Source organism: Carcharodon carcharias, chromosome 20 (assembly GCF_017639515.1).
Source record: "Carcharodon carcharias isolate sCarCar2 chromosome 20, sCarCar2.pri, whole genome shotgun sequence".
NCBI classification, from domain to species: domain Eukaryota; kingdom Metazoa; phylum Chordata; class Chondrichthyes; order Lamniformes; family Lamnidae; genus Carcharodon; species Carcharodon carcharias.
Genome location: NC_054486.1, coordinates 74,052,604 through 74,157,196, shown reverse-complemented (window position 1 = coordinate 74,157,196; position 104,593 = coordinate 74,052,604). Strand labels below are relative to the sequence as shown.

At 40.9% G+C, this 104,593-nt stretch overlaps 1 protein-coding gene across 4 annotated transcripts; it reads left to right on the top strand.

Moving 5' to 3' along the window:
• The first annotated feature begins 24,323 nt into the window (after positions 1–24,323).
• Positions 24,324–90,356, top strand: traf3 (TNF receptor-associated factor 3). Of its 4 annotated transcripts, XM_041214771.1 has the most exons (12): positions 24,363–24,455; positions 33,533–33,608; positions 69,989–70,270; positions 71,843–71,894; positions 71,993–72,097; positions 72,948–73,112; positions 76,241–76,318; positions 77,718–77,792; positions 78,177–78,269; positions 88,362–88,502; positions 88,871–89,063; positions 89,443–90,356. In XM_041214771.1, the coding sequence occupies exons 3-12, from the start codon at positions 70,008–70,010 to the stop codon at positions 90,012–90,014; spliced, it is 1,737 nt and encodes a 578-aa protein (XP_041070705.1). In that variant the 5' UTR covers positions 24,363–24,455; positions 33,533–33,608; positions 69,989–70,007; the 3' UTR covers positions 90,015–90,356. The 4 variants fall into 4 exon arrangements, with proteins under 4 accessions (XP_041070704.1, XP_041070708.1, XP_041070705.1 ...); XM_041214770.1 differs by lacking the exon at positions 33,533–33,608 and having other exon boundaries at positions 24,324–24,455; XM_041214772.1 differs by lacking the exons at positions 24,363–24,455; positions 33,533–33,608 and adding an exon at positions 64,992–65,008.
• The last annotated feature ends 14,237 nt before the right edge of the window (positions 90,357–104,593 follow it).

The following is a 104,593-nucleotide window of genomic DNA, read 5'->3' as shown; positions in this document are numbered from 1 at the left end:
AAACTTCTAATCAGTAGGCAAAGCACAGCAAAGTGCACTTGGGTGCAAAAGTAGGAGTTAGAGTAGGAGGAGACCTGAGAATTTTGAATGTTATCATCAGTAGAGTTGTCAGTTTTCAAGCTGTACATTTTTGTTGCCAAATCCTCAAGATTTGCATAAGAGTGTGCAAGAGATTTGAGTAATTTATACTGATTATTGTGTCCCCTTGACTTTGGGGGTTGCTAGGGTTTGGTGTAAAAAAAATGTTTGTTAAAAAATGGTTAAATCATTTGGAATCAGCATCCAAAAATAATGCAAATTTGCTAAGAAAGAAAGCCTCCCAACTGTCAAAAAATCATTGCAAGCAAGAAATGTTGCTACCGAAGTTAGGTCATATAGACAAAGGAAAGAGGTTGTTGGTGGCCACTCATCTCATATTAGCACCAGGACATTGCTACAGGAAGATCTCAGGACAGTGTTCTAGACCCAACAATATTCAACTGCTTCATCAATGACCTTACCACCAACATAAAGTCAGAGGTGGGGATGTTCACTGATTGCAGTGTTCAGTTCCATTTGCAATTCTTCAGATAATGAAGCAGTCTGCGCCCACATACAGAAGACTGAGATGACAACAGCAAGGCTTGAGCGGTAAGTGGAAAGTAATGTTTGTGGCACAGAAGTGCCAGGCAATGACCATCTAAGAATAGACAGTCTAACCACCTTCACTTGACATTCTGTCACATTACCATTGTTGAATCAACATCCTGGGGTTTCTCATTGAACTGGATCAGCCACATAAATTCTGTGGTTATAACAGCAGGGAATTCTGTGGTGAGTGACTCACCACCTGACTCTCCAAAGTCTTTCCACCACAGACATGGCACTAATTCGGGAGTGTCATTTGAATTCTCTCCACTTGCATGGATGAATGCAATTCCAACAACACTTGAGAAGCTCAACATCATCCAAGACAAAGCAGCCTGAATGACTGGCACCCCATCCACCATCTTTAACATTCAGCAACAACTACTTGTATTTGCATGGTGCCTTTAAAGTAGTAAAACATCCAAAGGCACTTCATGGGCTTGTTATCAAATGAGATTCGCCACCAAACCACATAAGGAGATATTAGGGCAAATGAGCAAAAGCTTGGTCAAAGTGGTTGGTTTTAAGGAGCACCATAAAGGAGGAAAAAGAGGTAGAGAAGTTGAGGGAGGGAATTCAGAGTTTAAGCAGTTAAAGGCACAGCCACCAATGAGGGAGAAATTAAAATCAGGAAGTGCATGAGGCCAGAAATAGAAGAGTGCAGATACCTCGGAGGTAAGTTCCAGAGATTGGGAGGGGTGAGGCCGTAGAGGCATTTGGAAAACCGGGATCAGAGTTTTGAAATTGAGGTGTTGCTTAACAGGGAGCCAGTATAGGTCAGCAAACAGAAAAGTGATGGGTGAACAGGATTTGGTGTGAGTTGGGAAAGGAGTAGCAAAGCTTTGGATAACCTTAAGATCATGTATGGTGGAAGATTGGAAGCTGAGCAGCAGTGCCTTGGAATAGTTATGTCTAAAGGTTACAAAGGTACTGATGAGGGTTTCAGCAGCAAATGAGCTGAGGCACAGTGTAGTAATTATGGTTTTATTTGGTGTGTAATGTGCCTTTAAGAATAATACACGTTAGGGAAGATCCAATGATCTGTAGTAACCAATAGGAGAATAGTGCAGGCTACCTGAGCAGAAAGTGTAGAGATAGAGTGCAATTGAAAGCACATGTGTAGTTTCTGCTGAGTATATTGTAAATAAACTTAATGCTTCTACTCAAGAAGTGCCTGCAGATCAACTGTATCACCAATAATACAACTTAACCACCCTACAACAAACTGGCGACGAGGATGAAACAGTATTGAACAGAAGAAATCAAGTTGGAAAGAAATCGGCACTGTACTTCACCCAGTGATTGCAAGTAGCAAGTTCCATTAGAATTAAGGAAGTTATCCCCTCTCAAAATGCCACAATTTGGGAGAATTGATCCTTTTGAACCAGCCACAGATGATCGGTCTCAATACATAGAATGCCTCATGCTCTTTTGTCAAGTGAATGAGATTACAGGGAAAGAGAAGAGGCAAGTGACCCTCTTGAGTACTTGTGGGAGCAAAACCCAGAGTCTGATTTGAAGTTTGACAGCACCCAGTGCCCCAGATTCGAAGAATTTCAATGAATTGGTGGACCCGTGAAGGGTAATTTTCAACTCAAGCCCTCAGTCACGATGCAGAGGTTCAGGTTTAATTTGTGAAATAGAGCCCCGGGTGAGACAATTGCATGCTACGTGGTAAATTTGAAGCAGCTAACAGAACATCGTGAGTTCGGTACGACTCTGAACGACATGCTCAGATATCGTTTAGTGTGGTATGTGAAAGAGGATACTATTCAGAAAAGATTATTTGCTGCATAACTTAGCAGCAAAATCAAAGAATTTTAATAGACATGGAAACAATCAGTCTTTTAACGATTGGCAGTCTAAAAAAATCAAATGTTACTATTGTCACAGAAATGGACATATGGTGAGGCAGTGCAAGGACAGATCCAAGCAGGCTCATAAACAAAAGAAGAAGCCCACTTTGTAGTAGAAGAGCCTGAAACAACAAATTCTCAAATTAAGCGAGTAAATGTCAGAGTTGGAGAGACAGAACCAATATATGTCACAGTGAAAGTATATGGAAAACCGTTAAAATGGAAGTAGACACGGGAGCTGCCACTACAGTAATTAGGGAACATACCTACAGATATTTGAATAATGGTGAACATCAATTAGATTTAGAAGAAACAATTGCCAAGCTCAAAACATTTATGGGTGAAGACATTCAAGTAAAAGGCATAAGCAGAGTAACTGTCCATCATGGAAGCCAATTGGCACAGCTACCCATGAAGGGCCAAGCCTCCTGGGGCAAAATTGGTTAAAGGAGATAAAGTTAGAATGGTCCGAAATCTTTCAGTTGAGAGCAAGTGGTCTACCAGAACTACCTAAAAAATATGCCACCGTCTTCCAAGATGAACTGGGAAAAATCCAGGGCTGGCAGGCCAAGATTTATGTGGATCTGGAAGCAACTTCTTGCTTCATGAAGGCGAGGGCGGCGCCATATGACCTGAGAGAAAAAGTTATCACTGAGCTGAACAGGCTAGAGAAACTGGGTGTTGTACAAGCTGTTCAGTTTTCAGAGTGTGCAGCACCCATAGTGCCCATTCTTAAATCCGACCAAAGTTTCCGAATTTGTGGGGACTACAAACTGGTGGTTAACAAAGCAGCCAAACTGGACATGTACTTCATTCCAAAAATGGAAGATCTGTATGCCATGCTGGAAGGAGGGATAATGTACACAAAGCTTGACATGAGTCATGCTTATCAACAACTAGAATTTGATAATGCCTCCCAGGAATTTGTCACAATTAATACCCACAATGAGTTGTACCAAAATACACGTTTGCCTTTCGGTGTCTCCTCAGCTTATGCCATCTTTCAGAGAACAATGGAAAGCTTACTGCAGGGACTGCCCCAGGTTTTAGATGATGTATTAGTGACAGGATTCACTGAAAAAAAAACATTTGGCAAACTTAGAAGAAGTCTTAAAACGTTTCTTGCAAGCTGGAGTGTGTCTAAAAAAAGAAAAGTGCACATTCCATGTGAAGGAGGTAATCTATTTGGGTCACTGAGTAGATTCACAGGACCTTCATCTGGCTGAGGAGAAAGTGAGAACTATAAGAGAGGCACCTGCACCAAAGAACACCTCTGAGCTCAAATCATTCCTAGGAATGATCAACTATTATGGGCGGTTCTTACCCAATTTGTTTACAGTGCTGGCCCCCTACATTCTCTGCTCAAAGAGAACCAGCGTTGGTCTTGGGAGCTGGCCCAGGAGGAAGCTTTCATAAAGGTGAAACAATTGTTGCACTCGTCCAATCTGTTAGTGCATTATGACCAGACAAAAGAATTGGTGCTGACATGTGATGCATTTCCCTATGGAGTGGGAGCAGTGCTCTCTCATTGGATGGATGACGGCACATAACGGCCAATAAGTTATGTATCAAGGATGCTCACCACAGTGGAAAAGGGATACTCACAGATAGAAAAAGAAGGCCTGTCCATCATCTTTGGTGTCAAGAAATTTCACCAGTGTGTACACGGCTGCCATTTTACAATAATTTCAGGCCAAAAACCACTGTTAGGCTTATTTGACGAGGAAAAGACTATTCCACCCATAGCCTCAGCAAGAATACAATGATGGGCCTTAATTCTGGCAACATACGAATACACTTTTGTACATAGGCCTGGCAATCAAATCGCAAATACCAATGCCCTTAGTCATTTGCCTTTACAAGAAAATGATGAGCACGTCCCAGTTCCACAGGAACTTGTTTTGCTGTTAAAATTCTTAGATTCCTCCCTGGTATTTGCTCGACAGATCAGAGACTGGACAAGTCGGGACCCTATCCTATCTCAAGTGCGAGAACAAGTGCTACATGGTTGGTCACAAGAGCCCATACCTGATGAAATGAAACCATACTTCAAGAGAAGACATGAAATAAGCAGTCAGGATGGCATCTTACTGTAGGGAGCATAGGTGATAGTTCCTCCAAGGGGAAGGGAGCCACTTTTAATTGAACTACACATTGCCCATCCAAGAATTTCTCAAATGACGACCATAGCATGCAGCTAGCTATGGTGGCCTGGGATGGATGGCGAAATAGAGAGTTTAGTAAAGCATTGTGTACAATGTCAGCAACTGCAAAAGTTGCCAGCGACAGCTCCATTACACCAATGGGAGTGGCCAGGTAGACCCTGGGTGTGGTTACACATTGACTATGTTGGACCTTTCTTGGGAACAATGTTTCTGCTCATTGTCGATGCCCATTCAAAATGAGTGGACAGATATGAGGTCAAGTCACCAATGTTAGGTGCTACAATTGAGAAACTACATCAGAATTTTGCCATTCATGGACTACCAGAAACAGTCCAATAACGGCACAGCATTTATGAGTGCTGAGATTCAATGGATTATGGTGAAAACTGCACCATACCACCCTTCCTCAAACGGACTGGCCAAAAGGGCAGTTCAAACATTCAAGACAAGTATGAAAATACTAACTGGTGATTCCTTGGCAACCAGGCTAGCACACTTACTTTTTCATTACAGGACACAACACAGCAACAGGTGTCACAGCTGTGGAGTTATTGTTGAAATGCCGTCTCAGGACAAGATTGAGCTTAATAATGCTGAATTTAGAGGGGAAGATGGAAAGGTGCTAGGGAACCCAGAAAACAAGACATAATTGGCATAGTCATGAGAGGAAATTTACCCTGGAAGAGCCGGTATATGTAAAAAACTTCAGGGAAGGACCAAAGTGGTTACTGGGTAAAATAAGTGCAGTGACTGGACCTCTATCTTACCACATGGAAGTGGAAGGCTGAATCATCCATAAACATGTAGACCATTTAAGGAAGAGAGAGACAAATCATCAAGATATGGTTCCGCCAGTGACCATGACCGGGTCTGCATTTCCTGTTGAGGATACTCAACCCAGGACTGATATGTCTGGTGTTCCTGTAAGAGTTGAAGATACAGAACTGGAAGTGCTACCGAAGCACCTGATGTTCAGGCAACTCCAGAAAAGGAGGTTCCTGACAAAGAATCTGAAGTTATGGAGCTGTGATGTTCCACACATATCAGGAAAGCATCTGAAAGACAGAACTTGTAAATTCCTTATACAGTGAAAATATTACATTGTCTTGAAAAATATGTTCTTGTAAATATAATATGTATAGCCAAGTTATCGGGGGAAGAATGTAGTAATTATGGTTTTATTTAGTGTATAATGTACCTTTAAGAATAATACTTGTTAGGGAAGACCACATGATCTGTAGTAACCAATAGGAGAGTAGCACGGGCTACCTGAGCAGTCAGTGTAGAGACAGAGTTGGAGTTGAAAGCACACGTGTAGTTGCTGCTGAGTATATTGTAAATAAACTTAATGTTTTCACCCAAGAATTGTCTGTAGCTCAACTCTATCACAACTCAGCCACCCTACAACACACAGGTAAAGTTGGGTGTGATGGAGGAGTGATGATAGCAGATTTGAAGGGAAGGGGGAAAGTGCCTCCACCATGTAGTGGCGGCAGTGTGCACCATGTACAAATGCACAGCAGCAATCCATTGAGCCTCCTTTGACAGCACCTTCCAAACTGTGACCTCTGCCACCTGGAAGAATAAAGGCAGCAGATGCATAGAAACACCACCATCTGCAAGTCACAGAACATCCTGACTTGGAAATATGTCATTGTTCCTTCATCATCGGTGGGTCAAGATCCTCAAACTCCTTTCTTAACAGGACTGTTATCTACACCATGTGGATTGCAGTAGTTCAAGAAGCTGATTCACAACCTCCTTCCTGAGGGCAACAAGGGATGGGTAATAAATGTTTGTTTGCCAGCGACTCCCACATCCTGAATAAAATAAAAAAGGTAATTGGAAGGAATATCTGGTCCAAGCTGACCTACGCTGGTTGCTGCGCAATGTTTGAATAAAAAAAAATGTTGAAATGAAATCTCTAGGTATTTTGGTGAAATTTAGGTTTTTTGATGTAAAATTTCTCTCTTTAGAAAACTGCAATTGCTAAAAAATTAAATAAAACAGTAAATGCTGAAAATCCACAGTAGGTCAACCAACAGCACTGGGGAAAAAATGAAATTTTAGATATAGCATTCTTCAAATCTTTTTTGGTCATTTGGTTCAACATTTCTTATCAGTGGTGGACCTTTGCTTTGATAGCACATGAATGGTCAGAACTCCTGTTCAGAGACTGTAGAAACAATTGAAATGATCAATTTGTTAAAATTTGTTGGTCCCTTTTTCTGTAACAATCTTTGTTCAAAAGGATTGTATTAATTGGTGATGGAGCCAAATATTTTGGAAAGTAAGGTGAATTAGAACCATTCTGCATTGGTCATTGCATTTAATCTTTATGATGAAAATAAATATTCAAGTTGAGAAATACCTTTTATTCAGATGCTTGTACATTGTTATCATTTTTGTGGCACCAACACATGCAGGGAATGAGTCAGTTATAACAACTGAAGCAGGCCAGCTCCAAGAGATGTAGGACTGACCAGTGTGAGTCAATCGAGGGCCGTATAGAAAGATTGTTGGCATTTTGACTGCAATAATACATGGAAACGTCAACACACAAGGTCATATATTGGCACCCCTTAAACTCAAATGTTGCACAGGAAACTCATTCTTGCAGATCACTCCCTTCTAGGTCATCTGAGCAAAATTCCAAAATTGTTCCATTTAAGAGAGATGCCCATGTTAGTCTGGAGTAGTAACAGATTTAATGATTTAGAAAATTGTTTACATTCATATTATGGAAGTCTTGGAATAAATGATTACATTTTTGCCTTTTTAAAAACGCTGAAACTCTGGAATAAAATTAATCGAATTCTTGCAGTTTAAAATGTACTATAATATGCAAGTGAGGATATCATGTGATTTTCAAAAATATCCTTTATTTGTCCTTGTGAAGACTTTTAGAATTTGTGTGTAGTGAAAACAAGGCATTCCTTCAAAACAGGCAAAAATCAATATTTCTGGAATTATCTGACCCAAACTGATGCCAGTGTGATGTTATAGATCAGGAGTACAGTACTGTACTAGTCCAGTGACATTACAATTATACCTCTGTCTCCCAAGTTAATCTAGAAGCCTGAACTAATACTGTGGGGACATGGGTTCAAATCCCACCAGAGAAACTGGTGGAATTTAAATTCAATTATTAGATCTGGGATATTAAGCTAGTCAGCAATGGTGACCATGACAAACATCATTGATTGTTGTTAAAACCTATCTGGTTCACTAATGGCCTTTAGGGAAGGAAATCTGCCATCCTTATCTGGTCTGGCCTACAAATAACTCAAGCCCACAGTAGTGTAGTTGACACTTAACTGCCTTCTGAAATGGCCATTCAATTAGCAATGGGCAACAAATGCTGGCCTTGCCAGCGATGCCCACATCCCATGAAAAGATCCTGTGTTGTACATTTTTGGGTGGTTTTAACTTTTGATTTGGCTCTAGTGAAAAATGAAAAATATAAGTGGGACTGAACATTCATAATAGAGAACACCCCAGCAGCATCGGAGCTAAATGCAGGTCTCCTGTGGCTCAAATGTGTCTCTTCTCACCTACCATTGGTTCAGTCACTCAGGGGAGAGATACATAAAACATATATTCATCAAAATAAAGCTGATAGCGGTCCATCCATGAGAAGGAAAGGGGGATAAAAGAGACAGAGGGAGAATATGGGACATAGTTTCCTCTGATTTCTATCCTAAGCTTGCCTCTTTTACAGGTGCTAAGCAGAGGAATGTGAGCAAGGAGCCCATGGCTCAGGATTCCTGCTCCATTCACTTTTCTCACGGTGGTGGAGCAGGCAGCGGCTGCTTCATGGTGTCTCAAAGAAATACTGATATATTAATATTCTAAGTAAGGTGAAACAATATCATACTGAATTGCAACCATATTTTCTTCACTTCCCGTGGTTGCAAGCTGTCCTATTTAAATTGGACACTGAATTTCACTAAACTTTGTGTTTCCAAAACTGATGAATTGAAAGCCACAAAGTTACTTATTAACATGGGAACACAGGAGCAGGATAAGGCCATTTGGCTCCTTGCGTCTGCTCCGCCATTCAATTAGATCATGACAAATGATCTACCTCAATGTCATTTTCCCGTGCTATCCGCATATCCCTTGATGTCATTAGTATCTAGAAATCTACCGATTTCTGACTTGAAAATGCGAACAAGGAGCCAGAGTAGGCCATTCGGCCCCTCGAGCCTGCTCTGCCATTTAATAAGATCATGGCTGATCTGAAAATGACCTCAAATCTGCATCCCAACAACCTCAATAATCTATCATCCCCTTACTTACCAAAAATCTATCCACCTCTGCCTTAAAAATATTCAAAGACTCTGCTTCCACCACTTTTTCAGGAAGAGAGTTCCAAAAAATCATGATCCTCCGAGTGAAATAATTTCACCTCATCCCCGTTTTAAATGAGTGACTCCTTATTTTTAAACAGTGACCCCTAGTTCTAGATTTTCCCAGAAGAGGAAACATCTTCTCCACATCCATCCTGTCAAGACCCCTCAGGATCTTATATGTTTCAATCGAGTTGCCTCTTACTTTTCTAAACTCCAACGGATACAAGCCTAGTCTGTCCAACCTTTCCTCATAAGACAACCTGCTCATTCCAGGTATTAGTCTGGTAAATCTTGTCTAAATCGCTTCCAATGCATTTACATCCTTCCTTAAATAAGGTGACCAATACTGTACACAGTACTCCAGATGTAGTCTCACTAGAGCTCCGCTCCACTTTGTATTCAATTCCACTTGCAATAAATGATAATATTCTATTAGCTTTCCTAATTATCTGCTGTACCTGCATACTAGCCTTTTCTGATTCATGCACTAAGATACCCAGATCCCTCTGTATCTCAGAGCTCTGCTATCTCTCACTATTTAGATAATATGCTTCTCTTTTATTCTTCCTGCCAAATTGGACAATTTCACATTTTCCCACATTATACTCCATTTACCAGATCTTTGCCCACTCACTTAACCTATCGATATCTTTTTGTAGCCTCCTTGTGTCCTCTTCACAAATTACTTTCCTACCTATCTTTGTGTCATGAGCAAATTTGGCAACCATCCCATCCATCTCTTCGCCTAAGTCATTTATATAAATTGTAAACAGCTGAGATCCCAGCACTGATCCCTGTGGCACACCACTCATCACATCTTGCCAACCTGAAAAAGACCCATTTATGCCTACGCTGTGATTCCTGTTAGCCAGCCAATCTTCAATCCATGCCAATATGTTACCCCCTACACCATGAGCTTTTATTTTCCACAATAACATTTGACGTGGCATTTTATCAAATGCCTCCTGGAAATCTAAGTACAGTACATCCATCAGTTCTCCTTTATCAACAGCACATGTTACTTTCTCAAAGAACTCTGAAAAGTTGGTTAAACATGATTTCCCTTTCACAAAACCATGTTGACTCTGCCTGATTACCTTAAACTAATCCAAGTGCCCTGCTATAGCTTCTTTAATAATAGCTTCTAACACTTTCCCTATGACAGATGTTAAGCTAACTGACCTGTAATTTCCCACTTTCTGTCTCTCTCCCTTTTTGAATAAAGGAGTTACATTTGCTATCTTCCAATCTAATGGAACCTTTCCTGAATCTAGGAAGTTTTGGAAAATTAAAACCAATGTATCAACTATCTCACTAACCACTTCATTTAAGACCCTAGGAGGAAGTCCATCAGGACCCAAGCACTTGTCAGCTCGCAGCTCCAACAATTTACTCAGTACCATTTCGCTGGTGATTGTAATTTTCTTGAGTTCCTCCCTCCCTTCCATTTCCTGATTTAAAGCTGCTTCTGGGATGTTACTTGTATCCTCTATAGTGAAGACTGATGCTCAGTTATTGAGCTTCCACATCTCTCTGGGGTAGAGAACTCCAAAGATTCACCACCTATTGAGGGAGGAAATTCCACCTCATTCTGTTTTAAATGCCCTGCCCCTTAGTTCTGGACTCACCAGCCAGGTATCCAATCTACCCTCTCATGCCCTGTAAGAATTTTGTAATTTTCAATGAGGTTGCCTCTCACTCATCGAAACTCTGGAGAATACAGGCCCAGTTTCCTCAATCCTTCCTCATCAGGAAATACTGCCACCCCAGGGATTAGTCTGATGTGCCTCCATTGCATTCCCTCTATGGCAAGTATTTCCTTCCTTAGGTTAGGAGACCAAAACTGCACAAAACTGCACTCCAGGTGCAGCCTCATCAAGGTTCTGTACAATCGTAGCAAGACACTGTACTGTTGTATTCAAATCCCCTTGGGATGAAGGCCAATTGCTGTCCCGATTGCTTGCTGCACCTGCATGCTAGCTTTTAGTGACTCATAAACAAGGCACCCAGCTCCCCGGGGATGTCAACGCTTCCCAACCTCTCACCATTTAAGAAATACTTTGCCTTTCTTTTTTCCCTACCAAAGTGGACAACTTCACACTCATTTACACTATATTCCATCTGCCATGTTCTTGCCCATTCACTTAACCTGACCAAGTCCCTTTGAAGCCTCCTTGCATCCTCCTCACAACTCTTATTCCCACCTCGTTTTGTGTCATCAGCAAATTTGGAAATGTTACATTTGGTCCCCACATCCAAATCTTTTATATAGATTGTGAACAACTGTGGCCCCAGCACTGATCCTTGCGGCACCCCACTATTAATAGCCTGCCAACCTGAGAATGACCCGTTTATTCCTACTGTTTTCTATCTGTTAACCAATTCTCAATCCATATCAGTATATTATCCCCAATCCCATGTGATCTATTTTGTTCACTAACCTCCTGTGTGGGATCTTATCAAAAGCTTTCTGAAAATCCAGATACACCATATCCACTGGTTCTCCTTTATCTATGGTACAAGTGCCATCCTCAAAAAACTCCAACAGGTTTGTTAAACAGATTTCCTTTTCATAAATCCATGCTGACCCTGCCCATTCATATCATTATTTTCCAAGTGTTAGTTATCAAATCCTTTTTGACAGATTCTAATTTTTTTCCTACTACTGACGTCAAACTAACAGTTCTGTATTCTCCATTTCCTTTCTCCCTCCATTCTTAAATAGCGGGGTTACCTTTGCTACTTTCCGGTCTGCAGGAGCCTTTCCAAAATCTGCAGAACTTTGAAAGATAAGCACCAATGCATTCACTATCTCTAAAGCCACATCCTTCAATACTTTGGGATGTAGCTCACCAGGTGCAGGGCATTCATAAACCATCAACCCAATTAATTTTTCAAGTACTACCTCTTAATGCGTACTAGTTTCTTTCAGTTCTGCATTTTCACAGGCCCCTTGGCTCCCTTGCATTTCTGGAAGATTTTCTGTACCTTCCTCCATGAAAACAGACACAAAGGCTGGGACTAGAAAATCCTGCCCATAGTAACTGTTTAGCTTCTCTGCCATTTCCCTATTCTCCATTATAAATTCTCCTGTCTCCGCCTGTATTAGACCCACAACTGTCCTTGCTAACCTTTTCCTTTTCATATACTTAAAGAAGCTTTTATAGTATGCCTTTATGTTTCTTGCCAGCTTGCATTCATATTCTCTTTTCCCTTGCTTTATCAGTTTCTTGGTCATCTTTTGCTGGACTCTAAATTGCTCCCAATCTTCAGGCTTACCACTTCTCTGGCAACATCATAAGCTAACTCATTTGATCCAATATAATCTTTGACTTCTTTTGCTAGCCACTTTAAGGGCAGAATTTTCGGGTTGTCAGGCGGGCGTGACAGGTGGGTCCAGGAGCGTCTGGGAAACAGTCCGCCACCTGTGATCGACCCCTGACCGCGATTTCACACTAGCTGCCAATTAATGGCCAACCAGCGTGAGGCGCGCGCCAAGATGCTCAGTGCTGCCGGGTTGGGGGCAGGAGGAGAGCGAGCGCTGAGGTCTACGCATGCGCAGAGCAGTGCGTAATGAAAGCTCCCTGAAGGCAGAGAGCTGCTTCAGAGAGCTGAAGAATATAAAATCCTTAAATAAAGATGCGGAAAGTATGAAAAAATGTCCCCACATAGGACTTACTCACATGAACGTAGACATAATAAAAATTCTGTCAAAATGTTTTAATTTTTAAAAATTAATGTCAGATACCTCATCCTGCCCATGGACGAGGTTTCCTCAAAAACGTAAAGGCCACCTGGCTGATTCGCCTGTCTGCCAACCGTAAGGTTGGATGGGCAGTGAAAAATAGCAGTTAATTAATTGATTAATTACCTTAATAGGCCTCTTAATTGTCAGCGGGTGCACTGCCAACTCTTGCGCACGCCTGCCAACCGAAATATTGCATGTGTGCAATGACATCGGGACACTCGCCCAACATCATCGTGCACTGTTTTACACCCGATTGGTTCGGGGCCGCGCCTGCCCGCAGGCTGTAAAATTCTGCCCTAAGTGATGAATCTACCTTTTTTTGTACATTGTGCTGTTACAAATTGTAAGGTTTGGTGTTGCATTGAGGGTGAGTCCTTGGCACAACTTCCTATAGAGGACTGCCCAGCCCTTGGATCTGAGCCGTCCCCTTAGCAGAATGGAGATCTCATTTAATGTATTCTTGCACGTGTGCTGGATGGATGAGAATATGCAAAAAGTATTTCTGAAGGCCAGAATAGTTTGACATTCTATCATGGGAGAAGGGCATTTCCCTGATGTTGCCCTGCTTGCTGGATAAATTGGCCCTGCAGGACCTTTCTAGACAGAAAAGTATTGTGTTTGCAGCCCTACATTCAGTAAGGGGTAGCCTAATGGTTAGGTACCTTGCAGTATGAGGGCTTGCAGTAACATTTCAGGCAGGCATGGAGATTCATAGCTGGCTCTTCTACACTCCTAATAAAGAATGTAATAAATAATTCAATTTCCCTCGATTAGGATCATTTCTACACTTGATAAAGTGAGTCAAAACTTGTATCATCTGGTATATAATACTATCTGGTATAAGCACCATGGTGTGCTGCTTTCTGAATTGATAAAGATGGGCTATAAATGTGTATTTTATCTGACCTTTCTGTCCCCATAATTTTCCATTTTTCTCTCCTGAGGGTACTGATTAATTTAGTTCTGTGGATGCCTATAATTTCTTCATCCGCTTCCCAAATGGTATAATTCACAAGGCTACTTGTCTGTTAAGGAATGACAGTTGACACTGGTTCTGATGTCTCACACAGACCAAAAGTCCAACTTGGGATCTTCCTCTTCATATGGCTCACAACACACAGTGATATTTATCTGCAAAACTCCTAATCATAGTTTTTTAAAAATTATAGGGAGTCTGCTATAATTCTAAATCCTGTTTAACATCACAGTTGATGAGTTTATCCTAGAAGACTGAATCACTTAAAACCATCACCACAACAAAAACAGCTTATTAATATAGCACTTTTAACATAATATGACATCGAGCCAGATAAGGAAATATTAGATGAGATTAACAAAAACTTGGTCAAAGAGGAAGGTTTTAAGGAGTCCAGGAGTGTTCCTAGATGGTTTGTAGGTGGGACACAGGGTGAAAACCCTCAATCATCCGAGCTATCTTCTGATTTGTCTGGAGATCGAAAATGGACCATTTCGGCCCAGACATGATGTACAAGTCTCTAAGGGGAGAAAAACATACCAAAGCCAACCTTATCCTGATGGCCACCTTTGTGTGTAGCTGCATCAAGCTGTGTGTAGATCCTCGGCATGCAAATACCAAGACGGCCATGTAGGATAGGACATGGTAATTCTGTCAGATGGCTTCCTCAGCAGACTGTCAGTTTGGCATAATGCCTCATCATCAGAACTTTCAAACAAAGATGTAGCTTGGCTGGGGGTGAGAATGGTCTGCCCATCAGGTCCTTCCCGCACCTTGGAGTCTCACATCTTCTACACGTTGCCCTCAAGGCGGCTGTGGTGGGGAAGAGATCATTGTCCACCTCCTACTGGAATGTACCTTTGCAGAGAAGGTCTGGAAAGTGATGCAGTGGTTTTTGTTGAGGTTCATCCCAAGTAGCTCTGTAACGCAGGACTCTATAGGTTGTTCCCAGGAACACAAGCCAAGATAAACATTAGCTGCAGCTGGAGGACCATCAACTTGGTGAAAGTCGTTCTTTGATCTGCCCAAAGCTTGTTGGTCTTCCAGTGCAGAGAGTTGTCCACGACTAAATGCTGCAGACTGGCAAATTCCAAGGTACAGCACTATGTGCTGAAGGATGCACTAAAGCTTGGGGCAGTCGCTGCAGAGGTGCAATAGGGGAAAGGGCACTGTCTAAGCCCCTTCAGCCTTAGTACACTTAGGGCCTGGAAACTGTGGAAAACCCTTGGGCTGATGGTTTGACATGTAATGTACATTGTAAATATTGGCTGTAATGTAAATGTAGTGAATAACATACAGCACTGGAAGAAACTGCTTTGTTTTGTACTTTATGTCATGTCAACTTTGAACAGTCATGTAATGTGCTTTTATAAATTTTTAAGAATAAAGTATATTTTTGGGAACTAAAATCCTGGAGAAAAAATCTGGATACATTGTGCATTCTCCACCCCGAGAGTATCTCTGTGGTTGAAGGTAAACAGAATTATTACTGGCACCAAAAATCAGCTTACAAATCCAAATTTATGGAGCCACCTTGGAGGGAATCAAATTTCAACTTTAATCTTTTAAATATTTTCCTTTGGCTGCAACATTTACTGCCAAGAGTTGATATTGATATTGTAATTCAGGATATCCCAATTCCTTTTTCAAGTTCAGATTCAAAGCCACTTTATTCATACAATGCTAACATTGCTGCATTTTATTTCAAAACTTGAAAAAGGAATTGGGATATCCTGAATAAAGGTTTCTATGATGTTCTGATGTCAGGTAATCAACCTGAAACACTAGGCTGGATTGAATGCAGCCTGTTATGGCAGGAAACATGGCGGCCAGGCCCACTTAATTGTGGGAGAGGCCACGCGTCAGTTTCCCGGCGGGCAGGAAACCTTCCCCCCAATTAAGTCAGAGGGTGGAAGGGGCTGATGCGGGATCCCTGGATCCGGAGGTGAGTAGGCTCATTGATGAGACAATTGACGCCTGTTATCCTTGAGGCCACCACAATTTGGTGGTGGCTCACGGATTGAACAGGAGCCACATGGTTTTCACACTCCCTCAGAAGGCAGCCCAGCCGACCCTATCAGGGAGAAAGGGGTAGCCAGCTCATGCCTCTGACACCCTCTACCCCTCTCCTGTGAACCCTACCCAGTGACCCGCCCATCCCATCCTCACTGACCTTTGGCCTGGGGTCCCACAGCATTTCTGGGCCTTGGACCTCTTTTGCCACTGCTCCCACTGGCACTGGTGACACTGTGCAGCTGACGGCTTCTGATTGGCTGGCAGCTCTCAGCAAGCGGGACTTCCACCGCCAGGGACCTCATTTGTGGGAGAGGCCATGTAAGTGCTTGATTCCATCGGGCTTCCCCCATGGAACTGCTAGGGATATCCCACTGATTCTCTTACTGGTGGGTGAGAACCCCATCGGCCCCACAAAATCCAGCCCATTAACTCTGTTCCTGCAGTATTTTGCTTTTGTATTCAATCTTACATCTTGTTCTCAGCCAATAAGATGATTTCATAACAAAATTAACTGGCTTGGTTTACTATCCTTAGCATGTTATAGAAGTGAAACATATTGAAAACATGTAATTAGGGTGACCCAGGGGGTTTAGTAGTAAAGAGGTGGAATTATATTCGGAGATCTGCAATCTGAATCCGAATTCTAACTATATTCCACACAGTGGTCATTTCATCAGCTTTCAGTGGAGCCACCAAGTGGAGCTGTTGTTGTAGCACAGCAACAGAATCTTGAGAATGATAGGCCCACCGGTTTAATGTTGGTTCAAGGGAAGATGTTGGTATGCATTACAAAGGATGCAATTTAAAATCACCTCGGTAAGTTGGGAGTTCTTAGAGAATTCTGCAGTGGCTTTAGGAAATGGGAGTCCTGCTTTACTAATCTGCTTTGAGTTCAATGAGGAAATAACCAAACTAGCGGAGGAAGGTAGTACTGTAGATAAGTTTTTCCAGCATTTTCTGTTTTTATTTCAGATTTCTGGCATCCGCAGTATTTTGATTTTATCTACAGTTACAACATCTAGTGTTTTTGACAATGTAGTTCTATCTCCGTTTTCAATCCTTGGTTTAGCTGTAGTTCCTTTAGTAGTACTTTATCCAGTATATGTAGAAAGCTATCTCTGTAAGAGCAGAAAGTGTACCTCCGAGAGGTTACGGAAGTTATTATTGTATGGCTTTAGCAGCCAGATACATAAACCAGTTTCCCTGTGATCAAAGGAGATTGATTTAAGATGGTTAGTTCAGATACATCTACCAGCATGGAAAGTGAATTTATCCAATAACAGAGATTACTAGTGGAATGGATAGTGCTTGTACAGATAGGAGTTCATCACCTTGATGTCTCAAATTGCCTGAAGTCTCAGATGTCTCTGCCATCCTCACAGAGGCAAGCAGGACAGCTAATTTGTTAACTGGGGGCAGGTCATATCAATCTTGGAAATGCAAGCATTTAAACTTTTAATTTGTTCAACAGACTGGCTATCTGATGCTGTTAATTGTCAGTTATCAAGGGATGATACTTCTAAATTGATTTCATCAACTTAAAGGGAAGATGTTGGTATGCATTACAAAGGATGCAATTTAAAATCACCTAGGTAAGTTGGCAGTTCTTAGAGAATTCTGCAGTGGCTTTAGGAAATGGGATAAAAACAAAAAAAACTGCGGACGCTGGAAATCCAAAACAAAAACAGAATTACCTGGAAAAACTCAGCAGGTCTGGCAGCATCGGCGGAGAAGAAAAGAGTTGACGTTTCGAGTCCTCATGACCCTTCGACAGAACGGGAATGGGAGTCCTGCTTTACTAATCTGCTTTGAGTTCAATGAGGAAATAACCAAATTAGCGGAGGAAGGCATCAATTTATATCAATCTCAAACACTAATCACATCTGATAATTATAATTATGAACAGTTTATAACTTAGTTAATATCCAGTTAATGCTGAATTACTGTGAAATAACTGAACTGTTTATATTGCCAGTTATTTATTTTAAAAAGTAGTAATTATTTGCATATTTGATGTTTAAGTACTGCTAATTGTGTTTCTGAGGGTGGTAACAATTGATAATGTATAACCTGGCTGACTCCTTTGATTTGGCAAGAAAGGTTCATTCATTCACTCGAGTTCCTGTTTATTCTAATTGTAGGTTGGTTGCCCAATTCCTAATAAGGTCTGAACTGGTTGATGTAAACTAGTTGTGCAAACCATATTTGGTCTTTTAGTTCAGTCCTACTATTAAACAAGGTGGGTGAATCATAGATGGTGAAGGATTAAGGATTCATTTGGTGCTCTTGATAAATATCAGTCTATTTATCCTAATGCCTTTCACCTCACTTTTAACCAATTTAGGGTTTACATCCTCTCCAGTATCTATGTCTATAAAATTGATCTAAGTACCTCTTAAATATCTCTCCCAACTTTCATTGATCCTCTAGTAACTCACCCTCCTGTTGTCTCAGGGGTCCCACCACACATTTAATAACTCTTTCTTTACTAACAGGCTTGAAGATTTCTGGATTTTTAAAATGTTTTTGAGATTCTTGAGATATTTTCTTCAAGCTCAACCCTCTCTTGCTCACTTTTCATATTTTCTCATATCCTTTCTTATTTGTTTCATACTCTTGGCTATATATGTCCTGAAACTTGAAGCAGCCTCCATTTCTAATGGTGTCTTATTTTGAACTTTTGCAATCTCATTTCAAAAATATCCCACTGTTAACCTAAATGTGCCAATTTCTCTTTCCACTTCATTTGAGCTCCACAAGCAAGGTGAAGAGATCATTGGGTAATCAAATGTGGTTTTAAGTTGTATTACCAGAACAGTACAATATAAAAATAAATATGTATTTATATATACATAGGCTGTACTAGGACTTGGCATTGCTATTATTAGAGTAACGAGTTCAGTTTTGGTCTCCACACATAATAAGGGGTATTGGAGACCTGGAGAGGAGGGTGACTAAAATAGCACCAGGCTTGGGGCTCTTAGTTATGAGAATAGACTTGATGAATTAGAATTATTTTCATTAGAGAAATAAAGCTTAAAAGAGATTTGGCAACATTTTTAAAATGATAAAAAATAGATGATTTGACCTGGGTCTGGATGGGAAACTCAGCAGTGTGCATAGGAAATATACAGGCAAAGCTAGGTTAGATGCCAAGAGATTTCTTTTCATAGCCAGTGCCCTCTGCAACAGATTAGGGAAGCATGCAGTCAGTATGGATTCCCTATCATCCTTCAAAAAGGAACTGGACAAGTTCCTGAGAGAGGGTGACATTTCAAGTAAAAAAAACAGGATGTATGGTAGCCGAGAATAATTAGAACAAACTCTCCATCTTAGATTGTCTTAGGGGATTTTTTTTAACCAAAATGGGTTTGGTTCTTCTTTATTTTTTTTAATCTTTCGCAAGAGATTGTGTAATGAATGAAGGTAGGTCAATGTTGTACACTGTGGTTGCTAAAGTAGCACTTGAAGGACTGGGTCATTTTTTCGCATCCTTTTTGTTTTCATATTCATATAAATTTCAATAAATATAGTTACAATTAGCCAATAAGAATTATGAGGATTGCCAGTATGATGGTAACCTAGATGAGAATTTTATTTGAGTTTAAGATGATGCCTCCAAAGTTGTATAGTTGATTCAGCTGTGGGCTAAACAGAAAAGAACCCTTCACAGACACCACAGTTAACACAAACCAGGTTAAATATTTTTCTCTTTTTTCTTCCTCTCATTCCTGCTCCGCCAAACATCTTTGACCTTCTTCTGTGTTGATCATAATTCTGTTATTTCCCTCTTTACATTGTATCACAGAGTTAGATGTGTGAGACTGGCAGTGCTTAGTAAGTAAGTATCTTGCCCTCAGTCTGCTCCCAAGGCCCCACCAGCTTCCATTGTAAACCAAAGGTCTCCCCAATGAATTTGTACACATAATCTAATTAACAGCCTTGTCATGGCAAAGCGGAAAAAAGCATGGCGATATCCCAGTGCCACTGCAATGGCTGCACATAGACTGGGGAGGTTTTAAGAAAATCAATGATGCACTGGTTGCAATTTTTTCGTCCACTGAACAGAAAATCAAGGTGTTCATGACTTTTTATTAAACTGTCTTTGAGCCCTGTTGCAAGGTTGTGAAATATTTCATCCAACATATTCCAGTGATTCATTTCAAAAATATCACACAAGGGTTCTTGTGCTCCCAACTCTTGGCTATCAATCCCATATGGCTATAAGTTTGGAGATCTTTATCATAGTGGTTTCCAAGTATGAACAAAGGTACTACTGGAGTTTAATCAGCTGAAGTGATACTGGTGAGCTGACTGTTTCTTTTCTAATTTAATAAAGCTCATTTTAAGGATAGCAGATTTCCTTCTCTAAAGGGGCATTAGTGAACCAGATCGGTTTTTACAAACAATCATTTCATGGTCATCATTAGGCTTTTAATGCTAATAAAAATTAATTTCCACCATGGTGGGATTTGAACCCTGTTCCCCAGAGTATTCTCCAGCAACAATCACATCCCCCTTAAGACCGCCTAGACCATCAGGGCATTGGCTTTGAAGCTTATTTTGCAAGAATGAGAAAATCAGGGTTCTTTCAGCCTACTCCTGAAATGAACCAGTGAGCCAGACTGGCTGATCAATGAACAATACCCTGAAGGGGAGAATGTGGGTGGGATAAGGTGGCTGAGGGATTTATAAATAAGGATGTGGATTTTGAATAGAGTATGTTACGAGCTAGTGGAAGTGACAAGGACAAGGATGAGAAAGCAGATCTTAGTAAGGGACAGGATGTGGCCAATGGAATTTTGGTGAGTCAGAGTTTATGTAAGGTGAAACTTGGGGCAAAAAAGGATCTGGAGAAGCTAAACCTTGAGACAGTTAAATAAAGGATAAAGACTTCATTTGGGCTGGAAGTAAAGTAAGGGCAGAGCTGAGCGATATTGCGGGGATGGGGGGGGAAGAAAATGTAATTATTGATGGGTTAAAATATAGTTTGAAGCTCAACTTAGAATCAAAACATATTGTACACTGTTGGGTTCATCCTGGTGGAATAACCAGAAAGGTGGGTGGAATCAGGGGCAAGGATATAGCATTTATGCTTCATGCTTCCTAATGTTAAGTTGGACAAGTTCTGATTCATTCATAACTTGTTGTCAGACAAGGCATCGGATCACATGCTGATGCTAATGGAGTTGATTGTTGTTCATATACATGTGCAAGCTGATCCTGTCTATAAGTAATATCACTAACGGACAACAAATTAAATGAAGAAAAGGAGAGCTCAAGGATGGAATTGGGGAAGTACTCCCAAGGTAATAATGTAAGGTTGGGAGAGAAGTCATTGCTAGTCATGGGCTGACAAAATTGTTGTTGGGAGGCAACAGAAAGATTCAGAATAAAGTTTTTAAAAGGGAGGGGGTAAAGAGAGGGAGTTGTCAAATGCGGTTTACTCTTGTCTTGAAGCTCCCTGGAAATAGCACGATTTGTCTGCAGAAAAGAAGTTTAAGATGGTTGAGCCACATCAGATGGTGCTGAGTCACACAGTAGCTATGCTTGAGTTTGTGGCCTTCAGATTTGGATATTTGAAGGTGGAAACTGTATCGAGGAGCAGTGATGGTAGCAAACTTGTGAGGAGTCAAAGATGCCCAGCTCCTCCACCCTACAACTACACTTTCTCGCAGAAATTATTGGAGATAGTAGAAAGAAGTGTAAACGAGATGAACTTCCTTCCTTGTCAAAGTGTACTGAGGCCAGATGTAGTCCCAGAATGGCAAATATTATCCATCTGAGATCAGTTACCTCAGCAAAGATCTGCTTGCATCAGTCCATCAGTTCTCTATAACACAATTTACCAAATGATTCCCGGCTATCCATATATCAAGTTGAAATACATAAGACATGTTCATATAGCAATCTGTTTACAATAATTAATGTTTGAATACTAATGTTTCATTTTAGGGTTTATCTTCTGTTCCATTTCCCATTTTGATTTCTTCTCCCTCTGCACTTTTTTCTTGTCAACTTTCTTCATTCCTGAGGGTGTTGTTTCCTGCTGAAAATGGCTCCACAATACCAGCTGTCATTCAGTACTCCGCCCATGTGGCCATTATTCAAGTGTGAGCTTTTAGAGACTGCTTGGTGGTAGAATATTTGACTACTGTGGATATGACAGCCAAGTCCAATCTGTCCTCAGTTAGGTCTCCATACATACACTCTTCCTGCAGGGATCACAATAGCAATCTGCAGCAAAGCTTCTAGACAACCTTTCTTTCCTCTTAAGCATGACCCTTTCAAGAACAATGGGGACAATTTCATTTCCCAAATATTTCCCCATCTGAGGATCAGCAAACAGAAAGATAACTTCCAGCAAGGATAGTGGCATTAATGCAAATAGTTTCTTCAGAGATCAAAAAAAGAAAGGTGATCCAAAGAATGGTCAAAGAGGATGGTTTTAAGGCAATTGTTTCAAGATAGAAGGGGGCGGTGAAGAGGCTGTAGTACTTTAGACAGGAATTTCAAAGTGTGGCACCTTAGCATGGTACCCAGTGGTGGGCTGAAGGAAGAAAGATTCACAAAAGGCCACAGTTGAAAGAATAGAGTTTGTCCAGGTAAAATATTGTGGATGCTTGAAATCTCAATAAAAACAAAAAATGCTGGAAATATTCAGCAGGTCAGGCAGCACCTGCGGAAAGAAAACAGAGTTAATGTTTCAGGTCGTGATGATGTGTTCTCGACCTGAAACAGAAACTCGATTTTGCTCCACAGGTGCTGCCTAACCTGCTGAGTATTTCCAGCATTTTTTGTTTTTATTTCAGAGTTTGTCAGGAGATGGGGAGGGAGGATCTGACGGTTGTAGAGCTAGGGAAGGTGAGAGAGAGAGAGAGACGAAGGGGAAGGGTGATGAAGGGATATAAACACAGAGATTTTTGGTGGTGTTGAGGACCAGGCACATCAGGAACATTGCCCACCTCATCCCTAGTCAACCTATCTGTGGCTGAAACTCTCATCCAGACTGGATTATTCCAATGCTTTCCTGGACAGCCTCCACATCCTATAAACTTCAGCGCATCCAAAACTCTGCTGTCCATAACCTAACCTGAGTAAAGTACTTTACATCTACCACATGGCAGCAAGAACAACAGAGGGTGGTGTGGTCAACCATATCATAGACTGTAGAGAAGGTGGGGATAATGCAGCCTGGAGGATATGATCTGTGACGTTGGTTTGGGTTGTTTTGGTGCAAGGCAAGGGACAAAAATCTAATTGATGAGAGTCAAATGTGGAGTTGCTGGAAACATGGAACTAAATTTGGGGCATGTTGTTCACAGACTCTGCTGGAAAGTGAGGTTAGATAGGGGTTGCACTTTGTCAGTTTGCATAGCTGGAAGCATCAAGGCTGGATAATGAGGACAGTGGATGATGACTGGTGTTTGGAAAGAAAGAGAGAGCGGAGCAGGGGAAAGGGCTGTTTAGATGAGGGGGTGTTGGATAGTCTGGAGGGAATGGAGTCAAGGGCACAGGAGATGAACCTCATGGACAAGATAAACTCAGACAGGGCATGTGGGAAACAAGGAGGAAAATTAGGGAGTGGAGGGAGTTCATGGCTAAGTGCCATGATATGAGGGAGGAGGAAAATCGAGGAAAGCAACAAATGCAGGTAAACATATAGTGTCAATTCTCGTGACAGATGAAACCTCTGCTCTTCTTGTTAGCTGCACACACCCTACACAACTACACAACTGCACTTCAGAGGGTTCCCACGCTGCTAAAAGTCGAGAATGTCACAACTTACTCAGTCCCATGGAAAATAAAGGAGACTGACCCTTTTGATATTTAACCAAAAATAAGTGGGCACCAGTATTCTAATTTAAGAGAGGGTTATTTCGAGGAGTTGGTGTCGATAAATACCATCCAATTGGAGGGGGGAAATCAGCCCGATTTCGTAACCCGATGACATCACGTGGTGAGAACCTCTTTAATTCCAGTGAAGTGAGCCACCAAGTGTAAATGTAGTTGCATTTTTGGGTATTTGTTAACGTCACTGATAGCTAGACCGGTATTCTTTCTTTCTTTCTAACAACCCACGATTTCTCAATTTAACTAAAGCAACCTTAACCTAACGCAAAATGCTTTGATAGCCATATTTGGCAAGCTTTCGCTCTGACATGAATCCCAGCAAATGTTGATTATGAATTCCAAACAATTATAAGCGGTAAAAAAATCGTCCACGTAAACGCCACATTTTGAAGCATTTGTGTCTCTTTAAGGCACATAGCTGTTTAGTCGATCAAAGCGCTGCTGCTCAGTGTGCACTGGGTGTTATATTGTTTATAGAGAAGGGGATTTCCAGAGGCAGAGGAAGTGATATTGACATAAGGGGCTTTCCAGCCAGAAGAGTCAGTCATTGCAGTGAATGGATCCGCGCTAGCACCAGCGGCAGAAAAAAATGGGGAATTTTAACATTGTGCAATCGGTCTTTTTCAGTACAAGGCGTTCAAAATGGCAGCAATGAATCAGAGGTGCTTTTCGACTACATTCTTACCAGAAGACGCCGTTTTCCGGTTGGCTACTCCGCGAAACTGACACGTTTGGGTCCGGGACTGAAGGATAGAGAGACCGAGAGAAAGAGAGAGAGCGAGTGCGAGGGGGAAAGAACCATAGGAAAGGCAAGGGGCCGACCGGGACTCCACGTTCGGATGAAGAGCAGCATTTGGGGTTAGTACCAGCTCCTGCTCAGCAAACAGGTGGCGGGGCGGAGATGGGGGGAGAAGTGGGGCTTAAAACATTGCAGGATCCACACTGTGGCTGCCGGCTGGAAGAGGCGGAACATTCCTTGCTAGGCTCAGTCCGGCATTTGTGTTGGGAGACTGCTGGGTACTGTAGTCTCGGGGGGTGGACTCACTGGCTCCTTACATGAAATTAAAAAAAAACATACATTTACTGAAAGCTGTGTGTCCTCTTCGCAGACTTTGGTTTAAACCATGGCCAGGCTCTGCCCGTACATTTCTCCAATATAGTATCTCCATCATTACCTGTGATATTTGAAGCCTCAACTGCGATCTGATTTTTACATAATGTATATAATGAACGGAGTGGCCTTTTAACGATCAGACATACAAACTACACAGGAGTTCTGTTAAATTGCAATTTATTTAAATTGCAATGTAGGTGATGTAAGTGTATATATTTTAAATATATGTGTAAATGTTCCATATTGACTTCATGGCGAGACTAACTCAACTTTAATTGTTTGTAGTAGTAGTTAAACAGGGAAATGAGGGGAACATTTAAGTGCTATGGATGGAGAATGTTCCTGGCTTTTGTTGTTGCTCTGTCTGCCTCTGTCGCTTCTGCAGGGTGACTGAGTGGACTCGATAGTGAGTAGTTCTTACTGCTCATTGGATATGTGTCTATGTCAAATGCTTTTTCTTCTGTCTTCAGAACCTTTGAGACCCCAGTCAGCGAATGAGATTGTGCATAAGATCCTTTGCTTTTGTTGGAAGAGGTCACTGATTATCAAGCCTGTGAGGCTCAAATGAGCATCCCTTTTTAGCAGAGTTAGTAGCTGGACCTTGATGGTGAATAAATTGAGGAATCAGCCACCAAGTTCACTCAGGACCCAGTTCATTCTTAAAACAATTTGCTGACTCTGCCATGGAAGTTGGCAGAATTTACTGCTTTTTGCTTGCAAATTTCAAAACTGGGTGAACTGAGCATTTAGTGTTTGTATCCTGTGTGCACAGGTGCAGTAAGACCCTGGGTGAAAAATAAAATGGCCATAATTCTCTAGGTTATGTAAAAATATTTACAGTCAAAGTAACTTGCACTCTCTCTGAGGCAAAGAGAAAAGTGTTATGATCTATCCTTCTTCCTTCACCCACCCCCACACCTGACACCCCTTCGGACAGTTACATTTTGCTGTTGCTCTCGCTTGTTTCCCAAATATATTTAGGATGTGGGCGGCAGCCCACTTTACCCACTGCCATGGTGTATCTGCAAAAATGAAAATGCTGGAAGGTTTCAACAGGCCGCTCAGCTTCTGTAATGAGAATGGAGGAATGACGGTTTTGGCATCCATTAACTCTTATGTTTCTCCACCCACCCCCACCTCCTCAATAGACACTACCTGACATGCTATGGGATTCCAGCACTTTACCTTTTATTTTGGGTTTTTATACAGGCTTGGTGCTGAAGTGTTTGAAGTATGTGGAAAATCTAGGAAATGTTGTTGGCCGTTCATTGATTTAGTGGGGTTGAGGGTTATTGCAGCTTTGCTTCCGGACCTAATGTTATCTATCAATCTGGGTTTGCAGATAATACCTGAGATACAGATCATGGAGCAAATGTTTGAGCACCGGTAATATCAATAAAAATTCTTAATGGATGTTGAGCTGTCGGGTTTTCTTCAAAATGGGACTGAATTTTCTTCCTTACCATTACTGTGTTAAATAAAACATGGAAAGGCTATGGATTATGGGTTGCAAAGGCATCTGCAAACTCAATTGAGAAAAATCTTCCCAGTACCTTGCCCTCTCTAAGGTGTCACATTGCGTTCGGTGCATTGCTGTAGTTTATGTGTGTTGAAGAGGACACCTGCCGAAAGATCCCAGCGAAGTGCCTGGGCCACCCTGTGGAATGATGGGGCTGCTGATTGCTTAGGATTTTAGTAGGGGATGACATTCAGTTTTCCAGTTAATAGTTGGCTATTGATGTACTCCATCTCAAGCAGAGAAAATTTGAACTTGACAGTCTTGGTCAGCACTGATAGACCCAGAGGTTAATACTGGCATTGGGGTCCATGTGCACAGTTCACTTTGCCTGTTCCTGTAGGTGGAGAATGTAGATTCAAGAAACAAAGGCTAAAAGATTTGCAAAGGTCAAAAAACTCGATGATGTAAGTTTACAAATTTTGGGGAGTAAGTAATAAAAGTAAGTTTCATGTTATTAAATGTTATTTTTTGTCAGTTTCATATTCCCCTTCCCCCCCATTCCTAACTGTGGTGACTTGACTCCAGGTGCAGTTCCAACAGTTCTCTGCAATAATACTGCCCAAAATGCCTTTTAGGAGAATCATAACACTAAATTGCAGCAAAGATCTGATTCCCAGATGGTGCATTTAGTAATGGAAGCTGACACTACCCTGGTTTCTTTGGCCCCTAATTTTATTTCTGTGATTGGCAGGAAAGGGACAGAGAGGCTAAGTAGAGGTCAGTACTTATTCTTTATGTTTGAACCTAGTAAGTGCCATTAGGTTATTTGACTCTGATACTCTTTAGATCTTCACCCTGTGTTCACCAAGTATTCACACACAAGTTTAGAACATAGGGTCACTGAGTCATGATTAAGATTATAAACTTTTTTTTGTCTTCTTAAGCCTGGGGACACTGATGCTGAAATGCAACATCCCACCACTGTCTTGCTGCGATAAACTAACTCAGCATAAAGAAGTGTTGAACTTGGGACCTTTTCCCTCCTAATCTTTGGGCTCTATTCTTGTAAAGAAAGAAAACAATATTTATTTAATGCCTTTGACAGCCATGGGACATCCCAACCTGCTTTCTGGCTAATGAAGTACTTCTCCTGAAGTGTAGTTACTGTTGTAATGTAGGGCAACTCAGGAGGCAATTTACAATCAACATGGTCCCATATAATAACCAGATGATCTGGTTGGTGAATGTGATTGAAGGATAAATATTGGCCAATCTTTCAGAGAGAATTTCTTAGCCCTTTGCCAAATAGTGTTATGGGACCTTTTATACCTGAGAAGGCAGACAGCTGCAGTTTACATCTCATCCAGAAATTAGCACCTCCAACAGAGCTGTTTTTCCTCAGTATTGTACTGAACTAACAGTCCAGAAAAGGACTCCAGGCTCTGGAATAGGACTTGAACTCATGATTTCCTGACTCAGATGAGAGTGCCCCGATTGTAATTGGCAAGAAAGGAGGAGGATAAGTAGAGGTCAGCAATAGGTGGAAAACTTTATCATTGAAAAATCTTCAGTAACCAACATTGAAGGCATCTTTAAACCATGCTGCTTTAACACAATTTATTGTAGTAATTTTGTGGCAGAATTGAAAAAAAGTTGTTCCAAACCTCAGAGTGTGCCCACTTGATGGACCTTTCCTGTGGTCAGTGTCATATGTGATCTCACTTTCACATGTATTGTATAAACGTATACACTATTTGTGAATCTGTACCTTCTGAGCAGTGCATTCCAGGAAATGTCCAAGTTCATTCCTGCACCTGTGATGAATTATCTGAGCTCAGTTGCGATAATGGCAGAAGCATTATAATCTGCTTTGGCTACAGAGTTTTGGTGGGGGGGTGAAGAAAAAAATCATTACTTGATGACCTCTGGTAAAGTTTGTGTGGATTTTGGGCAAGATCAGGCTGTCATGCCTTTCACATTAGTAAAGCCTTCAAGAGGCTTACTGATCAAAAATTACTATTTGACACCTTTTCAGCATCTCAGTTAAATGCCTGTGGAACAATGATCTGGTGAATCACCGCCTTCAGGAGAGAACATTGGAAGGAAGCAAATTAAATTGGGAATATCTCGTTTTAGAAACGTTTCTGTAGATATTCAGATTTAATTGTAAAAATCTGAGAGCCTTCAGATGTGTAATTTACCGTTTTATCATTGGTTTCCATTTCCCCCTCTTTCCATGGTCTTTGGTTTTCTGTTTTTCTTTCAGTAATGTCAAAGATTCATTGGAAAACATTTGAAGAGCAAAACTAGTTTCTGTTGTGGTGTGCAGTATTGTCATATTGTGACAGACTGTGTAATCCTTTGATGGGACATTTAAAAAGGTCACTCCACCCATCATGCCCTATTAGGACAGATTTCTGTAAGAAACTCAGGTCATGGAACCTTCTGAAATGGCTAAGGTGTTTTTTCAAAAGTAGTTTGGGGAAGATTCTTGTTTTAAATCCTTACTGAAGTGCAGATGGCATAAGAAATGGGAGACTTTTTAAATTGGTTGAACTCTGAATGGCATAGTGGTAAATTGATACAAGGTACTTTTTAAAAAAAAATAGGGAAAAGGGAGAGCAACTTAATTTCATGGGAAGTATATAAGCAACCTATAATTGTTTTTGCTAATTGTTTTTCACTGCAGTGCTGGTAGAAGGCACTTTTTGGATTGGAACATAGTAAATTGTAGTTTCTGGAATTTTTTTTTTCTAGATTGATATCAAGGTATATAGGGACTATTAGTGGATCTAAAATGTATAAATAGGCTGCTCTGAAAAGTTTTGAATGCAGATTTGTGCAGGCCAGCAGAACTCTGGCTAGACTGCGCTGTGGTCATATTTAGCAGGAGGGTATTACCCAGGAAGTCACAGTCCCAATGATTGACCATTTTATTTTTGAAAGAAAATGCACCTGAATTGATATTAATATCTGAAATGTACACTGAAGGCGAATGCAGAATCAAATGTAGATGTTTGTGTACAGTGCCATAAGTATTTGCAGAGTGATCATATTTTTAGTTTCAAGGCCTCCAAACAGGATTGGGAAAGGGGAACAGGTATTGTGACCCAGCCTCTGGAACTTTATTTTATCCATCATTCCAATTCACTCAGATCGAAAGATTCTAACACCGTGTTGGTAACGGATAATGGCTCAGGTTAGTATATACCTGGTCATAGAGACCAGGAAGATTCCTAGGTTTCATTACAATTAGTGCAGAATTCACTGATCTCAGCTGTGGTATCTGGGGATGCTGCAGCTGGCCTGAGGAGCTGGTAGGGGTTTGGGAGTTGGTAGGAGTTTGGGGGTTGGGGTTCGGAAACAGACAGAGTTCCCAATCTTCTTCACTAGCCAGTAATCCTTGCTGGGAAATGTGTGAAGACAGAATTTGGCCCAGCTGTGATGTTCATGATAAAATAGCATGATGATGCCTGCTGATCGGGTTCATAGATGAAGAATAGATTTTTTGCTATTCATTCAGGAATGTGGGCATCGCTGGCTAGGCCAGCATTTATTGCCCATCCCTAGTTGCTCTTGAGAAGGAGGTGATGAACGCCTTCTTGAACTGCTGCAGTCCATGTGGTGTAGGTACATCCACAGTGCTGTTGGGGGGTTGGGGGAGTTCCAGGATTTTGACCCAACGACAGTGAAGGAATGGCAACATATTTCCAAGTCAAGATGGTGAGTGACTTGAAGGGGAACTTCCAGGTTGGGGTGTTCCCATCTATCGGCTACCCTTGTCCTTCTAGATGGTAGTGGTCGTGGGCTTGGAAGGTGGAGGTAACAGGAACTGTCTACATCTGTGAGTTGTCAGTCCTGACCTTCTGGTGGAAAGGGAAAATATTTTTAAAGGAGAAAAATGAAAACTATTTCACTCAACTCTGGGATATTATTGCTTTAGGACTTGTTACAGCCTTTCTATAAAATGGTATTATGTCACTAATCCTGCATTTGATATACTGGTGCTGACCCTGTCATTGAATTAAATTTATATTGTGACATTTTGCAGATAATTGTAGCCAGTGAGATCATTTTAAGTAATGCATCAAGTTCTGGAATTGCGGAAAAATAATCTCCCTGAATCTGAAACTACTGCTTTTGATTATTTTCTCCTTTTCTTCTCATTGCTACTTCCTTCAGTAGAAGAGTCACTTTGCCTCCCTGCCATTGCTCTTCTCTTCTTGGGAATGGATAAGCGGTTGCCCTGTCAAAAGTGACTAAAATGGGTTCTGTACAGCAGTTTTACTCCAAACTGTCTCAGTTGTTATAGATAGCATTTAAGTGATGTTTGACAGTACTCTGTATTGACACCGACATCCTAGCACTGGTAAGATACTGGTACCTTAGAGGTAGCACTTCATGGGATGATGCAGAATTCTCGAAAGGAGGAGAGTGCTATTTTGGGGTGGTTTGTCCAGGAGCCTTTGACCTGTTGCTGGCAATATAGAAACTACTGCTGGCGTCGGCAGTCAGGCTTTCTGTCAGGAGCCAGCAATGCAATTTTCTGCAGAAATCAGAAATTTCTTGTTAAGATTTGTGACTTTCAAACAATTATGGATGTACCAGGCTGTGGAACATCCCCCACAGTGTAAATGGGATAAATTCCAAAACACTGGGGACTACAGCACATTGCAGATCAGCTTTATTTTTAATGTTCCTTTTGTTCTGAAGAAGAGTCATATTGGACTCAGTGTTAATGCTGCCAGCCCTGTTGGGTTTTTCAGCACTTTCTGTTTTTATTTCAGATATCCAGCATTTGCAGTATTTTGATTTATTTATTTTTGCTGTGTTTGGTACCATTCCAACTCCTTTGCATACTTAAAACTGGCTTGAAGTAATGTTTACATCATAATTCAGTCTTTTCTAACATTATGGAATAGAGAGCAGTTTTTATTAAATGCCATTTTCATAACCCTGACTGCAATTGGTGTTATTTCACTACAGCTTTAATGATGGTTACAGTGAGCACCAGTAGAGCTCTTTGCATTAAGGTGCTATTTTTGTTTATTGAATGGGAAAATAATAGTGAAAGAGCAAAACTAGTGACCACACAAGAAAGCCCATGCAATTATAGCACCATATAACTTGTGTGTGCTGCGAACATGATAAAATGTCCAAAGAGGCTTGACAGTTTTCAAGTCCAGACTCTTGCAGCAATAGAAAAAGAATTATGGGAAATTGATTGACCATTTGGTTGAATAGGTAAATATTAAGGTGGGAGAGGAAAAGCAAGGATGGATTTAGGGCGAGTTCTATATTGTGGAAGCGAGACGAGAGGTGTTGCCATGAATGGGAATGATAGTTGAATGAAGCTTTATGAGGTAGCATCTGAGTGGAAAAATTCTGGATTTGTTGGCGTTCAAGAGGTGGACAGGGAAAGCATGGGGAATGCTGAACCTTGAGGTGTCTTACAGACAAAAAGCAGCGTAACCTTGATGTAGGGACAGTAATATTTTGGAAGTAGGTGGTCCTGATGATGAACTAATGTGAGGTTTGAAACTCTCCTCAGTGTCTAACAAAGGGGCATCGAGTTTGTGAAGGTAGCAAGAAGAGAGATGGGATCAGGTCAAAACAGGATGGCATTGCAGAGAGGTAAAGAAAGAATAGGCAAATGAGACTAGTAAAAACCAGCTTGTTACATTTATAAAGTTGGAATTTTAACTTTATATTCAATTCTATGTAAAGTGCCAAAATCTGTTTTCATGTGATAACCTTTATGCCCAAACAATCTCTGAATCTTAATTAACTGTTTCAACCAATGTTTTTTTTTGCACATGCCAGACTCTCTTTGAATAAAATTCTATTGCATACAAATCTCTCAGAACAGTATGTATGCTCAGGTGAGTAGGTTTGTGTCAATGCATTGTAGTGGTATTGGGGAAAGGGCTGAAGAACTTCCGTTGTGTTATTCCACATGAGTTTGTGAGATATTATACTGGTGAAAGGGAGGGAAATTGAAATAAGGGATGTTAATCAACATGACACTCTGAACACCTGGTGGCTGGACTTAAAAATTCCCATTAGCTGAAGTCGGTGAACAGCTTGCGTGTCTGCAATTTCACTTGAGGAAGCATGTGGAGGCACAGAGGATTTGAGAACTGTGAACCTGCTTCCAAAAAGAGTGAGAGAACAGTTGTATTACTGTCCATGTCTAATATGGCAGAACACTTGCTGAAGGATCTCTCTTTGCAGTTCTTCACCTGTCACCAAGAATAAGTGAAATTAATATTGACCACAAACTGCAGGGAATTAAGCTGACGTGCATACTGTACCACGACCCAGTGGTATTTCTGCTTGTGGAACTAAGCATGAGCCTGGCAAATGATGCTGAACATGAACCATTTTGTAAAAAGTGTGTCTAGCATGCGGGGCCAGAGAATTGAACCAACAAAAATAGTATGGGAATTGCCCAATGTCAACTGAGGACAGGAGTAAAAAGGGATAAAGGACATACTGTACACTATCTTGTTTATAGATGTGACTTCACTTCTGCATAGTTCACATGATTCTGGTTTAGGGGAACCACTCTTTTGCTAACTGAAAGCAGTTTTTTAAAAAAAATGGTGTGGTGTTCACCTTTTGCTATTCCAATATAGAAGTGCGTGCAGAATCTGCAAGATCCTGGGGCATTTCCTCCTCTTGTGTTTTTGGAAAAGGATAGATCAGGATATGTTCCACAACTTCTGATTATATGAAAGTTGGACCACACGAAGAAGAAAATAATTTAACCATACGTTTTTTATTATTTGTGTTATTTATACAAAGTTTTAGGGGAGCAATTCACAAGTATCTTTTGAATTCATGGGTGCTGGAGGTCTTTAGAATCTCACCATTTAAGTGTTGACGTTTCGAGTCCTCATGACCCTTCAACAGAACATCAGTTCTGTTGAAGGGTCATGAGGACTTGAAACGTCAACTCTTTTCTTCTCCGCCGATGCTGCTGGACCTGCTGAGTTTTTCCAGGTAATTCTGTTTTTGTTTTGGATTTCCAGCATCCGCAGTTTTTTTTGTTTTTGTCACCACTTAAGTGTTTGGAATGATTCACTAATTCTTTAGATCGGAACATTCACGAATGCAAGTGATTCTTTTAAAATTCTAAGTGTTAAGCCAATGCTTCTTGATTTAAGATTTGAATTGCGAGTTGTATAGTTTTATAGAGCCACTTAACTTCAATTACTTTATGTGATGCAAGCCTGTATTGACACACAATTTCGAGCAGAAAAGTTGCTGTGTGGCTTTATAATAATGCTTAATTAAAGAAGTAAGATTTGCATGATCTTCTGTATTGGTTCATTTTTTAAAAGTGACTATTTTGTTTAGTTTTCAGTGTCTTTAGTGGTGTGTACTTACCTAAATGCTGTGGGCAGCAGCAGTGAAGGAGCTGGCACCAGTACAGGTACAATGGCTGAACGATATTCTACTATAATAACGTTTCCAGGAGGGGTATTCTAAAACAGTAACTAAGGTGGATCTTTTTAGCTCAAGTACAACTTCAGCATTGGAACCTGGCTTCAAGATTTATGTTGAGTGCTAAACATCCTTGAACACTTGTCCGCACTGTATGTAGGCATCGCAGGATTGAAGAGTTTGTGCAAAGTTTATGAAAAGGAGGCAATGTAGTTGACTCATCCTCTGGAATAATATCCTCACGGCAAGTACATCAAAATAATTTACTCTCGATAAGGAGAAGGGTCAAAATTGCACTTGGAAGTGAGCCGGATAACATGATGGCTACTTCATGATATCACCTCAGGTAGTATTTCACACTACCTCACCAGCTCTTGTTATATCTACCCTGTCTGTGTTCGTAGCTTGTTAAAGATTCCGGAGTAAGAGCTTGATACTTGAAGGGAGAAGAGAGTACAGGAAGCAATTTGATTATGGCTTTCCTCTGTCAGGATCTGGTATGTGACTGGGAAAACAATAGATTTGAGTTTTGTGAAATACTCAGCAGATTGGCTCAATGAAGTTATAACTTGATTTAGTTCACTCGCAATGTCATTATTTAATGATGTAGCTTTTTTGAACCGTCATAAACAAATAAGGTTTGGATCTTTTAAGACCATAAAAATAGAAGCAAGAGTGGACCATACAGTCCCTCAAATTTACACCACCATTCAATAATGTCATGTTCGATCTTGGACCTCTTCCAATTTCCTGCCCAATCTCCATCCCCTTTATTTTGTGTAAGTTCCGGTAACATTCTAGAATATTGCAACTGTAAAAGCTTATGATGTCTATTGATAGCAAAGTGATAATAATAAAAACTTAAGGCATAATACTCGGACATCTCTTCTTTGCAGTTCTTGTATTATTGAGGTTAATTAAGTACTTCAATTCAACGCAAATGACTGTTATGTGAGATCCATAGCCTACCTCCAACAGATGATTCAGTTGGAGGGCAGTGTATGGTTTGTATGCTCATGGAAGAGAATTTGAAGATTAAAGTATTTGTTCAATAGCTAGCTCTCACTTCGGATTTGAATCTTGTTTTATCCAAGTTATTCGTATAATCATTCAGACCAGTGTTGTCCTATGAGCTGTCAAGTTTGTTGCGCTTGGTTCATTGTTTCATGTTGTCTAGTTTGGCAGGGGATAAGGTCTCATCATTCATTGTATCTGGATTTCATTCATCTCCTCGAGGTCATGATGCTGAGGTCTTATCTACCATCTGAAATCTTTTGTTGAAAGGAAATATAACTTTGTGCACAATGCTTAAGGTTTTCTTTTTAAATTGAACATAATATTTAAATAATTTTAGACAACTATTTACTTTCTGTTGGAATAAAGCCCCCATTACATTCCTCACTACACTGAGGTTAGCAAATTGGGTAAAGAAATGCTTGGTCTTATGTTACCTCCTGGTGAACCGCCAGGAAAAGTTAATGCACGTTCTGTCTGCAATCTTGTAACCTCAGGACCTATTATTTGGAGGATTTTGCTTGCTACTGTCTGTATAGTAGCTACCTGAGACAACTTGCATGCTTTCGTTAAACACTATTGATTAATCAGCTGAGGATAATAGCAGTTTTGTGTTCAAATGTGGGAAAATGTAGTTACTTCTTCAGGTTCTGCATTACTCTGCTGGTCCAGATTTGTGCATGAAGTTCACCTGAGACCATAAAAGATAACAATGTTTCTAATGGAGATCTTTTATTGGAACACACTGCCTTCCTTTTCAGCTCCCTTTCCATATTAATTGGTTTATCATCCTCCTGGTAGCCATTAACAACCCTGATTGAGTTGTTCATTTCTGATTTCATAAAAGATCTATTGTAGGTTTATGATCCTAAATCAATTGTTTTTTTTTTGTGCAAGATTCTTTAGACTACGGTTGATGCCCAAGCATAATGAGCTTGTTGATAGTTATATGTATACAGAGTGCCTTGCAGCAGTAATGTTAGCAGTTTTGTACAAGGTTGTCTATAGCTTTGTTTAGAATTGATAAGCTACATGCAGAATAACATTAGTTTAGGTTGTATGTTAGAAATTCAGCATATCTTACTTAGGGAAAGCTAGTCTGGAGTGGGAGACTATTACATAGTATAGGGGTGTTTAACATGTTGTTCCAAGGGCCATAAGCAATTGCAGTCTGACTCTTAAATCAGCCAGTCCTTATACCTGAAGGAGTGGTGTGATGATTCTCATGAGACCATAAGGAATTTTCCACTGGTGTTTAACCAGGCCTTCAAACCAGGTCTTATACCAATATAGGGTAAGTTCATAACAGTTACATTGTGACAGAATGTCCTTCTCCAAATGCTTGTCCTGTGAGAATGAAGCAAACCAAAATTATTTTTTTTAGAAAATGGTGATATAACCTCTCAAATTTATATTCTATCCCAATTGCAACTGCAAAGTATGATCCAGAATTGAAATAAGATGTTTGTTCTTGTCCATTTAATAATCAGACTAATCAACAGGTATGAATTAATGGCATGGGTAATACTGTTTTATTCGATGCTGGGTTTATTGTGCATCCGAGGTAATTATATCAATTTGGCCTTTTGCCTGCCCTTTGTAGGATTTGTCTCTACCTATTGGCTTTAGCAGAATGCTTTATTCCAGGTACTTAACTTGTAGGTATGACGCAAAACAAATTTCATTCTTGAAACAACACTTTTGTCTGCTTGTGTAAGCTCCAGGATAATTTGAAAGTTACTCCATCTGTAAAACCATAGGCGTGCCAATTGGAAGGAATAGCATGAATTCTTCTTAAATTATGGTTCACCACCTGTGAACTTGCTCAAGTTTCTCAGTATTTTCACTGTAGAAGAATTTATTAGATTGAGATTTTAATCTTTTATCAAACTTGCTAATTAAACTATTTTTTGAGAACCTAGTTCTATATGGATGACACCATTTTGTGAATGTTTCAGTCTCCCAATTGTATTGAGTAAATTTTTTTGAGAATAAGCAGCTGTCAAATGTAATTGGATAGAAGCTGAGGTTAGATTCAGTCTGCTCCAATAGAGCTGGCTTTAGTGGGGAAATAACAGATGGGCAACGTCTGTAAATGGAAATTGGATCAGATGAACATTATTAAGAACTTGTAACTTACAATCTAGAACAGATTGCTTTATTGATGGTGTGCAACTTGCTAATGGATTGCAAGCCTGGAGTGATTTTTATCTATAATCATTCTTAGCTGTGGGAAGAGGATTCTACGTTTTAAACATAGGCTTTTTGAAAACAGGGTGAAGGATTTTTAGAATGTTAGCATCTCAAAAAAAAGTCAATAAAACTGAAATTGAATTTATTGCCAACTCCTTAATTATCCTCAGAAGAAAACCTTCTTCAGTGCTCAGTTTTAATCTTTTCAATGAGAATCAAGAAGCAGCTTTTGCTCAGTACCAAAATTGGCATTAGGGTTAGGGTTCACAGAAGGGTAAAGTTGGGGGAGGGGCAATTGGATTCCAAACCGTAGAAGGAGCTACTAGGGGAAATAAACCAGAGCTTGATCAAAGAGAATATGTTTTAAGGAGGATTCATTTTTTTTTAGAAAAAAGACGCAAAGCAGAAGAAGCACATGGTTTAGAGAAAGAATTTCAGAGCCTGGTATCCAGGTGGTTGAAAGCATGGGTGCAAATGGTGCAAGAATGGGAGAGGGAAACACATGAGAGGCTTTAGTCATAATAACGGAAAGTTGGGGGAAAGGGTTTGTAGTTCTGGAGTAGTGAAGCCATGAAAGGTTGGAAATTTTAAATTTGGACATTAAGGGACCAGTGTAGTTCAGCAAAGATTGTATCAGTGGGTGAGTCGGACTTAATATGGAAAACAAGAGTAATGGATGAGGTTTGGCTGAGCTGAACATTGCAGAAGGGAGGCCAGACAGAAAAAGTCTAGTTAAAGGTTTGTTACAGTTTCCTTAGGGACTGTTAACATTTAAAGAGAGATTCAAAATCTTTGTTATTTACTGAAAGAATGAAGCTGCAACATTCCATAGTTTAAACAAATTAATTTTACTATACAAGAGTCAAACAAAGCAAAAAGTACAACTAAACATTATCTTAAGTTATCAAGTATATTTTACAATAAAAACAAAAACAATCACTTAAACTTTAAAATGGAAATTCTTAATTGAAGCTCGCCCTTTCCACTTTGGCCCCCAGCCACTGCTGTTGAAAGTCTTTGGCTACTTATCAGGTTTATAAAGGTCCCATTACTTAATGGGGCCAGTTCCAAAGTTTTCCACATCAATTTTTGAGGTTTGAGATTTCTTGGGCCTTCCTTCCACTTGCACTTAGTAACGTAATCCCTTTTAAGTCTTCTTCCACACCTACAAGTTTATAAATTCTTCAGCTCAAGCATGGGCTGCCCTCCACTCATGCTTAATGACTCCAACTCAGAAATACCCTTTAGCTTCTGGTCTAAGCTGCTTTACAATTCTTGGCTGTCTCTCTCTCCCTCATACCTGGGATGTTGCAAACAGAAATTTAATTTAATTGTCTTTTACCTTCAAAACAAGCCTTTGTTTCTGTGTCCCACATGACTAATTTATATCTCACATAGAGTTTATCACCCTTTTCTCCAGACTTGCTGGTTCCACCAATAAATTCTGTTGTTTACAAGACGGTTTTTAGCTTCGAAACCAAACCTTTTGACCCTGAGGTCTGCATGAATAATTTACAGCTCTAATAAACAGGGCAATGCAGGTCAGGCACATTGTATCCAGTGCTCCAGCTAAATGAAGGCCACCTGCTGTTTTTTACGGCTTTCCCCCTTCTAATTCTGACCTTGTAACTCTTTCGAGTACAAACACGTTTCCATCTGTTCCTATTCAGATGAAGTTACATTGTTTCATAGTTTGCTATTGTGAGATTTGAACTGTTGATCTTGGGGTTACAAACCCAGTACCATAACCACTCGGCTATTTAGGCCAAGCCTGACCTTGTAAGTGCATATGGAGAACCTTTTGTGATTATACCTTGGGTGGCCTGGCAACATCTGACTCCAGAGGTTCAGTTATCCTGCATCTCAAAATTTAGCCTTTCCCAAAGCTGTTATCTCTAATTTAAACCATGGAACTAAATGATTATGACAGGCTAGCCCTTTAATTGTCTCATTGTGGTTGTGTTATTGGATCTGTTAACACTTCAGCTTTGTCATTGGCATTAGGCAAATTATTTGGGTTATACCCAAGTTTGATTGCAGCAGGGATGATACTTCAGTAGCATTTAGCTGAACTTCAGTCACACTCCAACATTACAATGAACCATGTTCCTTCCAAGATACTTAAGCAGCTATGTGAGAATCAAAGCAAAACAGTGTGTGTGAACAACTAGGGAGGATGTACTACAGAAGTCTTTTAACATATAACAAACCAAAAATAGTGTACAACAATTGAAAGACACAATGACTATGATGAATGCAATGGAAGTTGGTGTCAAATAAATGAGGCGGCTTAATAGGAGTCAAAATTAATCAGATTGAACATTATTGAATGTTGACTGCTCAGTTGTCTGCCTCCAATTGTTTCCACTTCATCCATCAATTGACTTAAATTTTTAATTTTCACAATCTCTGTGCCCAGTTTTGAAAGGTTCAGGAATTCTGTCTTGAAACAGCTGAAAAAAGTTTCAATGTACAAATATTTTGAAATAAGATCCTATACATGTCCATACACAATATTCTCCAAATTAAGTTACAGCTGACTAATGTTACAGGTTCTTGCACCTGGAAGTTTAAGACTTTTCTGACCTTATTGTGGTCAGCATGGTGATTTTTGAAGGCAAGCTCTCCAAATTTGCATTTTTGCATATGACTGATTTACCAAGTCTCCTTGGTGCCAAGTGTTTCTTACCAAGAAACTACTTTAATAAATTTGCTCTTGTGCTTGTAATGCACGTTGTACCAATATTGCCTTTACTAATCGACTCCAGTGTGCAGACGAGGCAGAGGAGCTGAATCACATCCAATATTTCTGTCAAAGCTGCCACAATGGTAAATTTGTGTATTCGTCTAAGAACCACAATGGGTTACTCTTTATTAGATGGGAAAAACTCAACAGGTTTGACAGCACCTGTGGAGAACAGTTAAAGAGTCATACGGACTCAAAACCTTAACTGTGTTCCTCTCCGCAGATGCTGTCAGACCTGCTGAGTTTTTCCAGGTATTTTTATTTTTGTTTGTGCTTTGGATTTCCAGCATCCACAGTTTTTTGCTTTTACTCTTATTAGATGTTGCATTTACTTTAACTATGAGATAAGATACCAAAACAATGGGAAGTAAAAAATATTTTTTTGGGTGGTGGTTAGTAAGAATTATTCTAGTCACTGAATATAGGGACACTTACATAAAAATCTGTTTACAAATTTACAACTACCCCCGCACCCTCCCAACTCCTCCCATCCCCAAGAGTTTTATCAAACCAATGTAGCAACCATATTTCTGATACGGAAACAATTAAGGTAGAATATTTTTAAAGTTAGTGCAGGTATTGTATAATTAGAGTATTTCTACATATCAAGAAGCTAGACCAAATGGTCGTCTTAAGCCTTCATGTAGTCTGAACAAGGACTGAATCTTGGTTCTGCTGATGTATTCTTTCAGAGAGCCGGCACAGACACGGCAGAGAGCTGGCAACAGAATGACCTCTTCCTGTGCTGTAATCATTCTGATTCTATGTTTTGATACCCTCAGATGTGTTCAGCCACACTATTCATTAAAGCAAACTGTCTTCTTCTGGCAAAAAGCAGTGACTATGCAGGTCCTGTATCAGGTAGTATTCAGTGAGTGATTGTGAAAGAGCATTGTGACCTTTACTTGTAGATTAGCACCTTCCCCTTCAGATACTTGGAAATGGAGGGATAAAACTGGAGACCTGTGAACAAAAATTGCCTTGTTATTTATGAGAAAAAAGCGTTCTTTTAGACATTGGAAGGACTGTCATCTCAACGTTGTGCTGCCCACTGATACTCCTGGTAATGTGTTTAAGTGTACATTGATGGTCTTTTATGCATGGTGTTCAAACGTACTGCAGGCGTGGGTTGACTTTTTGCTGAACAGAAGTTTTCATACTGGTATTTGTGTGTTTTTCAGTTTAAAGCTGAGAAGTATAGCTTGACAACTGATGCAGTGGACGTACTTCTTGCATGTAATCTTTTCAGAAGAGTACTTTTTTCTGATCTAATGGAGTATGCCATTTTTAATAGTGAGACTTAGTAAAAGGCTTTGTGATGCAGGAATAGGATGAGTTAATCACTTGCTTTCATCCAAGTTTTGTTGACTATGACAATTATACTGAAGAAACACATTTTATAATGAGAAAAAAAATCTGTTTTAAATTTTCTACATGAATTTGAGACACTGCATTTGCAGCAGTTACCATTTCCATTAAGAGCAAAAAAAAGCAATTAGGTTTGTGGTTTCCTATAGACAATAACAAAGAGCTTTATTCTTCATCTTGTTTTTAGTAAAACCTACCTTTTCATTCATTTTACATTGAAAGCGGCCACATCCCCTTAACCTTTTGAGCATAAAATTTCCTTTACAAAAGAAAACAAATATGTTTTCCATCACCTATCAGAATAACTGCCTAGTGTTCTTCCCCTGAGATATTTCATGTAGTACTTTGAAGAGGATTTATTAATAATTGACACTTGAATGGTTCTTTTTTTGTGTTTCAAAGGTGCCATGCCGACAAATGATCAAGGCACAAGCCCATTTCTGTTAGAAAGATTTGGATGGGTGCTGTCCAAGTGTGTTGCTGGAAGTGGGATTTCTAAACCTGATATTTTTTTAAACCTGCTAGAATCAGGACATTTTGTAACGGAGATGGCAGTTTTTTTGGCAGTTATTCACCTTTAATGGTGAATAATTGTGATTGCATGTGACAGACAAACGAAGGGATGCTTGCATTTCCAGACTGAAGACTTCATATTGAGAAGCTTTGAACTGGGAAAAAGAACAATGACACAATTCACTAATCCCTTACAAAAACAGAATTACCTGGAAAAACTCAGCAGGTCTGGCAGCATCAGCGGAGGAGAAAAGAGTTGACGTTTCAAGTCCTCATGACCCTTCGACAGATCTAGGCGAATCCCAAGAAGGGGTGAAATATAAGCTGGTTTAAGGTGGGGGTGGGGGGGGTGGGGTGGGGGGGTGGGGGGCGGTGCGGGGTGGTTGGGTTGGGGGAGAGAAGTGGAGGGGGGTGGTGTGGTTGTAGGCAAAAGCAGTGATAGAAGCAGATCATCAAAAGATGTCACAGACAGCAGAACAAAAGAACACATAGGTGTCAAAGTTGGTGATATTATCTAAACGAATGTGTTAATTAAGAATGGATGGTAGGGCACTCAAGGTATAGCTCTAGTGGGGGTGGGGGGAGCATAAAAGATTAAAAAATATTTTAAAATAATGGAAATAGGTGGGAAAAAGAAAAATCTATATAATTTATTGGAAAAAAAACAAAAGGAAGGGGGAAGAAACAGAAAGGGGGTGGAGATGGAGGGGGGAGGTCAAGACCTAAAGTTGTTGAATTCAATATTCAGTCCGGAAGGCTGTAAAGTGCCTAGTCGGAAGATGAGGTGTTGTTCCTCCAGTTTGCGTTGGGCTTCACTGGAACAATGCAGCAAGCCAAGGACAGACATGTGGGCAAGAGAGCAGGGTGGAGTGTTGAAGTGGCAAGCGACAGGGAGGTTTGGGTCATTCTTGCGGACAGACCGCAGGTGTTCTGCAAAGCGGTCGCCCAGTTTACGTTTGGTCTCTCCAATGTAGAGGAGACCGCATTGGGAGCAACGAATGCAATAGACTAAGTTGGGGGAAATGCAAGTGAAATTTTGCTTCACTTGAAAGGAGTGTTTGGGCCCTTGGACGGTGAGGAGAGTGGAAGTGAAGGGGCAGGTGTTACATCTTTTGCGTGGGCATGGGGTGGTGCCATAGGTGGGGGTTGGGGAGTAGGGGGTGATGGAGGAGTGGACCAGGATGTCCCGGAGGGAACGATCCCTACGGAATGCCGACAGTGGGGGTGAAGGGAAGATGCGTTTGGTAGTGGCATTATGCTGGAGTTGGCGGAAATGGCGGAGGATGATCCTTTGAATGCGGAGGCTGGTGGGGTGATAAGTGAGGACAAGGGGGACCCTATCATGTTTCTGGGAGGGAGGAGAAGGCGTGAGGGCGGATGCGCGGGAGATGGGCCGGACACGGTTGAGGGCCCTGTCAACGACCGTGGGTGGAAAACCTCAGTTAAGGAAGAAGGAGGACATGTCAGAGGAACTGTTTTTGAAGGTGGCATCATCGGAACAGATGCGAAGGAGGCGAAGGAACTGAGAGAATGGGATGGAGTCCTTACAGGAAGCGGGGTGTGAGGAGCTGTAGTCAAGGTAGCTGTGGGAGTCGGTAGGCTTGTAATGGATATTGGTGGACAGTCGATCACCAGAGATTGAGACAGCGAGGTCAAGGAAGGTAAGGGAAGTGTCAGAGATGGACCACGTGAAAATGGTGGAGGGGTGGAGATTGGAAGCAAAATTAATAAATTTTTCCAAGTCCTGACGAGAGCACGAAGCAGCACCAAAGTAATCATCGATGTACCGGAGAAAGAGTTGTGGAAGGGGGCCGGAGTAGGACTGGAACAAGGAATGTTCCACATACCCCATAAAGAGACAGGCATAGCTGGGGCCCATGCGGGTACCCATAGCCACACCTTTTATTTGGAGGAAGTGAGAGGAGTTGAAGGAGAAATTGTTTAGTGTGAGAACAAGTTCAGCCAGACGGAGGAGAGTAGTGGTGGATGGGGATTGTTCAGGCCTCTGTTTGAGGAAGAAGCTAAGGGCCCTCAGACCATCCTGGTGGGGGATGGAGGTGTAGAGGGATTGGACGTCCATGGTGAAGAGGAAGCGGTTGGGGCCAGGGAACTGGAAATTGTTGATGTGATGTAAGGAGTCTGAATTCAACAACTTTAGGTTTTGACCTCCCCCCTCCATCCCCACCCCCTTTCTGTTTCTTCCCCCTTCCTTTTGTTTTTTTTCCAATAAATTATATAGATTTTTCTTTTTCCCACCTATTTCTATTATTCTAAAATATTTTTAAATCTTTTCTGCTCCCCCCCACCCCCACTAGAGCTATACCTTGAGTGCCCTACCATCCATCCTTAATTAGCACATTCGTTTAGATAATATCACCAACTTTGACACCTATGTGTTCTTTCGTTCTGCTGTCTGTGACATCTTTTGATGATCTGCTTCTATCACTGCTTTTGCCTACAACCACACCACCCCCCTCCACTTCTCTCCCCCCACCCAACCCAAACCCCCCCCCCCACCAACCACCACCTTAAACCAGCTTATATTTCACCCCTTCCTGGGATTCGCCTAGTTCTGTTGAAGGGTCATGAGGACTCGAAACGTCAACTCTTTTCTTCTCCGCCGATGCTGCCAGACCTGCTGAGTTTTTCCAGGTAATTCTGTTTTTGTTTTGGATTTCCAGCATCCGCAGTTTTTTGTTTTTTGTTCACTAATACCTTACTTTTTCAGTTTAGCTCCCTTGTAGCTTGTGGATTCAAGCCAAACTTGAAAAATTTTGAGCACATGCTGTAGATAGTACTGAGGGAGTGCTACACTGTCAGAGATGACATCTTTCGAAAAAACATGAAACCAAAATATCCCATGGTATCTTTGGCGTGACATTTTTGAAGTAGCACAGTGGATTTCTTCCAGTAGCCTTGCCAACATCTGTCGCTCAACTAACATTACTAAAATAAATTATTTATCATTTATCTTATTGCTGTTTGTGGGACTTTGCTGTGAACAGGTTGGCCACTATATTTGCAAACATTTTAACGGTAACTATATTTCAAAAGTATTTTCTTAGCTGTGAAGCTTTTTGGGATAAATTGAGGATGTAAACATAGCTATACCCTCCTTATTTCTAATTTACCTAAATGTCTTGGATTCAAATATTTAATGCAAAGTGGTCTAATTTGTAGATGATACTAAACTAGGAGTGAAATCAGCAAACGCAACTCAAATTACAGTTTGAATTGCACAAGATTTGTATGTAGGCAGAATAATGGAAATGAGATTCAATGCAGAGAAATATGAAGTTATCTGTAGGAAGGAATAATGGCACATATGAATGGCGATGAACATATCCAACCAATGCAAAGCGGCAGTCAACAAAACAGTATAAGATGCTAACCGATGGAGCCCAAACAGTGGAATATAAGTAAGAAAAGTAATTATTAGCGGGTATAGAGCTATGATTACATTACAGTGTTCAAGTCACTGGTGACAGTCCTGGTCACCAAAAAAAAAACAGGAGAAATGCTCAAATACTGAAGGGAGTACAGAGAAGAGCTACTGGACCGATCTCAGAGTCTGATCTGAGTTTTAAGGAAAGACTAGGGAAACTTAGTTAGAAAATGTCTGAGGGGAGTTTTTCAGTGTTGGCCCAGACTTTTAAATTAAACTGTAGAAGTAGAGGGCATCTTTTCAAAGTAGTGAACAGTAATTTTAGAACTGATGTCTGGAAATTATTTTTCACACAAAGTGATCAAGGTATTAATAATTTTTTATGTGAAATAATGAAAACAAAATCCCTGGAACCATTAGAGGAATAATTAGATGCTGTAGTTGGGGTGAAATGATGTTTATTTCTCTCTGGATGGATGAACTAAAATGGGCTGAATGGCCTTCCTTATTTGTAATTCCCTAGTGATCGTGTCCTTTCATGATACTTATAAAAAAGAATAGAAACGTCGCCTGAAGTCCTAACAAATGTTTTCCCTTCAGCAACTACAAACCGATTACCCATCCATCCATCTCACAGCTGACAGTGGGACCTTGCTGCTCCTTTTGCCCAATGGCAATAACCGTAATTCTGCAAAGTAATCAGTTCTATATAAACTACTTTGGCATCTTTTGTGATGTAACGACATGCCATATAAACACAAACCTTTTTTCCCCACCTTCTCCTGAAGACAGTAAATAATATATACCGAGATCTAGTTCCTCTAGGCACTGGCAGGATTTCCAACACCAGGCTGAATATTAGAAGTAATACAGAATGTGATGTAGTACATTGACTACCTTGCTTCATGAATCTAACATTTTGTTTGGATTGTCTCAAGTGAATCTTCAGGATAGGATTTCCATTCAATTGGAAATTCATATGGGCTCTCAAGTGGCTTAATGGATAAATGCACTACACAAGGTTCTACTGTGACAGCTGATTTCAGTTGGGAGAATAATTGATGTCCCATAACTAAGCTTGCATTGCGAAGAGGAATGATCAGCTAGGTTCTTACTCTTCATCAATATTTAGTGGCCCCTGTTTAGGCAGTGGATGATGGATGAAGACAGCATTGAGCTTGGTGGTGGTACTGACCCTATAGTCAGTAGATTGTTACACTCATATTCCAGGTTGCGCAAGATACTGGACGGCTTCCATTGCCCTTACTGCAGTAGCTCAGTTTGTATCATTGACTCCAGAAAAGGAAGAAAGAAATGAAGAGGAAAAGAATTGCTCCAAGAATTGACTCGAAACGTCAACTCTTTTCTTCTCCGCCGATGCTGCCAGACCTGCTGAGTTTTTCCAGGTAATTCAGTTTTTGTTTAGGAAAAGAATTGTGTTTGTTAAAGAGAAAGGAAAAGAGATTTGTTATAAAATAAAAACAGAAAATGCTGGAAAAACTCAGAGCCAGCAGCTCTGGCAGCATCTGTGGAGGGAGAAACAGAGTAAACGTTTTGAGTCCTTATGACTCTCCTTCAGAACTAAAGAGAATTAGAAATGTGATGGATTTTACATTGTTTAAGAGGGGGTGGAGCAGATGGAGCAAAATAGAAGGTCAGGGACAGGTGGCAGCTCATGAACACAGCAAACCATAAAAAAACAAGTGGGTGGGGGAGCCACTGGGGATAAATGAAATAAATAAATAATTGGATTTTAAAAGGGGTAAAGGAGGAGGAGAGTTTGTGGTCTGAAGTTGTTGAACTCAATGTTAAGTCCAGAAGGCTGTAAAGTGCCTAATTGGAAGATTAGCCTTGGGCTCCGCTGGAACATTGTAGCAGGCCAAGGACAGACATGTGGGCATGAGAACAAGATGGTGAGTTGAAATGGCAAGCGACAGGAAGGATTAAACAAGGTCTGGGTCATGCTTGTAGACTGAACAAAGGTGTTCCGCAAAGTAGTCACCCAGTTTATATTTAGTCTCCCCAATACTTCAACTGAAAGAAGTGTTTGGGGCCTTGGATGGTGAAGATGGAGGAGGTAAAGGGGCAGGTGTTACACCTTCTGTGGTTGCATGGGAAGGTGCTGTGGGAAGGTGATGAGGAGATAGGGGCAATGGAAGACTGTGAAAATGTTAGAAATGCTGGTCCCTTTAAGAATAAGCCAGGAGAAACATCAGAATTAATTGAGAGCAGGTGATGCTCATTGAAGCCTGTACTTAAGAGCTGGGTTTCTCCCCAGTAAGTGATTTTTTTACTTCTGGACAGGGAAAGGATCTGGAAGGGAAGGGTAGTTAAACAATAAAACAGTTGTGATTCACAGAATGTCTTCTGCTGCCTGATTCAGTAAATGGATATCCACCTATTAAACAGAATCAGGCTGTGTGGAGGGAACGGTCACTAATACTGTACACAGTACTCCAGATGTGGTCTCACAAACGCTCTGTATAACTGGAGCATAACCTCCTCACTTTTGCATTCAATTCCCCTTGCAATAAATGGTGACATTCTAATATGATAATATCCTAATTACTTGCTGTACTGCATACTAGCCTTTTGCAATTGATGCACTAGCACACCTGGATCCCGCTCCATTTCAGAGCTCTGCAATCTCTCACCGTTTAGATAATAAGCTCCTTTTTTATTTTTCCTGCCAAATGGACAATTTCATGCTTTCCCACATATACTCCATTGCAGGTTTTTACCCACAAACTTAACCCATCTATGTCCCTTTGTAGCCTCCTTGTGCCCTCTTCACAACTTACTTTCCTACCTATCAGTATATTTAGCAAACATACCTTTGGTTCCTGCATCCAAGTCATTTATATAAATTGTAAAAAGTTGAGGCCCCAGCACTGATCCCTGTGGCACACCACTTGTTACATCTTGACAACCAGAAAAAGACCCATTCATGCCTACTCTGTGCTTCCTGTTAGCCAGCCAATCTTCTGCCCATGCCAGTTATCCACTACACTGTGAGCTTTTATCTTTTGCAATAACCTTTGATGTGGCACCTCTTCTGGAAATCTACGCACAGTACATCCACTGGTTCCCCTATATCCACAGCATGTTACTTCTTCAAAGAATGCCAATAAATTTGTTAAACATGATTTCCCTTTCACAAAATCATATGGCCCTGCTATAACGGCTTTAATAATAGCTTCTAACATTTTCCCTATGACAGATGCTAAGCTAACTGGCCTGTAGTTTCTTGCTTTCTGTCTCCTTCCCTTTTTGAATAAAGGAATTACATTCGCTATTTTCCAATCTAATGGAACCTTCCCCAAATCTAGGGAATTTTGGAGAATTAAAACCAGCGCATCAACTATCTCTCTAGCCGCTTTTAAAAACCCTAGGATGAAAACCTTCAGGACCCAGCGACTTGTTAGCTTGCAGCTCAAACAATTTTCTCAGTACCTTCCCTGGTGATTGTAATTTTCCCAAGTTCGTTCCTCCTTTCCTTCCATTTCCTGGTGTATCGCTATTTCTGGGATGTTATTTGTGAACTCTATGGTGAAGATTGATACAAAATACCTGTTCAATTGATCTGCCATCTCCTTGTTTTCCAGTATTAATTCCCCAGACTTACTTTCTATACGACCAATGCTCACTTTAACTTTTTTTTAAATATCTGTAGAAATTCTTACTTTCTGTCTTTATATTTCTAGCTGGTTTTCTCTCGTACTCTAATTTTTCCATCCTTATCAATCCAATGGTTATTCTTTGCTGTTTTTTATATTTTGTCCAATCTTCTGACCTGCCACCCATCTTTGCTACTTGGTGCCAGGCGATTATCATGCACAACAAGGGAGAATCTCACCATCTCCCCTTGACATTCCCATCAATGAATCCCCCACAATCAACATCCTGGGGGTTACCATTGACCAGAAACTGAGCTGGACCAGCCATATAAATACTGTGGCTACAAGATCAGGTCAGAGGTTGGGAATTATGTGGCAAGTAACTCACTTCCTAACTCTCCAAAGTCTGTCCACGATTTACAAAGCACAACTCTGGAGTGTGAGTGAAAACTGCCCCCTTGGCTAACCAGTGTGGTTCCAACAACACTAAAAAAGCTTGATGCCATCCAGGACAAAGCAGCTTGGTGATTAGCACCCCATCCACCACCTTTTAAACATTCATTCCCTCCACCATCGATGCACAGTAGCAGCAGTGTGTACCATCTACAAGATGCACTGCAGGAATTCACCAAAACTCTTGCGACAGCACCTTCCAAACACATGACCTCTACCACCTAGAAGGGTAAGGGCAGCAGATGCATGAAACACCCCACCTGCAAGTTCCCCATGCAAGCCACACACCATCCTGACTTGGAAATGTATCGTTGTTCTTCATGGGCACTGGGTCAAAAGCCTGGTACTCCATCCCTACCTGAACTTGGGTGTACCCACACCACATAGACTACAATGGTTCAAGAAGGCAGCTCACCACCACCTCAAGGAAGATTTGGCATGGGCAATAAATGACAGCCTTACGAGCAATGCTAACATCCCATGATCAAATAAAAAAACTCCATGTATCCTGGACAAGAACCCCTACATCCTCATGTACAAAGACTACTATAAGAACTAGAGCTAAACCAGGATTGAAGGCTGAGCTTTAGGACGGAATTGTAAAATGATGTTTTACCTGCTGACCGCAATGGCGGCTTCTCACGCCATATCGCCCCAGTCCTGCCAGGAAACACGCCATTTCAATGGCATGTGGGCTCCGATTCGCCCGCCATGCCATCACCTCGCTGCTTCACAATGCCGGGCACCACATTTAAAGCACAGCCACATGCACAGCTCTCAGTGCTTCCAGCCCAGGACTGTCGCAAATATGACATGGTCCAGAAAGGCAAGAAGACTGCAGCCCTAGGTTTAGTGATGCATCCCTCGAGTGCTTTTTGGACCCCATGGAGACCTGCCTTTACCCCCACTCTGGCCGCAGGAGGGGCAGCAGCATTACGACTCCGGCTTGATAGCGATGGCAGTGGCGATCAGTGCCAATGCTGCACAGAAGAGGTTGGCCATCCAAAGTAGACAGTGGATGAATGATCTCATCTGTGCTGCCAAAGTAAGGTGACCACCTCACCTCTCTAAATTCACACACTCAAGCCCGTCACACATTCGCTGGTATCTCACTCACTGCCAGCTCAAGGGACATCATCACTTATTCTTTCACACAAGTCCTCACATCTCCATCTGGCCTCTTCTCCTCTGGAGACTGTCGTCTCAGTGCTCACCACCTTGAGGCTGCTTGCATAGATCAACGTGTGTCCCCACACACGCCCTGGGATACCCCCCTTCCCCAGTACAGCCCTCGTCCTGCAGCTTCTTCCCTTGCCTGAGGGCACTTCTCCCCCTTCTCCAAGCAAACTCTAGCCCTGCAGCCATAGAAAGCCACCTCCGCCTTACGGCTGGTCTGGTAGGTAGAGACCTGCCTGTGAGCCTCCCTAAGCATGATGTGGTGCTGCCTGTAAAGCCTGGCGTTGATGACTGCGAGCGCTGCCCAAAGCAAGGTAGGCAAACAAACCTCGAAGTGCATGTCACTTATGTACAGTTGTGAAACATGTCAGCATGGTGGGCAGATGATCCAGCGGGCTGGTCTTATAATGATATGCAGATGTATTACAATGATGTTCGTGACGTTTGATGGCAGGAAATGTGACCTGCCATCAACCGGCTGAGCAATCGCAAAGGTGCTACAAAACCGATTTTCTCGACATATTGTCCGCTCACGCCACCAAACACACAGCGGGCATGGAAAATTCTGCTCCTAGTGTCAAAAACACTATCCCCCCTTACTGTGTTAGTCTTGATGACGATGTCCAAATCAATGACATCTTGATGCTATCCAAATCAATAATATGTGGGAGGTGTGCCAGGTTGTTCGCTTACTCCTTAATTTTTCAGGACAAAGGGGTTCCACACCAGTTCCAATAATTGCATTGGTGTTTTCTTTCTAACAAGCTGTCTGTAGGGCTGTGATTTTAAGGTCTGGGTTCTTTCTCTGGTAAGGAATATTTTATTTACAGAAGCACTCATGGTTAAATTAGCATTAGCCCTTTCGTTTCCTAGCATTCAGTTTCGAGGACACTTTTCAGAAAATTCTTAGAGCATTTCTCTTATATGATGCAAAGCATGGAGAAGCGCCAGCAATATGGATTTCTGAATAATTTACAGTACTGGTGACAAATCAAATATTTTACTGCACTCAATCTGCTGAGTTAATCTTGCTTTTAAAGGAAAAAGAGGAATTTATATAACATTTTTGATGACATCAGAACATCCCAAAATGCTTTACAGCCAATCAAGTACTTTTTGAAGCTAATCATTGTAGTAATGTCGAGAAACTCAGCAGTCAATTTCCCTACAGTCAATCCCCACAAACAGCAGTGAGCTAAATGACCATGTAATCTGTTTTGGTGACATTGCTTGGGCAATGAATGTTGGCCAGGAGAGCTGCTCCGCCCTTTTTCAGATGATGATGATATGGGATCTTTTACTTGAGAGGCCAGGTGGAGCCTCAGTTTAGCATCTTATTGGGAAATCGGCAGCTGCAACGGTGCAGCATTCTATGTGCCCAAGTCTCTGAAATTCGGTTAAACCCACATGCCTATAACTAACAGACAGGGATTATGCCACAAAGCCAAAGTTGACCCCTAAATGTGCTTAATGCAATGTAATAAATTCAAGGTCTTGGGTTAGTTGTCTGTTCTGTCAAAGTATTATGAATCCAGAGAGAGTGGGAGCACACCCTGTGCAATTTCTAGTGCATGCCTTTCTGGTATAAAGGCTGCCTATTTCTGTTTACACCTAAGATTGCATTTTGGCTAACAGGGATATTGAGGATTTTAAATTGTGGCATTTAAATGTAGGCACTCTCTCGGAGTATGGTTGAAAAAATTGTGTCTTTGCACTGTTTGCTTTCCATCCATTTAAATTAATAGTTAGAATGTGGACCACCGCGACCCTTGATTTCCTGACCAATTTTCCCTGTGAGAATTATTGCTTACCAGGAGCCCCGGTCGGAGAATTGTCCGGCGTAATTGAATTAGCGTAATTCAAACCAATTTTTTGAAAGTGATTTGATAGCCAGATCATTTACTGAACATTTGCTCTGGAGTTATAGTTTTTTTATTGATCAACTTCAGCACCGACTGCCATGTTAGTATTAAGATTTCAAGCAATCCTAGCCTATATTTTTACCTTATTAAAATTTTGAGTTATGAAGTTGCCGACGTAACGAAAAATCATGCTGCTGGTAAATGTTATGGGCAAAACATTCCAAACGGTCCTTCAGTTAAAAAGGTCTTTGATTTTAAAGCAGCTGGCATTATTCCCCTGTATTTGTTTTAACCATATGGAGCTTTTGTTATGGACTGTAACTTTACTCAAGAAATGTTAGGCATATGATTAAAAATTCAAACTGCGGCAGCTTCTATTGCTTTGGGAACTTTCCCCAAATAGTTTTTCTGGGAATTTTCACCAGGCCGTCCCCTGCACTACCAGGAACTGCTCCCGCCTAGGAAACCCCCTAACTGAATGACTTGTCTCCTTTTTAAGTTCTGTTTATTGCTCTATTCGGCTTTCAGAACAGTGGAAAGGCAGTATCTTCATGGCAGTGTTTCCAGGCGAGTACAATTTCTTTTCCAAAATTTTGCTTGACAATTAACAGCACATTGATTGTAAAGAGGATACTGGGTAGATTAAATATCTGCTAGTAGGCTTTAGTGTGCAGCTCTATTGTTTCTATATAGAATGCACACAAATCCACTGGAGCTCATGATCAATTTTTATCAACGTAAGAAATGTTTAGAAGGCAAAGCGTAATTGAGGGAGGGGAAGGTTTTCTGAGACATTTCTCCTTGGAAAGACTGTACACAGTATTCGAATGCTTACATAGTGGGTCTCCTGTTTGCTGAGTTTTTACCAACTCCAGTGGTGCTAGGCTTGAGTGACGCTGGATACTGAGTTCATAAAGAAGTGGTCGACAATCATGTAGACGTGATGCCCTTCTTCACCAAAGTTGCTTCCTGATAAAGGAAGCACATTTTGCCACTGAATGTCACACTGGGAATATTGCAGCATTTTCATTAGATTTGTAATGCATTTAAAATATGTGACATTACAATGTCAATACTATTAAAACCCTAGCTTGGATTTGTCTCCCCGGATTAATCCAATGCCAGCAAATAAATGGAATTGATGTCAGCATTAAAGTAATGTCAGGCAATTCCTAAGCAAGTTTAAATCCTTGACTATGTTTGGGTTTTGTAGTTTTCTGTGCGATTGAAAACAGGCTTGGAATTTGACGTGAAGGTGTGTTTCTATGCGAGTTTAGCATTGGTGTGAAGTGGTTTCAGCTTCACATTAGTGCTAAATACAATTGGATGCCAAGGCCTGAATTGTGAGAGACTCCCTCCCCCAGGGTCAGGTCAGCTACTGCCACTGATTTTAAATTGAATTTATACTATAACCGTTGTGTTAAGGCAGAGCAAAATCATTTTTACATGTATGCTGCAGTTTTAGTACAAATGCAACATAAAATAGCTCTGGACTAATATCCAAAACTTGATCTGATGTTTGAGTTCACCTCGTTCTGGGTGTTTAAGTTGTACTGAGTGGAAGTGATTTTTTTCCTCAAAGCTGTTTTGATCTTAAGCCTCCGGTGTAAGCTCTGCGTTACTGATCAGATGGGTGCTGGCTGTGCACATTGTCTGCTTTTTGTTTGTGTACTACCACCTACAGTTGCTGCCATCTCTTGTTACATGCATTTGGAGTGTTGCATTTCAACTCAGTGACTTTTGATATGGGTGCCTTGAGGGTACATGTGTATTATATAGACAGTATAGTTATAATGCCACTATCTTGAGTTGCAGTTAGTGGAAGGATGAACTCCAGCTCGTGTGGTACTGTTGGTTTTATTTTACTGTGAAATTACAACATCAAAAAATTATTTAATTAAAATAGAAAATATCCAGTTTGTCCTCGTGACCAAGAAGATCCTTAACATGTGCACTATATGAGGGGAAGGGGAAGCAAAACGTGCACTCTCTTACCAATTATAATGGAAAATGCATTGTAGTGTATTTTTTTTTATTCATTCACTGGATGTGGGTGGCCCGGACTAGGCCAACATTTGTTTCCCAGCCCCAATTTCCCTTGAGAAAGTGATGCTGAACAGCTGCAATCCATGTGGTGTAGGTACACCCACAGTGCTGTTAGGGAGGGAATTCCAGGACTTTGACCCAGTGACAGTGAAGGAACGATGATATATCTCCAAGTCAGGATGGTGTGTGATTTGGAGGGAAACTTGCAGGTGGTGGTGTTTCCATGCATCTGCTGCCCTTGTCCTTCTAAGTGGTAAAGGTCTTGGGTTTGGAAGGTGTTGTTGAAGGAGTCTTGGTGAATTCCTGCAGTGCATCTTGTAGCTGGTACACACTGCTGCTACTGTGCATTGGTAGTGAAAGGAGTGAATGTTTAAGGTGGTGGCTGGGGTGCCAATCAAGCGGGCTACGTCAGTTAAATTGTTGTTTGGAATTCAGTTAGATTGCACTATATTTTTTTATTTGTTCATGGGATGTTGGCATTGTGAGCTAGGCCAGCATTTATTGCCCACCCCAATTGTCCTTGAGAAGGTGGTGGTGAGTTGCCTGCTCGAGTGTTGCTGTCTTCAGCCTGTTAAGAATTTTGAAACTGTAGTTAAAATGTTACTTGAAAGAGTTAAAATTTCCTGTTATTGAGTGGGGAGAAGGTCTTGTGGCACAGGGGGCAGCTTCTGCGTCAGCAGCTCTGGGTTCAAGTCCCACTTCAGGACTTGATGGCCACGGAAGGTGTATTCATACATAAGACCAGTCAATGAGAAAACCTAACAAATGGGTTCTGGTAATGTGAAAAATGACCAGAACCAACAATTGATTCAATCCAAGAGACCACTTATCCCACCCACCATCCTGGGTCCCTGCTTGGCTCACACAGTGGTCTTCAAGCTCTATTTTCTGAGCAATGTTTCAAACCTTACATCCAGTCCATAACCAAAATCACATAACCTTCACTGAAATGTGATTGTTTCCTCCCAGTTGATTTCCCCACTGCACCCTCCCCCACCCCCATCACTTGACTCCCATGTTGGCGCACTGGACTTCCAGAGACACAGACAAGCATTTCTGGCTTAAAATTGGTTTAGCCAACCATCACCATGGTTAGACCACATCAATTGTTAGCTGCAGCAGCGGGATCATTCTGGAGAGCAAAGATAGCCCACAGCTTCTTTTCTCTATTTTCCACTGTTTCCTTTTAATTGCTCTCCTTTGCCCCCTCAACCTTCACTTTTAACAGCTAATAAGGATCTCATTGACTTCTTTGTCACTAAAATTGAGTCCTGCTGTTTAGAAGTTTGTTTCTTCAGCCTGTTCACTCTCCAATCTTTCTGTTACCGACAGTGCCAAACCTCCCCCCCGCTTTAATCTCCCTGTCCTTGAACCAGCGTGTTTCTCCAGTTTCTCTTCCATCTGCCCTTGTGCTCTTTCATAGCTCAACTCACTCATGAGACTTCTACCTCACTGAACAAATTCCTACTCAACTGATGATGGCCCAGCTTCCCTTCCTGGTTCCTATGCCAGCTGACATTGTAAATCTCTTTCCCCAGTTACTGACTCTCTCCCTTTCAAAATTAACATCAACCCTCCTCAAAAAGTCTATCCTCAACCCTTCTTTCCTTGAAAACTACTGCTACATTACTCTCATATCTTCCCACAGCTCTTGAAGATATTATCTTCCAAATCCATGTCCATATATCTTATAACTCCATGCTTCAATCAGGCTTCTGCCCTGTCTCACCTCTGAAACAGCCGTGACAAACATCACAAAGTACATAGTTTGTGACTGTGATCATGATGCATTATTGCTCCTTAATCTCTCCAATGTTTGACACACAAGGCCATCCTGTTATCCTCTAATGCCTTCTCTCTGTTCTCCAGCTCAGTGCTACTGTCCTCACTTGGTTTCATACATCTATCTGATTATTACCTCCAAAGACACCCAAATAATGATCCTTGACGTCTTCCTTTTCCTCATCTACATGCAGCCCCTTGGCAACATCATTTGTTGACATGGGATCAGTATCCGTATGTACATTAGCCACAACCGGCCCTACCTTAATCGCTAATCTTACTCCTTGTTGTTTGGTCTCCCTATTGCTACTGCAGATCATACTGATCATTTCATAAGTCTGCTAATCAGTAAATTTGGATTCATTTTCTGTCTCCTGTCCAGCTGACCATTTAATTTACTCCTCTTCCTCAGCCCTCCATATTAAATGGCATTTTCCATCTGTCAGTCCAACTCTTCAAATTGAGCTGCGTAGACTGTAATGATCTCAGGATCCCCACTCTATCTGCTGCAATAGTTTCAGGTTCTTGGTCACTATCCAGTGACTCCTGTTGAAAAATTGGAAGAAAATAGATTCTAGCTTGAATGGCTATTTGGGTGGGGGGGGAGCAAGAAGTGACATAAAAATACAAAATGCTAATAAATCACAATGAATGACTCCTATGGTTGGCATGAAAACCTAGTACACAGATCAGACTGGTCTGGGGGCTGACAGAAAGTATTAAGGAAAGGTGATGAAGACAGAAACTGACCACAAAATTCAAAATCAGGGGTAATTAGTTCATTTGGCAAAAATGTAACTTTCAATTCTACTCAAAGCATGTCTACAAATAACCCCTTCACCCTCCAATGAACAGGCCAGGCATGATTATTCTCACAATTACCAAATTATGAGGGGAGGGAAATCCCATCTGAGCCATTGTACAAAGTTCCAGTAATAAGCTCAGAGTTCCGATCACTTCAACTTTTCAGGTATATTGAAATAAAGCAGGTTTGCTGAAAAGTTTATGCTCCACGTAATGCATGAAATATCACCACTGTTATCTCATCTGCTGATGTTAGTATTACAATTCTACATTAACCTATTTGAATTTCTTTTTGAGTTAAATCTACCCTATTCATGTGGGTGACTTAAGTGACTGAAGAACAATTTAAGTTGCAAGTTGTCATCCAATTCAAGAATACAACACTTACTTTAAACAAAACATCAAGGGATCCAAGAATGCATTTAGCACCGTAGACAAGACAAATTGTTCAAGATTATAGAATTTTACAGTACAGAAGGAGGCCATTTGGCCCATCATGTCTGCACCAGCTCTCCAAATAAGCATTCCACCTAGTGCCATTCTCCTGCCTTCTCCTTGTAATCCTGCACATTGTCTTTTTTCAAATAATCACTGAATTCCCTCTTGAATCCCTCGATTGAACCTGCCTCCGCCACTCTCAGGAGGTGCATTCCAGACCCTAACCACTCGCTGTGTGAAAAAAAGCATTCTCATATTGCTTTTGCTTCTTTTGCCAATCACTTCAAATCCGTACCATCTAGTTCTTGATCCTTTCACGAGTTGGAACAGTTTTCCCCTGTCCATTCTGTCCGGGCCCCTCATAATCTTGAATACTTTTCTCAAATCTCCTCTTGGCTTTCTCTTCTCCAAGGAAAAGAGTTGCAACTTCTCCAATTTATCTTCAAAACTGAAGCTTCTCAAACCTGGAACCATTCTCGTAAACCTCTTCTGCACTCTCTCCAATGCCTTGACATCCTTCCTAAATTGCGGCACCAGAACTGTACACAGTGCTCAATATTAACTCTCACATATACAAATGATACTAATTGATGCCATACATACTTCAATATGCTTGATAATACCTTTATGCTTTATAATACTTTATGGTGCACCATTAAAACTACGTTAGCCCCATCTGCCAAGATTATACCAGGGAGCAAGGAGGGTGAACAATAAAGAATCTCAGCACCATCAGTATACCATCAGCAGCCATGAATGGAAGTTCAGATATACGTATAAGTTTGCTGAGGGCCACAGACTTGAGGGGCTAAATGACCTGCTCCTGTTCCTATGTATATCAAAGGCAGACCATAAGCCACCCATAGACTGTAATAGGACTATCACTGATTTGGATAAATGTATTCCATCAGTAAGCAATTCAGTATTTGGAAAGATAGAAGCAAAAGCTTTGACATTTTTCAGGAGATGGTTAGATGTGATGTAGAGACCATAGGTTCTTCCAAAAGGACGAGGTGGGTAGATCAAATCTAGGTGTCGTGCTTGGCAATTCTCACAGTGAGCTGCTCCACCTGGAAACCCACTGGGCCAGCTTTTGGATGCTCCTCCTAATATCTTTATCTCCTTGAGCTTGGCATCCATTTTTGCCTGATTCCGCCTCTGTGAAACACATTGGGATGTTTTCCTTCCTTGAAGGTGCTGTATAAATGTACTCACTGTGAGAATTACCTTTTTCATAAAAGCGTGCTCCAATCACGAGCTTTTAAGTTTCATCACCAAATGATTAGGATCACAGAATAGTGCATCACAGAAGGAGTCAATTTTCAGAAACCATTGACCTAGTTATACAATAATTTTGCCCGTCCCATTGCAAAATGTGATGATTTATGCAGGAAACTTATCATTTAGACAATTAGTATTTGTATCGCATAACAAAATCTCCCAAGGTTCAAAGCCAGATCTAAGCATGGTTAGGATGGAAATTAAAGGAGGCGATCAAAAGCATGCACTTTTAAACAAAGTTTTTATAAGATGGCAGTGATAAAGTGAGGAGGGATTTGGAGAGTGTCCTAGTGTGTGGAAGTTACTGAAGGAAACATAGTAAAACAGTGCTGGATTTGGAGAATGTGAACAGGAACATAGGGCTGGAGGAGGTTGAAGAGTAGGGAGGAGAGAAAAAACCCAAATCTTTGCCACCAATTCCATCTCCCTCCATAATCACTCACCGAAGCCGAGCCAAACTATTCAAAATTTTCGAGTAGTTTTCAACCCTAAACTCAGCTTCCAACCCCATATACTCCTCTGTAACATTGTCCGCCTCCACTCCTGCCTCAGCCCATCTACTGCTGAATCAATCAACTATAACTTTTGTCACCTCCCTGTTTCCAATGTTCACCTGACTTGCCTTCCACATGCTCTGTAAACTTTAGCTAATCCAAAATCTGCTGTCGATCTCTATTCCACATTAAATCTCCCTCACTGACCACTCCCATTCTCATTGATCATCATTTGCTTCCCAGCCCCCCAATGCCTCAAATTTAAAGTTGTCATCTGTAAGTTTAAATTCCTTCATGCGCTTGCCCCTCCCTACCTCTGTAATATTCTCCAGCCCTTCAACTCCCCTAGAGCCCTTCATTTTTATGCTTCTTGTGCATCTTCGTTGCTTACTACGGGTTTTCTACAGCTTTCTAGGTGTCATGCTCGGCAATTCCCACAGTGAGCTGCTCCACCTGGAAACCCACTGGGCCAGCTTTTGGATGCTCCTCCTAATATCTTTTATCTCCTTTAGCTTGGCATCCATTTTTGCCTGATTCTGCCTCTGTGAAACACGTTGGGATGTTTTCCTTCCTTAAAGATGCTGTATAAATGCAAGTTACCTGTTGGTGACAATAGTTTATCTGCTGCACTTCTTATTTTTCCATTTGTCATGCTGCTGCTAATGCTGCTTCTAGAAATAAATGCTGCTGATAAACACAGTTGTAGTTTTTGTTTACAGTAAATATGGTCCTATCAAGTAATGGTAGTGTTCCTGGACGCTGTATGAACATTTTCCCACCTGCACAATGAAATGCTTAGAAGTGAATGAGCTGTCCCTGGGATGGTTCAGTGGTTGACTGTGCGTGCACCCACTACTGTAGGCGCATGAAGTTGAAGTTTCAGTAGTGAAAGTACCTGGATAGGTTACAGAAAAGCAAGAATAGCTTGATCTGGTTCCCTGTTGGGATTCCCCGAGTCTGGTATGTATCATTATGGCAGCTGGCAAATATATTTTAAATAGAACAGGAACCAGCTTGTCTGGAATATTTTTAAGCATTCAGTCAATGGAAGTAATTGGTTGATTTTTTTTTTCAATTTTTTTCAATCAGAAACGTACTCTATTCCACAGATTCCAGGAGTTATGAAGTGGAAGTGTACATTTGGAAGTATGTTTTTGTGGAACACAGAGGAGATAATCAAGATGTTTGTTGGTTTCTCATCTCTAGTTCAAGAATTTGAGGAGCAAGTTTTTCCAAAAACTCAGTTCGACTCTAGGAATCTTTTAAAAAATGAATTAGCAAGGCCATTATAGAGCCTTTGAACTAAAGGTCCTAATTATATAATGTGGATAAATGTGAGGTTATCGATTTTGGTAGCAAAAATAGGAAGGCAGATTATTATCTGAATGGCTATAAATTGAGAGAGGGGAATGTGCAACGAGACCTGGGTGTCCTCATACACCAGTCGCTGAAGGTAAGCATGCAGGTGCAGCAGGCGGTAAAGAAGGCAAGTGGTACGTTGGTCTTCATAGCCAGAGGATTTGAGTACAGGAGCAGGGATGTCTTGTTGCAATTATACAGGGCCTTGTTGAGACCACACCTGGAATATTGTGTGCAGATTTGGTCTCCTTATCTGAGGAAGGGTGTACTTTCTATAGAGGGAGTGCAGTAAATGTTTACCAGACTGATTCCTGGGATGGCGGGACTGACATATGAAGAGAGATTGAGTCGGTTAGAATTATATTTGCTGGAGGTCAGAAGAATGAGGGGGGATCTCACAGAAACCTATTAAATTCTAACAGGACTAGACAGGGTAGATGCAGGAAGGATGTTCCCGATGGTGGGGTAGTCCAGAACCAGGGGTCACAGTCTGAGGATACTGGGTAGACCATTTAAGACTGAGATGAGGAGAAATTTCTTCACTCAGAGAGTGGTGAGCCTGTGGAATTCACTACCACAGAAAGTAGTTGAGGCCAAAACATTGTATGTTTTCAAGAAGGAGTTAGATATAGCACTTGGGGTGAAAGGGATCACAGGGTATGGGGAGAAAGCGGGAGCAGGCTATTGAGTTGGATAATCAGCCATGATCATAATGAATGGCGGAGCAGGCTCGAAGGGCCGAATGGCCTACTCCTTCTATTTCTATGTTTCTATGTAATTGCTAGCTTAGATTTCTAAAAATTTAAGATAAAGTTTTAGAAAGGGGGCTAAACACAGTAGACAAAGTCAATGATTGCTCATGCCTCTTCTCTCCATTGTTGTAGTTATGCCTTCTTTGGTGAATTTTGGAATCTCAGGAATAACAGCCTGCAGTACTTTGTCTGGTAACCTGTGTATTCCTAAAAGCTCTGCCTTGGATACTTTAGGGAAAGTAATGCCACCCGAACAATGTTGCTTTCTATGTAAACTCTATTTCCTATTGAAATCCTTCTAATTACACCAGGCTTGTAGACCCTGTGAATTGCCCTGGAGTCAGGAATGAAAAAGTTAATCTCCAGGACCCTGCTGAGAGCAAGGACTGTGGGACATTAAAGCAATTGGAGATGGAAAATAAGATTGTTTTACGGACCATCGAGTATCCTCCAGTTGGCTAGCAGAGAGTCTGCTTGTCTTCTAGTTGGTGTGGGAAAGTAGAGTGCTCCAGGTTGCCAGTGCTGGGATTGAGGGGATGGAGTGCTTGAAGGTAGGAGATTTTGTGGAGACATCTCCTGGAATATGTCCAGCCAGAGTTGGCAGTGCTGTATTACACTGATGAGAATGATGCAGTGGCCAATCAGAAGTTTTGGCCAATGTTTTGAGGAAAAAAAACTTAGAATTGGATTTTCCCCCAAATCCCCACCGGGCATGTGTTTGGTGGAGCGGGGTGGGGCAGCAGGTAAAATATGAGGGGTGCCTAACCCATCACTTGCCCACCCACCCTGAGCTGTCCCCCATACCCCCAGGTGGGTGGGCCTGGCATTTTTAAATAAATGACTAACGGTCAATTGAGCTTGTTACCAAGGTGATTGACCGGGATATTACACTACCCACACCATAAGACAGATGGTGTAGGCAGGCAGGATTGTGGGCAAGCTGTTTTTTGAGCTCAATTTGAAAGAAAGCGTGACGAAGTGGTGGGGGAGGTGGGGAACAGTGCCCAGTGGAGGAGTGCCCTATGCACATTAGGGGCACCCCTCCAGATTTTACCCCACCATTTCTTCCCACCAGCCCTGAAAAACTGCCTCCCTGCCCAATGCCCTCTTTCCCCCCCACACACCCCCCAAACTCTGCCCCCACCTTGGCTGTCTGATTCTTCCTCACCTAAAAAGGCCTAACTTGGGCTCTGGCATCCAGTTTTCTTCGTGGGCCTGCTTGCAGTCCTGGTAGTGGCCACTGCCAAGGTCTGGGACTGATTGGCTAGCAGCTCCAAAGGGCGGAAGTCCCACTCTCTCCTCGGTCAGCCTGCTGGCACACATTTTGGCTGGCGCAGGCTTTTTTCAGGTACGTGGACTGCTGGCTGTCTTTCCTTCTTGAGGGTGGGGGGGTGTGAAATGAGTAATTTGCCCCATCCTATCCCCCCCACTGTCCTTAAAATCGAATCTTTAATTAGAATGAGCCAGAAGTTACACAAGACATTCTGGTACACAGTGATGCCATCCTGTATAAATCTTGGGCCGTGAAGGCATCATAGCAGTCCAAGGAACAGCATCTCTACGTTCATTCACAAGAAACTTCCTGTAGCAGCAGCTCTATGGTTTTAGTTTTTCATTGTAATTTTTTATACTTTACATCTTTAATTACTTTTTTTGAAATATTTTCACTGATGCCCATTTGGCCTTAACCCTGTTATAAAGGTTTATACCCAAGAAATTCTGAAGACTTTGAATCACAGAATCTCACAGTGCAGAAGAGGCCCTTCGGCCCATCGAGTCTGCACCGACACGTGAGAAACACCCGACCTACCTACCTAATCCCATTTACCAGCACTTGGCCATAGCTTTGAATGTTATGACATGCCAAGTGCTCACCCAGGTACTATGAGTAATAGATAAATGATTATTTTTGCTTAAAAGCTTCATTGATGAATTTGCCAGTTTGGCTATTAAGCTGAATGAACAGACGATTCTGTGAGTTGGGTTTTGATCAAATGAATCAAGCAAATTGTTCCTTTACGGAATAGAATTCCAGCCAGATGAACAAGTGGAAAGCGTATAGAAAATATTTTTGCTTTATAAGGCAAGGAAGACATTAACAATTACGTAGCACCTTTCATGACTTCCCAAAGCACTTTACCGCTAATTAAGTACATTTGAAATGCAGTAATTGTTGTAATGTAGGAAAACACAGCATCAATTTGCAATGCAACAGCAGTGCTGTCATAAGCAGCACTGAGATAAATGACCAAACCACCTGTTTCAGTGATGTTGGTTGGAGAATAAATATTGGCCAGGACACCCAAGAGAACCACAATGCTCTTCTTTGAATAATGTCATGGGATCTTTTATGCCCACCTGAGAGGGCAGATGGGACTTCAGGTGAGCATCTCATCTGGAGGGTGGCACTTCTGACAGTACAACACTCTCAGCACTGCACTGGGGTGTTGCTTTGCATTACGCACTCAAGTTTCTACAGTGCAGCTTGAACCACTAGTAAAGATTACTTTTGAAGTTATCTTCGAACTATTATTCTGTTCAGAGTATGTTTAAAAGCCAAAAGTATTTGTCACTGTTATCCAGTTCTGCACTAGTCAGTTCAGCAGTTGCTGCAAATTTGTGAAAACGAAAAAATCTTTGCAAAATAACTTCTGCATTTACTGGAAAGGGTACAAAACTGATGATGTGTCAATGTCTCCTGGGATAAAAAGTTCTGAACTACCTCAGCTAGTGCAAAAAGAGCACTCCGAGGGGATTTCCCCTTATGTCTTTCTTCCCCTCCAACCCCTTTCCTCTCGAGGCTTTCAAGCTCATGAAGTCCAGGTCAGTGCAATTCATAACAATAAGGAGAGCATATGTTTCCCTCCATTTGCTTTTTCCATTTTCTTTCTCTGTTTGTGCACTCTCCACTGAAGTGATTTGAGTGACTTGTGCAGTGCAATTCCATGCAAGCTCTTTGGTCCATGTGGCTGTTGCTCATTAAATGAGTCAGGACAATGGATTTTAGCATGGGCTGTCACAGCGGAGCCTGCTCCTGCCCTCAACCATCATATGCTGATTGCATCAAGAGTCACTGGACATAGAAACCCTAACTACTTTCTCTCCCCACCTTCCTCCCCCTCTTTCCTAATCTGGGAGTGCTGAGGTCATTTGTAGCTTTCCACTGCTGTGTTGACCGAGATTGGCTAATGTAGTATCTATTGATGTCAAATTCTTCCTGGTCTCCATGGCTCAGTATCACATCAGTGATGCACAAAGCAGATTATTCATTGGGTTTCACCGTGTTCTTTGTGTCTGGCTGCATGCTCAAACTTGCTGCAGCGTAGAAAATGCCATGTCCTATCTACCCTGCACCAGAGGATGTAGAAGTGGCAAAATTCATTGCCAGGGAAATGAGGGAATAAGGGGTGAAGAGAATTGAACCCATGAGCATAGTGCTTCAGAGTTAGCATCTGAATGCAGCAGAACATCACTGATCACCATGTGCAGAGCTCCTGTTAAGAGTTAATTTCCTGTCGTCTTAGCAGGAATGATGTATGGGAAAGAGTGCAAAGTAACTTCATATGAAAACTCCCAGGATTGACAGAAAGTTGAACCTGATTGAAGACAAGCTCAGTTGCTTTGTGCACATTACTTGTGTGACATGTACAGCCAAGCCACGATTGATCATTCCAACCAGATCAACAACAAACCAAGAAAAGTCAGAGATGTAAAGAAATGTAATTAATTCGAGAGCACTGAGTAATGGGGAAATAGGAAACTTGCATGCTATTGATCATATGCTACTGCTCTCTATTTTAAAATGTTTATATACAATTATGTTAGCTACAAGTATGATATGCGCAAATAGCATAAAAGATTAGAGGGTGTGCTGTTGGAATACATGGTAAATTTGTTTTGCAGTAGGGTTTATTTTGGGATCTGGGACTTTCCTCTTGCATCCCTTATCGAGTTCTGGTATTTAACTTTGTGGAAATCCAGGAAAGCCTCCTGCCAGTGAGACTGAGTGCTTGCTAGATTTTGGATGTGATACAAGTTCTTTGGTCAACCAGCTCTCTTTTAGTTGAGACACCGAAGAAGCTGAGAGCAAAAGACACATCTGTCTGGTAGGGATATATGCATAAATAGAAGACACAAACTAAAGTTACATGCTCTTTTGAAAATGATAAACTTATTTAATTATTCTAGTTGCTTTATTGAAAAAAATAATTTTTCATTAGAGCAAATGACTTGTGTGTATGTTCATTTATTTGTATGAGATTGCATTTAAGTGTTTAGATATGACGTATCACTTGAGAGTTGAAGAGAAGCCTTTGCATTTGAGGGTGTGCTCTTGGAATACATGGTAAATTTGTTTTGCAGTAGGGTTTATTTTGGGATCTGGGACTTTCCTCTTGCATCCCTTATCGATGCATCTGTAGAAGTTCACTTGAGTTGGATGGGTAATGAAACGAGCTAGCAGGCTATCCTTTCACCTGTAGAACCTGAATTCAAATCCTTGGAAACCCAAGTAAAAAATAGTGTTCTTAGTTCTCTTCCAGTGTTGAACTGAAACTATCACTAGCACTGCATCTAAAAGCTATAAATCAGACTTTGAAAATATAAGTCTTTCACATTTGCCAGGCATCATTTGCTAAAATATAACTGGAATCCAGGTGGGCTAAGGTTATTAATTTTGCTTCAGCAATTTTTGTTTTTGTTTGGGCTAAGGTTATGTTTTTCATCTCTGTTGGGCTGTAAACCATATGGGCTGGATTTCATGCTTCTTTGCTGTTGGGTTTAAAGGATTGCAGAGGGCATGTAAAATTTGGTGGCTTTTAATCCACCCACAACCAGCCTGTCTGAAATTTTACAGGGGCAGGGGGTGGGTTGCAGCAGCAGATGAAATGCTGGGTGGCCTGCCTGTCCTTGAGCCTATTGATGCTTCATCCCACCTGTGCCAGTATTTTACCCACAGCAGGGGAGGCCCATGCCATGCAGGAAGGGGGCTTGTGTTGGGCAGGGAGGAAGGAGACCTCCTTTGTCATTCCCTAGGCCAGCAAAGGCACCACCCTCCCTCTCCCCCAAGGTCATAGCCCCTGTAACCCTCCTCCCTGCCTTTTAAACTCAACCCCCAGCCCCTTCACAGAGACTCCCGACTCTGGACTTACCCAGGCTCCTTGGCATGTTGGGGCTGCCTGCAACCCCAGCTGTAGCCATCACTCTCAGCTGGCGCTATTGAGACTACAGAGCTGCTGGCTGTTTGATTGGTCGGCAGCTCTCTAAGGCAGGACTTCCTCCCCAAATCAGGGCAGAAGCCACGCATTAAAGCAATTAATACTGCTCCCAGCTTTAAATTGATGCAAGGTGCCACCAGAATCATAGGTGTGCTTTCACACCTCTCCTCGCATCCCCCCCCCACCCGACCCTTAGTTGGGGAAGGGCAGGAACTACAGCACCCTGTGAAATCCAGCCACATCTCAATGAATGGACAAATTTCATCAAAACCTGGTATACAGGGTATGGCCCAAGAAATTCGTTTTTGGAGAAGATGCCTATGTTGACACTGGAAATTTTTTAAAGGAGATGGGGAGATGGGATGAATTTTTTTTTAAGAATGTTGTAGGTTGTTTTATTTAAAATGTAGATGTGGTGGAATTTATCACATCTGCCAAAATGTGAGCAGAGGTTTCAGAGCAGGCTGTTGGCTATGGATTGGCCAGAAGCCTCCTCGGTGAGATGGAAGCTCTTAATAAAAAGATTTCTTTTATCAGCTTTGTAGCTACAGAGCATCAACCAGGCGGGGAAAAGCCTTGAAAAGAGCTGCATAATTGTAATAATGTTGAGTTAACACAGCTTGGCAGAGGTATGTGCTCTGCTGAGTGCCCTCTTCATTTGTTTTCACTGTTTTCATTTTGAAGAGACTAACTTCCTGCCGGTAAATTGACTGAAAATATACTCCTTTCTCAAACTTCGACTGAAAATCTATAGTTTCAGAAGCCCTTTTAAAATTGGTCATCTTTGACTCAGCTACCCAAGCCCATACAAAGCCTGTGAACAAGGGTGTGTTTTCTGTTTAATATAAAATAATTTGCAGCACTTTTCCCCCAAAATGCTGTGAAATAACAAGATCATCAGTGGTATATTTTCTACCTTTGGTTTTTTAAATTAAAATTGAATTACATTGAATTCCTGTTGCTGATTTTAGAGCTGCTTTGCTGCAGCTACAAATGATTAAGCATAATAACCATTATAATAATAATAATAATGTCCCCCCTCCACCCGATATTCACACACCCATGCGAGCGCACGCCCCTGTGTGCGCACACACATGCACACCCCAGCGCACGCACGCCCGTACACTCCTTGATTGGTAGAGCTTCCCGGGACATCAGCTTTTCTATGGATATTGTCTTTATCAATGGTGGGAGTAATAAGTAATCCTTTCGTCAGGCTTGAGCATTGCTTCCTAGTAATATGATTAAAAGTGGGAAAAACTAGCCACTGGGTACTTGAAAGCAGACTAAGACTGTCATTTGAATTAGGTCTTGCTTGATTTTCCAATTTCTTGCACAGCTGCTTTCCCTCTTCCATTCAGTTTTGCTTTTTTTGTTCATGAAACGGGCAGTTTTATTTACATTTCTCGGTAACAGTGTTCCTTCAGACTGAACAACTGGTAATGGAGTGCCAGAATGTCAAACTGCATGCTTCAGGTCTGACTCAGTTACTGCCTTAGCATTTTACCCACAACAAAGTGTTTATCTTTGCCAAAGTACTTGTAGTATCAAGAAATGCTAGAGAAAGTTGGTTTTATCACCAATTTACTTTAACTGTCTTGACATTCTTTATTCCCAAGTGGGATCTGCACTTTCATTTCGTATGAAAGACTCTGGATTTTAGCATTAATTTATTCCACAATTTTTATTTCAGGATTTTCTTCCCCTTGCTTTTGGAACAGGTGATTTAGGTATATGTGTATTTTTGCATACACTTATTTTGATGCAGGAGAGGGTCAAGCTAAGAAATAATATACTTGAGAAGTTAAAGTCAGCCAAACGTGGTGAAATGGGATGGGATTAGACCCAAATCCAAATCCAGACTGATGGAATAAAACTCTCCTTTCTTTCTTGCTTGCAAAAATCTCATATGAATTGAGTTTGATCAGAGTCAATCCAGTTCCCCAGTAGATATGGACACACAGCATAAAATAACCCATAATTTGGCTCTGATTTTAGTTCAGAGGAGGATACACGAATTAATGATTCAGGCAATAGAAATCGGTCTGTACATTCCTCATTTTTGATCCTCTTTATAGACAATCTGTTGGAGTAAGATTGTGGAACTAGTGTCAAATTATGTGTAAATTTGATGTGTTCTATTGACCTGTACCATTAGAACTGGACTAAGGTTTGATATCCCCTTATTGCGGGCTGAACTTGTGCCGAGCAGTGATTCCACAGGTGCTGCCCATCCTCCAATACCTCACCTTGGTAGTTGTTGATTGTGTGCACCGGCCTAGTTAGCAGGAACCAAACCTGATCATGGCCAAATTTAATGTCCATTTCTGTATAATTCCCTACAGGGGTCAAAATGCAGTGAGTAGGATGAAGAATGCTGGTTAATTTGTCCCCTTCCTAACCCAAGGGTAATGAAGGCAAATGCAGTTTTCCACTACCTAAAATCTTGCTAAGATCAGTCATTTGAAGCTGAGAAGTTGATTCTTTTCTTCACTCTTTTCATTTTGCTCATGGCTATGCAACCCCCTCCATTACACATGGTGGGGTGGGTGATTCTTCATAAACAGCATCACCACCACTCTGCAACCAATCAGGAATTCCTCAGGGTAGTGTCCTCGGCCCAACCATCTTGAGCTGCTTCATCTTTGACCTTTTTCCATCATAAGGTCGGAAGTGGGGATGTTCGCTGATGATTGCACAATGTTCAGCACCATTTGTAACTCCTCAGATACTGAAGCAGTCCATGTCCAAATGCAGCAAGACCTGGACAATATCCAGGCTTGGGCTGACAAGTGGCAAGTAACATTTGCGCCACACAAGTGCCAGGTAATGGCCATCCCCAACAAGAGAGAAGCTAACCATTGTCCCTTGACATTCAGTGGCATTGCCATCGTTGAATCCTCCACTATCGATATCCTGGGGTTACCATTGACCAGAAACTGAACTGGACTACCCATATAAATACTGTGGCTACAAGAGCAGCTCAGATGCTAGGAATCCTGCAGCAAGTAACTCACCTCCTGACTCCCCAAAGCCTGTCCACTATCTACAGGGCACAAGTCAGGAGTGTGGTGGAATATTCTCCACTTGCCTGGATGAGTGCAACTACAACAATACTCAAGAAGCTCAACACCATCCACGACAAGCAGTCCCCTTGATTGGCACTCCTTACACAAACATTCACTCCCTCCACCACCGAAAGTGTACCATTTACAAGATGCACTGCAGAAACTCACCAAGGCTCCTTCAGCAGCACCTTCCAAACCCATGACTGCTACCATCTAGAAGGACAAGGGCAGCAGATACAAGGGAACACCACCACCTAGAAGTTCCCCTCCAAGCCACTCGCCATCCTGACTTGAAAATATATCACTTCCTTCACTTTCGCTGGGTCAAAATCCTGGAACTCCCTCCCTAACAGCACTCTGGGTGTACCTACACCATATGGATTGCAGCGGTTCAAGAAGGCAGCTCACCACCACCTTCTCAGGGGCAGTTAGGGATGGGCAATAAATGCTGGCCTAGCCAGTGATGCCTACATCTTGTAAATTAATTTTAAAAAAGGAGTCCTAAATCTAGGAGTGTTTTTTTTATTCCATACCCCTGGAGAAAATAATAAATCACTCTTCCCTGCTCTACTCTTCTTCCTGGTATTTTATAATAGACAGGAACAGAGAAGCTTCCCTTAATTGTATCAAATGAATCTAATTTGAACTCAATCCTTTTGCTTACCTGCTGATTACTTAACTACCTGAGCTAAGGGTTACCTAAAGGGGTGTATGGAACTCAATAATGTGCAGTGTTAGTTGATGCAATGCAGTAAGAGAGCTAGCCTATTAAATCTCCACACTGAAATCTGCTTCTTTACAGATTTGGACGGCCATAGGCCATGGCAACAGCAAGAAACATAGAGTCATCAGCCCCACCGCTTTCCCTGGAGTCCCTGGTGCAGCAGGCAAATGTAGTTCACCTTCCAAATAGCAAGCTGTCATCCCTCAGCATCGAACCAGAGGATGGGGGTTTCAAGGAAAAGTTTGTGCTGAAACTGGAAAACAAGTACAAATGTGAACATTGTCGTCTTGCACTCTGCAACCCCAAACAGACTGCTTGTGGCCACAGATTCTGTGAAAGCTGTGTAAGGAAAATTCTTGGGTAAGAAATCATTTATTAGAAATCCTGATGTATAAATTTGGATAAACTAAATGGAACCTCATTCAAGTGTCGCAATTAATGTTTGTTTGCTGCATTGACTATCTTGACATTTAAAAACAAAATCATTTTTGAGCTTGTTTTTTCTGAATAAGTAATTTATAATTATTTTTCTAACTATTATCTGTGATGTGGTGACTGCAAAATATGAGTTGAATAAGAAATGTTGTCAAATATTGATAATTGACAAATTCTTCAGAACTAATAATAACAGTAATAGTAGAAACCCAATTTCACTGGTAATAGTCACCACATAAAGCTTGATTTATGTTTGGGTCAGTAGTGTGCTAACAACTGGAAAATCACAAGATCCAGAGGCTGTTGGGAAAATGTCATTTGGACCAACAGAATATCCTCTGTTATTGAAAGTAACATACATAGTTCTTTCAGTGACTTTCTTGGAGATGAATTTATGAGTCATGTTTATGGGAATGGTAACCTGTTTTGAAGTATGTAATTTAAACAAATAACCATCGATAATGAGACACTCTGATCTAGAGTCTATAGGGAATGGATGAACTCTGGAACCTAGAGTTGGTGGCATTAGGAATGAACACGTGGATGTATTGACAAGCAATTCCCCCCAGTGTTTTTGAGGGCCAGAGTTTTACAGTGGGTGTGCAAGGGGCGGGTCCGACATGCCAGGACATGTGATGATGTCGGGCATGCGTCCCAATGTCATTGTGCTGTCTTGCGAAGTTTCATTCGGCGGACGTGCGCCAGAGTCGGCAGTGTGCCCGCTGATAATTGAAAGGACTATTAAGGCCATTAAGGAACTAATTAATTTTGAATTTACGCTGCCCTCTCAACCTTATGGTTGGCGGGGCAGGTGAAAAGGCCAAGCGGCCTTTACGTTTTTTAGGAAACCTCATCCACGAGCACGATGAGGTTTCTTAAAGCTTTTATAAATTGAGTAAAAACTTTTTATGAAACATAAACACATATCCCATCTCATGTGACACAGTCACACGAGGGGACAAGATTCATTACATTTTTATTGCATGTATTTTTTTTTCAAAAGTGCTTCAATCTCCCTGAGGCAGCTCTGTGCCTCAGAGAGATTGAAGCGCTCTTTCGCGCGCATGCACAAAACAGCGCTGGACCCAACTTTCCCTCCTCTCCCCGCCCACATAGGTAGCGCTCCGCTCGCATATTACGCTGGGTGGGCCTTAATGGCAGCGTGGCGCTGATCGCGGGCTGCTCCAGGACCACCTCCGCCGAGCCTGCCCAACATGAGAAAAATTCAGGCTGAGGTGCAGTTTAGAAACCAGAGAGGGATGTTTCTTGACATTTTTTTTAAAAAAAATCATTCTTGAGCTTGTTTTATCTGAATAAATAATTTACAATTATTTTGCTATTATCTGTAATATAACTTGAATAGTGATCAGACCAAGAGAGCTAAAAGGGAAATATGTCTTTTTATATATCTGAATTATGTAACCAAAATATTATTTCCATACCATTAGGATTTAAGTTGTTGTAGTTATATTCTTATTTGATGTTTTATGTTTTTAGGAGTCCGAAGCCAGTTTGCCCAGTTGATAATGAGTCTTTATGTGAGAATACGGTAGGCATTCAAGTGAATAGTACAGTAGCTTTTAAATTCAGTTTTAATACATAACCTGGAATAATTTTGACAAGGCATTTAATTTTATATTTTCTAAGGTTTTTAAGGACATGTGCTGTAAAAAAGAGGTTCTTGCACTTCAAATCTACTGTAGGAATGAGATAAATGGCTGTCAGAAACAGCTACCTCTCGGAAAGCTTGAGGTAAATGATATGATCCAACATCTTAACTGAAGCATGTTCAACAAGTTATTTTGATGCATTTTTAGATAGCCAGTGGACTGGGCTATTATTATGTTTTAATTTGGGGTATTAAATTCTAAAGGATCTGTCTCTTATTAATGCTTATGATCCTATCTACCACTTGAATATATACATAAGTCTCAATATTAGGACATTTATGCCATAACTGGGTTGTTAGTGATTTTAATATGAGGATTTTATTTTCAGAATTTAATTAAAAATCAAAAAATATTACTGATTAGATCATTGTGTGGTCCTATGTCTAGTCATTATTTTTTTAATATATATATTCATTCACGGGTTGTGGGTGTCACTGATGAGACTGGCTTTTAATGTCCATCCCTAAATACCTTTGAGATGTTGAGCTGCCTTCTTGAATACAACTGAGTGACTTGTTAGCTCATTTCAGAGGCCCGTTAAGAGTCACCTATTATAACACCATAACATTGTTATGGGTCTGGAGTCACATATAGGCCAGACTGGGTAAGGACGGCAGATTTCCTTCCCTAAAGGACATGGTGAACCAGTGGATCTTTTCGACCATCCAGTATTTTCAAGGTCATTATATCTGATAGTAGTCTTTTATTGCAGATTTATTTAATTAATTGAATTTAAATTCCCTAGCTGCCATGATGGACTTGAAGTCCAAGACTTCAGATCATTAGTCAAGGCACCTGGATTTACTAGTCCAGCAACATAACCACTATCCTACCGTACCCCCAAAAGTTAAAAGTATGCTACATTTGAACATTGTTTGGATGGAATAATCTCAATGTCAATATTTATTTCGCTATTGTCTCTCCTCATAAAGGGCCACTTACTTGAATGTCCTTATCAGGAAGTCCGATGTGCACGAAGGGGATGCACGGAAATGGTGCAGAGGAAAGATTTAGCTGACCATTTAAATTCAAGCTGTAAATATCGGGAGCAAACCTGTAAATACTGCAGGAATGAAATCACTATTGCAGAATTAAAAGTAAGAGACTTTTTGAAATAAATATATGCTCTTCTGCTTTATCTCTATCACTGGTGGTGTTTATTGCCATCATTAAATTATGTTAAGTTTACCTTTCAAGTTGACTGAAGAACAATTAGAATTGTGCTGGAAATTTTGGAGCAATTCAGTGTTACTGCGGCAAACTTTGTGCCATGTTCATTACCACCATTTGTGGTTACTGCCAAGATATGTGTTCTTGGTTGTTCCTTTTAGCTTTTAAGTGCTGATTGAAAAACAAGTCTTCTATGCAGGAAGGATGAGTGTTCCTGTGATGGTGGCCAACCTGGTCACTCAGTGACCTACTGAACTACCTTAGGATGTTTAGCTACGATAAAGACGCTATATAAGTGCTAATATTTGTTGTGCCAAGGTGAGAAGAGCCCAATAACTCCTTTCAGGAAAGGGGAACAATATCAGAGTGCAGCTTTTACGCGCTGTGTATTAAGAGAGGAATTGATGCAGGTCTGGCTCCTTTCACTGCAAATAGTGTGGGATTATGGTATGAACCAAGCCTTAGCTGCCGTGAATTATATTTTTTTTCTGGCTCAGTATCAAGAGCCACTGAGATTTGGCAAAGGTTTGAGTAGTTTGATAAGAAACGCCAACTGTGCTCTTCTCCGCCGATGTTGCCAGTGCTGCTGAGTTTTTCCAGGTATTTCTGTTTCTGTTTTTGTTTTGATGAGAATGCTTCTGATTTCAGGCAACACTGCGGTGGTTCCTCTCTTGTATAACAATACTTGACATTTCATCCCATATCTGGCTGTTGTAACCAGTGGTGGTGGGGGAGGTGTTAACCAAAATGATAACAGCTTAATCACAAATAATGAATACTTAAGTAAACCTGTAACCAAAGTGAAAACAAAACCAGAAACAGAAATACCTGGAAAAACTCAGCAGGTCTGGCAGCATCGGTGAGGAGAGCACAGTTGACTTTTCGAGTCCTCATGACCCTTCAACAGAACTAAGTAAAAATAGGAAAGGGGTGAAATATAAGCTGGTTTAAGGGGGGGGGGCAGGGGTGGTTGTTGGGACAAGCAGCCATTGATAGGTGGAGATAACCAAAAGCTGTCACAGACAAAAGAACAAAGAGATGTTGAAGGTGGTGATATTATCTAAAGGAATGTGCTAATTAAGAGTAGAAGACAGGACAGATAAGGTACAGAAAGCTCTAGTGGGGGTGGGGGAATGCTAAAAGGTAGAAATAAACAATGGGTGGAAATGCATTTAAAAATAATGGAAATAGGTGGGAAAAGAAAAATCTATATAAATTATTGGAAAAATCAAAAAGGAGGGGGAAGAAACGGGAAGGGGGTGGGGATGAAGGAGAGAGTTCAAGACCTAAAATTGTTGAACTCAATGTTCAGTCCGGAAGGCTGTAAAGTGCCTAGTCAGAAGATGAGGTGTTGTTCCTCCAGTTTGCGTTGAGCTTCACTGGAACAATGCAGCAGGCCAAGCTTGGACATGTGGGCAAGAGAGCAGGGTGGGGAGTTGAAATGGCAAGTGACATGGAGATCTGGGTAATGCTTGTCGCTTGCTATTTCAACACTCCACCCTGCTCTCTTGCCCACATGTCTGTCTTTGGCTTGCTGCATTGTTTCAGTGAAGCCCAACGCAAACTGGAGGAACAGCACCTCATCTTCCGACTAGGCACTTTACAGCCTTCCGGACTGAACATTGAGTTCAACAATTTTAGATCTTGAACTCTCTCCTCCATCCCCACCCCCTTCCCGTTTCTTCCCCCTCCTTTTTGATTTTTCCAATAATTTATATAGATTTTTCTTTTCCCACCTATTTCCATTATTTTTAAATGTATTTCCACCCATTGCTTATTTCTACCTTTTAGTATTCCCCCACCCCCACTAGAGCTATCTGTACCTTATCTGTCCTGTCTTCTACTCTTAATTAGCACATTCCTTTAGATAATATCACCACCTTCAACACCTCTTTGTTCTTTTGTCTGTGACAGCTTTTGGTTTTCTCCACCTATCAATGGCTGCTTGTCCCAACAACCTCCCCTCCCTTAAACCAACTTATATTTCACCCCTTTCCTATTTTTACTTAGTTCTGTTGAAGGGTCATGAGGACTCGAAACGTCAGCTGTGCTCTCCTCTGCCGATACTGCCAGACCTGCTGAGTTTTTCCAGGTATTTCTGTTTCTGGTTTTGTTTTGGATTTCCAGCATCCGCAGTTTTTTGCTTTTATCTCTATGTAACCAAAGTGATGCCATTAGCTTTTTTTCTAAGCGGCCTTTACTGCCTTGAAAGAGATTGATGGCCTTCAGGGATGATTTGTTTTCTGTTGATTTTATACAAAGTGAGTCACAGTGAGAACTAAACCAGGTTCTCAATATTCTTTAATCCTGACTGTCTCCAGTAAAGCCTTTTACTGTAGTTTCCCGTCATATTTGAGACAGAAAGACAGACAACTTTCAGAGCTGCACTGGATCTATGTTTTACACAGGAATTTGGGCAGCTGATTCCAAATAAACTGTACTTAAACCTGTATCATGCTGCATCAACAGTATCTTTAATGCCTTTAAATCAGTCCCACCCTGAATTAAATGCATTGTGTGCTAATCAGATCTGCCAGTGTCATGGAATTGCCCGGGGTGTAATTTATCTCAAGTGAGATCATTTGCTAAGGTCCTGGGAACCTGGTGCCTGTGCTACCATTTCTCAGCTGATGTCTGCATGTTCAGGAGGAGGGGAGAAGTTTTCTTTGGGAGGGGCGTGGGGCTGGTGGTTGTAGGGGGAGGTGAGGTGGATTTAAACATAAAGAGCTGTGCTTATCTTTCAAAGTGAAGTGCATCAAAATGATTATATTTGTATATGCAAGTCACTGAGAATCACCATTTCTAATCAAATGCCTTCGATCAGCCATCACTCTGGGCAGTTCAACGTATAGATTCTGTAATTGAAATCAGCTGCATTAAAAGAAAGCATATAAAAACTACATGACTGGAAGTAAACAGGTGGGTGTAAGTTAAAAGGTAAATGTGCAATCTTGGATATTGTCTATAAATTACTTCAAACTATTTTTTTGGAGGGGGGGAGGTGCGGTGGGTGGTGGTGGCATTTGAAGAAACTGAACGTTTCTTTTCCTCCTAGAAACATGAAGACTTTGACTGTCCGTCATTCCCAGTGCCATGCCCTAATAAGTGCAATGCTTATATTCTGAGGGGAGAGGTAAGTCCGTGTTTTTTAGGTTCCTTACAGCACAGTTTTAAGAGTTGGTAGTTGGACATTTCTGGTTATGGATTCAGTTAGTATGAAGAAATAACTTTAACTACATAATATAACATTACAATTTAGTCCTCACATAAGAAAATCACCACATAGAACTTATCCCTCCAATAAATGTGTAAGAGTGAAGCCCCTTTGATGGAACATGAGAGGAAAGAGCAAGTTGTGACTGTAAATTGCCACTTTTACAAAGAGTTTCTGTTGTGAGCCCTGGAATCAGCCTTTTGTGTGTAGAATTTGCTGACTGTGTGTATCCTAATCTGAGCTGTGAGATTCCTAGTCTGTCAACTCCCTTTTCCGCCCTTTCTGAATGAGAGCCAAATTATTGAGATGGTGATGTATCTGTGTTCTTATGTGCTCGGGCACAAGGCTGTCTGGGCTTGATAGCTAAAAGCCATTGTAGGCAATAAGATGTCATTACTGTGGCTTGAATGAGAGCTGAATGCACTCTAATTGAGTGCTTACTTCAAGTAGTGAGTTTCTGAAAGGTGAATATCACACTTGTGTCCATTGATCCATCAAATTAAAAAATGCTGTGTTCCTTACTATAGAATATAATGCAGAGAATTGAAGAAAATTGAGAGCCTATTTATGAAAATGGGTATATGATTTCATAGAGAGGAAATCTTCCACTTGAGGCCAGTTCAGCCAGAAATCATTCTTCGCTATAGTTATGATGTGTTTACTCAGGCAATTTAAATGCTTTCTATTCAAGGTCAATGATTGTACAATTATCCCTGTTGGGAAAGGACAAATCCCACCAGCTGATGCCTGCAGATAATTTTTTTTATTGTTTTGCTTTTCAACAAATTTTTCAGTATAGATCTTTGTCATCCGTGACACCATCTAAACACAAAATGCAACACATTAAGAAAACCCACTCTTCCAAATAGAGTTCATGTTCAAGTATTAAACATGGTGACACTTGCCCTCTGAGTTATATGCTTAGTTTAGTGTATTGAAAATCGCAAATAAAAATAGAAAACTGCTGGAAATACTCAGCAGGTCTGCCCGCATTTTTAGAGTGAGAAATAGAGTTAATGTTTCAGGTCAGTGACCCTTCATCAGAATTCAAACGCAAAGTTGCTGACGTTAACATTAAAGTTTAGATCTTTAAAGCAAAATTGTCTTCAGTGTATTTAAAAACTGCGTGTTAACATTTTTAATACTTTGTCAGGTTTCTACTATAAACTCCATTCTTTATCTGCTAGTGTCATTTGCAACTCCTGACAGGTGTTATGAATAGCCTTCCAATTACAGGGAGGCTACTCTCTATAAAAATGCATGATTGAGCTGTTCATTACAAAGCATTTATCAACAATACTCTGCTTTCTATTTGCAGTTAAATAACCACCAGTTGCAGTGTCTTAATGTGGTTTTGCCTTGCCCTTTCTCCAAGTACGGATGTAACTTCCAAGTTAGTACAAAATATTATTATTATTATTGTTCATATTAAAGCCTTGCAATAAACAGAAGAAAAATCTAGATGACAGTACTAAACTTCTAAGGGTAGATCTTACAAGTGGAAGCCATTCTTGAAATGGAAAGAGAAGAAAAGGAAAGAAAAACTGTAGTATCTTCTTGTTACACTGTGGGTAGCTTTATTATAACACTGACAATTTAACATGTAAAACAAAAGCCATTCTTTCAGGAACTTACTTGGGTATATTTATTCATGAACTAATATTATTTACTGACTGCACATAGCTGAATGTTGCTGCGTTTGAGTTCACATTTCTGATTTTTTTTCCATTGCTTTCTCCACAAGTTCCCACTGAATTTTCTTTGCTTCCTGTTTAAGGGAACACACCAGGAACTTAAAGTGCATGAAGCCGATACTATGGCTCAACATTTGAACTGTGTGCTGATGCAGAACGGAGATCTCGAAAATACGGTAATCAGAGTGAGCGATAACTGTGAATTTGCTTAGTCCATCAAAGTATTTATTTTTAAATCAATGGAAATGGTTCTTTTTAAAAGACTTTGCTTGCTGCGGTTAGAATAGAGAACAGTGTGTGCATCTGATCACTTTTACTAAAGTGTTGGATGTGATGGCAGTCACAAGACTTCAGCCAACTTTCAGGGGCAGTAGGGGTCACGTGGGAGGGAAGGGTTGAGGCAGAGATCAGCAAGATTACTTTCATTTTAACCAGCCAAGGAAAATGGCTGCAACAAGTTTTGTGAGCCTATTGTGTGTCTCAATTATTCTTTAGAAACAAAAGTTGCCACCTGTACGAAAATCACATTACACAAATGACTTCAAATAATGAGTAGCAGGAAAGCTGTCCTTGGTCCAGTCATTTGCAGTAGTTGCAACAAAATCAAACACTGTTGAAAGGTGTCTCCAAGGCAGAATTCTTCATTGATAGATCATGTTGTTTCATCCTACATCTCATTGTGATCTTGCTGTTGTTTAAATAGCCAGCCTATAACTCTAGTTCTGTCCATACTGCAATTATGTTCAGCTGCTCACTATTATGACCTGACCTGCCAATGTTGGGGTGGGTGGGGGAGGGAGGGAAAGTACATCTTTTAATCATGATTCAAAAAGACCCCAGATTTGATCCCTCATCTATTTTGTGTTAGCTGATTTCTTCCAGGATGGTGGTGAGATCCCTATGTCTAATCTCCTTCACCCTCACAGCCCTCAGATATCTGCACTCTAATTCTGGTCTCTTGTACATCCCCAATTTGAATTGCTGAGCAATTGATGGCTGTGGCTTCAGTTGCCTGGACCCCAAGTTCTGAAGTACCCTCCTTACACCCCTCCATCTCTCTACCTCTCCTTCCTCCTTTAGGATATTCCTTAAAACCTATATATTTGACCAAGCTTTTGGTCAAATTACCTAATATCTCCTTATGTGGCTTGGTGTCATACTTTGTTGTATCATGCTCCTGTGAAGTGCCTTGGGATGTTTCATTATGTTAAAGACACTATATAAATATAAGTGGTTGTATTGTCAAAATAGTGAAATATTTGATTGTAAATCATTGTGTGTTTAAACAATATATTTTGGACTAGCTAGTTAATAATAGAGGTATGTTAAAACTGTTCGGCTTCACTTACCAAGAAATAGAATTTGTTTCCTGTCATGCTTGGAAGCCTTGATGCAAGGGATTTCTATTTTTTTAAAAAAAGGTGCTTGCTATCATAGGTATCCTGTATCCGAGCATTCTCTTCCAAGCCTGACTCAGACATGCATGCCCAGTGTTTGTCTTTTGGTTTCTCATTCTATGATGCTGTTTCACCCACTGGAAATCCCAGAACATTCCGTTGCTTCCTGTTTGTCATAAGATAAGGGAACGTTGTAAGTACTTGTAAAATCCATTATTTTAAAAAAAATGCCAAGTTATTCAGTTACGTTGTTGCCACTGCTTCTTCCTCCTTCCCCCACTGGGAGGTTAAAAATTAAGTTCTTCTCCAGAGGCTGTGCCTACTAATGTTAGCCCAATTTAAAGTTGAAAACGGTGTACAAAATTAAATTACTTTTAAGAAGTGGCATAACAAAACCGAAAAAATCATTTTAAAATGTGCTTGAGGTTGGCAGGTTGTTTGGAATAGTGAAATTCTAGGCACCAATCCCCTGATTTAGCTGAATAGTAAAGTACATGGAGATGGACAGGTTCTTTAGCTGGTGAGTATCAGCCACTTGATCACCACGCAGGGTTTCTCAACGTTCTCTTATTGTGCAAGTAACATAGAATGTCTTGCACCTGCTCAATATGCCATCTAGTGGCCTAATTAAGTCAGTAAATGGTCTGGGAACTTGAACCATCTGGGAACAGGGGCATGGATTTTTCAGGCTGCGGGCAGGCTCAGTAGGAGCAGGCGGTGGTGGTCACGAGCCAATCGCTGCTATTTTACAAGGGTGAGCCAATTAAGGCCCGCCCAGCGTAAGGTGCAAGCCGTGGTGCTCAGCGCTACCTGTGCGGGGCGGGGATGGGGGAAGGAGGGAGAATTGGGGCCAGTGCTGTTTTGTGCACGCGCATCAAAGAGCACTTCAATCTCCCTGAGGCACAGAGCTGCCTCAGGGCGATTGAATAGATATCGAAATAATTAAATAAATGGTGAAAAAATTTAATTAAACATGTCCCCTCATGACTGTGTCACATGAGATGGGACATGTATTTAGATCTCAGAAAATTTTTAAGTTAAATTACTAAAAGCTTTAGGAAATCTCAGCCTGCTTGTGGATGAGGTTTCCTAAAAAAAACGTAAAGGCCGCTTGGCTTTTTCGCCTGCCCGCCAACCTTAAGGTTGGATGGGCAGCGTTAAAAATTATCTTAATCATTTCCTTAATAGGCCGTTTACATATTGGCGGGCGCACAGCTGCCTCTGGCGTGGGACTGCACGATGGCACCGGGACACACACCTGACGTCATTGTGCATCATTTTACACACTGGTGTGTCGGGCCAGTCCCCGCATGCCAACTGAAAAATCCTGCCCAGGGTGTTCTGCATCTTGTTAACACAGCCCTCACCAGTTAAAACACCCACATTTAAAATAGGCAGTTGCTTATATTGGCAATGACTGTTATCCAAATGCATTAACATTAAAGCTTACTGGATGTAGAACCTTGCATGCCCTGTTTTTATCGCTTAGTCACTCGATGAGATAAAATAATCTTCAAACTGATAGGATGTTCCCCAATTAATATTGCATAACTGCTACCAGCATTAGTGCTTATACTAATGCCAATTTCTAGGCTGCATAAATTAATTAATACAAAATCCTTTTAAATGTAGACAGCAGTAGCAGCAGCTGTTGAGTTTGTGCCTGCTACATTTGACTGGAACACATTTGATGCTTCTGCTGCTGCAACCAGGATTTAAGTTTCTTTTTCTTGTTCCTTCATGAGATGTGGGTGTCGCTGGTTAGGCCGGCATTTATTGCTCATTCCTAATTGTCCTTGTTCAGAGCACATTTAAGAGTCAACCACATTGCTGTGGGTCTGGAGTTACATGTAGGTCAGACCAGGTAAGGACGGCAGATTTCCTTCCCTAAAGGACATTAATGAACCAGATGGATTTTTGCAACAATTGACAATGGTTTCATGGTCATCATTAGACTTTTAATTCCAGATTTTCTTTTTTGTTGACCTTTATTTTTCATTCACTGAATTAATTTTATTGCATTTTCCCATTCACTTTGATTCATTCTCTTAATATCCCCATTTTCCTTTGCCTCTTGAACTCTTGTTTAGTCTTTCCAGCCTTTTTGTCTAGTTACTAACATGCTGGTCTCTAGCCTTTTGCAAAAGAAGTAACAGGTTCTAGCTTCATGGTTTCTTCAGTCATTTGACTCAGAGAACCATGCCAATGTGAATTCGGAGGGAGAAATTGCAGAAAATATATTCTGTTATACCAGCCATCACATGTAGTGAGCAGATTGGGATTGCACGGAACGCTATTAGTGGTGTGGACGGCAGTAATCATTCAACAGGCCATATTTTCATGTCCACCTGCCTCATATTATATTCAATTGCCAGATTAATGCCAGATTACCGCCAAAGTTCCTTCTAAACCTCATGGCAACACAAAAGTTACTGTGCTTGTGCAGCAGCACAAAAAATTGAGAAGGACCCTCCCACTTAAACAAGTCAGCCACAGGCAACAGCAAAATAAAAATGAGAGGGCATGTTAATGACCACGTTGTTAATTCATTGAACAAATAGGATTTGAAATATTTTGAAAAATGTAATTTTCTCTCTTAAAACTCTCCAATTAATTGGCTGCTATCTACCTTGAAAGAACTTACATATACATAGCTCCTTTCACAGCTTCCCAAATGTCTCAAAGTGCTTTACAACCAATGAAGTATTTCTGCAGTCACTATTGTAATGAAGGGAAACTACTCAATGGATATGATTCTCTAGGTGTCATGCATTTGTTCGTTGTCACTTCCAAGATGGGCTACAGGAAATGTTTTTAAAAGCTTGGATGATATGAGTTGCTAACAACTAAGGTTTGCAGGTTGAGTGTCAGGTGATCTAAGGATTCAATGTGACAATTGCCTGGACTCTTAAAGAAGAGTGCAAATGTAGGAGGAGTCCCTTTTGTTTAAAGTCTTCATTTTATAAAGTCAAGAAAGGGAGAGAATTTCAAGACCTTTTTTTTATCACTTTGTAGGCTGCAGGAAGACCTGCTAGACTGTATCCCTCACTGCCGAGTCTCACTGTAACATCACAGATCCTGCAGAGCAGTAGCATTAAAAACAGCAGAAAATGTGGGCTGTGATTTAAGACTGTCTGAGAACTAAACAGAAGGCATCTGAGCTCGAGGAAACCACCTACCAGCTGAATACCTGACATTCCTGCCAGGGTTTTCCTGAAGTATTGAAGCTGATGGATTTTGGCACCTCTTTTTAGTAAAATACATGGTCTAGTAGTTTTGTGAGTGGGCTCAGAACTGTAGAACAGTATCTCCAAGTATAGTACATCCTCTCTAGCAGATCTGAGGTTCAACGAGAATCCTCACATTGGATAAATATTGCCAAAAGTAAAAGTAGCACATGCTGGAATTTCCAACTAGTTGATCAGCACCAGAAAGATATTTCAGTTGCTCCTCTTTGTCGGAATTTCAAATTATATCCAGGGCAGAGTGAAACTAATCTCCTAACAGATGTGATGCAGATTGAGGAGATACTTTTGAACTATTTCAGCAGCCTAAGACAAGTTATGATTCTCATGGAATAATTGATGGGATCATGGGATAACAATCCATGAAATATTGGAAAAAGCTCTGCAATCACAACAAATAAAAGCAGCATTTGATTTATTCAGTTACCATTAGGCACTGGGGCTACTTATGAGTGGAGGGTGATCTCCAATCACCAGTAAAAATTCCTAAAGTCCTGATGAGATAAAGAGGAATTTTATTCAGCCCTTGTAAATCAACGGTCCTACATATGATAGAGAGGGTAGATTATATGAAACAGCAACAACAATGGTCTGATCAGAGTTTGAAAAAAGCTCTGTCTATCCGCAGGCATGACCCAGACCTCCCTGTCGCTTGCCATTTCAACACACCACCCTGCTCTCATGCCCACATGTCCATCCTTGGCCTGCTGAAATGTTCCAGTGAAGCTCAACGCAAACTGGAGGAACAGCACCTCATCTTCCGACTAGGCACTTTGCAGCCTTCCAGACTTAATATTGAGTTCAATAACTTCAGATCATGAACTCTCTCCTCCATCCCCACCCCCTTTCTGATCCCCCTTTTCCAATAATTTATAATTTTTAAAATATATATTTTTCTTTTCCCACCTATTTCCATTATTTTTAAATGTATTTCCATCCATTGTTTTACCTCTACCTTTTAGCCTATTTTGATCCCTTCTCCCCACCCCACCCCCACTAGGGCTATCTGTCACTTGCTCGTCCTGCTTTCTACCCTTAATGTCACCATTAGCACATTCCTCAGCTAATATCACCACCATCAACACCCCTTTGTCCTCTTGTCTATGACATCTTTGGCAATCTCTTCTTTGCCTCCACCTATCACTGGCCCTCTATCCAGCTCTATCTGTCCCAACCCCCTCAACCAGCTTATATTCCACCTCATTTCTATTTTTCTTAGTTCTGATGAAGAGTTATATGGATTCAAAACATCAACTGTATTTCTCTCCGCAGATGCTGTCAGACCTGTTGAGTTTTTCCAGCTATTTTTGTTTGTTTTTCAGATTCCCAGTATTTTGCTTTTATTTTATTGAGAAAAAACCAGACAGGGTTTTAAGACCTAAAAGAGAAAGGGTGGGAGGAATGGATCGGGTTGTGTTCTGATGAAGGCTCACACCTGAAATATTAGCACAATCTTCTTCTTGTTGTAGATTCACCCCATGTGCATTTTCAACATTGCTTTTCTTATCTCAGATTTGCAGCTTTTAATTGTCATTCACCTAGTTTAACAACAGTGCCATGCCACATTGTGCGGTAAAAACTCCCATCACCTATACAGGCTTCCTTTTGTGCCAGTTTCTTTCTGAATCATGAATGTTATATTTGACATTGTGTATAACTTTCTAACTTTAACACTGTGTTTAACAACTTTTAGACCTTAACCACTGTCCCCATTTTCTCTTGGACAGCGGGTGTTCTCTGCACCAGTACTACTGGAAGTGGAGGCGTGAGTCGGTACTTGGGTGGGATTTCTCTATCTGTACATGGCTGGCGTAGTGGTCTAGCTGTATCTCTGGGGTCCCCCTGCCTATCTTGCGTCACATTTTCTGGACCATAGGAGCCTTCTGTTTTCCAGAATTTCCCTTCCCCCCCTCTGTTATTCTACTATAACTATTTGGGCCTCCTCAGGGCCCATCTTTTGTTTCTGTTCTTTTTGCTAATATCTTCCAGTTCTGATGAAAGATCATTTATCAGAAATATTAGTTCTATTTACTGGTTCTACCTGAGCTGCTGAGTGTCTCCAGTATTTTATGCATTTATTTTAGTTGCTCTCCTGACCTTTAAAACTGGTTTCACTGGTTTGGGCTTAACTTGCATTAAGCTGTTTTTATATTGTGCAAGTCCCCATGTAAAGCTCTTGTTGCACAGATGTCCTGCTTTGCAACATGACGTGCACCACAGAAGCACCAATTCAATGTGCAATAGAACCTGATGTTTGTTTAGTTGGGATTGTGGCAGACTGAGGGCCGTGCAATGTTGTCCCATGTTTCCACTGCTAAATCTGTGCCTCTTTACTGATGACAAAATCACAAACTGAAATAAGCACCAGTGTAGGAGTGATTGTTTTTCTTATCTTACTCTTGAATGCTAGGGTTTAGCCATTGTGGACAGCTCCCCCTGATGTTTTAACAGTTCGTCAGTGAAATAATGGGAGATGGCTGTTCCAATTTAACTTATCACTAGTTGTGGTAGCCTGATAAATTAGAGAATTACAAATGTGTACGTTTGGTTTGGGGCCCCCAAAAAAGGTTAATTTCTTGAATACTAGGAGTTTTAAGCCTGCAGGGGCAAATTTGTTTCTCATTAATGGGACATGTGGCAGTGGCCAGGTTGGAGGAATAGTTTTAAGGTGCTACTGTTCATAACCCCACTAGAAATTCTAATGTCATCACATAAATGAACTCCATAAATTTTTACTGTAACAATGTTATCGGATGTTTCGTGCACCTCGCCAAAAAGTGATTTTACCAATCAGACTATGATAACCATTGGAGGAAATGTGGGAACTGCAGTCTGCTTTGTTATATAACATTAAATTTGATGCCTTACATGGTTAGGTGGGTTGTTCAGCGTAGGTTTTCTAGAGAATTTGAAACTATCATGCATTCCTTGGCATCTGAGAATTGAAAACAGGTTTGCACAGGATCTGGATTTTGATCAGTCAAATCAAATATTTTTAAAGAGCCACTTCTTACTTTGTTTGGAAGAAAGCTTTTGAGGAAAACCAGCCAGCATTTATAAGTTTATCACATTACTTGGTAAAAGATGGCCTCTGGTTCTGAATGAAGATTCCTTTGATTTTACAAGTTTGCAATCAAAATATTTCCGAGTCTAATCTGCACTAAGAAACCTTAAATGCATTGGATATTTTAAAAATCCACATTCCGTTATGTGGGTATTGTTTTATGTAAAGTTTATATTCTTATATCAAATCAATCATGGGTTTTGATTGGAACCTTTTTACGGTGCTTAAGCTACAAGGAGCTGTGCAGTATTTGATTGTGAATCCTTCTTAATAATGCTTCAATTCAGAATTTGGAATGTGAATCTGAATTCTAGAATATGCCAGCTGATTTGATTGTGCTCATCTTTTAAAAACAGTCGCAGCAGATGTTGAAGGCTTGCTCCATTTGATTTTTAAAGTCTTGGCTTTCAGCCTATGTTTCAGATGAATGGTATATTCCTTTTTATTTTTAGGGCAGTGGCATTGATGCATTTTTCATGGGTCCCTCTATTGTTCATTTCCATGGAATTTTTTGGAAATAAGTCACATTTTCCTCCTTCCTTATTAAATGTGTCAGCACTGGCTGAATGGTAGCTTATTCCCCTTTAATGTAGGAGATTGTGGGTTTAAGCCCTATTCCACAGTCTTGAGCACAACATGTAGGTTGGCGTGTCAAGCAGGGTGCAGTGTTAGAGGTGAGATATTTGGAAATGAGTCATTAAATCGAAATCCTGTCTGTCTGCTCAGGTATAAAACAATAACAAAAGAAAGACTTACATTATATAGCCCCTTTCAAAACCTCAGGGTGTTGCAAAGCTCTTTATAACCAATGAAATATTTTTGAAGTGTAATCCCTGTTATAGTGTAACAAAACATGGTACCCAATCTTCCACAAATGTTGCTGTGTGAAAATTAGCTGCCACGTTTTGTTGCATTGCAACAGTGACTAGATATCAGAAAAGGGACTTTGCTCAGAAGAATATCAAATTGTGTTGAGATCATGAAAGGCACTTCATAAATATGAATTATATTTTTAAACCCTTTTTTTGTTCGCTCTTTCCTTCCAGTGTTTGCATATATTTAGCAGGAAAGAGTTTGAGGCAATCTTTCAATTCTCTGTCAGAATTTGTGTGGGAAATCGTTAATGATAATTCTGTAGCATTTAGACTGAAAATTCAGAATGAAAATTCAGAACAAAGATGGCTTCTCTCCATTTTGTCATTGGGTGTGTGTTGATGCATATCTTGCTTTTTTAACCCCATGCACATTCATATGAACATATGAATTAGGAGCAGGAGTAGGCCATTTGGGCCCTCAAGCCTGCTCCATCATTTAATAAGAAATTGGCTTTTCTAGTAGTCTGGCCTCAACTCTACTTTCCTGTCTATCACCTGTAACCTTTGACTCCCTTCCACTTCATTCCAATACAGAGAAGTTTCAATCTTTTGATCCATTCTCTTTGTCAGTTATTTTTATCCAATTTATTTTCCTTCAATTTAATTAGAAACACAGCCAGCTGATTGACAGAATAGGATAATCTCAAATGACATTATGTTGATAATTTAACAGCCCTTTGTTTTGGTAAGTGTAACTATGACAAGGAAGAGCTGTTTTTGTGCTATGCTGTTGCGTCTTTGATCTGGTTTGACTGCAGTTATCCATGTTCAAACCAAAAATTCAAAGGATGTTAAAGATTCTCATTTAAGATGTTTCTGGGCAATGTTTCAGCTGTGAGCTCCTGAGTCTAGACCTCTGAGAACAATTGAAAAAGCTTGTGATCCACTCTTTTTATTCATCTTAAATCTAACTCGATTGATTCCTTCATTGTATGAAAGAACATTAGTATTCACTGATATTGAATTGTCCTTTTTGAAGGATTATACTTTAAGTATGCAATTGATCTCCAACTTTGTTTTATACTCAAACTGGGTTAAGAATAAATGTAAAGTGTGTGCCGCACATTGTTATTTCTAACTTAGCTGAGATTTAGATATGTTTGTGGAAAGATTTGGATCGCTCTTTAGTTTTTGATGCATTAGTTGAATATATAGATTGGAGAGTAATTTCATTTTTTTGCATTTAATTTGTTGTATGAAGATACAGGTTGAGTGGGCACAATGCCCCAGATATACCAAGTAATTTGACAGCTCCACTAGAATATTGGGCTCCAAATTAAATCCCAGCTAGCATCTGTTCGCCACTTCAATTGATGAAAGTTTTCCTCCCAAGAGAGAATTGAGCACTTGGTCGCTTCAGGATGCTTTCAAAATGGAAAGCCTGTCTGAAACAGTGCTAACTCTTATCAGATGATCATGGTATCTGTAAGAGAGCCCGAGGCCCAGATCATTCTACTTTCCCAGTAGTACAAATGGCAGATGAGAGGAACATAAATAAAGCTGATGTGTTTATAGATTTCAGAAAAAATGAGTGATTTTTGATCTCAACAAGAAGTGACAAAAATATGAATCTTGATGTCAGTTCGGTATAGGACATAAATCCAAAACCTCTAGTGAGGAAATAAATATTACTTGCTGATTTACATGCGACACCCTAATAACAGCATCTTTTTTTATCCTGTTGCAGGTTTTCGAGCTGCAGAACAAATTACAAGAAAAGTCTAAAACTATTGATATTATGGCAGCTCAGATAAGCCACTTGGAGAAAGAACAAAGTAAATTAGCACAGCTCGCAAGTAAGAATGAAAGTCGACTCGGGCACATGCAGGTGAGAGCGATTGACACAAATAAGGAATGCTTTGGTATCTGCAGATCCCAGTTAGTGGGAGTGCCTAAGAGCCATACCTTTCATATAATTTACTGTAGAATGTTGAACTACTTGGGATAAAAGTCAGAGGAAATCTTGACCAGATTGTACAGTGCTCCTCTGGTCAGACCATCTGCTTGCTGAGAAACAAGGGTGACATTCGGGATCTAAAGGCCACAAGGCTGAATGAGGGTGTGAAAGGACTGAACTATGAGTAAAGACTGGAAAGGCTCAGGTTTTTCCACCTGGAAAGGATGCAGCGGAGCAGTAATCCTACAGTTCGCATTGTGTCAAATATGGCATTTCTATTTTTGTTTGTCTTTTTGTAGAGAATGTTAGCTAGTCAGACGGATAAATTGATGAACATTGACCAGGCATCACAACAGACCTACCAGAAGCAGGAGGAATCAGTTAAAGAGGTGAAAGCTTTGGAAGAATCTGTAAACCAGCTGCAAATCCAATTCCGACAGCTTGAATTGTCTGGCAGAACTGGTGGGACGGGCACAGGAGCGGCGAGCCTGAGTGAGTACAATACCGTTACTCTATTTCTCAAGCTTGTGTCAACTGTTATTGAAATTGAGGAGCAATGTAAAGTAGTCCTATAAATAATAGAGAATTCACAATTGGGTTACACTGATAATGCGTCAATCTTTAGAGGAGTTATGCACCATAATTAAAACCTTTAAAAATGTTATTTGTTTGGAGGCTGGATATTGCCACACCAATGGTTTCCTTACAAGAACTTTTTAACGTAAAACACTTTTCTTGATCTGCTGACCCCCTACTCTTGAGTCAGCTATTATTAAGAATCATGATTGTAAACAAGTTATCAGACCATATTACTGCTTAGTTGCTCAGCTCAAATAAAAGTTTTAAGTCTAAAAATAATTTTGTCTTGTAGCTGCATTAGATAACCAAGTAAAGAGGCATGACAGCCTACTCAGTGTCCACGATGTGCGGTTAGCAGATATGGACCTACGGTTTCAAGTGCTCGAAACTGCAAGCTACAATGGAAAACTGATTTGGAAAATCCGAGATTACACACGCCGAAAACAGGAGGCCGTCAGCGGAAAAACATTGTCCTTATATAGCCAGCCATTTTACACAGGATACTTTGGCTACAAAATGTGTGCTCGAGTTTACCTCAATGGAGATGGTATGGGCAAAGGAACTCACTTATCGTTGTTTTTTGTCGTTATGAGGGGAGAGTATGATGCACTGTTACCGTGGCCCTTTAAACAAAAAGTAACGTTGATGCTGTTAGACCAGGCACCGGCGAATCGCCATTTAGGTGATGCCTTTAAGCCAGATCCCAACAGTAGTAGTTTTAAGAAGCCAGTAGGCGAGATGAATATTGCTTCAGGCTGCCCGCTCTTTGTTGCACAGACTGTCTTGGAAAGTGGGACATATATTAAAGATGACACTATCTTCATAAAAGTAGTTGTTGATACCTCAGATTTGCCAGACCCATGACCCATTAATGTGTTAAACATGAGGGGAATTACAATTACAGTGCAGGATCTGTATCAGTGGAGTACAGTGTCGTTGATTTTCAACGGAAGGACATTCCTCCCAGCTGGTCGCCAAGAGCTTGAGCAGTTCACCTGACCATCTGAAGCACAAGAACTTTACCTCTCACGACAAAAGAGGTTATACTGGAATGACACCAATAACTTTATAATATTAATATTTGGTGGTAATTGTTCATTCTTTGGGGTACTTCAGGAGCGGTGTTAAATACAGGGTATCCTGAAGTAATGACTGACAGCATTGATTGTCCAATTAAACTTGGAGTTGTAGTTGGAACAATGAAAAGCACTGTACCATGTTTCTTAGTTAGCATTACAATCTGGCTGCTCTGTGTTGCCAGAGCAGTGTGGCCAAAGTATGAGTTACATTCTTTTTTCTTCAACCCAACTAAACAATGAATTACGGTAAAGGGAATCTCCAGAATTGCAACAGTGTGACTCCAGGTCATTGTCTGTAAAACTCCCCAGTCATTTCTTGAGTTCCAATTAGGTGAGCTGCTGTGGTTTGATGGGAGGGGTGACAGAGAGGAAACCTGCAAGATGAGATTGAGTCAAATAGGTTCCTCCTGTTTAGTCCTTCCTATGTGTAAGGACAGTTCATTTTTAAAAAAGGCTTCAGATTGAATTAAAAATATAAAAATATTTAGTTCCTGTCCTTGTACAGTTTCTTACTGTATGTGCTCTGAACAAAAATTCCCAAGAATATCCAGATCTGATCAGGTTCTCCATTCTAGAGTAAATGCATTACTAACTGGATGCTACAGTGAAACACAATGACATAATTTATCATGTTGTTTGGCATCAGCAAATTTCAGCCAAGGAATGAATCATACCTGGTTTGCCCCATTAATTCAATCAGTTATCACTGGTGTCGGGCATCATGGCGGGCAGGCGGGGGGGGTGAGGGGACGGGCAACAGTATGGTGAGATGGCCAAAAACAGGTTGCACACCATCGTGAAACTAGTTTGTGATCGTCTGTTCCACCCGACACTGGCGGGCCGCCTTTCCCACCACCACACATCGGGAACTTAAGTTGAACACTTTTAGCATCTCATTATAAGCCCTGCTTGCCGGAATGATCCCCCCCCACGCTGGATCAATCACACTGACATGTTTCACAATTGTACATAAGCGATGTGCACCTGGTGGGCTGTACTTCGCTCAGGATTTCGAGGTTTGTTTGCCTACCTTGCTTCGGGCAGCACTCGTGGTCATCAGCGCCAGGCTTCACTGGCAGCACCACATCACATCTATGGGGGCTCACGGGCGGCTCTCTACCTACCAGACCAGCTGTAAGATGGGAGGAGTGTTTCAATGGCTGTAGGGCCAAGGCTTGCTTGGGGATGGGAGAGAAGTGGCCTCAGGAAAAGGAAGGGGCTGTAGGGCAAGGGCTGTACTGGGGAAAGTGGGTATCCCAGGGTGTGTGTGAGGGCACATTTTGATCTATGCAAGTAGCCTCAAGGTGGTGAGGGCTGAGGAGGCAGTCTCCAGAGGAGATGAGGCCAGATGGAGATGTGAGGGTTTGTGTGAGAGAGAGAATGGGTGGTGATATCCTTTGAGCTGGCAGTGAGTGAGGTGCCAGCGAATGTGTGACGGGCTTGTGAGTGTGTGAGTTTAGAGTGATGAGATGGTTGCCTTACCCTGGTGGCAGGGATGAGATCATTCATCTTTCTTCTGCACTCCATGGCCGACCTCTTATGTGCAGCGTTGGCACCGACCATCTCTGCCACTGCCTCCCAAGCCAGAGTGATCAGACCGATGGGCCTCCTGCAGCCAGAGCGGGGGTAGAGGACATCGTGGCAGGCGTCCAGAAGGCATCCCTGGGATACGTCACTGAATCAGGTGCTGCACTCTTCTTGGCTTTTGGAGCCAGATCATCACAGGAGCAGTCCTGGTCTGCAAACATTGAGAAGTGTACCCAAGGTACTTCCTGAAAAAAAGTAGGAAATCACAAATAACTCATGCACATTATGCTGTGATTCTGAGGCTACAGTTTTAAATTTGGCACCCTGTCTGAGGAAGCAGTGAGGTAACAGCGTGGTGGGAAAACTGGAGGCTGCCCGCCAGTGAGACAGCATGTTTCTTGTGGCTGTTTAATTAATGAGGCGGGAATGGGATGATACAGTGCAAAAGCCCACCATTGTGGCTGGGATGTAAAATGACTTTTTTCTCACCCACTACCGCACTTTGTGTAAATCTGGTACAATTCTGCCCGTAGTTCACTTGTCCTAGTTGCAGAAAGCTCTCCAGGACGAAGCAGCCTGCTTGATTGGCACCTCACCCACAAACATTCACTCCCTTCACCACTGACACACAGTAGCAGCAGTGTGTACCATCTACAAGATGCACTGCAGGAATTCACCAAAGCTCCTTAGACAGCATCTTTCAAACCCACGACGGCTACCATCTAGAAGGACAAGGGTAGGAGACACATGGGAACCACCACCACCTGCAAGTTCTGCTAAAAGTCATTCACCATTCTGACTTAGAAACATATCACTGTTCCTTCACTGTCGCTGGGTAAAAATCCTGGAACTCCCTCCCTAACAGCACTGTGGGTGTACCTACACCACATGGACTGCAGCGGTTCAAGAAGGCAGCTCACCACCACCTTCTCAAGGGCAATTAGGGATGGCCAATAAATGCTGGCCTAGCCAGTGATGCCCACATCCAATGTATGAATAAAAATAAAAGAAGTAATCCACAGGCAGGATAGTTCCCTTCATTTACCCTTACTGCAGAAAACTCTCTGTGGGGAGCTGCGTGACCAGGTTAGTCCTCTTCTTCCGGACAGCATATGTGACAGTATATAGTAAAATAGTGGAACTTATTTGCATGATGTGATGCCAAATAATACAAGTTAAGATCACATTTATGGTGCGGCTGGAATGACAAGACCATCTGACCTTAAGATCCATTTTCAAGAATTGGCAATAATCAGCCCTTTACATTGCCCTTGTCTAGCTTGTACTAAAATAGAACAATTTGAACAGAGAGTGCAAATTCAATTTGCTTTTAGTTGTTTCCAAATGTATAACTAAAAGATGTATTTCTTTCATTCACCTCTGTCCTGCCTGGGTGTCTTCTGACAAGGCTTATTCAGACATGCTATATTCTCAAATAAATACAATTGATTCCCCTGATGGCTGGATTGATAAGTACACTTGATATTGTGGTCTTATACCTACAAACTGGGAAGGTTCCTGGCTGAATCCCTGGTCTGTGCTGAATTATCTGATCAGCAGTGCACAACAGTTGGCTCCATTGTTTGCAGCCTGGAAAATTGGCCACAGCTTCAAAGATCATCGATCCAGTGGAAAATGTGAATGCGTTCAGGTATGAAGCCTTTTGTGATGAATGAACTGAGTCTTGTCCAGGCTCTCATGGAGAAAACCAATTTGAGTGAGGGCTAGTTGCACATGAACGCGCAAGTGAGAAGAAAAGATTTTTAAAAACCCATTATTGTCTTCGTAAATGATTTTAGTGAAATAGTGTGGATCAATGGGAAATTTTTGGCATCAAGAGGGTTTGTCTTATTCACTGTGTTATAGTGAAAACTCAGCAGGTATGCCGAGAGAATGAGATGGTGAATCGAAATGTACTTTTCTCTTTATTTTACACCAGGCAATACTTTGTGAATTTGTCATCGTAAAGAGGTTTGCAATATTAGCTATTGTAGCTTTGTCAAATTTTACTGTGACAGTAGCCAATAGACAGTTATAAAAAGTGAAAATTGATAATTTCAACCTTAGGCTAACTCTTGAAACAAGGATTGGCTTTGAAGTTTGCAGGTACCATTCCAATCCAATAATTAATGATTGGATTTGCTCCTTGCAATGGATTTGTGTTCACTCTTACTTTATGTAAGCTCCAAAAGTGGAGATTTGTTTGACCAGATTACCACTGTACCAAACTGTTTACTACAAATCTACCATCAAGCTATGACTCAATCACTGGTGTGCAAGTAAAGATTTGATTAAAGTACCTAAATCAGTCCGATCTGTTCAGATCCTGATTAAGGATGGGTCTTTGTGAATTTTATTTTGGTAATTCTCTGTTGTTACTTCATTGTATGCATTGAAAGGTGCTTATACGCTGGTGTTTGTTTACTTTCCTTTCCAGGATTAGTGTCTATTACCTGTCTCTCCACGTCTACTTTGCTAAATCCCACTTCCCTTATACTGTGGCTAAATCATAGACCCATGTTTACAAATCTTCCCAGAACAAGCAAACGAGATTTAAAAACAAAAAAACTGCGGATGCTGGAAATCCAAAACAAAAACAGAATTACCTGGAAAAACTCAGCAGGTCTGGCAGCATCGCCGATGCTGCCAGACCTGCTGAGTTTTTCCAGGTAATTCTGTTTTTGAAACGAGATTTAATGCTGGAAATTTAGGGAGCTTGGATTTAGAGATGTAAGTGTAGGGAGCTGGGAATCGATGCTGGGATCCTGAAATTCAAGCAAAACAAGTATCAGTGTACGAGAGCCTTGTAAAAAGAATGAGCTGGTGAAACGGTGAGGGCATCATGGTGACCTAGAATGTCCCCCTGGATATTTTGTTCAGTACTGAGCATCTAGAAGCCACAAGCATTTCAAATCAGTTCATCCCTTTGAATAAATTATTTTGTTCAAATTTTTCAGGTTATTACAGTGTTTACCTTATAACTAATGTAACCTCAACATTTTTAATATTAATGAAAATTATATTATTTAAAGACTGGCAAGTTTGGTTGTCTGGCTGTTTGTGTATGTGTGTTGATATTATTATTCACACTGGAAGGCACCAATGATGTTACATTTTTGTAGGGTTTTCCTTCCCTGATTGTTTGTTGAAACCTTAATTTCTTTGACCTCTTTTTGTCACTGGTGCCTGTAAAACAATAACTTTGAGAACACAAAGAAATTTTTATCATTTCTGGAGAAATGTCATTTCAATAAATACAGACATACCTCAAAAGGAAACTTCTCTACTCCAATGCTCTACAAATTATAGTCATCCATGTATTGTAAGCAGTACACCAATAACAATAACTTGTATTTTTATGACACTTTTAATTTAGTAAAACATCCCCACGTGCTTCACAAGAGCATTATCAAATAAAACAACACCAAGCCTCTTGAGATATTAAGGTGATGACCAAAAGCTTGGTCAAAAAAGATAGATTTAAGGAGCACATTAAAGGAAGACACAAAGGCAGAGAGGTTTAGGAAGGGAATTCCGGAACTTAAGACTTCAACAACTGAAGGTGTGGCTGCCAGTGGTGGAACAATTAAAATCAGGGATGCCCAAGAGGCCAGAATTGGCGGGGGACAGTTGTTTTGAAGGGTTGTGGTTTTGAAGAGACTCCAGAGGTGGGGAGGGCTAGCCCAGGGAGGGATTTAGAATGGGAGATGAGAATTTTAAAATCGCATCGTTGTTTACACAAGAGCCAATGTAGGTCAGCAAAAAGAGGAGTGAAGGGTGGACAGGATTTGATGCGCGTTAGAATATAGGCAGCAGAGGTTTCGATGACCTTTTATTTTAATGGAGGGCGACAGATGGGAGGCAGGCTGTGAGTGAGTTTGAACAGCTGAGAGGTAACCAAGGCATAAGTAACCTTAAGAAATTGGCAAAAGGAGGTCTTAGCAATGGAAAGTATATGTGGTCAGAATCTCATCTAGGATCTAACTCAGTACTAAAGTGTGAATAATCTGGTTCAGCCTGGTTAGTGGCAGCAGAACAGAACTTATAGTGGGAACCTAAGACAATGGCTTCAGTCTTCCTAATAATAGGTGCAGGCAATTTCTGCTCCTTCAGTACAGACTCTCAGCCATATAGACACACAATTTGGAGACTGTAAAGGGGTCGAGAGAGGTAGTAATGAAGACAAGCTGGATGTTGTCAGCGCATGTGTGGAAATGTGACAACTGTTATTTGGAAAATGTTGCTGAGGGGCAGCATGTAGATGAGAAATAGGAGGGGGCTGATAATAGATCCTGGGGCCACAAGAGATAACAGTATGGGAGCCGAAAGAAAAGCTATTGTAGATAAATTCCTTGGCTATGATAAGAATGGAACCAGACAAATACAGTTGCACCCTGCTGCATTATGGAGAAGTGTTGGAATAGAATAGTCTGGTGAATCATGTCAAAGGTGGCAGGTTAAAAAGGACAAAGAGGGATCACTTATCACTGTCACAGCCACATAGCATGTCCTTGACTTTGATAAGAGCCATTTTGACACTGTGGCAGAGGCCAAAACCTGATTGGAAGAATTCAGATTTGGAATTCTGGGAAAGATGGGCACAGATTTGGGAGACAGCAGCAAGTACAAGGATTTAGGAGAGGAAAGGGATAATGGAGATGGGGTGGAAGTTTGCAAGGACGGGGGGGTCATTTTGAGAAAAGGGGGGATGACAGCAGATTTGAAGAGGGGGACAGTACCAAACAGGAGAGAGCTGTTTTCGATGTTGGCTAAGATGGGGACCAGGAAGAGAATTGGGCAGTCAACAGCTTTTGGGAAAAAGGTTGGGGGAGTAGGTGGTGTGCATCAAGGGCGTAAAGAGCTTGGAGAAGGCGTGGATACGTTGGTTTTCAAAATAATTACAATATAAAATGAATTGCAAAGTGTTTATTAGAACAAATAAAGGCAATTCTGGTACACAGTTTTATTATTGGTCAAACCTGGAAGAAGAAATTCATTCATTAGATTTTAAAATGCTGCACTGAGTTGAGCCATTTTGGAATAAAGCGATTTCACATAAAATGGTCAGAATCTGTGCCCTTTTTGGTGTTCCTTTCCTTTTTACTTATAGCATTACCCTTATTATTAGATTTGCAGCTTTTGTCTGAACTAGCATTGATATTTGAAGGATTAATAATTGTGTACATTTGGTTAGACATATGAATTTGAATCCAACATGATATTGTGCTGGATGAGAATATTTCAACATTAAAAATAACAACTTCCATGCCATTTAATAATATGGACGGTCGTGGCTATTGCTGAATATGTCTGTGGTAGTGTATCAAACGACACTTGACTTAGACATGATTAAGGGTCCAAACAAGGCAAAGACTTTATTCTACCAGTATGCATATGGGGATACAGCTCAAGAGAGACTGTTCAACAAATGAAGTTTGTTAGCTTATACACTTTACAATTGTGCTTGTTACTCAGGTATCCAGTCTGTCACATGACTGCAAACAGTATGAGACAATTCCAGTATTTCTTTTTGGAAAAATATACTTTATTCATAAGATACCTGAAAGAGCATTACAAAACATTTCAAAATGGTCATCACAAGAAGTGCAATCATATTTAACTTTTCCACATAGATCAATAGGTGCTTCAATACAATCAATAAACGTCACAGACATTTCAACATGGTCATTACAAACAGTGCAATGGTATTCGAGTATTGAAGCCTCATCAGAAGAATAGACCTATCTCGGGTTGAAATAAATGTTTCCTTTGTAAAGCTAATCAAGTCCCTGCTGCTCCCACATTACGGTGACCCTGTCCCTTGTGAATGCAGACAGATTCCTATTTGCAGCAATTATCTCTCTGTAACACTAAAGGAGTCGCTACATACATTATCGTGGTTATGTCTTTTTGTGTAGCTAAATCTCTCAAGTCTCCTCTCTGGGTCTTGAGCAGATTCTGAATTAAACTTGAATTAATAAATATTTTTAACCCTTTGAACAACTCAGCCTTGTGTCTCCCTTACACTAAGCTCCCAGCCTGCTGTCTACCTATATACCCTTCCAGATATCTATCTAGTTGTCTACTCTCTGTACTTATGTACCCCTACAGTGTCATTAACCTACTTGTCATTATAAACAGGAACAACAATTTCTATTGCCTTTATCATAATAAAATGTGCCAAAGTGCTTTACAGGAGCATTATAAAACAAAATATGACACTGAGCCACATAAGGAGATGTTTTGGTTTTAAGGTGTGTCTTAAAGGAGGAAAATGAGGTCAGGAGAGTATTCCAGAGTTTAGGGGCTAGGCAACTAAAGGTGCAGCCACCAATGGTGGAGAAATTAAGATTGAGGATGCTTAAGAGGACAGAATTAGAGGAGTGCAGATATTATCATGGGTTGCAATTATCACTGGAGGAGATTACAGAGATAGGGAGGGATTTGAAAACAAAGATGAGAATTTTAAAACAAAATGTTGCTTAACCAGGGGCCAGTGTAGACCAGGGAACAGAGAGATGACAGATGATTGGGACTTGGTGTGAATTAAGACACAAGCAGCAGAGTTTTGGATGACAAATGTATAGAAGACTGAATGTGGGAGACCAGCCAGAAATGTGTTGGAATAGTCAAGTCTGGAGGTAATGAAGGGAACAACAGGAGATGAACTGAGATGGGAACAAAGTTGGACGATATTATAGAGGTGGATATAGGTGGTCTGAGTGATGGTGCAAATTTGTGGTCAGATGCTCAGATGTGACTTCTAGCTTGTGAACAGATTAGTTTAATCTCCAACTGTTATCAAGGAGGGAGATGGAGTCTGTAGCTAGGGAATGGAGCTTGGAGTGTGGACCAGAAACAATGCTTAAGCCTTCCCAATATTTAATTGAAGGAAATTTCTGCTCATCCAGTACTGCATGTCAGATAAGCAATCTGATCATTTAGCAACAGTGGAGTCGTCGCAAAAGGGGGTGGTGAGGCAGAGCTGAATGCCGTCAGCATACATGTGAAAGCTAACACTGCCTTCAGATGATGTTACTGTGGGGCAGCATTTAGATGAGAAATAGAAGAGGGCCAAGGGTAGAGGGCCTTCTGGGAACACCAGAGGTAATGATATGGGAGCAGGAAGAGAAGCCATTGTAAGTGATACTCTGGGTACAGTTAGCTAGGTAAGAATGGAACCAGGTGAGACCAGTCTTAACCAGCTGGATGACAGTGGAGAGGCATTGGGGGAGGATGGTGTGGTTAACTGTATCAAAAGCTGAAGACAGGTAGAGAAGGGAAAGTTTACATTTTATCACAGTCACATAGGACGTCATTTGTGACTTTGAGAGCTGCTTTGGTACTGTGACAGGAGCAACTTTAAAGGACAACAATGTTAAGTTGTCCTTTAGATGCTGGCTCAAGAGATGATTTCCTAGGAGTGTGACAACAATGTTCATGAAACCTGGCACAAATGCAAACTAGCTGCTCTGATCAGATGATCATTGATGCAGTGGACCATCACAGTGCTAATTTTACTTTAGAAAGTACATCATTTCCTTTTTAAAAAACTCCTATCAAATTTCAGTGTGAAGAAAACTCACTGAACAAGTACAATCTTCAAGCAGTTGATCATATGCAAGGGCAGCAGCCATATTGGAACGCCACCACCTGGAAGTTCCAATCCAAGCCACTAACCATCCTGACTTGAAAATAATCGGTGTTCCTTCACTGTTGGTGGGTCAAAATCCTGGAGCTCCGTTGCCTTACAGCACTGTTAGTGTACCTATATCACATGGACTGCAGTGGTTCAAGAAGGCAGCTCACCACCACATTTTCAAGGGCAATTAGGGATGGGCAATAAATGCTGGCCTAACCAGCAATATCCGCATCCCATAAATGAACAGAAAAAAGTATCCTGGGGTCTTCTCTTATCTGTCTGATAGCATCAAAGCCTTGGTGAATGAGTTGCACTCGTGAGCAAGTTGTGCCCTAAACTTATTTCGTTAGTCTTACACTTTGGCATATGGCAAATCTTTATGGTGATCATAATTATTAAACCCAAAGCCTTTTAGCAAAACCAAAGATGAAGAAAAGGTAAATTGGCCATAATTAGTATTTTCTTTCGCTTTAATTCAAATTTTATCCAATGAAGACCCAAGGGAGACCAGCTAAAGTTTAAATGTCACGTTAGAATCTGATTCAAAGCAGGGTACCCTGTGCACAAAGTGTACACATCGTATTTCACTCTTAAGATTAACAGACATATAAAATATTTTATAAGAGGAGATTATCTTAGAAACTGCTGGTTGTTTTTATGTCTTATAAAGCCAGAATCAGAAAAACATAGATAGACAACAGGATCCATTCCACAAATCCCTAGTTCACTCTTTCATCAAAACCTAAAGCTCCCATTATAGTGTCTGACTGCCTCTTGAATGACTCCAGAGATTTTGTCTTTGTTACCCTTCAAGAAGACCATCCCAGATCTAAATCGCTCTTTACTGCCCTTGTACTAATTTGCACCTATATCACAAATATCAAGATAACTACTTGAAGGAAAAACACTTACAGGGCCAATGGTGAGAGGGCAGGGGAGAGGGACTAATTGGATAATGTTATGATCCCCGTAGAGACTGATAACTTCTTTAAAAAAAGGAATGTGAATTTCCCAGCAATCAACAGAAAGGAACACAGGCAAGATTTCACATTTTAAGACTTTTATTTTAACAAACTATAAGTAATATAGAATGAACATTACTTAACTGATAACTAGTACTCCAAGCCAAAGAAAAAGGTACATCCCCATGAACTAACTAAGATGACTGAAATACTTTACAACCCATTTGTATGTTATGTCACACTCCAAGAAGATATATAATGTTTAAAATCAGGCCTCACTCAACTCTTGACTTTTCAGTAGGCTCCCTTCCCCATGCCACACCATGGCGAGTCTTCCAGTGTTCTTTAAAAGTCATTCTATTCAGTCTCCTGAGTATCCCCAAACTAGCTTCCAGTAGCAAAGCACTCTCTGGCCACAACTTAGTCCTTAAATCTTTACAAGTCCCACCTCTTCAAATACAGAACTAGATCATATCAGCATTCTGCTTGGTGGCTGACCCAAAATAGTTTTTTTTTTCTGCTTTTCACAGCAGCAGCTGTTTCTGTCTTCCTCTCCTTGTCTCTGAATCTGTGTTGTGTGTGTCATCAAAGTCATCTGCTCTGTCAAGGTGTGAAAACTGGATATAATTTTCTATAGGTTTTGGCCTAAGCATTTTTCCCATAACAATTAGATCACATGGGCCTGTCTCTGGGGAGAGTTTAATTTGACCTCACCATTCCCCTATTCATATAAACACACAAAAATACATACAAAATAGGTGCAGAAGTAGGTCATTTGGCCCATCGAGCCTGCTCCGCCTTTCAATAAGATTATGGATAACCTCTTAATGTTTCGAGTTCCACATCCCGACCTACCCCCAATAACCTTTGATTCCCTTGCCTAACAAGAATCTATCTACCTCTGCCTTAAAAATATTCAATGACCCTGCATCAACCAGCTTCTGAGGCAGAGAGTACCAAAGTCACACAACTCTTAGAGAAAAAAATTCTCCTCAGCTCTGTCCTATAAGGGCTACTCCTAATTTTAAAACAGTGCCCCCTTAGTCCTGGACTCACCCACAAGAGGAAACATCCTTTCCACGTCTGCCTTGTCAAGATCATTCAGGATCTTATATATTTCAAGCAACTCACCCCTCACTCTCCTAAATTCCAGTGGAAACAAGACCAGCCTCTCCAATCTATCCTCATAAGACAACCTGCTCAGTCCTGTTATCTAGTAAACCTCCTCTGAACTGCCACCAATACATTTACATCCTTAAATAAGGTGACTAAAACTGCACACAGTATTTGAGATGTGGTCTCACAAATTCCCTATATAACTGAAGCATAACATCCTTACTTTCATGTTCAATTCCTCTCATAATAAACAAAAACATTCCATTAGCCTTCTTGATTACATGCTCTATCTGCATATTAACTTTTTGTGACTCATGCACTAGAACATCCAGATTCCTCTGCACCTCCTTACATCTTTGTCACAACATACTTTCCTACTTATCTTTGTATCATCTGCAAATTTAGTTACCTTCATTTGCTTGCCTCATCTAAGTCATTAATATAAATTGTAAAAAGTTGAGGCCCCAGCACGGACCCCTGTATGAATCCACTCATCATGTCCTGCTGATCAAACTAAGACTTATTTATGCATGCTTCCTGTTTCCTGCCAGACAGCCAATCTTTTATCCGTGCTAATACTTTACCCCAACACCATGAGCTTTTATTTTCCACAATAACCTTTGATGTGGCACCTTATCAAATGCCTTCTGGAAATTCAAGTACAGTACGATTACAGTCTCCCCTTTATCCACAGCACATGTTACTCCTTCAAATAACTCTAATAAAGTGGTTAAATATGCTTTCCCTTTCACAAAACCATGCTGACTCTTCCCACTTGCCTTGAGTTTTTCTAAATGCTCAGCTATAACCTCTTTAATGATCGATTCTAACGTCTTTCCCATCATAGACGTCAAGCTAACTGGCCTATGGTTTCCTGTTTTCTGCCTCGCTCCCTTCTTGAATAGAGGGCTTATATTTGCTACTTTCCAGTTTGATGGAATATTTCCAAAATCTAGGGAATTTTGGAAAATTAATGCCAACGCATCTACTACCTCATTAGCCACCTCTTTTAAGACACTAGGATGAAGTCCATCAAGACCTGGAGACTTGTCAGCCCGCTGCTCCATCAGTTTGCTCAGTACCACTTCTCCACTGATTGTAATTTCACCAAGTTCCACTCGACTTTCCACCTCCTGATTTACAGCTATTACTGGAATGTTCTTTGTATCCTCTGTAGCGATGACAAAAACAAAATATTTGTTCATTTCATCTGCCATTTCCTTATTATTTACTATTAACTCCCCATTCTCACTCTCTAGAGGACCAAAACTTATTCAGGACATTCTATTTCACTTTAAGTTAAAGGAAACATTTTAAAAATCTTGCATTTGTAACAATAATTCTATACAGGCATGATGGGACTAATAGCCTCCTTCTGTACTGTATCATTCTATGATTATCCCTTGACATATAGACATGGTTTAACTTGAAATTACTTCCAAAGTAACCTCTTTTGCTTAGGATACCTCAAGAAATTAGCCTCCTCCTCCTTCTATCCCTCCCCTGCTGCATCCTACCCCTTCCACTCCCACCACCTTCAAAGAACTCTAATGTAAAGCCTCCTTTCCAGGCTTAGAAAGTCAGTTTTCTAAACATTCCTCATTGCCTTAATTTTCTGGCACCAGGGATCAGCCTCATTGCCTTTCTCTTCATCACACTTATCTCTTTAGTGCCTCGATTAAAGTAACTGCTCGTGGTAATCAGGCCTATATTTTACTAACACAAAGCACTAGGTTTGCTTTGTTAGCTGCTGCTTTGGATTGCGAGATCTTGTAGGCATCCAGTTCACTCTTCCTGTCAGATCACTCTCAGGCCTCTCCCCGCCAATTTGATATTATTCAGTGAGTGTGGCCTCTACATTTTTTCCAATATCTAGCACTTTGCACTTCCCTGTTTCAAATCTCATCAGGCATGGTTCTGTTCACCCACACGTTTTGACTGGATGCTCTTTGCTTCAGTAGATTTGACTGTTGTTTACTGGTGTTATTTGCAAATGTGACCAACTTGTAGCGAGGAGGATTTTCAATTTGCATAGTGATCCTGAACTGAATAGTGTTCAGCTAAAACATCTATAATTTAAATTCAAAGCCATATGAAGGCCTGGATAATATGAAGCATATTTTCATATTACAGAAATATTTTCTCCATGGGTTTTATAGAATTAAGAATTCAAACTGTAATTGAATAAACCTTAAATATTGTTATGACATGCAACTTTTAAGAAAAACTTACTTATAGACTGGAGCTGACTTTTGTAACTTGCTTGGGATGAACCAGGTTTAATAACATCCTAGAATTCTTAAGGAATACATGAGCTCTGGCTAATGTTTAGGAGTTCCCTAAATATAGAAATCATTGCGGCATTTCATCAGCTTCCATATGTAAACCAGAAATACAGTTGATCCTCACTTCAAGTTGTAGTTGTGTTCCTGAAAATCATGATTTTAACAGAAACAACTTTAAGCGAATCATATTTTCCTATTAAAACCAATGTAAAAGTTATAGTTAGGTTCTTCATCAGTAGGACATTCCTCATCAAAAAAATATTAAAACATTATACCCTTTAAGTTGAAATTCTTTACATTGCTAAATTCCTATATTGGTAAATGAAATAACTTTTAAAATAAAATAAATTTTAAAATAGAAGAGAATTATGGTAACTTTCTACTTTCAGTACCTCTCACTGGCTGCTGATCCTGCTCACCACACATCCTGCTCTCTGACCCTCCTGGTCACTGTGGACCTTTCCTCTCATTGACCCTCCAGTTCATGACCTCTCTTGCTCCCTAACCACCCTCTTGCTGGTAACCTTCCAGGCTCACAGCCTCTCCCAGTCCCTAACCCATCCTCTCGCTGATCCTTCCTCTTGTCAAACCTCCCACTCCCCGACTCTCCCACACATTACATCTGTCCCCTGAACCCTCACTGTGAGCACCAGACTCTGGAGATGAGCAGCAAGAGGTAGGAGGAGCAGCTTCAATTTGCAGGAATTAAGTTCTCTCCAAATGGGTTTGAGAGCTGCTTCATCCATTTTTAATCAGAAATCTCCCTCTCCACTCTACCTTTTAAAGTCATGGGGAGTGGCTCCCACATCCACAAAACAAGTGGCGGCAGCGT

Coding starts and splice junctions, on each gene's coding strand:
- traf3 (XM_041214770.1), top strand. CDS start 70,008: ATGGCAACAGCAAGAAACATAGAGTCATCAGCCCCACCGCTTTCCCTG. Junction 76,319..77,717: donor CTTATATTCTGAGGGGAGAG/GTAAGTCCGTGT, acceptor TTCTATTTGCAG/TTAAATAACCACCAGTTGCA. Junction 89,064..89,442: donor CACAGGAGCGGCGAGCCTGA/GTGAGTACAATA, acceptor TTTGTCTTGTAG/CTGCATTAGATAACCAAGTA.